Genomic DNA, 142,843 nt, shown 5'->3' on the forward strand with positions numbered 1-142,843 from the left:
GCTGGGACCGGAGAGAACAGCTCTGCGCAGGCTGGTGAAGCTACCGTCTTGCCTTCCCCCTCCCCCCACTCCCGGAATGCAATCTACTGAAACCTCTTATTAAAAGTATTCTGGGGGTGATAAAAGTGTCACTAAAGATTTGCTCATTTTCTAAACTGTCATTAAAAAGAAATTTATGGTCAGGGGAAATATAGGCAGTGGAGGATGGAGGGTGGGCAGGGACAGAGGGAGGATGATTTAAAATCAGTCCCTTAATAAATTAAAGATGCTCACTTGCAAGAGGGGCTTGGAAAAGGAAATTGCTAGAAAGTCATGGCTTTCTCCTTTCCAGCTGGCCGGTGTACTCCTCCTGCACTCTTCGTCTCAACTACACTCCCATTCACATCCACCCCTCCCCTCCTGACCAATCCACAGGGCAAATGCTTCCTCCCTGCAGGCCCACCCCATCCTCTGTCCTCCTCCAGGAAGGCCTCCAGTTCCCCTCCCTGAGGCTTCCGCAGCCCCACGGTCTGAATGTTAGATAGACTATGTCTCACCCCCACTATACTGTACGATCTTTGAAGGCAGGAGTCTTGCCTCGAACTACTGCGTGAATCTTAATCAAGGGAGGTGGAGGTGATCTCATTCCCTTAAATTATCAGTAAATGTTAACCGAGAAAAGGGAATGAAGAACCCAAGGAGTTCAGTCCTCATTTCACACACGAGGAGCCTGAAGCTCAGAGGGGAAATGGAACTCACCCCAGGTCACAGGGGAGCTGCAACCCGCCTCTCCTGGGGTCCAGCAGTGTGCCCGAGAGCTTACACTCAGAGTCCAACTGTGCCCTCCCCACTCACTAGCTTGGGGAACCTTGAGAAAGTCACCAAGCCTCCTGTGCCTTGGGCACCAGGGTTGTTGTGGGTATCAGCTGTGACACTGTTGGTGCTTTGCTCAGTGATATTTTTATTTTGCATCACCTTGTCATTGGCATCATGACGGCAGGCAGGAAGGCAGGGAAGCTCGAAGCTGTCAGGGCTTCAGCCTTTTGCCTGGACTCTCTTCACCTGCTCAGCAATTGTCCAAGCATCCACTAGGTGCCAAGTCCCAGGCTAGGCTTGGGAGATACAGAGACCAGCAGGCATGGCCCCAGCCCTAGAGACACTCCAGTCTGGTGGGGAAACTACTGCTGCGAATGTGGGGGTCCCCGATGGCCTGGCTCTCACTCCTTCTGGGTGGGTTGTGGGTTCACATTTCTCCCCTCACTGGACTTCGAGTGGCCCTGCCTCTGGCTTTGGCCAAGCAGGACCAGCCCAGAAGGAGGCCTCTGGGGAAAGGAAGAGGGTGTGCCTGGCAGGGGTGGGAACAAGGGCGTGGGGAGCTCAGCAGGTGCTGACCACCGAGAAAGGGAAGTGAGAGAGCAGGTTCAGGCCAGGTTGCAGGCTGGGCCCGTGGGGATGAAGCACTTAGGTCTGAGCCAGGCCAGCAAGGTGGAATAACCCCGCCTCCCCCTAATGCAGATGCTCAACTCTTATCCTGAGTGAGGTTCAGGAAGAGAGGCTGGAGGCAGGGGGCAGTCCATGACAAAAGGCTGAGAGCTGAGCCTGCCTCAGACCTGCTCTGCTAGCTCCACAAGCTGCCTGCCTGGGCCTCCTTCCCCCGTCGGGTGGGCACGACGCTGTCCTCTGCTTCCTACCCTCCGAAATGAGGATCAGCTGAAGGCAGTCAAGGAATGAGCACTCTCTGAATGAAAATAGCACATTTCAGAACCTCATGGAAGCCTTTTAGTGCGCATGCCATGAGGCCTGGGTGGGGAGGGGAGGGAAGAGGAAAGGGAAGAGGATTTCACATCGAGATGGAAAGAGGGAACAGACAACTTCTGTGCATGGCATTTAGAACACAAACACTGCATCACTGAACCATGAGGCTGCAATGCAGACAAAAGAAGCCTGGAGAAATCCCAGTGGGCTTCTTGGAGGAGGGGAAGGCTGGTTTGGGCTTCACAAGTTTGGTGCACACAGGGAGAGGGGAGAAAGTAAGGCACAGGCCACAGCAGGAGGGCTTGGGACCATGGGGGCCCTGCAGGTCTGGCCAGGCCATGAGCAGAGTAGGGGTTGGGAGGCTTCCAGTCTCTAAGGGGCCTGAGGACCCAGGTCCCCACAGCCCTCCTGACCCCCAGGGGGCCCCTCCAGCCTGTTTGGTGGGTTGTTTGCCAGCGTCTGCCCGGGAGCCTCAGCCTTGCCTCTAGACATCAGGCCAGCCTCCACGTGGAGGCAAAGGACGGCAGATCAAGGATGGGCTGATGGGCAGGGGGCGGTCTCAGTGGAAAGTTCTGCCTGCACAACAGCACACTGATGCCTCCGGGGTCAGCCTTGTCCTGCGCTCAGGATTTCTCCCAGCCTGGCTTGGCCTCTGCTTCACTCCGACACTATTTTTATGCCTCGATACCTCACTTTGCATCTGTGGCTCTCTGTTTTGCTTTCTCTCTCTCTCTCTCTCTCTGTCTGTCTCTCTTCTCTGCCTCGTTCTGAACATCTCTGTCTGGCTCGCTGTGTCTTGCTTTCCCTGTGTGTCTCTCTCCATCTCTGTCCCTCTCTCTCTCCCTCTCTCAGGACTCCCTGACCTGCTCTGTGTGACTCTGCCCATCTGTGGCCCGCCCTCTGTACCACAGCACTAGCTGACAGATGCTGAGAGTCTAGGCTGGAGAAGTTTTCCGGATTCCAGGCAGGCCTCCTGGAGACGTCAGCCTGCAGGGAGTGCGGCTCCTTTTGCTTTAATCTGGGGGGAATCTGACATTGGTTTCTTTGACCTCCTCTGCCTTTGATCTTTATCTTTGAAACCCTGTGTTGTTAGAATGCGATTGACTTCAGATGTTCTCATCCTCCCCAGAAAGCTGAGGGAATGCAGGGCAGGGGTCTGGCTGGGTGATCCACCAACATCACATGGGCAAAGATCCTTCAAGGGCTCTGGGCTTCAGGCTGGACACCTCCAGCAGGCTAAGTGAGAGGTTGTTCATGAAGCCTGCAAGCTCTCGTACAGTGGAGGGCCATGTGGTACATGGGAACACCTGGGGCTTCAGGAAACAGACCTTCCTGGGTTCTAACCCCAGCCCTGCCATTGCTGCCTGAGTGACTCGGGACAGGTCGTAACTCTGAGTTTCTGTTTTCTCTTCTGGGGTTTCCATTTTCTCACCTCATGGGGGTAAAACTGAGCATGAGAACTTGATGCACTGATACGTGAAAGTGCCCCATGGATTACTTAGTATGTAGCCAGTGCTCAAAAATGTTCCATTTCCTCTGCCTTCCTCTTCCCTCTCTCCAAGACTTCATTCAAGTCCAGGCTTCGCTGGAGCAATAGAACATCCCTATAATAATTACAGGGCCTTGATCATCATCCCTGCTTAGCAGGGCACAGAGACATTGATAGATATACCACTCTCACCCCACACCTTGTGCATGACCAGCATGTGGCTCTTTTTACAGCATCTCCAGGGCTTATCAGCCCTCCAGCTCTCCACCTGCATTCATTCACTGAGGTGTCAGGTCATAGCAGGACCCAGAGAGTGTAAATGACAAGCACAAAACCAACAATAACAATAAAGTAACCAACTTATACAGCGCTTTTGTGTCTGCAAAGTCTTCCTTCAGACAGACTTTGTTGCTTTTCATGAGACTCCCCAAGACGTTACAGATAAGAGGCCAGACCCACCAACAGTGACCTAGCAAGTCAGGGACAGAGCTAGGACTCAACCCCTGGTCTTCTGACTCTCAGACTAGCCTACCGTGTGTCACCAGGAGGCTTCAAGCACAGCCTTTAGAGACTGCAACTCAGCTGGTGTGTGCTGGGGCCTGTGAATCTGCATTTTAGTAAGCTCTCAAGAATTCTCATGCAGGTGTTCTCCTCCAATCTGAGAAACATCCCTCCCCAACATGTGGATGAAAGAAAATGATTCTTGCTCAGCTCTCTCCCTAAAGTGGCAGTAGAGGTTTGGCTGGTGGTGATGCAACTCTGCCCCTTGCTGTGGGCAATTAGGGTCAAGGGTTGATTAGACAAGCTGGAGGGAGACTGGTGGGGCCTGGAAATGTGAGTTCTGCATCTGGTGCTGGGGTGCCTCTCTGTAATTCACTCTATGGGGCTCCTTCCCAGGTGAGGAAATAAATTGGGGGTCACTGGTTCTCAACCTTGGCTGCACATTGAAGTCACCTAGGGGCTTTAAAAAATATTCATGTCTGGAAACAGCCTGTAGAGATTGTGATGTGAAGGGTCTGGGGTGTGGTCTGAGCATGTGGGATTTTTAAAAGCTCCCAGAGGATTCTAATGTGGCGTCATGTTTGAGGATCACTGAACCGGGACACTGAGGTCAGTTCTACAAAATTCCAGCCTGTGACTGAGAGCAGATGTGGCACAAGAAATGTTGTCTTCATATGTCTGTGCGTCTGTGGGTGTGTGTATAAGTGTGTCCCTGCTTGTGTCTGTGAATGTGCCTGTGTGTGTTATGTTTGTATGTGAGTCTGCATGTGTTGTCTGTGTGTGTTTCTGTGAATGCACGTGTGAGTGTGAGTCTGTGTGTGTGACAGAGAGACCTGGAGGGCGGGGCAGAGTGGATAGGAGGGGCTGTAGAGGTGAAGAAGGGCTCTCTGGGGACACGAGTACCCTCTTTTTACAGATAGAGCCCAGAGAGGGTTAATGACCAAGCCTGGACCCTAGGCCTCCACAGCACCATATCCACAACCCAAGGTCTAAGATAAGAGGCAGAAAGGAAAATCAGAGCTGATGTATGGTTCCAGGTTTTGCTGGCTGACATGAATGTTTTGTTTGTTTGTTTTTGAGATGGAGTCTCACTCTGTCGCCCAGGCTGGAGTGCAGTGGTGTGATCTCGGCTCACTGCAACCTCCGCTTCCCATGTTCAAGCAATTCTCCTGCCTCAGCCTCCTGAGTAGCTGGGTTTACAGGCCCCCACCACCACGCCCTGCTAATTTTTGCATTTTTAGTAGAGACGGGGTTTCACCAGAGACGGTTGGCCAGGCTGGTCTCAAACTCCTGACCTCCAGTGATCCACCTGCCTTGACCTCCCAAAGTGTTGGGATTACAGGCATAAGCCACCGCGTTTGGCTGACATGAACTTTTGCTTTGCTTCTTTACCTACTGCAGAATTCTGGGCTTAGGACAGTTCAGCCAGATGTGCTGGCATGAGAGGGCTGGGCCAACCTCTCTGAGAACCACCAGCTCCCTGAAGCTGCTCTCCAACCTGTAAACCCTGCTTTCTCCCCCAAAGATATTTCATGCATACAGGCTATGCCAGCATGAGAAAGAGCCAAGTCCGGGCCCCTCACCAGGGAGCAAACATACCAAGTGACACTCCAACATCTTGGGGCTGAAGGTTTTTGGACGGAGTGCTTGCCCCAATGCTACCTAGAGAAAGCCCCTGGGGAACTGAAAATGCTCAGGGTTGGGGCTGAAGAACCTTCCTTTTACCAGCTGTGTGATCTTAGGCACTGGTAAGCCCTGGTTTCTGCATCTGGCAGATGGGCATGCAACACCTGCCCAGCCTCCTGAACAGGGGAGCTGGAGGCACAAGCAGCGGAATGCAGGTGAAAGCACTCAGCAAATTAGGCAGGATCCGCTTGTGCAAGAGGTTATTTCCAGGCATGACTTGAGGACTGCCCCAGCCACTCTCCAGCCCAGATATCTTCCTCAACTGCCTGCTGATCCCTGCCATTTTTATCCTTAGATCTAGCCTCTGGGTTAAGGATATTCAGAAGATTCTGCTGATTTACAACCAAGGTTTCTGATGGAAGCAGAGGCAGGGGTGATGACACACTTTGCACCATTCATGATGCTAGTGTGACTTGTAAGCAGCTCAGCATCAGGAGGTGGCACAAGCTAGGAGGGAGGAGGCTCCTGCAGGGACAGACCCAGAGGGCCTTTCCAGGAAAGGACAAGGGAGAGGGCCGCTGGTTGCTCTGAGGCTACCTGGACAGAGAGGGTGAGGTGCTGGCTTAAGTGCCCTGGGACCTGGGAGTGACTGGTGAGGAAAAGAGGCTTGGGAAGCCAGAGGGGACCCAGAAAGGCCAAACCAGCTTGACTTACTGCAGCCTGGCCCAGCATCAAGGATTTGGGACCTGGAACCTGACAGATCAAAGACTCTGCACAACTGTGTGGCATATTTCTGAACCTCTCTAAACATCATTTTGTCATTTATAAAATGGAGATAAGAACAATTCCTTTTGGGAGCCTTTCATATACACAAAAGCAGACTAGCTGTTATTATTATTTACAATTTCACTGACACCTTAGCACAGGCAGACTGTGTGTGTGTGTGTGTGTGTGTGTGTGTGTGTGTGTATCCTGCCCCCCATCTGAGTGTTCACCCCATCTTTGCTGTATTTTCTCTCTCCAGACTGAAATGGAGTTCAGTAGAAAGGAGAAGAGTCAGGAGTCAGAAGACCTGGATTCAAATTCTGCCTTTGTACTGGATGAAGAACTGTAGACAGGTCCTCATTGTCACCCAGAGCCTCACATATAAGGGCAATAGATGGGATGATAATCGCTAAACCATGAGGTTGCTGTGAGAATGATATAAAATAATATATCAACAATAATAGTCCACATTTCCTCTGCACTTACCAGTGTGCCAGGCACCCTTAAGGGCTTCACACACATTATTTCAACCATTACAACCTTTTAAGTATCCCTACTTCTGTAGATGTCCCTACTTCTATAGATGAGAAAACTAAGGCTCAGAGAGGTTAAGCAACGTGGCCAAAGGTCACACAGCTTGTATGTGGCAGAGCATGAATCTGAATCCGAGTGGCGACTACTTCACTACTTTACTAGGCACAGGATCCCAGCACATCCAAGTTGGAAGATACCTTAAAAGCACACCAGGTCCAACCTGCTGTTGACTACTGAGGAGCCTGAGAGCCCCACTCCTAAGTTGTGTTACAAATCAAATCTCCTTTTCACCCTGACCTGCATCGTAACTTCCCAGATGATTCTCTGTATCTGAAGGCCTCACCAGCCACATGGCATCCACGGAGCGAGTATGGTTCCCTTCAGAGGAGGGCATCAAGACCCAAAGAAGCCAAGTAATCTGCCCAGGACCACATAGCAAGTCTCAGGCTGAGCTGGGAGTCCAGCCTCCTGCTGCAGGCTCTTTGCTGCAAAGCCTTGTGTTACATGTACTTGGTGGGGCTGGGAGCATTTGATGCTGGAGAGAGGGTAGTGTTTCTGAGACCTCTGTGTGTCTCTAAAAGCATCTAGGTATGACCCTTGACGCCTTGTGATCTAGATTCTGATGTGATGTGGGCAATAGTTTGTCCTCCTCTCCCTGAGACCCAGCCCAATGTGGAGCTTTGTATCAAGTATGGCTGCATTCCTGCTGTGCCCATCCCAGTGCCAGCTACAGACTGGGTGGCCCATGGAGTGGCTCACACGGCTGGTTGTCTACTCAATATTCATTCAGATTTTTGTATCAAAGTGATATCAGCATGCCCAGCCTCAAGTGATGAAGTGTGATGGGTCTAAATCCATCATGGTAATCCATTTCCTCTTTGTCAGTGATGGGCTTGTGAGTTGCCGAATGACACAGTTCCAACCAACAAGAAGGGAAGGAAGTAAATGGGAACCTCTAGGAAACATTTTCCTCCTGAATGAAGACACATATAAGAAAAGAGCCCTGGGCCCTCCCTCTCCCACTCTCCCTTTCTTCCTGCTGGTGATGCTTTTGGGAAGGATATAATGCCTGGAACCAGGGTGACTGCCTTGTGACCATGGGGCAACACCTACTGAGGATGTCACAGCAGGAGGGTAGAGAGAGCCTGGGCCCTCACTGACATTGTTGAGTTGCTGCACCAGCCTTGGAACCACCTGCCTTGTCAACTAAGATCACATATATATATGTACTGGTTATGCCATTATCTGTTTGGTATTATGTTACCTGAAGCCAGCATATCCTAACCAATAAAAGGGATAATAAAGCAACTGGGCATGGTGGCCCACACCTGTAATCCCAGCACTTTGGGAGGCCAAGGAGGGGTGTATCACCTGAAGTCAGGAGTTCAAGACCAGCCTGGAAAACATACCGAAACGCTGTCTCTACTAAAAACACAAAAATTAGCTGGGCATGGTGGTGGGCACCTATAATCTCAGCTACTTGGGAGGCTGAGGCAGGAGAATCACTTAAATCCAGGAAGTGGAGGTTGCAGTGAGACAAAATTGCACCACTGCACTCCAGCCTGGGTGACAGAGCAAGACTGTCTCAAAGATAATAATAATAATGATAATAATAATAATAGTAATAAAGGGACCTACTTTATGAAGTCAACACTCTGATATCTGTTTTACATAAAAGAAAGCTAAGGTTTGGAGAGGACACTGTGATGCAGGGCAGGCGAGCCTTGCAGAGCAGGGCTACTCTGGGCACACTGCCTGTGGGGTAGCCCTGCTCTGCAAGAAGCAGTGCCTCTGCTGCTGCTGTCCACTGCCACATGGATTTTAAAATGCTGTCTAACACCCCAGCTCACCTTTGAATTCTTTCCTGGGTGAAGCCAAGAACCCTCCTGGGCTAAGCCCCAATTTTGGGTCTCACCTGCTCTGCATCAACTGAACTTTCCCACTTTATATACCCCTCCCTAGCAAGTAGAGAAAAAGGGATTTAGATCTCGGTCCATCTGACTCTCAGGTCTGTGCGCCAAACCACCACACGGAGAAGGCTGGCTCCTGCTGTAAGGATATCAGATAAAAAGCTGATTTCTCCTCCTCTCCTAGATCTGTCTCTAAATTACCCTATTTCCAAGTACGCAGTGAACATCCATGTTGGAAAATGTCCTGTCAGACAGATGATGTGTTTCGGAGTTGAGAAAAAATAGAGATGAATGCATGGGGTCTGTGTAGGATAAAATGAGTCCTGCCTGTCAAAGCCTTGTGCTATCTTTAGGGACCCAGGACACTCACCTGGGAAGAGCAGTGAAAAACACCAGGAAGAACACATTTTCCCCTCTCTCCTGTCTGGATCCTTCAAGGCTAGTTCAAGTGACCTTTCTTCCAAGAAGTCTGCCCTGACTGTGCCAGACAGAACTGGGCTCCCAGGGCATATGTTTGCACACTTCTTATAATGGGCAGATTTTTAAAGTTATTTATGTGCCTATGTACCCCTTCTCATAACTGAGAGTGAGCTCCTGGAAGCCCAGACTGTGTCTTAGGGCCAGCACAGTTCTGAGTATCAAGTAGGAGTGATGCACGGCAGGCCAGCCCCAGACTGGGGCTTAGCCCACGATGGTTCCTGTCTTCACCCAGGAAAGGATTCAAGGGCAAGTGGATGGTAGGATAGAAGAAAACAGCTTTCTTGAAGAAGCAGTGTTATGCTCACATAGGCAGAGATTAGCAGCTCAGGGCAGTTCTGCAGTAATATTTATACCTACTTTTAATTGCGTGTAGATGAAGGGGTGGAGGGAACTTCTGAGTCATCAGGTCATTGCCATGGGAAGGGGTGGTAACTCCTGGGTGTTGCCATGGCAATGGTAAACTGACATAACACACTGGTGGGCATGTCTTATGAAAGCTGCTCCCGCCTGGTCTCTCTCTTAGCTAGTCCTCAATTTGGTCCAGTGTCTGAGCCCTGCCTCTGGAGACAAGTCCCACCCCCTACCTCAGGAGTGCAGGAAATGCTTTCTGGTTTAACGTGACATCATTCAGTGCTAACCACACACGCTGTAAAGATAGCTCCCCCAGGTTGGGTTTATCCCCTATTATGACACACACACATACCCCCAGGGCTCAATGCAAATCCTTTTCCACCAAAGGGAGCTTCTTTCACCAAAATGTGGGGTGTTTGTTACGGGGCACACTGAGAAGCACAGTGGTCATGTAAACCTTGGGGAACTCAAGACATCAGTCATCACAAAAGACAGCCGAGGAGCTTGGTCTTGGCTGAGGTCCAGGCAAGAGTGAGAGGTGGAGGGAGCAGTGAGGGGTGGGATGGGGAGTGCTGGGAGGGGTGATGATTCCCTGAGAGGAGCCCAGTGGGAACCAAATGTGGGGATCTATGGGACAGCTGGGGCTGGCTTCAGAGAGCACTAGGCACCATAGAAATAGCAGCTTTACAGCTTCCTTCCTTACTCCAGCCAGGCACCGCTGCCTTGGCCCAGGCCTGCGGAATGTTCCAGAAGCTAAAATGCCCTTTGTCTGGGCCTTACCCTTCGCTGGAACACAATGGCTTGTGCTTGAAGGGCTCGGGGTTTGTGATTCCTCAAGTAAGCCAAAGAATCAACAGCTTCCGGGGGCTGCCCCTCAGCGGCTCCTATCCACGGTTATTTTTAGTCGCATTTAATTTGGCAGTGAGGAGCACTTTTGATTTCACAATGATTAGTTAGAGCTTGTGTGTGCGCTGTTTTTCTTCTTACCACCCGCCTGTCTCCCCCAAGGGGACTGGGTGTTGTTTTGACTTTTATGTGTTACAATAAAAACTTTCATTGTAGCAAAATGTTTGCTCGTCAAAATTAGCTTGGTTAATTCCAAAGAATTGTTTCATCTTGGCTCCACAGACACGGGGGATCTTTTTTACAAGAGGAATTGGCCACCAGCCAGCTATCTCCGGGACAATTCCTCTATAGTGTTCATCCCCCTGGAATTTACCTTTAAAGAGGAAAGACCTGCCTTCACTTTCCAAAGGAAAGCCGAACGCGTCCCCGGGTTCATGTGCTCCACAGCAGGGCAGGGAAAGCCAGTGATGAGTGTGGATTTGGTTGTGTTGATTTTAGAATCACAGGCCTGGAAGAAAGCCCCACAAAGAGAAAGACACATGTGAGGGTGTACACAGACACAGCTCACACAAGCACACACCCACAGGTGTCACACTCATGGCACGAATAGACACACACTCACAAACACACAGACCCACCAGGGCAGGGCAGCTGACTCTGCATACACAGGAAGAGAGAGACGCAGAGGCCTGAGCTCCACGCCAGTCCAGGTGGAAACGCTTGAGCCGCCTCACCTGCATTTGCAGGGCTCAGCAGGCAAGCTTAGCCTCGTCCCGCTGAGACCCGCCCACATAAGCAAGGGTTGGGGGCACTACCTCCAAACAGTCTCAGTTATCCTGGGGCCTGGGCTCAATGCTCTCCCTTGCATGACCGACCTCCCACTCCTTGAGGAAGCTGGCACTCCTGAGCCTGAACCCAGGCCAAGCTGACCCCTTTGGCAGCTCCACCCCATGCCATCACCACTCCCTCGCCACAAGCTGAGATCGTTGTTAAACAAGAAGGCACAGGAAGCTCACAGACGCCCCTGACAGTCAGCAGACCAACGTTAAGTGGAGTCTTTGCACAAACTGTTGGGGAGGCTCAGATGAGAGGTTCACCGCAGCAGGGATGGAGGGACAGGCAAGAGCCGCATAGAGTTGGAAAGTCATCTGACCTGCATCTACACCGCTGGGACAAAAAGAGGTTGAGGCAGATATCATTGCTAGACAGACTCACTGGTAACACTGCTTCTTCTCTCCCCTCTGCCTCTCCACACCCCGTCACCACTCTCCCTACTTGGAGAAAAGGGACACTCAACATCTAAAGGGGAAATTGGCCTCTGGGCCATGTATGCATTCCCTAAATTTTTATCAGGTGCCTACCCCTAGGAACTGGAGATATAACAGAGTACAAAAGAGAGCTCATGCCCTCTAGGCACTGGTAGGGGAGAGAAGCAACCAAGGGCTACACAGTAACATGCAGCACTGACCAAGGTGATGAAGAAGAAACTCAACACCCACCCCATGGGGTGACAGCAGGCCCATCATGCAGGAGGTCTGGGGGCACCGAAGGGATTGGGGAAAGGAAGGATGTGTGTGGGAGCCAAGCGGGTGTCTGGGAAGGGCAATTCCAAGCCAGCCGATCAGAGCTGACGAAGCTTCAAGGCTGGGCAGGCTGGGCAGGCTTTAGGAAGTCGATGTGGCAGTGCTGAGAGAGTGGAGGGGAGAGCAGAGTGGGGCAATGAGCCTGGAGAAGTAGCCAGAGGCCAGGTCTTGTAAGGCTTCGTGGACACGGTGAGGGCTTTCGAGGTCAGCCTTCATCTCTAAGCACCAGAAAGCAGGCAGCCTGGCAGTAGCTTGCAAAACCTCTGGCCCACTCTTCAGCTGCTGGTGCTCTTCAATCTACAGGTTTCCGTGGCCAGAACTTTCAGTTCCCTGGCTTAGGGACTAAGCCCTCCTTCTTAGTCCCCATTAGGGAAGGGACATGCAGAAGCTGCTGGAAAACTCTTCCTTCCCTGCTGTGTGCCAGCCAGACTTGAGGACTGTGACAAGGACCTGGCCTCAGAACCCAGCTGGGTAGAGGGGCAAAAGCAAGCTGTGGATGGAGTCCTGTGTATGGCTTCCCTTGCCCAGCTGTGTGGCGTTGAGTAACTCACTTGCCCTCTCTGAGTCTCAGTTTCCGTCACTGTCAAATAGATGCTCCACCCCAGAACCACAAGGGTCAAATGAGCAGCAGAAGTCGTTGTAAAATGTGAGAATCCTGTACATCTGGAAGTTTTTACTTTAAAATTGTTTCTCCCCAGCAGGCTCAGACGGGATGCTGGCTGCTGTGTAAGGAAAGCAGAGGGCTTCTCTGATGAGGGACCCGTGCCTCCCTCCCCTGCCCCCACCCCCCATTCTCCCTGCTCTACAACTAAGTGGCTTCAACTAAAGGCTGAGGCCAACTTAGAGGCCCTGCACAGCCCTTCTGGTACCCAGTTTCTCACCTGAGATTTCTGCCCAGGCGTGGGTTTCTTGCTCCTACCAGACCCAGAGCCACAGCCCGAAGAGCAAACCAGCTGTGCTCTCTGAGTGGCAGCTGGAAGAACCCTGAGGAGCCCAGGCCCAGCCTATGGCCAGGATTCAGAAATGGGAGGATGAGGCCACCAGGCTTCCTCCCATGTCCCCCAGTAGCCCACAGCCTGATTGCAGCTTTGGGTCAGGCTTCCTCTCTGCATTCCTTAATTACTTTTTTAAAAAGTCGATGATTCTTAAAATTGATGCTGCTAAATCACCTCAATTTTAGATCCTAAGGATGTGTAACAATGGGTAAATGGGTAAAATATAAGAAAACATAAGGAGATGCTGAGGGAATAACTAATATGGACAATCAAGGAATATCTGCAGACCTAAAATTCATTACCCCTCAAAAAGACAAGACTTGACTGGAGAGTGAGCAAGAGTGCAGGGACAGTCACACCTGGGGACTTGTGGCTGGGCACATGAGCAGGAATCTGCTTCTAAAGAGTGCTGGGGAGTGGGGCAAGGGCCCACCAGGCTCTGGGCGCCCAACCTGATACCTTTCAGTCTCCTGCTTTCACTCTGGCCCAACTGAGCTCCAGCTGGTGCTTCTCCACTCACCACAATTCCACCAGCTTTTCCTGGAAGCACTGGCCACTCAGAGGAGCAGCAAGGTTCAGGGAAGGCAAGGCAGCACAAAACGGTTAATCTGCCTGGGCCCCACCCCTGAGGTGGGCATAAGCCCCCACTGAGCAAAGTCCATACACTGAGAAACCAAATCCCCAGCCAGAGATTAGCAGTCCTCACCTTCCCTTCCCTGCCCAGCCGGTGTCCCCAGACCCTGCACTGGGCACTGAAGGTACAAGATGAACAAGACCCTATCTCTGCCTTCAAGAAGGTCAGTGTCTCTCTCTGAAAAGCAGGTGTCTGGGCCCCGGTGGCTGGAGACAGAAGAGGACTGCATCATGGGGGAGGGAAAGATGACAGAGCGAGGCTGGCGTTCCCAATCCCTGAAGGATTCAAGGTTCTTTTCTCATAACCAGGAGGTCCTTCAGGGCCCTGTGGATGAGCCTCAGACAAAGCACCTGCCTCCATGTTTTCTCCTCTTAATTATTTACTGAGCAGTTATGTGCCAGACAGTGTGCCAAATGCTTTACACATATGAATTCATCTAATTCTCACAATAATTCCATGGGATAGGTGTTATTGTGTATCTATCTCTATTGGACAGGTAAGGAAGATGGAGCTCAGAGAGGTGAAGTAACTGGCTCAAGGTCACACAGCTATTAGATGCTGGAACCACACTAGACATAGCAGCCAGGTCCAGGGGCTGCACTCTCACCCACCGTGGTAATGGCTTCTCTAACAGGGATGACATGTATAGCACAGGTCACAACGAAGTGTCAGTGTTGGGAATCTTCCTAACATGACTTTTGCTCTGTTTTATACTTAAGAAGTTAAGCCACTAGCATAATAATCCTTAATATTCATTGATTGATTTGTAGGTGCCAAGAACTGCTCAGAATACTTTATATACTTTAACTAACTTGATCCTCACAACAACTCCATGAGGTGGACACTATTATTACCTCTATTTTACAAAGCAAGAAACTGAGGCACAGAGGGGCTAAGCATCTTTATTAGTCAGAGTTTTCCAAAGAAACACAGAACCAATAGGATAGACCGATTGTTTGATAAATAGATAGATAGATTAATTATAGGAACTGGCTCACGCAATTACAGAAGCTAAGAAGTCCCACGATCTGTCATCTGCAAGCTAGAGAACCAGAAGACTGGAGGCATAATTCAGTCTGAGTCCAAGTCCCAAGGCCTAAGAGTGGGTGGGTGGGGTAGGGATGGGGGCCTAAGTACTTTTCTGAGGCCCAAGGCCTGAGAACCAGGAGTGCCAATGTCCACAGGCAGGAGAAGATGAATGTCCTAGCTCAAACAGAAAATAAATTCTCCCTTTCCCCTGCCTTTTCATTCTATTCAGGCCCTCAGTGGACTGGATGGTGCCCACCTGCTCTGGTGAGGGTGGTCTTCTCACTCACTTGATTGACTGAAATGCTGATCTCTTCCGGAAACACCCTCACAGATACACGCGGAAATAGTTTTACCAGCTATCTGAGCATTCCTTAGCCCAGTCAAGCTGACACATAAAATCAACCATCACAGCACCTGGGTGACTCCCCAGGTGATCACTGGCAAAGCTGCCATTTGAACCCAGGCAGTCTGGCTATATAGAATCTGTGTTCACAGCCACTCCACTCCACTGCCTATAAATGTGGAAAGTTAGCGAAGAGAAGAGCCGCGGGTCAAAGCCAGGTCTGTAGAGCACCTGTGCCTGAGCTTAGCCATTGTGCCATGATACCTGCCCTGCCCTATCTGTGATACTTTTCCAGGTTAGGGATTCCAAGCAGAACTCCAAGCCTCTACTTCTCTACCCGCCAAGGCAGTGAGTCCATTCTTCCTGGGCTTCTGTTCCTCCAAACAGGCTAGAAGCCTTTCAGGGTTTCTCCCACCTGTCTTGCTTACCTGGGCCTGCCCTGTCATGGAGCTTACCTGTCCTCCCAGCTTTCTGGTCAGATATGAGCTCCTGCTAGACCCCTGGGTTGTGAATCTCTGACTATGGAGCCATCCATAGTTCATTTGGGGAGTTCTGGACCCTTTCCCAGGTTTGTGCCCATAGACAGAACCTGAGCTCTCTTTTCTTGGTCTGGTTTTGCACTCAGCTTTCCTAAAATCAGGAGCCCTTGTCTACTGACAAGGGTCTGGCTCTCCTTCTCTTCTGAAGCTTCTGGGCCACCTTTTCCCTTGCCCTACCCCTGCTTCACTTCACCCATCAGTTCCTCCTGTGGTCACATAATCAGGCTGAACCATGGTGCCCTGGTCACTCCCCACCCTCCTGAGCGAAGCTGTGGGTGGCACCAAGCCCACCGGGAAAGAGGCCATGTTGAATGGAAGCAGCTGTGGCAGCTGCCTCCTGCACCTCGTCCTGCACAGCTGGGCCGAGGTCGGCCTGACCCAGAGTGGCACTGCGGTTTAGCTGAGCACTTGACGGCCAAGGGTATCCTGGCAGAGTCAGACAAGAGGAGGCTTCCCCAGTATCCTCTAGAGGCAGTACAAAGGAGGGGCCAGACAGATGGCACTCTCCAGGCCTCCTTCGGATCCTGCTCCATGACCTTGGGCAGCTGACCTAATCCATGTCCCAGCTTCACCTTCTGGAAAATGGGGGACATGGTAAACACCACCAGGGCAGCTGTGAAGATTAAACCCTGACTGCTTGGCAGAAGGTGAAAGGACTCTTGGAGGTCTCTTTCAGCTCCACCAGCTAAGGATTCTGTGAAAACCAGGGAGGGAGTCTGCGGTCAGGCTGCATAATGTGGGCATCACATTTCCTGAAAAAACAAAAGACAAGAGGTCACTTACCATTGCCATTTGCGGCACTCTTCAAGAGGAAGCTCTAGCTTCATCCAAAAATACCTCTGTGCAGGAGTCGGGGTGCCACTGCAGAGCCTGCCCTGGAGCATTGTCCTGTCTAGCCATCTCATTTGAAAAGAAATGTGTCCTGTCTTAGGAAAGGCAGCAACACAGCCATAGTGGCACCTATGTGGGAGGGAGGCATAGGACTGAAAGTCAGGATAAGGCACAAAGGGGGGCTGAGCTCAGCCTGGAAGACAAACCTCACCAACTCCCATGGTGGCTGAGGGCCAGCTTGGGGTGGCCACACACCTTGGCAAAGTACTTCATACTTCATATGGGCAGTACTTGACTGTTCACAAAGCCCCTTTTGACCTATGCACTCCTCAAACCTTGTAACTCTAGGAGATAGCTTTATTTAGGCACACTTCGCAGATGAAGAAACTCAGGACCAGACAAACTGACTCCCCTGATGTCAACAGTGTACCAGGGGCAGATCCAGGGCTTGGATCCAGCTCTGACTTCAAGCCCAATGCTCTACCCCCTGCATTACTCACTACCTGGACCTACCAAGAAGGAGCTGTGTCCAGCTGCCCAATCCCAGTGCCATTGCATCCCCTATGGGGAAAACTTGAAGGAGTCCAAAGGCCGTAGGCCAGCAGCCGTATGTCTACACCATAAGTAGTTAGGATTCTCCAGGTCCAGTTAGAGGCCTACGTCCTTGGGAAAGTTCTGGGTGCCAACGAGAGAAATAAAAAATGCAGTGAGTGGTCCAGCTCCAGCCACCTCCTTCTCCCTCTGTCTTTCCCTTAGGGAAACCTCAGATAGTTTCCAAGAGAAGAGTAATGAATGAACACCTTCTAAGACAGTGGATTACCCCAGGCTGTCAGGACCACACTGGCAGCAGGGCTAGAGGAAGAGCCCATAAAGAACTCAGCCAAGTCACTAGAAAGGATACAGGGACGTAGGAGACTGCCAGCCTCACCCCAATCAGGGGTCCTCCTGGGCTCATGGGAATGGCCACCTCCTTCCTCCTCCCTCCTTTCTGTATCTCTGGCCTATGCTGAACACCCTATAGCAGAACCTACACCCCACACCCTATGTATTCTTGACACCCTACAGCAGAAGCCCCAGAGGCTGGGGGCCAGCATGCTGTGTCTAGGGTATGGGGACTGAAGGACAGGTAAGACCACCACAGAGTAGACCTGCTCCCCAGCCCTGGAGAAAGCAGCAGTGGCTCCGGAGAGCAGGCCTGATGCTGGGGATGGAAGGAGGTGACTGGCCAAGCACTATGACCTGATATTTTCTGGGCGAGCAGTGGCTTATATGAGTTCCGTGTGTTGTGGGTCTGTCTGTGGCGTCCATCTGTAAGAGGAAGGTCTTAGTCTCTAGGAGCTGCACAGCTTCAGGATCCATGTGATCTTCCTAAGGCAAGAGAGGAGAATCCCTCCCCTTCAGGTCAAAGGCCTTGCCTTGCCAGTGAAGTCCAGATGGACAAGTCCAGTACTGGGCGGTGCACAGTGGAGAGGGCAACCGCTATGTTGCAGAGATTAGTGATGTCATGGGTATGCCCACACATGTGTGGGGTGTGTCTGCAGGGGTGATGCATGGGGATAGGTCAGCTGTCCGGGGAAGCCCTGAAGTGTGTCAAGGAATGGGGCTGTGTGTGTCTCGATCATCCCCCAGTGCCTACCACAGTGCATGGGAAGCATTAGCCTGCACCATCGCCTAGCTGTGTGACCCTGGGCAAGTTACTTACCCTCTCTTGCTTCAGATTCCTCTTCTGTAAAATGGAGCTGGTGCTGGGGTTGTGGGGAGGATTTGATGAGACTGTGAGAGGGCCCAGTATGCTTTCCTTACCAATGTCCCTTGTGCCCACAGAGCATCAGGAAACATGGAGCCTGGCACCTGGGGTCCTCCTGGGGGAGAAGGGATTTTTGATCCTAGAAACCAGAACTGTCATCAAAAGAGAAGGCCAAAGGCACTGGAAACCTGAAACCTGGAGAATGCTGTTTACTGAGAACACTTCACAAAAGTCATCATTGTTTTCTCTGAGAAGCAGTTCTCTAAAGGGCCCTTGAAATACCTTACCAAGAAATACTCCAAGAAGAACAATCATTGCAACTTCCTTGGAGAGCTGCCTCAAACAAGGAGACTCATAAGCTCCCTTCCATCTAGATGTGGAGAGGTGAAGGTGGGTCTGAGGCAGAGGACTGAGTTGAGTCCTGCTGGAGAGCTTGGCTTTAAAAATGCAGGATTGAAGGCACTGAAACATCTATTTATAAATGGCTTTTACCTTATTGGTATAGAAAAGGACTGTACTGTGTCACAAAAGAAAATAAACTTAGCACAGGAACATTAAGCCTAACACATACTAAGTGCTCAATAAATGTCACATATAATCATAATTATTTGTGCATTATAAAATATTACTATTATTTATAGACATATAAATATTTCTATATAAGTATACATAATATGTGTATTGATAATAACAATACTATTGTCACTTAATAAAAATAAATGCTGCTATCTGGAAGAGCGGGAGAAACCACTGGGCGACCTTGAAATTTATTATTTTAGACCAGAGAATCAGTGCTCAGAGGAGAAATTTGGGAGGATGAGACTGGCCAAGGTGGTGCAGACAGTCAGGCTGGAGCTGGGAGAAGCCCTGTCTGCTGTCCACCATACTCCAGCCCTGCCCCAGGACCACGGCCTGCAAAGGAATCAGCACCCCCAACCCCCACCCGATGGTGTCTCCTGGCCAGGCCAACTGCTGTTGGTCTCACTAGCACCTCCCACTGCCCTTGCTCAGGAAGCCTCTCTGGAGGTTAATCTGTGTCAGCTCAGCCCTGCAGCCCTACCAGCTGCTGGTCCACCCTCTTGGGACCCCACCACCACCAGAGCTGGCAGACCACCCCAGAAGGCTCCCCTTACCCTTCACTTACAGATGGGGCAGTGTCTTGCCTAGGGCCCCCCAACTCATAAGGGGCAGCAGCCCAAAGGGCCATGGTAACCAGGGACAGTCCTATCCAGAGATGCCACAGCGGACTTGGTGGCTACTCTCCTGAAATAGGAAAACCTAGTCCCAACACTCCCTCTCCCTGGATGGACGCTATCATGTTGTAATGAAAAAGAACACTACAGTTTGAGAGACAATTTTGCTTTTCTCCTGGGCACCAGGGGACTGGAGAAAGCATAAAGAAGGGTGTTCAAAATTTATTTTATTTGCATACTTAGGAGGGGGCCGACAGACTCAGCCCCCACCGGGTTTGAAGCAGGGCTGCCCACTAGCTGGTTGCTTGTGTTTGGGAGGTCCATTGAGCTCCCTGAGCCTCTGTTGCCTCCTCTGTAAAATGGGAGTAATTGGGAGCCACTTCCTGGATAAGCCTCTGGAGGTCAAGTGAGGCTAGGCTTGTAGCAAGGCACTGGGCACAGAGGCACAGGGATGGGTGCGGGAGGCAGCGGCTGTCATTCCATTGGCGTGGTAAAACGTCTGAAAGAATATTCACCAAAATGTAAAGTGGGGGGGGCAGGGAGGTTATCGCCGAGAGGCAGGATTTCGGTGATTCTCATTCCTTTTCTTCTTTTCCTTTTCTTTTGGCTTATCTGAATTTCCCAAATATTCCACAATGTTCCTGAATGCATTGTGTCATTTGAAAATGATAATAAGGGAAAAACAAGCACTAAGCCCTGCTGTGGTGTGTGGTCGCCTCCATGCTGGGGGAAGGGAGCCCAGGGCAGTGGCGAAGCCCAGGACCAGCGCCCCAGGCGCGGGGGAAGGCGATGCCCCCTCCCTGGGGCAGGGAGGACCCCCTACCCCAGCGGGCGGGCGGGCCCAGCGCCGCTCACTCGCTCCGGCTGCGCCTGGCTCAGACAATGCGAACACACAATCATTCATTATAACTCAATTACAGTGATTAAAGCTGGTGGCATGCAGAGGCAGGAGGGAGTGTTGCCAACAAAATTTACACTCCGTGTCATCAGCGAGAGATAACAGCAGCTGACGCGGCCGATCGCCTCCCCTGCCATCTGCTCGGTGCGGGGGCCGCCCGAGGGGCGAGGGCCGCTGCGCGCTAATGGTGGACCGTGGAGCAGAGAGCTGCGGAGATAGGCTGCCTCGGGCTGGGACTGGGATAGCAGCAGCGCTGGCTAGAGAAGCCAGCCGCCACCCCTCCCTGCAGAATTGGCCGCCCCCCGAAACTCGGCATCTGGAATGGGGGTGTGGGGAGGCCAAGGTGCTACTGTTCTGGGTTGGGCCCACCATGGCAGAGGGTGGGATTCTGAGGTCTGGTTTCCACCCCGCTGTTTCAGATAAGGAAACTGAGGCACAGATGCGCAAAGAATCACACCCAGTAATCCTGGGGCACAGCCAAAACTCAGGCCTGCTCTGGGAATGGTGCAGAGAGGGAGGCAGGGAGCTGAGGACACTCTGGACTACAGGGAGAGGGAAGTTGGCCAGCGTGAGGCCTGAGACCCTGGAGGCCCAGAAGGCATCAAGGGTGGTGGCAGGAGGGCCCACAGGGCAATACAAGGAGCACTAGGCACAGGGCAGGGCTGCTAGGGGAATGTCACGGGTAGGGGAGAGATGGCTGGCCTGTGTCAGGTGGGCTCTGGCCACAGTGACCAAGAGAAACTCAGGGGGAAGGGTTGAAGGCAGAAGCCCACAGCTGACATCTGTGCTACCACAAGGTAGAAGGTTGGGGAGGGTAAGCTGCCTTTCAAGGGGTAGCAATGATGCAGGCCATCCCAGAACACTAGGCTTCCAGCTTTGTCAGCCGCAGGAAACAGGGCACCTGTTCAATGGACCAGCAGATGTAGCTGGTCTCCCATCTGGGAGAGTCTCCCCTCTGAGTCCTGTTGAGCAGCAATGGGACATGGAAGGTGAAGGATGGGTTCAGGCCCCTCTTCCCCTGGTTATGCACTGGGTACATTTTTCTGTCTGTGCCACGCTCTGAGGCTTCCCTCACCGTGCTAGTGTCCATGCTGCCAGCTGCCTGGCGCCCTCCTCTCTGCCTTGCCCTGTCTGACACAAGTAGAGCTTGTTTCCCAATGGCCGGATTCCACCCAGAGTCTCCTTGTTATACTGTCAGAGGCTCCTTGGTTCCCCCAGAGTCCATCTCAGCCCTCAGCGTTCTCCTGTCACCCTCACCCTCCCTCAGGAGCCTCTGCACATGCCACACTGCCCCTCCTCCATGGCCTTCCTCATCCCCCTCATCCTTCAGAGCCCAGCTCAGACCTTACCTCTTCCAGGAAGCCATCCTGGCCCTGGGAGCCCGTGGGTGCCTGCCCTTTGGACTTCCATGCCTCTGTGCCAGTTAGTGCCCCAGGAGCACTGGTCATGGAATATTAGGGTCAACTGGGGATGGGGCCATTCCCCACCCCCAACCCTGGCAGCAGCTTGGGGGCAGAGGCTGGGTCCTGTTCATCTCTGAAGTCTGGGGCCCAAACCGAGTGGGTCTCTGGAAATGTTTGTTAACTGGATAGAGGCTGAATGACTGTGTGCCAGGGTGGCCAGACAGGACCTGACACAATGACTGTCTCACGAGGCCTGGCTCAGGAGAGTGCAGAACAGAGCCCACAGATGGGGGCAGAGATCAGTGTCCTCAGAGTGAAAAGCAAGGGCAGGAAGCTCAAGGGATAGGAGCCACCCTCCTGCCGGCTCGGGCCTCTCCCCTCATCCATTTGGAGCCTCTCAGTTCCTGCCCATACGACCCCACTCTGTGCTCACCAGCTCTCCCACCCCAGGTGGCAAGGCAGGGCTGATGGCTCAGAATGGACCCTCAGAGCTGCTGACTGTGGAGGCCGGAGGAAAGAGGGAAGAGGGAGGCAGTTGCCCTCTCTCTCCCCCTGCACATCACAGGTCAGGCCACCTGGAGACTAGGACATAACCAGCTGCGGATAGCAGAGAAAAAAGGAGATCCAGGCAGGGCCACATGGCCCTGCTCAAGATGCACAATCCCCTGAATTCCCCAAGAAGAACTGAAAGAGGAAGCTGAGGAGGGGTGGTGGAGGCTGGGGATGGGGTGAGGAGCTCTGCAACACAGAAACACTCAAGAGTCAAGAAGCCTGGGTTTTCATTTCAGTCTTGACTCGAGGTTGTGTGAAGTTATCCATTCCTTCGTTCTGCACACGGTGCAAGGCACTGGGGATACCAGAGGGACTGAGCCTGACAGAGGTCCTGCTTCCACAAAACTTTCAATTCCAAGTCACTGTGCTCTCTGGGCCTCACTGTCCCCATCTGTAACAAAGATATTGGACTAGATCTGGCTTTCCCAAGCTGTGGCACAGAGGAGAGTTTTGTAAGAAAGATGACGAGACATTGAAAACCATGGGCCGCAGAGCAGGAAATTATTCTCTTCCCAGTTCTCATTCAATCATTTCTGATTTGGACAAGGAGCAAGTTGCATTTGGGTGCGAATGGGTCCAACACAGCTCTCAAACACTAGGTCATCTCCCTTTTTTAACAAGGAAGGAGTGAGAACTTGAGGCACACCTACTTAGAATTATTTTCATTGCATTTACAAGTATGCAGACTTTTAAATTTAAGGTAAGGAATATTGGTATTTTATTTATGATAATATATAAAGTTTCCTTTTAAAATATTTACATTTAGGCTTTAAAAAGTAAACTTATTTTTTTAAACCTATCAGGTAAATCATAGGCTGGTGGGTTCTAGACCAGGGCAAATATCATTAGATGACTGTGATTCTTTGATTGAGTAGGTCTAGGTAGCTCTGTCCATGTTGGTGAGCAGGACTTAGAGGCCTGAACACCTGCGCCTCCTGGAACTGAGCCAGCAGGGCCAGAGGAGGGTGCCTCACACTGATAGAAAGGTGACGGTGAGTCAAGTAGCAGTCTTGGGTAACATCTGTCCTTAGGGCTTCCTGGAGACTAGGGAGTGTGTCCCCAAACAAGCTTGAATGCAAATTACTTTCGTTGACAAACAAGCTGATCTACATAGTGCATGCACAGCAGTTGGCAGCAGTTTCCAAATAGTGCCCTACACAGAGGGATGGCCTCTCTGTGCAGTGTTCAGCAAAGTGATTCAGTACTGTGGGCTTCCTCCCCCTCTTCCTCCCCCCTCCACCTGCTGACCCTCCTGGGAGACACTAGAGGTTCTCTGAGGAGTAGCTCCAGCCCTAGCACAAGGAATCTATGAACTCTTCAGGCCCATCCAGGGACAAACTAGCTCAGAACTTCAGAGAGGCAAGCAGTTCAGGGACAGGAATGTCTAAAATGCCTTTCCCTCTCTAAACCTACAACCCCGATGCACCCTTAAACACCTAGTCAAATGTGATCTCCTCTGGGAAGCCTTCATGAATACTTCCCCTTTTTGACCCTTCTGAGAGTCGCCTCTTCTCCCTGATGAGGACCCCCACAATATGCTGTCCAGGCCACTAATTATTAATTAGTAGAATTTGTTTTTTCCACTAACAAGTGCATTCTGCGAGGGTATAGATCACTTATCTCTATATTTCATGCCCCTAGCCTCCAACACTGGGTCTGCTCTGTCTATATTTATTGAATTAATGCATGGGTGTATGGGCTGATATGCTTGGTTTACAATCCTGAGCTAATTTTCAGATTCTATTCACTCTACTTCTCCTTTTAAGGAAAGGAAACTTTTCATTGAAAGCATTCTTTTGGGCATTTAGTAACTATTTACCAAACACCTATCAGATGACAGGTACTCCATTAGGAACTGGGAATAGAGAAGTGAACCAAACTTGATCTCTGCCCTCAAGAAATTTACAGGTGGTTGGTTGGGAAAATGAAGCAAGCAGCAAATGAATAGCAACAAGGAAAGGATTTGAAATTCATCTTCACTTAGATGTAAACCACTCAGAATTTAATCTACTTAGCGAGGAGATACAGGTAGAAGATCAATGAGGTTAAATAAAAAAACCCTGTAACTCTGAATTTGAATTAGAAGCCTCAGTAGACCTCATGGTGTTAACAAATATATAAATATGCACATACACATTTCTTAGCTCTGCTACTGAAAAGGCCCAGAAACAATGATCATTAGCATCAAGCACCCCAAGCACCCAGATTATGGTCTCTAAATACCACCTTCCACTAAACAGAACCAAGGTTCATTGGAAAAAATGGCCAACTCCACATCCAGGATGGAAAATGTACAAGATGAGCCAGGGACATTGTCTTTTACCAGAAAGCATGGAAGCTCTCAAAGACTAGTATGGTCGTATTAAGAAGACTCAGAAGGCATCTTCAAGAGAATCCCCAAATAGGATGATTTCAGAAGCAATAAGCATAACTCCACTTGACTCAAACATATCAAATATGTTTAAATTCACACAATCATAATGTTTTAAAAAAGAATACCTCATTGATCGATTGCTGAGGATACTGAAGAATTAACTTATTATTTTGAAAATTGGCAAATAAAGCAAATGAATCAAGCATTCATCTTGCCTTTCCTATATGAACTGTACTTCAAGGTAACCAAATGGTTGGCGGGGGCAGTTTCTCTTTATAGCAATATTCAAGCAAATGTTGCAATTGGAATCACCCTTATGTAGCTCCTAATGAGTTAATGAATCTACACCATGATCATCGGTGACTGCTAACATAGAAAAGGAGAAACATCTAGCTACTATGTGTTTCCTAATGAATCTATGAAGTATTCTGCCTCCCTCCAAAATCAAGCCTGGATCTAATCAAGCTCCAAGATCTAACTACAATTTAGCAATCAGCAAAATTCAGACTATGTGAAGCTCTAAGGACAAATTTGTTTTTTTTTCCAGTAAATAAATGTGTGTGTATGAATGTGTATGAGAGAGAGGATGTGATATGAAGGAGGAATCTAAAAGACATATCAATTGTGCTTGCTCTGTGTGGATCTTATTTGGATTCTAATTCAAATAAATACACTTTGTAAAAAGACTTATGAGACAATTGGCGATCTTTGAATACAGATTGGACATTTGATGATATGAGAAGTTATTTTTTAGGTTTAGTGGTATTTGATTACATTTTCAAAACAGGTCTTACATTTTGGAAATAGTAAAATATGTGCTAATTTAATGATGAAATGTCTGGAATTTGCTGCATAATACTCCAGTGTTGGTGACTGGTGGAGATGGGTGGGATATAGATAAAAGAAGATTAGCCCTGAGTTGATAACTGTTGAAGCTGGTTGATGGGCACATGGAGATTCATTATTCTGTTCTCTCTACTTCTCTGTTTGGCATTTTTCATAATGAAAAGCTAAACAAGTCTAATCCGTGCTGTCTCTGCATGAGAGCACTGCCCCTGCACACTCAGAAAATCATTAGAACCACAAAATATCCAAGCTGGAGAGGACCCAGGGATTGATTATTCACCTGCCTTCAAGCATCACATAAAGGATGAGAAGATCAAGGACTGGAGAGATCCCGTGACGTGACTAAGGTGATGTGGTGAGCCTGGGGCTTTGCTCTCTGCCACTGGGCATGGGCATCCCCACCCCAGGCCCCCTTTGAATCACCAGACACTATAACGGGGGCGAGTTCTTAAGTCTTTACCTTTCTGGCTTTTAAAAAAAAAATCTTTAATTATGAAATATTTCAAACATGTCGCAAAGTACAGAAAATAACACGACCCATCTAAAGCCACCATGCAGATTTTTAAAATGTGAACATTTTAACATTCTCTACAGTTTCTAAAAAGTAATAAAATGTGATAGGTATAGCTGAACTCCCACTGACCTTTCCCTTTCTTCCCTCCCCACAGATAACCATTATCCTGGTGGTGTGGGGTGTTCTTTCTACTCGTATATATATATATATATATATGCTCAAATATAGAATTGTTTTGTGGATTTCTATTTTATATAAATAGTATCATATCATGTATATTTCCTTTCACAACTTGCTCTTTTCACACAACATTGTGTTTTTGAGATTTATCCAAACTGATATAGAAAGATATAGCTTATGCATTTTAATGCCTATGTACAATTTTATTATAGGAAAATGCATAGATCTTTTAAAATCCATTCATCCATTAATGGACAGGTTGTTTCTAATTATTTTTGCTCAAACAAGGAGGCAGTGAAGATTCTGTACATATCTCTTCATGGAGTTATTGAAGAGTTTCTCCAGGGTGCATACCTGGAAGTAGATTCAGTGGGTCACAGGGTTGTGCTGTTCCTCCTTCATGATTGCCAAACTGCTTGGCAAGAGTAACCTATTAGTAATAGTAATAGTTGTTTGGCAACCACAAAGTGGTTGAACCAATTTATGCTCCCACAGTGTTTGACAATACTAGTCATTCACCACCCTCGTGGAAGCTTCATATGATCAAACTCGAAAACTTGCCAGTCTAATGGGAATGGGTCTTTCCATTTCATTTTGTTTTGTAAATTTGCATTTCCCTGGTAGCTGGTGAGATGAGGCATTTTCACGTGTTTGTTGAGTATTTCTGCTTCCTCTCCTGTGAATCACCTGTTTATGTCCTCTACCCATGTTCCTCTCGAGTTGTTGGCTTTCAATGTACTGATTTGGAATAATTCATTACCTATTCCAGCACCACTTTTTTCGGTCAGTTGTAGGTTTGTGTTTATGTTTTTTCATGTTTTGTTACTTTATAGTATCTCTTGTTGTACAGGTATTTTAAAATTTAATATCATCAAATTGATCTCTATTTCATTATAGCTTTTGCTTACTGTCTTGTTCAATAATTTTTCCCATCCTCTGAGTCCTGAGGTTGTTCTCCAATATTCTGTACTATAAGCTTAAAAACCTTAATCCTTTGAGAATTTATTTTTGTGTATTGCGTGAGGTAGGGATCCAGTTTCCCACCATGAAGATGGCCTGTTGCTCCAGAACTTATTGCTGAATAGCGCTCTTCTCCACCGATGCATAATGCCATCTATGTGATAGTCACATTCTCACCTATATAGTGGTCTACTTATGGACTCTATTCAGCTCCATTGGTCTATTTGTCTACACATGCAGCAAGAGCACACTTTCCTGCTTCCTGTAGCTTTACAGTAAGTCTTGATATCTGGCAGGCAAAGTCCTCCTCCCTCATTTCTCTTCAAAATTGTATTTGCTAATCTTGGTCCCTTACTCTTCATATAAATATCAGTATCAGATCATCGAATTACACAGAAAACATTCCATTTGGATTTGTTTAACATTGTATTTATAAATAGTTGTAAAATACAGCTTCTTAAATGAAAAAACTCATAAATGACTTTCTCATAAATGACTATGGCATAGTTTGTGATCTACAGAGGTCTTTTTACATTTAAATCTTCAATAAAATTTTGCATTTTTATCCTTAAAGATCTTATGTAGCTTTACTTGGATTGACTCATAGGTAGCTTTTATTGCTATTATAAATGCATTTTTCTTTACATTTTCTAATTGGTTGCTGCTTATGAATAGGAATGCTATTGATTAATGAAATTTGATCTTGGATCCAGCAACTTGACTAAACTCCCTTATTAAACAGTTTTATGTTCTGTGTATATCTAGTCATATTATCTGCAAATAACTACAACTTTTTTTCTTTCACTTCTATCATGATACTTCTATTTATCCTTTTATTTTTTATGTTCTCCTACTGCATTGGCTAGACCCTCCAGCACAACGTTGAACAGAGACAGTAAGAATGAACATTCCTGTGTTTAAAAAAATTTTTTTAGAGATGGGGTCTTGCTATGTTGCCCAGGCTAGTCTCCAACTCCTGGGCTCAGGTGATCCTCCTGCCTCAGGCTCTCAAGTAGCTAGGACAACAGGTACACACTGCTGTCCTGGCTCATTGATTGTTTTTTATGACTTTAATATGATGCTTCTGAAACTTTACTGTTATCTATTATTTGGCTGCAGGTCTGATATAGTTATCCATTGTCAGATTAAAGTTTTCTTTGATTCCTGGTTTGTAACTTTAAGGGAGTCACGAATGGGTGTTGAATTTTGTAAAATGCTCTATCTGCTTCTTTTTACTGGTAAAACTTTCTAAGACTTCCAGGCGTTCTAGAAAATAATTTGCGGCTTCCAATAGTTGCTTGTAGGGTTCTATGTCTCAAGCTTGTTAATTATGTTGTTCATATCTTTTATAACCTTATAAATTTCTCACAGCTTGATCTACTAGTTCCTTTTAGTGGTATGATAAAACTTCCCATTCCTCCTTGTAATTCTGTCCATTTTTGCTTTATGTAGTTTTTGGGTATCGTTCTGAGCTAGGGATCCCCACTCTGCTTTTAAAGTCTTGTATTTACCACATTAAAGGGTTCCCCTTTCTTTTATATAGACTGGCAAAATTGTTTTGTTTTAATTTTATACAATATGTCTGTGTTCACATGGTCAAAGGGAATCCTTGTTAGCTTGCTGTTTCATTTTCCTGAATTGGAAATTCTAGGCCCGATCTTTTCATCTTCTAACCTGTTGCCACCAAACACTTGCACAGGGCAGCTTCCATCTGTGATACCCTGTAGGGACAAGGCCACAGCCCCATCCTCACTCCCTCTCTTGCCTCAGCAGTCAGGAGCTCCCAAGGGCCCACTTCTGACCTGTCTGAGAGGAGCACTGAGTCCGGGTCAGGTTGAGCACACTGTGGGGTTTTCTGGGCATTCACAGAGGTACTCAAATGGATGTAAGGAAGGTCTGATCTGGCCAGGGGAGCTTCTGTCTCTTGGCTCTTCTTCCCATACTCTTCCACCTAAGATCACTGATCTCCTCTACACGTGGGATCAGTTCTTTCCAAGCTTCTACTCCAGTCCTCATGAGGCAGGCAGTCCACCACCCATCCTCCACTCACCCGCCAATCCTCTCATCCACTCATCCAACCACCTATCCATTCATCAATCCATTCAACCATCCATTCATCTATCCATCCATCCTCCCATTCATCTATCCATCCATCTACCCATCCATCCATCCACCCATTTATCCATCCATCCATCCATCCATCCATCCATCCATCCATCCATCCATCCATCCATCCTTTCATCCTTTCATGCATCCATCTACTCATCCATCCACCCATCCATTCATCCAACCATTCAGCAGCAGTGTCATACAAACCTTACAAGTTGTGTGACCTTGGGGAACTTGAACTTCGGTTGTTTCATCCATAAAATGAGTATAATAATAGCAATGACCTCACAGGTCAGTTATGAGTATTAAACAATATTTATCAAGCACTGACTGACATGATTGACATGCACTAGCACTCTAGAAATATTAGTGTATTATCTTCATCACACACTCACTGATTCATTTAAGTAACATTTTCCTGAGTACTACAATGCATGAAGCACTGGAGATATAAGACAAAGTCGCTGTTCTCTGAGAGCCCACTGTGTGGTGCGAGGGTCAGGTGGGCATCAGGAGACAGGATATCATGAAACCATACAGATGGTCCTTGACTTACAATGGGGTTATGTCCCAATAAACCCATTGTAAGTTGAAAAATTTCTAACTCAAAAATGCATTTAACACCTGCAATCCCAGCACTTTGGGAGGCTGAGGCGGGTGGATCATGAGGTCAGGAGTTTGAGACAAGCCTGGCCAAGATGGTGAAGCCCCATCTCTACTAAAAAACACAAAAATTAGCCCAGCACAGTGGTGGGCACGTGTAATTCCAGCCACTCCGGAGGCTGAGGCAGGAGAGTCTCTTGAACTCGGGAGGCAGAGTTTGCAGTGAGCTGAGATCACACCACTACACTCTAGCCTGGGCAACAGAGCAAGACTCCGTCTCAAAAAAAAAAAAAAAAATGCATTTAATACCCAATAAACTCATCATAAAATCAAAAGTCCTAAGTAGAACCATCTGTAATCATACTAACATTGTGCTTGGTATGTGCTACCTAAAGTTGGGAGAGAACACTCTCAGAGCACCAAGGAATAGGGAAGTGGGCAGTCAGGGAAGGCTTCCTGGAAGAAGTGACATTGAGGCCTACTCCTGAAGAATGAGCAGAAATTCAAAGAAGGATGCACCACATTCCAAGCTGAAAGAGAAGCACATGCAAAACCTAAAATGGGAGAGCATTGCTTTTCAGGGCATTGGAAGTACTGTGCTGCTGGTTTGTGAAGGGAAGCAAGATAAGTGGGGAGGGTGACTTTAAAGATACAGGGCCCACACCTGGATGAGTTAAGGGTGAGTTGTGCTGTGAAGAGGGCCAGTGAGGGGCTCCAAGATGGGCAATGATGGGGCCAGATGTGCAGTTTATAAAGGTAACTGTGTGAATGTGGTGGGAGCTTAGAATAGGTATATTACCCAGGTAAGGAACTGATCATGCACCATGATCCAATCACAGATCCCCGGGTCTTCTAATGCCAATTGTGTTGGGGACTCAGAGCCCTGGGGCATTATCATGGGCATTCTCAGACACTGAATTGCAGCCTCCTTCCATCTTTTCCCCATTCCTCTGCCTCTCCTGGTTCAGGCTGGAATTGTGGTCTCTGTCCAGCTCCCTCCTCTGGTTTCACCAGCCTGCTCAGCCAGAATCCTAGCCCAGCTTCTGGCCTGGAGGCTACTGGTGGGGGTGAGGGGTCAGGAAGTTGCAGCAAGAACTGGGATGTAAGAAGGCTGGATGGAGCTGGAGGGAGGAGCAAGAACTAGATGGGTTAGGTAGGGATGCATTGTTGGGACCATGCTCTCTTTTACCCCAGACCTTAGCGCATGCTGTTCCTTCCACCTGGAACACTTTTCTTCGTATCTTTCATTGGCATGCCCATGGTATTCTTTGCTTCTGTTTAGCTCTTGGTCCTTCTAGGACCCTCTTGCTCTGCCCTTCCATACTCAAGTCAATGCCTCAGCTATGTGTGGTGACATCTGGTTTGCACTTTCACGTATCTCATGGAGTGGGAATTGTCAGTTTCTGTTTTCTCCCAGTTGGCTGAGAGCTCTGAGGGCAGGCACTGCATCTTACTATCTTTGCATCTTAGCATCGAGAACCATGCCAGGCACATATTAGATTCTTACTATATAAACGTTGGTAGGATGGATGGGTGAATAGGATGGCTAGATAGACGGATGGAAGAGTGAATGAAGGGGTATATGGATAAATGTGTGGGTGGGTAATGGATGGGTTGATAAATAGATGGATAGAAGGATAGGCCAGATGGGTGGGTGGGTGAGTTCTAGGAAGTTCTTGAGGCAGGAGGCTGGTTTCCATGACTGTTCTGGGCCATCTCCTTTCCATGAGTAATTTCCTTACCAGTCCTGTTGGTAGAGGAGCAGGAAGACTTTCCCTGGATATTAATCCTCCAAGCAACATCGAGTCCTGTAGGCTGGGCAGTTCCCTCCCAGCTTTCCATCTTCCAACTGAGTGTGCTAAGGGTTTAGGGGAGGGGGATGTTTCATCACAATGTTGGCTTGGACTCTGTGAGTCACGGTAAGTCACTTGCCCTCCCTGGGCCTTAATTGCCACATCTATAAAATTGGGCTTAGTATAGATTTCTCTTCAAATACAAAAGGTCCAACTTTGGTATAATGTTTAAAAATGCTCCATTAGTCATACAATTTTTTAAAAAGTTCAGATTTGTTTGCTTTATATTAAAAATGATGCTTATTTGTAAACACTGAATATGTTATTGGGAAAAAAAATTACACTTGCATCATCACAGGCCATTTGATGGCCAGTACCTAACATTTAGCAGTCTTGCTAAGGATCCTTCTCGCTCCAGCATCCAGATCTCTGTCTCCATACCTTCTCAGAGACCCTACAAGTTAGATAATTACTGCCCACGCTGGGGTTGGGGCCACCTGGGGGCAGGGAACAGGGCTGTGACTCAGAGGGAAGCTAGAAAGGGTGGCTTTGTCAGCTATTGCCAGAGATGACCCAAACATTTGTTCTTTTGTTTTTTGTTTTTTTTTTTGAGACGGTCTTGCTCTGTTGCCTAGACTGGAGTACAATGGCATGATCTGGGCTCACTGCAACCTCCGTCTCCCGGGTTCAAGCAATTCTCCTGCCTCAACCTCCCGAGTAGCTGGGATTACAGGCGCCCACCACCACGCCCAGCTAATTTTCATATTTTTAGTAGAGATAGGGTCTCACCATGTTGGCCAGGCTGGTCAAACTCCTGACCTCAGGTGATCTGCCCGCTTTGGCCTCCCAAAGTGCTGGGATTACAGGAATGAGCCACCGCGCCCGGCCCATTTGTTTATAATTTGATGGGAACTAAAACCATTAAACCTGGCCTCTGACAACTATGGCCCTCCATTTTTTAAAAAACAGATCTTGCTTTGAGCAAAAACAGCACAATAGAATTGAAAACACTCCAGACATCATTTCACTTCTCTGGGCTCGGGTTACTGAGCATCGGATGCCCTGGGTATCACGCCAGACACTGTGAATTAGGATAATCTCAAACTGGTGAAAGCTCATCATTCACTAGCACTGCCCTGGGCTGATGAGGTCCTGCGCACTGCCCTCCAGGGAAACTAGTCTAGGTGGGAAGAGACAAGCAAATAGGTGCAGGGACATGTTGTAAACGCTATGGTTGCTACAAGCCTGGATTTCTGCATAAGAGGAAAGGAACACTTGGAGGGTGACAAAGAAAGGCCAGAAAAATGGCATCAAAGCCTCCTGTCACCCTGTTAAGTAAAAAGGGGGCAATGTGGGGGGATTAAGGATGGGAATAGGTTTACCATGGAGCGGGCCCCTCCTTTTAGACTGGAATACTTCACAAATACTGATGTGCACAAGAATCGCGGCAGCATGTTAAAATGCAGATTCTGCTTGGGTAGGACTGAAGGGCTCATTCTAGATTTCTAACAAGCTCCCAGATGTGGTTCACGCCGCCAGCCAGGGTTGGGTGGAAAGCAATGGAGTGGTGGATGGGGAGACGCAGCAGGAGGAAGCACGTGCAGAGAGGCTCAGTGCAGGAGAGGCGCAGTGTGCTGGCATAAAGGACAGCAGCAGTGGGAACACAGGTCAAATGAAGGAAGGGGCTGTATCATCTCCCCCACCTTGAACTGTGAGCTTCTATGGCAGGGACTGAATCTTGGTCATCTCTCCATCCTTGACTGTGCCCAGGAAATCTCAGTGAACAGCCTTGCAGAGGTTCAGTCTCTCCTCAAAGAGTAACATTGGCCTTGCTTTCCAGTAGGACAAGCCTGGGGGGTGAGTATTCCCTGATGGACATTTTCTTCTTCCGCCAAACTGGGGCCTGCAAGCCCCAATTCCACCCTGATCTTGGCTCCCATGGGTAACCTCATGCTCTGGACAAACACACAATCTTATTCCGGCCAGAGCCTGCTCCCAGCCCCCTAGCCCTCTGTTGCAATGCCCAGAGATTGACACACGAGAAAGGTATGGTCCAAGGAGCGCTGTTTCACTCACACCCCTGCAACCATTTGAGGCAGAGCTGTAGCTCACTGCAGCCTGTCTGGTCCCTTCTACCTGCTGGCATTGTCTCCTCCATAAGCCTGAGAGGACCTCCCTCTCCAGTTAAATGACCCTTCTGTGTGGAGAGAGGCCAGTTGTCCTTTCTAGTCATAAAGACTGTGCTTTATGCTGAGATTGTTGTTCCTCTTTTTTTTTTTAATGTTAGATTCTCTTTCTTGTATGAAATGACAGCAGGCAGTTGTTTGTGCTGATTGAGAATGACTTTGACAAAATAAGGAGTTGGAAACCATGTTAATCTCCAGTGCCCTGAGAGCTTTTGCTAATGGGTGCATGAAATCCAAGAGCCTGAGGACTGCCCCGGAAAGGGCACCAGCATTCTCCTCTTCCAGCCCAGCCCCCAACTCCCTCCCTGGGGACAATGACCTGCATTTCTGGGTCTGCCCCTTCTGCAAATGCTTCCTTCTGAATCATCCAAAAACACACCTTTGTGACCTAGAGATTGAAGATCTCGTCCCACCTAAACGTGTTAAGCTTAAAATAAAATGGTGCAGGTTTCCAAGGTCCAGATGTTCACAGACACTTTGCAGTTTCGCTTCAAGTTCATTACGTTTAATTTTTTTTCCAAAAAAGTTTTGCATTGACAGCTGTACAATACTTTGGTGTTAACTTGTGGTCTTCCTTCCCCTCAGTGAACTCTGCCCTGCCCATCTGTCCAGAGGAAGTCTTAGCTCCTACCCCCCACCCTCCCTGGCGCTTGGATGGGAAGCGACACAGTATGGGATTGTGAAATCCCTGCTGCGCTGTTGGGTATCTGGAGGGGGGAGAAGGGGGTGGGAGCAGCGTGGGGAATGCTGTGAGATGAGAAGAGCTCACATCGATGGGAAATGGCCCTGGCCCAGGCTCCAGAATGTGAGAGCCACAGTGGCCTGGCTGTTTTCCGGGGCGGGGGCGGGTGGCGGGACTGACAAACTTGGGGGAGAGGCAATTAAGACGCAACAATCAAACCAACCTTTAAATAGTAACTTTTAAAAATATAAAAACAGTTCAGTACAATGACTTTTCATTCTTTTTTTCTTCAGGAATAACTTTCTTCTACCCTCACCCTCCCTTCTGGCTAGAGCCTTAACAAGAGGTGGCAGATGGACATCTGAGACCCAGAGAGACTCTGGACGCCCCACGCACCCAGCCTTGGAGAGGCACAGGGAGTGGCGCCAGCCACCACATCCCATGCCCGGTGCACTCAGCTGGGGAGCAACCTCACTGAAGGTGGGTGGCTTTCCCTGGAGCCCCTCCCTCCTCCTCAGCAGACGGAATCACACATTACAAAATAATCCGTAAAAATGCAGTATAAAAATTATCTTCGATATGCTACATCCATGGAGAGCCCGCCACCAGGACTCACAGCGGCCTTTAGCTTTTCTTTAAAAGAAGAAGAAGAAAAAAAAAAGACCAAAAGGAAAAAAAAAACCAAAAAAAAACCCAACCCAAATCCTAACAACTCAGAACACGTTGGTACCAAAAGGTGGCACCTGCCAGAGGCGATAGTCTACCTAACCTGTTTGGGCCATAAGAGAGACTGCAATCTGCAAGAAATATCCACAGTGTGCCAGGATCTGTGTCCCCCTCTCCCACCCCCCAACCCCCACTGCTCTGCCCAGGGTGGGGGTGAGGGGGATTCTCTTTTCAGACTCACAACCCTGTAGGTTTATACACTTTCCCCCCTCTAAGGGGAGAGGAAGAGGCTGTAGGTGGGAAGGGGGAGAAGGCATTTTATAAAAGGACATCACTTCTAATTCTTTTTATTCAAATTAAAAAAAAAAAAAAAAAGCACCCACATCAGTTGCTATTTTTCTCTGGTAGCTCCCTGAGCTGAGTTGCTATGCTGTCTTCTAACTTTTTGTCCTTTTTAGGCTGTGTCCCAAGATTCAGAAGAGCTGGAGAGGGAGTTCCTTTGAACTTCCATTGCTCATAACAATAACTAAGTGTGCACCAAAGAGAAAGACCAGGCTGAGGAGGAGAGAGGGAAAGACCAAGAAAGAGAGACACAGAGAGGGCAAGAGGCAGCCAGAGTGCAAGAGACCACAGAAAACTCCGTTTCTGCGGGTGTCCGCCCGGATGGGCCCCCATCTCAGTGCCTTCCATCCCTCAGTCTGGCCGGCTGGTGCTCAGTCCGGATGCCCAGACCCCTGTGGAGGCACACACATTCCAGCAGGCACCTTATGGCAAACCTGGTTGCCTTTTCCACACTCTAAGACTTTTCTCCTCTTTCTTCAATTGGTTCCCCTCCCTGTCTCCTCTTCCCAGGTGAGAACATCTGTTTATTTAAAAAAGAAAAAAAAAAAAAAAAAAAAGCCACCACCACGAGTGGATTACAAATACAGCAGGCGAAATACATGGTCAGAGTTTCCGGTGGGAAGGGGCCTCCTCTCCCACTGATCAGTCTGCAATAGGAGTCTGTTATTTACATTTTTCACAAATCTTGTGCACTGCACAGTCGGCAAAGAGAGACCCCCCCTCCCCCAGCACAACAATGTGGTCCACTCCAGCACCCCCAACCCAAGGTGGGGGACAGGGCAAAAGAAAGGGGAAGAACAAACAGAGACTCATGAGCGGGTCTGTGGGGGAACCGGAGCCATAAGTCTCCAATAAATCTATTTGTAGCAACTGCCAGCATTGTTCAGGGGGAGGAGGAGGAGCAGAACCCTTCCGAGTCTGTGAGACACATCAATCCAGGCCCAGGAGTCCAGACCGTGACAGGGCACGCGCCCTTTCAGCCGGCCGGAGCGCAGCCCCGAATGCTCGGCTGCTTGCGGCCCATCCTCCGCCATCCTCAGGGCCCCTCGCCTGGGGGTCTCCCTGTCAGAGCCGAGTCGGTTTCTCCCAGAGTTTGACAGCTCTGCTGGAGTTCTTGTTTAGTAGATGACCTCATAAACTGTGGCCTTCTTGTCACCAGAGCCTGTTACAATGTATTTGTCATCCGCTGAAATGTCACAACTCAAGACAGACGAGGATTCTTTAGACTGGAGGAGGAAGACGAGGAGAAGCAGCAGGAAGGCGTGGGGTGCGGGGAGAAAAAAGACAGGAATTCATTTCCCAGTGCCCAACACCATCTCGATTCTCTCGGCAACAATTGCCCTCCTCTGTCCCTCTCTGATGCTCCGACCTGGAGCACAGTGCGGTGAAGAGGAGGTGGGGAGGCTTTAAAGCACCCATGAAGCATTTTCAGGTACAGCTCCCCTCCCGCCTGCTTTTCCATAAGGAAAAGCTCAGTAACAGTCTCCCACGTGATCTTTACAAAAGTTAAGTCATAATGATCAGAACAGGACGCTTTAGCATGAGCTTCTCCTCCGAGTTTACAAATAGGAAGAGGCATTTCCAAGCTAGGAGCTGGTGTCAGCAGCTCAGGCCCACAGCCTGGTGAGTTAGGAAAAGGATTGCCACCTGATGTTTGAAGCATGTGCTGTAACTAGAGACCCTAACAATGAGGTTTGACACGCGGGACACCAGACATTTCAGCCTGGGTCCAGAAAGCGGCACGTTGGCTGAGGGAGTGAGAGAGAACGCAAGTGTGTGTGTGTGGACGCGCCAGAGAGAGAGAGAGAGGAAGAAAGTGTGTGTGGGAGACTGAGTGTGAGTGAGTAAATGAGTGTGAGTTTGATCGTGTGTGGGAAAGAGTGCATGTGTGTGTGTGCACACGTGTGTGTGCCAATCAGTGCAGTATGGCAGGCCCCAGATCCTGGTAGATTATAAAAAGCCTCTTCCTTTCCTCCTCTCTTTCCTGTCCATGTCCCTGCTGGTGCTGAATGCAGGTGGAAACACTCACTCACTTAAGGAGGGAACACTGCTCTGGGCAAGGCTGCCAGGTGCCCAGCTGCCCAGCGCACCTCCTGCAGGTGCTCAGCATCCAGCCCAGAGCAAAAACATTTACGCTATTCCTCGACAAGCGCCTCGGCTTACAAGCCCTTGCCCTCGGGGGTCAGAAGCAATCAGTAGCAGATTGTGTGTCCTGCTGAAGTTCCCAGGTCCTTGGGAGAACCCATCTTGCTCCCCCATCAGGTAGGGGTGGGGAGGGGACCAGGGCAGGTCTGATCCTGGCTCCAGGCTCCTCCTGTTCTTCCTCCTGCTATCCTCACTCCCATCACCACCGCCAAGTTTCAACTCTGGGTGGAACCCAGAGGAGGACTCAGATGGTGGGCAGTACCTGGAATATGCTGGCTCCGTAAGGTGTCCTCCAGGCGTTGAGAAGGTTATCTTTCCCAGTGCTCACGAACCACTTGCCTGCAGGTGGGAGCCAAACGCATGATCAGGTTGTAGCTCACCGCCCTCTAAAGCAAGACCTGCCCCAGACATGGCCAGCTGCCATAGAAAAGCAGTGAGAACTGCTAACTAGTATGACTCTCCAATTTCGAGAGGCATTTTGCAAACGGGACATGCGGACACCTGGAGAAGGCCTTTCTCTGAAATCCAGGGGGAGGGCTGGGCGGGGCTAGGATGGGAAAAGGTAGGATTTGAAGTTCATTGCAGTGATAACACTGCCTCAAAAGATTCTTGTTAAAGCCACTAAGGTTGACTGGCCTTTCTAAATTCTACTACTGGAAGGCGACAGGAAATACTGAAAATATCCAAGCCCTGGGAGTCTGGAGACCTGGCTGAAGACGGCAGTCAGTAGGCGCCCTTCCTCCAAGCAGGCATTCGGCCAGGGCTCTACAAGTATTAAAGCCCTTATGCTCCCTGAAAGCCATGAGCACCATGCTATTCCCGACCAGAGAGAAAAATCCACTAGAGTTCAGAGAGGGTTAGACGTTCAAGACTGCACAGCTTGTCAGTGGAGGAGCAGACATTCCCATCCAAGGCTATCAGATGTCAAAGCCAGTGGTTGTAACCACGGAGAGGAACTGCCTGCACTGCTACTGTCCTGTTCCTTTGCCCCAAGCCTGCAAGAACTGGTTCTGGCCTAGTGTCCTGAGAGTTCAATAACTCATGGTGACATCTGCATCCGAGAAACAAGGATGTGGAACAAGATCACTTAAGGGTGTTGAAGGGGCACCAGCTCAGGGGTCAGGAGGTCTGGTTCCAGGGCCTAGCTCGTTCTATAAGCTTTGGGCCCCTCTTCTGTCCTGTTGGGCCAGGCTGCCCTGGGTTCCCCACCCCACTCCATCAGGCCTGGGCCCATCCAAGGCTCACCACAGTAGGCGAACTTGAGGGAGAGCACGCAGCTCTCGTGCAGGTGCAGCTGGTACTTGTCAGGCTTGGTGTGGTGCAGCACCTCCACGTTGCTGCTCTCCATGCCCACGGCCAGCCACTCCCCAGTGGGGCAATAGCCCAGCGAGAAGATCTGCAGGTGGTGGGAGGGGAGATGGACTGAGCTCAGCATTCTCTGCCCTCAAGAGGACGGCGGCTCCCAAAGGTGCTGCTCAGGTCCTCTGAGGCTCAGGGTCCCTCCCCACCTACCCAATAACCCAGGAGTATGGGAGGTCATTTTCCATCCCCATTTTATAGATGAGAAAGCACAGACATTTTGCATTCAGTTACTCTGTCTCTGAGACTTTTGTCTTTCCTTAAGAAAAAAGTGAGTTAAAAAAAAACCCACTAAAATATTAAGTATTTAAGATTAAAATATTAAAGTGAGGAATGCAAATAAGAAATAATAATCCCTGGCATTTACTGAATGCTTTCTGTGAGTTGGGTTTATGGCTATGGCTTTTAGAGGGATCAATTCAGGTGCCCACATCAGATGTAGGAGGGTGCTACTATTATTTCCATCTTGTGAATGAGGACGCCAAGGACAAAGTGCTCAATAGCAGCAGAGAATGAATCGCATTTCCACAGTTGGGCCAAATGTGTCCAACCCCAAGGTCATCTCCATCTGTTTCACTGCTGCTTCCTCCAGGAAGCCTTCCCAGATGGCTCAGGTTGGTCCCAAGTCTCTTGGCAGTGGCCACTCTGTGAGGGTCCCTTTGTCCCTGACCCAGCCACTGGGGCCCCGGAGGGAGGGAACACACTGCTCTTTGGGAAGGGAGGAGTCTCGGGCCGCACACCTGGGAAGTGAAGTCATGCTGCTGTAGCTGCCGGCCCTCCCGCAGGTCCCAGGAGCGCACCGTGTTGTCCAGGCCCCCTGTCCACAGTTTGGTGCCATCATGGGAGATGTCTATGCAGCTGGCCCCATCCGTGTGGCCCTGGAACTGCCTACGAAAGCCAAGCAGGGAGAAGGGTGAGTCCCAGGAACCACAGACTGCTAGGTGGCAGCCATCCCAGGGGCAGTCTGAGCAGAAGAGGAAACTAAGGCCCAGAAGAGTGCACTATGCGCATGGTCCCTTAGTGAGCTTGCAGCAAAGCTAGCCCCAGCCTCTTTCCAACCAGGGACAAGTCCCCTGGGAAATGGAGGGGTGGCAGGGGGGTGAAAAGGGGACCTCCCACCAGCCTTCTGAGACTGAATCCCTCCAGGGTGGGCCTCTGGAGGAGGTGGAGCTGGAGGCTCAGGAAGGTGAGGAAGGCCCTGGGGAAGCTACACGTGAGATGACTGATAAAGAGAATGCAGGGCCCCACTGCCTTTAGGACACAGCTCCTTAGCTCACACTCCACGCGCCCTCAATTTGCCCTCTTAATCTATCTCTTCACCCTGCATGAACTATGGGGCTGAGGCCATCCATGAACACGCTGAATAACACACACAGCCCATGTATACAAGAGTCAGCTGGGCCAGGCACCCGTCTGCCTTTGCACTGCGGCACAGTCAGAGGAAGATGCTCCACTGTCACTGTTTTACACAGGAAGAAACTGAGCCGCAGGGGTTCAGCGACTTGCACTAGGTCATAGTGGAGGCAGGATTCAAACCCAGCAGTTTTGTCCTGAGGCTTGTTTAGCCACTACGTGATGTGGCTTCCCAGTCGGGTCTCCCTCATCTGGTCTCTGGGCCTCTGCTCCCAGCCTCTCTGCTCGCTCCACTAATCTGACCTCCACTTTCCCAGACATGCTCCAGCTCCACTTTCTTCCCAGAGCCTTCTCCAAGCTCCTGGGCCCAATGGCCCTCCCTCCTCTGTCCCTCGAATAAGGCAGGCGGAGCTGTCTTTTCACCTGTGCATCCCTCATCCCAACAGTTCTGGCCACCCCACAGTGCCTCAGACAGGGCCAAGGTCACAGCAAACAAGACCAGGCAGGATGGGTAAAAACTTCCCCAGGACGAGGCACTAATGCTCCCTCTCCCGCCGGCTCACCTGACCAGGGTCTGGTTGTGCAGGTCCCAGACAGCAATGTTCCCATCGCTGCAGCAGGAGAAGCAGACTTTGGCGTCAGGGCTGATGGCCAGGGCGTAACAGGCAGGAGCCGAGGACGTCAGCTCGGCCTTGATGCGGGGCGTGGGCGAGGCCAGGTCCCAGATGGTGAGCGTGCTGGCCTCGCCGCCCACGATGAGCGTGCGCCCGTCAGGGAGCAGCTTGCAGGAGCGGATGTAATTGTCCCTGTTCTGGAGGGAGAAGGGGCAGGGCCGAGTGCTGCCTACTTCCCCTCCTGGGCACCAGGAGAGTCCTGTCCAGCAACACCGACCACCCTCACCAGTCCTGCTTACAGCCTCCCCTATACCCAGCAGCTGCCAGGCTGTCCCCATTCCTCAAATTCACAACCCTTTGATCTTTCATGAATACCAGGAGGTATCAGCCCCACACACAGAAAGCACAACTGAGGCTCAGAGAGGTTAGTCAGCTTGCCTAAAGTTGCTCAGCCAATATGATGCTGAGCCGGGCCCTGGGGCTCTCCCCTGTGGCCCAGGCTGCCCCATCCTCCTACACCAGCTGGAGGAGGTGCGGTGGCCCTGGGATTCTCACCAGGCAGTCCAGCTGGGAGATGGGGCTCTTGCTGCCTGGCTGGCTGATGTCCCAGATCTTCACGCAGCCCTTGCCACCTGTGTAGACGTGCCTCGTGGGGTTGCTGATGGTCACGGCACACACCACCTCCCCGTGGCTGAGTGTGTTGATCTGCCGGGCGTGCCTCGGGATGCCGGGGCCTGCCAGGGCGTCGTGGGGGAAGGGCACGGGCTGCATCTGCCCATCAGCGCTCACATGGAATGAGTACGCTCTGAAAAGGTGAGAACTGTCACTGCTGCCATCCACCTCGGCCCCTCAGAGTTCCCACAGGCCTGGGCCAGGTCACCTGCACCACCCCCAACTGGCTGCCCTGCCTCCAGGCCCCTCTGCTCTGAAACCTTTCGAACCCAGTAACCCCATGTACTGGGATGGCTCCATCAGGGTGGAGAGTGATTAACAGACCAGCTTTGATTTTTACACCCGGTTATATATTCTTGCTACAAATCAGACCAGAAACCCACAGGTGTCCTGGAATGCCCTTTCCCACGATCCATACATTCCCCCAACATGCCAACCCTGGAAAGGGCCTGGCTGAAATGCCACCTCTTGCTTTAGGAGCCAGTAGTATTAGGGAAGGGATCTGCTTGCCCCTCCAATAGCAAATGGGAAAGTGCGTGTCAGAGCCGGTGGGGAGCCAGCCTGGCCTGCCTGCTGTTTCAGGCTCTGGTGGGTGCCCTCTCAATCAGCATCTAGATTCTCGTGGACAATTAGAGGATTGTGTCAGGCAGTGTCTCGGCATTATCTGTAGGCTCAATCTTTTAGTTTCCTAGCAACCCAAGGAAGTGAAGGGCTGGGGAGAGTGTGCCCTCCAGGGGAGGGAAGCACTGCTGACAGAGAAGGGCCTGTGACCAACGGCACTGGGGCCTTCCCAGCAGGTCGAACCCAGAGGAGTCGGCAAGGCCCACCACAGCTCCAGGTGACTCGGTGAGGAATGTTCCTTCACTCCCAGCTCGGTGGCCATGTACTTAGCTGACCCCATGGCTCCTCTGTTGGAGGGAGCTTCTGTGGGTGCTCAGAAGTGTGGCTTGGCTACAGTTTCCTAGGGTTGCAACCAGCCCTCAGTGCCTCTAGACGGACAGATACCTTTCCAAAGGGACATGCACCAGAGCAAACCCTTGGTCAGGTGATGAGGGGCATTCTTGGAAGAGGGGGTAGAGTGCTCTCTCCTGCCAACCCTACAAAGCATGCAGTAAGTATAGCCAAAGCTTACGGTTTTCCTCCAGGAATGGAGGCCAGGCTTGAGGGGAGGCCTGTGGCCCGCATTGGGGGGTGAGGGTCAAAACCAACCTGTAAAGCAAGGCAAGACAGCCCTCCATCAGCTGTGCTGCCACACACCCCCACCCCTGCCTCCTCCACCACCCACCCGGGGTCCTACCTGCACGGCTCTGCCACTTTGTAACCCAAGAGTCAAGCTGAGCAGAGCAGGGCCCATTGATTCAGAGGAGACACAGGCCCAGGAGGGCCCGTGGCAGGAAGGGGGTGACAGTGCAGACCCCCACTCTGAACCAGCATCCTCCCTGTTCTGCAAGGCAGAGCTGGCCCTGCCCTACTTCTTTCCTCTCCTGTGGTCCTAGTGGGCCTACCAGTGGAGAGGAGGCCACCCCAGGTCCAGGAGGTAAAAAGGAAAACTGTCTCCTGAAAAAGGGCCCCTCTCCCTGCCAACCCTAACTCTTCTTTTTATTTTTATTTTTTTGAGATGGAGTCTTGCTCTGCAGCCCAAGCTGGAGTGCAGTGGCGTGATCTTGGCTCACTGCAACCTCCACCTCCCGGGTTCAAGTGAGTCTCCTGCCTCCACCTCCCGAATAGCGCCTGCCACCACGCCCAGCTAATTTTTGTATTTTTAGTAGAGATGAGGTTTCACCATGTTGGCTGGCCAGGCTGGTCTCAATCTCCTGACCTCAGGTGATCCACCCACCTTGGCCTCCCAGAGTGCTGGGATTACAGGCGTGAGCCACTGTGCCCAGCCCCTAACTCTTATTATTCATTCACCACAATAGAAAGTCTTGTAACGACCAGTCCCATCTATGAGACCCTTGCTCCACAGACATCACCTGACTCACCCTGGGATTCCCACCCCCCAGAGCTGGAAAAGCCAGGTGTCAGCCCCATTTCGCAGACTGAAAGGGAGACTGCCTTGCACAAGGTCACAGGGCAGTTCACAGGCCAGTAGGGGACGGAACCCTGGTCTGCTGGCCCCAAAGTGTGTGCCCTTCCAGCCAAGTCTCAATTGTTTCCGATACACCTTCCCACAGGGGCAGCTGCCTGGCCTTGAGACCCTGAGGGGCCCCCTTTAGCATGTGGGGAGCACCCCTCCAACCACCACCGGCTCCCCACACCGCGCCCAGTCCCCAAGAAAGGAGCCAAAAGGTCTACGTACAGCTCCAAAGCTCACCATTGGCGATCGGCCGTAGGCAGCGGCTGCAGCAGCGGCGGCGGCGCTCATCTGGGGTGGGATGTTGTGGAGGCCGGCGTAGGCGCCAGGACTGGTGAGGGAGCCGTTCATCTCGTGGTGGCTCATCATGGCGAAGGGCGCCGCATAGGAGCTGGTGATGGAGATGGGCGTGCGCAGAGCCGAGGCTGCAAGGGATGGGTGTCAGGGAGGTGGGCCTTCGGGGGATTGGGACATGGCCATGGCCACCTCACCCAGCAATAACCCTCCCTGCATTCTTAAGCTGCCTGCTCCAGGCAGCCCTCTCAGACTGAACCCACCCACTGAGATCCCTGCCTTCAGAGCCAAAGAAGCTTAGAGCTTGGCAGATGCACTCACCTCTTTTTACAGAGCAGGACATGGAGGCCCAAACGGGCTTGCTTAGAGCCTTATTGGACTAACGACAGGGGTGGGAACAGATCTTGGGAGCCCTGACCTGTCTGATGCTGCTTTCATGTCTGGCCCAGCAGGGGCCCCAGAAACCCTGGCATCACCTCCTCAAATCTGACCGCGAAGTCCCCAAGGGCAGGCCCTGGGAGACACTGCCTGTGCTCTATCCCATGTGTGTGTGTCACCCCTGCCCTGGCCAGGGGCAGACCCCCTCCCCCCAATCAGATTAACCCAGCCCATGGTGCCTACCCATTATACCTATCGGGTCCATGCCCGGAGGTTTACCCGGCATCGACCTGAGCCCTGGGGTCGTGCTGGTGCCTGGAGTTGGGGCGTCGTTCCTTGGGGTTGGTGTGTTGGACTTGAGCCCAGGGGTGGAGGATTTGTCATTCTGAAGAGAGGAGATGCAGAACAAGGGAGGCCATGAGGCTTCCATTCTCCTAGGAGCCGGGCACAACTGGTGCCGGTCCCAATGTGAAGTGCAGAGCTAGCCCCTTTTGAAGCTTCTGCTGAACAGCCTCTCAATCCTTGCCCAACCTTGTTTGGCAGGGACTGGGGTGATCACTCCCATTTTACAGACATAGCAACCGAGGCTCAGAAATGTTAACTCATTAGCACAGGCCCAGCAGGCACAGGAGGTAAACCGGGGCCAATCACCCATCCAGCTTCTTCCACTCCACCCCTCTGCCTGCCAATCGGCACCACTCCAGCTCCGGTCCCTGCCGCTCCCTTCCCACTCCCTTCCACCCAGACCCCACATACATGACCAAGGTCTTTGGTCTTGGAGGAAGGTGTGCTACTGGAAGAGGCCACCGAGGCGGGGCTGGTGGGGGCATCTTTTTTCAGGCTACGGGCCTTGTCCAGCCCATTTTCAGGAGGGGAGTGTGCTGGGCTGACCCGGGGCGTTGCGGGGTCCTGAAAACACAAGTGATGCAGAGATGCACTGAAAGCAACAGCTAGCCTTGAGGCTTCCCTGCTCTGGGAGTGGGAAGAGAGAGAGCATGGGTGATGGGAAAATGAGCTTGGCTGAAGACTGGGGGCCCCACAGTGAGGAAAAACTAACTCTTAACCATCTGGTCTGACTGAGGCCTAGGGAGGGTGGAAGGATGATCTGCTCAATGTCAAACGCAAGTTCAGGACTTCAATCAGCATGGCTGGGTTTGGCCGAGTGTACATGCTCTCCAGCTCCTCCTCAGGCCCCTGAGGCTGAGCCCCTGGGGGGACGGAGGATCACGGGGAATAGAAGATGGCCCCTACCTGGGATCTTTGGGGGTGTCTCTCTGGAGACCCACTGCAGGAGGCCCTCCGGGCCCATAAATGCCCGGACACCATGCAGCAAAGCCCTGCCCTGCTCCTCTTGACCCCCTGAGACCCCAAGACTGGAGGCCTTGTCTCCCTGCTCAGGCTGCCAGTAATACTAGAACAGACAGAATAGATCCCACCCTGGGGAGGAATAATTCCAAACCATCCCAAACCAAGAGCCCCCTTGCGACCGGGCCTGCCCATACCTCATTGGAAACATCCACCACCAGATCATCACTCTTGTCCCCATCGCTGTCCTGAAACCAAGAGAGAAGCCAACTGGTCAGTAAGAGGCCACACTTTCCCCACCCCTGACTGAGCCCGAACCACCCTGTCCTTCTACTGGCCAGGACCTGAAGCTGGGCCAAACCTCAAAGTCCATGCTTTCTACTCCAGCCCTGCCCTTCAACAGGCTCCACTCCAGCTCAACACGGTCTCCCTGTGAGGCTGTCCCCTAGCCCAGGCCCCAGGTTACTCCACTCCTGTACCCACTGGGCAGCCGCACTGACATCCGCTCCATCATAGCAGTTCTAAGCCCCTGCCCCCACAACCTGCCCTTCTGCTTCTCTCTGAAGCCAGAACCTTCTTCCCAGCTGGTTTTACATCCACCATCCTTCACAGTCAGTGTGCTGCTCTCACCTGGTCATTCCCACCCGTCTGTGTGGGTTGGTAACTTGCCTCCTCTCACAGAAACACAGTTGAGTGTCCTTCGGGTGCTCAATGTGTCCAAAGCCACACAGCAGCCATGTGGCTGAAGAGGGCTGGGTGCAAGACCACTGAGGCCCTGCACCATATCCTCCCCTTCCCTCTGTCCCAGCTCTCAGCCCTGCACAGCCTGACACAGGGGAAACGAAACAGCCATGCTTCCACTAGGGTCTCATGTGCCGGGGGCATCCCATTTAAAAGCTAGTAAAAGCCATGACTGGGTGGCCAAGTGAGTGGATTCCTGGGGCCAACTGAGAGGACTGTAGGGTCCACATTTTGCGGGGCACTGGGAGCAGCCCCTTAGAGCCAAGTGGGATTCCGGCAGCACCATGACAGCAGCATGGGGTTGTTGGCCTGTCTGTGGGAAGAGACCCCATGGAGGCCAGGACGACCTCCCCATCCACCTCCGCCCCACAGTGGCTCGCATGCTCACAGTGTGTTGTGAACTTCACCCTAGCCCTGTCCCCACCCTGCCCTTCTCAGTAGGGCCCCCTATCGCCACCTGTGCTTCTCTGACTCACTGCCAACCACAAGAGGACCTCAGCCACAGCTTGGGCCCTGCAGACACCCCCTGCCCTACCCAACAGAAACCCCAGTGGTGCCACGGCACCTTGGACGTACATATCGGCTCAAGCTGTCCTTCTCTTCCGCCTTCCGCTTCTTGGCTTCCATGCTGTAGTCCGCAGAGCCCCGGTGCTTCTCACTGGCCCGGAGGCTTTCCGAGGGTGACACAGAGTTATTCTGGAAGGAAGAAGAGGGTTCGGGGTTAAAACTTTCTGCTGCGTGTAACAATTCACACATCCACACACAGCTAAGTGCAGGTGACATGGAGGTCAGGGGAGGGAAGAGAAGCTGAACTCCTCTCTGCCCTGCAGATCGTGGCTCCATCAGAGCCTTGCCAGGGAAGCCTTCCCCACTCCCCTGAGACTGAATCCCCAGGAAGATGTCCTGGGCGCATCCCCAATTCTCCTTTGCAGCTCCGCACTGCTATTAAATAATTAACCCTGCAGTAAGCCGTCTGCCTTCTGGCCTGTGAGACTACGCTCCGTGAGGGCGAGAGTCACCTGGGTCTCATTCACCACCCATCTCGGGCTTGCCACACTCATTTGCTCAAAGGAGGGATAAGTGGAATTTGCACTGAGTCTTGTAAGATGGATCTGAGCTGACAGGCGGGGGCCATGAGCAATACTTCATTTGCTGAGCCCGACAGGAAGGGGGAGATTGATAGGGAAGGAGGGCGTCAGGCAGCCACCAACTTCCAGTGGAGATGAGCAGCCGAGCATTCTGTGTGAACACCCCCGCCTCCACGGTGAGGCTGTCAGCAACTCTGGAGAAACACCAGGGTTGTAAAAAAAACAAAAATGCCACGTCATGAAGCCTTTCCCTCTGACAGACAGGAAAAGGAGCAAGGGCAGGGACAGTCACTGCCTCTGTAGCCATCACCAAGTGGAGACCCCGAGAGGTTGGCGAATGTGCCCAAGCTCCCCTAGCAGAAGGTGGCACAAAGGGAACCCCAAAATTTCCTGAGTTCTCCCTCAACTATAAAGCAAATGAGGATGAGAAGCCTTTGGGATGGGAGGCCTGGGAAAAGGGAAGATGACGGAGCAGTCCCAGGGGTTGATAGCGGTCAGAAATCACCATGTGGCTGTTACCACTGAGCTGAGGAGCAGGGAGGGAAGTGCAACTGGCAAGGGCATCTGCCAGCAAAGCTCTGTGCCCAGAGAATAATATCAGGACCAATGCTCCCTACGATATTGGTGAGGTTTACTCCTTTCTAAGAGTCCAAACTTTACCTTCACCCACCCACCAATTTCCGAGCAGCTGCCCTGGGTCAGCCCTGGTGCTGCAGGCCAGGAGTGGCAGAATGAACGAGACACCATCCCTGCCCTCCAGGAGCTCATGGTCCAGCTATGATGGAGCTGGAAGAAAAGGACAGGCCATCCCGGGTCCCAGTCCCCATGCAACACAGGAGGTCACATGGAGACCCAGAGGGACATCTGTTCAGAAGAGAGGAGCATCAGAAGGCAAGTGGAATGAGGCTTCACTTCTCTTCTCCACTTTCCCAGAGGCCAAGGGTGGCTCAGGGGCAAGGGCCACTTGGAGGGAACGGGGCTGGGCGGTATTCGGTGGGAATAGTGCGGCAACCAGCCTCAGAACTTAATTTCCTTTCCTAAGTTGGGTTCTGGGCAGCCCTACCCTGCCAAGTTTCTGCCTGAAGCAAATTAAAATGGCAGAGTTATCAAGCCTTGAAGAAAAAATGGAGGTTATAATGGAACTACAGCTCAACCTTCCCCACAGCCGTGCAGGAGCGGTGGCGATGCGCGCACAGCCGCAATTCAATTAGCTGCTGCAATCGCCGGCAGAAAAATCACCGTCATTTCATTTCCTTTCCTCTGACGGCGGTGGCCACCCTGTGCTAAGCAGAAATGCTTCCAGCCCCTCGCACTGGCTGGCCCTTGCAGGCGGGCGGGCAGGGGAGGGGGCGTGCGGCTGCTCCTGTGTCTCCTTGCGACCCGGTGCTCGGCTCGGGAGAACAGCGAGCTCTTTCTTCTCATTCAGTCAGGCTGAAAACCCTCGCCGCTACCGGAGAGTCATGTCAGGCATTTAGCGGCATCGATCCAGCCCGCCTCTGGCTGGCAGGCGGCCAAAAAACTAAGTATTTTTTATTGCTTCGGCTAGGCAAGGAAATATGAATGAAGCTACCACTAATTGGACTCCAGACTAACCCCTCTGGGACAGCTTCCAGCCCGTCCCCCCATCCCCCCTCCCACTCTGACACAGCCCTGTCCTTCCTGCCGTAGGCCTCATCTGTTGACAACCTGGTTTCCAAAGCCTGATTATTTCAGTCTACACCGCCCCTGTCACCGTCACCACGCCACATGCCATGCGCACAGCCTCGGCCGAGCTGCCCACTGTTGCCTCTGCCAGCAGCTTGATTCATTCCCACTGGAGTTTCCTGAGGCCCATGTGGGCCATGCATGGACCTCAGCGAGCATGGTAAACAGCCCAGTTCTTGGGGGTTCCTGGGGGGGGGTCTTTTAGCAGAAAACTTTCACAGATAGGGGCACGAAGCCAGAAGCCAATAGGGGTGAGGATGAGGTAAAGACTCATGCTCTTTAGAGAGTGCTGGGCTTCCCAGTCCCCCTCCAATTCCACTGAAGTGGGTCCCTGCTAGCCAGGTAATCTGGATCCTCAGTCAGGTTATAACGGGTCTTCCGAAACAAAGCTGAGAGGTTGGTCAAGCAGGAATTATTCCCATGGTATGGATAAGGAAACTGAGGCTCAGAGAGGCCAAGAGAACTACACAGGGTCTCATAAAGCTGGGACCAGACCTCAGCCTTAAAATGTCCAATCCAGGCCTCCTCCTATCTAGGCAAACTGCCTCTCCGAAAATGCCACTGTTAGAAGATCAGTACTGAGGCAGTGAACATGGATTTTCAGCTTCAATGACTCCTCTCTTAGGTACCTAGCCATTCCTCAGCCCAAATGTGGTCCTAGATTTCTGAGCATGTAGGCGGGGCAAGAGGCAACGGACGCCAGCCTCACTGCTAATGGGAGGTTTAAAAAGTCAGCCTGGGTGGGGGGAGGGCCAGGAAGGGAAGGAGGGCTGGATTGGAGAGAGCTGCGCAAGGAAGCTGCTGTCTAGGTGGTTAGTTAACTGCCTGACCTTCCAAGTCCTACTTAACACGAGGTAATAACCAAAGCCATCCTAACAGATTAGATGGCCCCAGATACAAGGACAGCGATGAGGAATAAAATAGCTTTGCTAATCGCTGGAGGATTTTTTTTATCCAGACTCCACTGCGCTTATTCAGAAGGCTTATTCACTTGAAACAGAACCTCGGAGCCTCAGTGTGATCAGAAAGATTTACAACAAATCTCAGAGCTGGCAGACACGCAGGCGGCCTGGCCTTAATGCTAGCCTGCTAGCACTTTCTTAAATCGAGTGAAAGCCCAGAGCAGGGAGAAACTGCAGGCGTTTGAAGGGAATGAGGAGGATGCAAGATCATACAGGAGGCATCCTAGCAGGGGGGTGGGTAAAAACCTTGGCCCTGAACATGGGACACCTGGGTCCTTAGCCCTGGGTTTAGCCCAGAGACTCCACAAAGCCCCTCGAAATGGAAGATCCAGGGCTGGTCAGCTGACCTCTCAGAGTATCACCTCTCATATGAAAAGGAGTTAGCGCTCATTTAGCCCAAGCTCTTCATTTGACAAATGGCAGACCCAAAGCCTGGAGAGATGAAGGGCTTCCACAACTGAAGGTCACTCTCAACAGGTGACGACAGCAGCTCCCATTTTATGACAGTAACTACCCCTCACCCTGCCACTGGCTCTGGACTAAGACATCAGCACTGAAGCTCCCAGCTCAGCAAGAGTAAACAAACAATAAAATCCCTAGTTACAACCCACAGAGCAGAAGCGGGAACCCGGAAGCCAGCTTTGGATACCGACTGACTGGTCTCAGGCCCACGTTTCTGGGAGCCCCGAGTCCCACCTCCTCCCAGCACCCAAACACCCCTCCGGGTTCCAGAGTGCCAACACTTACCGCACTGGATTCTCTCTCTTTGGGGAAGGCAGGCCAGGACAGGAGGAAGGTCAGGCACCCCAAGACAAAAAGACAAAAAAGAAAGGAAAAAGGTCAGTCTAAGTCCAGCTGGTTTTTGTGATTTGCTAGTGCACTGCTAGTGCAATGGGCAGAGGGCCTGGATCGCTGTCTCCGTGGATCAGCCAAGGCAGGGCCATTAGGTGGCATTTCTCAGTTTGGAAATTTGCCACCCAAATTCCAATGCTGCCCCCATCCCTCTAGTCCCCAGGGTGGGCAAGGGAGGCCCAGTCCCCAGGGTGGGGAGGGTAGGCCTTTGACCCAGTTCTCCCTGTCATGCCAGAGGGCACCAAGTTTACTCTTTAGCAGGCTAGGGGTCTTAAGATCAGAAGCTTGAGAAGGATCATGCCATATAAAATACCAGTAGGACCTGGGAGTTAAGAACTTTATTGTTTAAAAAAAAAAAAAAAGGAATTTAACAGTGGTTTCTCTAATTTTGTTTTAGAAATTAACACCATTCTCTGATTCTTTGTCAGGATGCCCCTAAAAGCTGAAGCCTCTGAAAATTTGCCCAGCTAAGCACTAGCTCCCCAATTCTCCTGTCTGCTACGGAGAGGCCCCTCTTCCTCTGCCAAAAGGACCATCCCACTATAAGACAAAAAAATGTAGCCTCCAGTTCCGGGGACTGGCTACCACCCTGTGGCCTGGGCCAAGGCAGGATGGTGACATTCCTAGGTGGTCCCTAGTGCTCAGAAGGTGTTGGCTACGTGCCCCAGTAAATACCGTATCTAAGGGCAGAGTGCATTTGGCACCAATTTTTGAAAAGGGCCTCCCAGGGAGCCAGGCGTTTCTCTTTTCTGATCCAATGAACCACTCCTGAGGCCAAGCTCGGTGCAGCTTCCTGGGTCCTCATGGTAGGGGCTGCAGAGAGGGTCAGAGAACAAGTTCTGACTCCAAGTCAATGTGATCTCTTGCTGGGGTGTGCACTACCCCCACTTACAGGCAGCCAGCTAACAAACCTTTACCCGAGCACTGACTGTGCACCTTTCCCAGGTTTCTGCATTGGTGAGACATAGATGTAAGGAAAACACCCAAGAACTTGGCACCTGTCCTAGGGAACTAATGATCGTGGTGAGCACAAGACATTTTCCAGGGGTAGAATGTAAGACGACAGTAACAAGGACTTAGCTTCGGCATCCCAACTCTTAAACTCTTACAGGAACCTGAAAAAGCCCCTAGTCTGACCAGGAAGGCATCCTGAAGGGGTGGACTGCGGCTGGCCCCTGAAGGACAGGCAAGGGTGTTGTAGGAAGATGGGAGCGAGCTCCAGATGAACAGACAGGGTCTTCAGGACAGAGAATACCAGGTCCACACCAAGGAGTAGGAAAACGGGCATGGGATGCGGACGGCACTGGCTTCCATGCACCAGGTATCAACAGATGACTCCAAATCCTTGGTAACTCCTGGTCCTGGGGCGACAGCACTTGCTGGGTCCACTCACTGTGAGGCCTATGAGCACCCATGCCCACCCCTGCCCCGCCCCACCCTCTGCCCCAGCCCAGCCGCACCTCTGTGGTCGAGTTCATGGTGGTTCTTCTCATCCTTCACCGTCAGATGGGCCTGGCTGCCCAGGGCGCCCAGTGCCAGCAGCCCGGAGCTGCTCCCTGTCACTGGGGGGATTCCTGGAGGCTGGAGACCTGACGGGTGGGGTGGCAACTGGACCGGGGGGCCGTGTGTGGCATGGGAGAGGTGCTGCGCCTGGAGCTGCTGCTGCTGCAATGAAGTCGGTGGTGAGTACAGCTGAGCTGGGGAGGGCAGGGGAGGCGTGGCCACCTCAGGAAGGAGGGAGGGAGTGGCTCTTCCCATTCCTCTTGCTCCTTCATTGGGTGGGTGGCAGGGGGAAGCACCCCCAAAACCTTTGCCCCCAGCTCAGTTCACATGAATGTCTCGCTGAAGGAAGTCTGTTAATAGACTGTAATGTAAAGATTTATGTCTTCAAGCACCCCCCAACCCCCCGCACCCCAGTTTCACGAAGAATTTCTCAATGTTTGTTTCCAAGCCTGAGATAAATAATGCATGCATTTAAAAAACCACAAAGTCATGGGGTTCCCTCTGAGTCGAGAGGGATCCATTTTTAAGCTCACAGCCCTGGCAGTGTTTGCTCATGCGTACATGCCTTCAGCATTAGCTGCCAGCATCTTCCACCCTGAGGCTGGACTCTGGGGAAGGCTCCTTATTTCTTAGGAACTCCAAGCCTGCCTTACAGAGCAGGGGCAGGGCAGGTCATCACAGCAAAGGCCCCAGAGCCAGATGATCTGGGGGCCAGTGGAATGAGAGCTAATGTCACCGGACATCAGTGGTGGAAAACGGGGTAACTGGAAGAGTGGAGGCTTTGGAACTAAACAGAACAGGATTGAAATCCCAGCTCTGGCACTTCCTAGCTGTGTGGCCTGGGGCAGGTTACTTCAAGTCCTGGAGCCTCAAATTTCCTTATCTGTAAAGAGGGAAAGCAGCAGACCCCAGAGGATTATTGTAAGATAATGTGTGCAGCAGCTCATGGCACACACCTACTAAGCCTCATGGCAGTAGCTAACATTTACAAAGAGTTTAAAATGGATTCCTGAACCCTTCTAAAAACTTGCCATGCAGCTAGTCAGTATTATCAACAACAATGCAATTCTCCCTGTCTCCTCCCCAGTCAAGGACTCTGCTGCCCTGGCTGCAGAGGCTCAACTTCCCCACTCAACACTAGCCTCAGGGGCTTGGGCTTCTCTTTCCTCTCCCTTTGCCCCACCCAACTTCTTCTCCACTACTGCAAGAGAAGTTAGGTATGCTGGTATCCACCTATGCACACAACTTTCTTCTCAACTAGTACAAGAGAAGAAAACTAACATTTACTGAATGCCTGAATGAATGCCTGGGCACCTTCCAACCACCTGGCAAGGGAGGGGTTGTGGCCATTTAATAGATGCTTAGGGGGCTGGAGTAGGTAGCTAGTAATTGGCCAAATCCCACCACTAGTAAATCTGTCAACCACCGCCCCTCATCCAAAGAATGTTCATTCCTAAGAAGATCCCCAAAGCAAGAGGGGTTGGTGGAGAGTGCCATAGAGAATAGATCTGAGAAGCTTCTAGATCTCACACCTTACTAAGGGAGCTCACCTGTCAATATGAGATGGTTTTCTGGCAACCGCAAACAGGTAACAGAACACAGTGAAAAGGCCCATGGCTCCGGCAGGAGGAGGCAGTAAGCATTTCAGGTTACGGATAAAGGGTCCTACTCTCCCCCAGCTACGCTGCAAACTGCCCACCTGGCCTCATCCCAAAGTTAACGGCAGCCACAGAAGCCATGGCACTCCTGGACCCAGAGGGCTCCCTTTGTCACTTCTGGGTGAAAGGCTGGCACTGCGGCCGTCGCTCAAAGCTGTCAGAACACTTCTGTGATGTCTGTTGCTAGGCAGTTCATGGGCACTGTCCCAGGGTGGTCTGACCCCACATCTGCACTGAGACACCACGGCAGACACAAAGCTATGGGGGCCCCTGGAGCCAGCATCACAGAGTCCAACGCGGAGATCCAACCCCTCCCAGCTAAGAAACTCCAGCTCCTTTAGGAAGGGCGCTTACTCTGAGCTCCTCCACTTTTTCTAAGAAAATGTAATTTTTAATATCTTATTACAAAACTAATACATGCTCATTTTAAGAAAATATTAAAAATAAGTAGACGTTAAAAAGTTTTTTTAATTACCCTTCAATCCTACCCTCGGAAGATTCTACTGTTAAATCTGCCTAGGTTTTTCTTTATGAAAATCTACACATTTCAAATGTATTTATACAGAAATGGACTCTTGTGAACCATACTGCTATACAGCTTGATTTTAATTTAGGAATGTTCTGAAGAAATTTTCTTGTCCTTTTTAATGGCTACCTAGTATTCCCTGGTGTGGTTGGACAATACAACTTTATCTGGATACCTGGTTTTAAAATGAGTCTCCAGTAGGGCCCCTTTGTTTAGACAAATTGTTGGTAGGCCTGTTAATTCTGCTGGTGATAACTATTTAGTAAAATCACTGAAAGCAAGGGCTGAGGTATTTAATCCACATTTTATAGTGCAGAGCCAATAAGATCCCTTGAGGAAGAGACAAAGAAGAGGAGGGGAAGGAAGGCTTCAAAGAAGTAGCTTTGGGCCTGCAGACACAGCTAACTCCTTTCATGAACAAGTCTGTTTCTAGAGAAAATGTGCACTGAACATTTGTACCCAAGAAAAGATGGAGTTGAATAGCGCCACGCATCCTGACTCTTATCTTACCAGGAAAGGTCTCTTCTCCTACCCAACCTTCTAGGCTCAGCTTTGTCCAGTTCAAAGGCCATCTCCTCTGAATGCCCTCCCACCTCGGGTCAGAATGGATTTCTCTGTTCTAAGAGCTCTAATGGCACAGACAATGGAGCCAGGCAGAATAAGGCAGACTTCCAGCTCTACCCTTTATCAGCTATGAGTCCTTGGACAAGTCAGCCGACCTCTCTGTGTTGTGCCAGGATCACATGTGTGACTATGGGTAAAAATGGAGCAGGTGCTCAATCTTAGCAAATGGACAGATCCCAGGTGTAAACTGTTCCTTTTGCCTTTGTGCACTGCTTGGCAACCTGTGAGTTCCAGAAACAGAGACTGTGTCTTCTCCATCCTAGCACCTCTAACAGTGCCTGGCATGTTTGCTCAGTACATGTCTTCTGGGTAAATTAGTGAAAATTTTGGAAAAGGTATATGAAGAGGCTGAGAAATGGTGTTCACAGGTGCCAACCGCCTCCCAGCTCCATGCCTTCCTTCCAAGGCCCAATTAGATGCAGCTAGAACAGTTAGTTGGGACAGGAAGCATCAATGGGGTCATGAGGTGTCCTGCTTGCCCAAAACATGAACCAGTGAACCAACGTCAGAAACTTGGAACAAAGGCAGCAGCGGCGGTTTGGCGGACAGTGGCTTTCAAAGCTGTTAAGCTTCCAAGGCTGAGAGGCTGGTTTTCTGCCTTAGTGTTGTCAGGTAGGAGCGTCCTCTTTGCAAAAGAGAAAAGGAATCTCCCATGCAAAACTGAAGCATTCCTCATCCCTGAGTGCAAAAGCAACCTGCTGCAAAGAGCCAGAAACTCCCTCGAGGTCTCCTTGGGGTGGTTTGAAGGCACAGCGAAGACCGGTCCAGCAGACTCTGGGAAGCAGGGACAGGAGAGCCAACCTCCAAGGCTCCTTCCTCAGTGCAAGAGCAGATGCCAGGGCTTGTCGGACAGAGGGTCTGCTAACAACAATCTTGGGTACAACAGAGCGTGAAACGAAGATTTTTCCCTGACAGGTCTGGGGGCCAGCGGGCAAGGCCCCACCTGACCCCTGTTCCTATCACAGCTCAGCACCTCCGCAGGCAGGCAGGCACAGCTATCCTCAGGCTGTATTACTATCCCCTGCAACACGTCTGCTGGCTTCAGAGCACAATGTGCTCAAACACAGTGATGTCTGAGTGGGAGGCTGATACTGTTTTCAACTGGGTAGCTTTCCCCATGGCAGAGAAATGGAATCAATTCCACAGTCAGAGACCGCCTGTCTCCAGCTTATACCATTCCTTCCAATATGGGAACTTCTCTGTCCACAGTATGAAAGGAAGTCAATAATTCCCTCCTGCATCCCTAATCCCAAAGAGGGGCTAGGAGCCTGGAACCAAGCCCATGCATGGGCTTTCACTTTTCCCTCCTTGAACTTCCTGCCAGAGCACATATAGGACAACGAACATGTACTCCACACAAGTGATAAGCGCCCGTGGCCTGGCTCAGAAGGTGCGGTCACTTCCAGGAGAGGTTGAAGGGAAGATCTTGCTTGCAGAGTATGTGTAATTGGATTACGCACATCATGCCTTAGGCCTTCGCTAGGTGATTTAATGCTGCATTTCTCAGGTTCACGATTTGGGTTGAACTTAGTTAAGCTGTTTAAGCATTTCCAGAGCCAAGACCCGCCAAGGGCTCCCACCAGAGGAGTCAAAGACAGGGTCCTGACTGCGTAAAATGAACACTTCCTGCCCTCCAAGGACAGTGAGAACAGCTCCAGGCCTCCGACTGCTCCTTCTCTTTCACATCACTCAGGGGGCACCATAGCTCCACACGCATTGAGCTTCTGGGGTTGGTAATAGCTTTTAGTGCTCACAACAACACTTGTGATCCCCACTTCAGAGATGGCGAACAGGCTCGGGAGGCTGAACAGCTCCATGAAGCCAGCAGCAACCAGAGCCCAGACTCAAATTCAGCATTACCTCCTTCCACCACGGCTGCCTGGCTGAAAGACGGATCCTAAGGCACATTCTCACGGCCATCCTTTCCCTCATACAAAATTCAGTCAACTGAATGCAGCTCATCCACATCCTGGAGTGAATGCCTTAGGTATAGCTTCAAAATATCCTGTGTATTTTGTGACAAGCTACAACATCCCTCTTCCTCTCCTCCCTCCCACTTAAAAAAAAAAAATCAAGTCAATGCTCTGTGACTTTTCCCCTACTGTTAATTTCCAAGGGAATGAAGACCAAATTGTCAGTAGGTAAGCAGATGAGACCTCCTCCACTTTCCAGTCCAAAGATCTTGGGCCATGATACAGCAATGTAAAAAGAGGGTTCCAGAAATGGGTGATACATCGGCTCACAGGGTCTTAAATCTGCTTGGGAAATATAGATGCTGCCTTCTGCAGGTTGCTGACCAAGTGTCAAATTTCCCTCCTCGTGCTCAGGAATCTTGTCCTACTAAAGCCCCTCCTGTTAATTTGATCCAAGAAGCATGTAACAGAAACAGGGCTACTGTAACCAAGTCTTGCCAGGCCCCAGCTGGAAGAGAGACAATCTTCCACCTCTCTTCCCTTGGTAGACACTTGAGTTCCCTGTGGTCCATCCAGCAGGGGAGTGGGTAGGCTTGGCTCGAGAGCCTGGTTCCCTCTATCTGTCTTTCCTTCCCCTTTTCACACACACCATCCTGACCTTGGATCCTGCCCTTTCTCACCAGGAAGGAAGACCCCAGGAATACTCTAATCCTCATGATAAATATGCCACTAGCTACCTTCCTGCCAATGCTGGAGGTATCTGATTTCTCTTTGAGTTGAGCTGAGCCACGACCTCAGAATCTTTCAACTCCAGTGAGCAAGAAAGCCACTCAACAATTAGGGCAGATGGAGAAACTGAGGCCTGGAGGAACAAAGTGACTTGCCCAAAGCCCTCCTCTAAGTCCAAGACCAGGGTGCCAGGCTGTGTCTCCTTCCAGAGCAGCAAATCCAACAGTGCAGTGGGGGTAGCCACTGAAAGCTGCCAAGAGCCTCTTGGGACCCTCTCTCTCCTGCCCTTTCCTGCTGGGGCCAGGATGCCCGCCCTTTTGCTCAGCCCATGGCTCTGCACCCCGTTATCCTTCTTCACCTCGCTTCCCAGAGGCAGCTCACCTGCAGGCTCACTCTCTGCTCTCCTCGAGCAGGAGATAAAGAACGCCCTGACTAGATTAGCGGCCTCCTTCACTGCAGTGCAGTCAAGCACGGCTCCCCAGCGCGAGCACACCTCGGCTGTCCGTAATTCCTGCCTTGTGAGGCTCTGTCAGGCGCAGTGATTAGACGGCTGCCTGCTTAATGACAGGGCAATGGCTGCATTCACTCGGAGCTGGAGAAGCAATTACCTTGAAAATGGGGGTCACAGGCCCCACTCGTTGGCTTTAATTGAATTCCAATGTCTGCCTCGAGCTGCCTCAACCTAACTTGTAGCTTCCTAAACACTACTTAAAGGAAGTACAGCTAATCCAAGCAGTGCTTCTCCCCCAATTTTGCTCCTTTCTTAAAACTTAAAAAAAATTATTTTCATAAGAAGATTTTAATTCCAAAGAGGGAGGCAGAGGGGGAGAGGGGACCCTGCTGTGGCCACCGCAGGGCTAGGAGGAGTTGGCCTGGAAACCTCAAGAAGATGGTTGAAAGGGGATGGGGTGAGGAGCTGGAAGAGGAGAAATGTCAGAAAACAGAATTCACAAGGTATGTCCCACCCCTGCAGCCCCCTGCTACCACTAGCAGAACCACCACCAAGCTGAGAGCTGGTCACTGAGACAGATGACACAGGCCACCCTCCAGGGCTGCACCAGGGCCAGGGGAAGAGCCCTGGGCTGTGAGTCAGCCACCTGGGCCTCTGGCCTGGCTTTGCTCCTAAACATCATAATCACTTCCCCTCTCTGTAAAACAAGGGCATTGAGCTAGATCAGAGGTCTTAACCAAGGGCCATTTTGCCTTCTACGAATATCTGGCAACGTCTAGAGATGTTTTGGGGTGTCACGAGTGTCGGGGTGTTATTGGCATCTAGTGGCTACAGGCCAAGGATGCTGCTGAACATCCCACAATGCACAGGATGGCAAAGAATGATCTGGACCCAAATTTCAACAGTGTCAGGTTGACGATCCCTGGGCTAGATGATCTCTGATGATACTTCAAACATTAAAATATCATGATTTCCCCTCTTGGGGTGCTGCCTTCCAGCACTGAACACTTCTTCACGTTCCAGTTTCAAGACTCCTCTCTGTCCATTCCACACAGTAGGCCAGGATTCAAACCAGGCCAATGCTTGCATCCCCCACCCGCCCAAGCAGCACTGAGAAGTGTCCCTATGGGCTCAGCCCAGAAGGACAAACCCACTGGGCTGCCTTCATCAAAGGACTCTGCAACCATCACGGGTCCTGACGGCATGATGGAAGGGCTGGTGTCCGTAAGCGTCATTCTGTGATTCCAGCCTCCCAGCATTCCTGGTAGGAGTCAGGAGTGCCCAAAGAGATGAGCCGGTGTACGTTCTCCCTTTACAGATAAAGGAACTGAGGCCCAAGGAAGAGAAGGGACTTGCCAAAGGTCACATGGGGGAAGAACCATGACTAAAACACAGACCTCCAGGTTTCTGCCCCAGGCAGAAAAGTCAAGAGTCATCATGTATCCCACCAAGCAGAGGAAAATTCTGGGGCCTTCAGTTCCACCTTGAAATAATGACTTCCCATGAGAACAGAAAGAGGAAAGAAGACCAACCAGGTTCCCAGAATGTTAGAGTTGAATCAGTCTACTGCTTCCCAAGCCTATCTACACTTCACAATGATCTAGAAATCGTTAGGAACACAGATTTCCAGTCCCAACCCCAGTCCTATGGAAAAGACCTCTGGGGCAAGTGCCCCTGAATCTGTACCGTCCAGAAGCTCCTCTGTGGACTGGGAAGCAGTGATCCCGTCCACCCCCTTCATTTCAGAGATGAAAGATGGACAGGTACACCCCAAGGGTAAGAGCCTTGCCCAAAGTCACACTAGAAAGACTCTTCTTCCTCAGGTGCTTATCTTAAATGTCACTAGCCTCACACCAAAGCAGCAAGCAGGAGAAAGATGCCACTTGAACCTAAGAAATGCATTAAAGATATAAGCCAGGTAGACCCAGCTTCCCCTTTCCACTAAGGGGCCAGTCCGGAAGTGGGCCTCACAGAGCACTCTTGGGTATGTCTTCCTGTGTAAAGGGGAGATGGGACTTCTAGAAAGTCAGGAAAACCAGTCTCGGCTCCCCAGCTGGAGTTCACAAGCATACATGATGAATGCTCAGCCAGGCAGCTTCGCGCATGGGACAGCAAGACGTAAACCCAAATTCCACAGCACGATGCACATCAACAGTACAGCAGAGACTGTTCTGATCCCAGGTGGCCAAAGAAGGGCAGACTTCTGCCAGGGAGGAGGCAGACAGGCCCCGGGGTAAGTGTGAGGAGGTGGCCAGGTAATGGCCAGTTGGCCTGGCCTTGAAGGTGACCCTAGGCCCCCACCCTCCTCAATGGCAAGGACACCAAAAGCCAGTAGAAGATGAGGCAGATGGCTGAAGAGGTGGATTTGAGGCGTGTCTGGCTCCCCTTTAGTTTGAGGACTAGGAGGCAACTGGGAGCCAAGGGGGAAACAGCCCTACATGGGTCCAAGCCCTTGGGGTGCTTGTAGAAGCCGGAGCTCTGCGGCCGCCATTCTTTGAGGCCAGCTAAGGTCAGGGTCAATCTCTGGTTATGATAAATGAGAGGAATAAAAGGGCTATACACACGGTAAGAGGCAGATTGGGGAGTCCACGTACCCCGATGATGGCGTTCAGCTCCGTCATGGTGACCTGCTTGGCGCGCTCCACTGCCTGCGCCACCTGCTGCTGGTGCTAGAGGGAAGAGGGTGTGCGTTAGATGCAGCCACTCTCCTGGACAGAGGAGGTCACGGGCTGTGCAGCACTGGCAGGGCCTCTCAGAGAGGTCCAGAGCAGACAGAGGAGCCCCACTGAACAGGCACAGGACACAAGTAGCGGGGAGGGTGACAGGCGATTTTACTTTCTCCTTTAGACCTTTTTCAATGAGCATGTATTAGTTTTGTAATTGAAACTTCCTTTTAAGTTCTAAAATAAAGATGCATGCCAAAAGATGGCTATTAGTCAACCACACACACACAAATTTTTCCATGCAATTTGCGTATGAGCTGGATAACAGATGATATTACACGATGATTATTAATTCTCTAAGCATGGTAACAATACTGTAATCATGAAGGATGGTATCCGTTTTTAGGAGATGCAGTTATAGTAGTTAGTGGTGAATTGTCAGGATATCTGCAATTTACAGTCAAAGGATTTGGGGGAAAAGTATGTCTACATATACCTTATCCATACCTGTCTAAATAGAGAGAAAACAAAGTATGTTTCCAGATAAACAGATACAGAAAGAAAAAGTGGTAAAATGAACCCTAATGTAAACTACAGACTTTGAGTGATGATGTGTCAATATGGATTCATCAGTTTCAACAAATGTACCACTCTGGTGAGGATGTTGATAGTGGGGAGGATATGGGAAATCTCTGTCAACCTAAAACTGCTCTTAAAAAGATAAAGTCTATTTTAAAAAGTGGTTGCATTAATTCCCTTTGGCCTTGAGGTAGTACCAGCCACATACACAGCTTTCTCTCCTAGTGGGCTGCAAGCTCCGAGGGCATTGCCATATCTGATTCTCATATATTAATTCAATCATTTACTGGTCACCATTAGGAATCCGTGAGGGAGCTGACATGGTCCCAGCCACTGAGTGGAGTAGAGGGCAGGGCCTGCCCTGGCTGGAGTTAAATCAGAGGACAGAAACAGAGCCCACTAAAGTCGGCCCGTCTGTCTGGTCGGCACCAGGGGGCTTCTTTGTAGGCATTTATCTCAAATCACCCACTGGTCCAGCTGCTGTCCCAAATGGAGGTCCCTTGGAAGGTAGGCTTAGAAGGTGACATGACCACCTGGTCATGCTCCCAGCAAGGGCACTCTGTACCAGGAACTGAGGTCCCCTTTGGGCTGGGGATGCTAGTTTGGATGGGAAAGAGGCACCCACTGCCCACCGATGGTTAGGCTGCATGCCAGAACCCCCATCTCTGGACTCAGGCGATGGCAGAGAAACAATTCTACCAGAAGAAGGAGCAAATGGTCCCTCTGATATGGCCCCCTGCCTCCAGACTGGCCGGAGAAGGCTCTGGAAATCTCCAGGTTATCAGCTCAGTCAGTATGAATGGACAGGGGCTGAGGCTGGGTCTGGGGCTGGGGCTCAGGCTCCAGTGAGACCCCACCAGCCACTGGGCTGATTTGGAAAGAAAAGGAAGAAATAATAAAAGAAGGTCTTACCTCTTGTGACAGGAAAGGCATGATCTGTGCTAAGATTGTGTTCAGTCTCTTCGCAATCTCTGTCTGCAAAGGCAAGGAGACCACATGAAGCTCAGGCAAATAAATCAAGTCACTGAAATGTCACAGACAAATGGAAATGCAAACTCCCCCCAAACCACAGCCCCTCTCCACAGGGCTCCATCCTTTCTGCCCTCAGTCAGCCTCCTGCCAGGAGGCTCTAGCTAAATCCACAGCATGAAGAAATCTCTTTCAACTCCCTCGCAGCCCGGCTGCCTACATTTTAGGGAGATCCAATTTCCATCAGAGGTGGTCTGCGTGTCTGGTTCAGAATATAGTTTGCATCCTCTGGATGGAATCCCTAATTAAAGCAAAACGAAATGAAAATCACCCCCAACAACCCAGCAAAACCCATTGTAAGAGTGAAACACAGTTTAGTGAGAGAGGAATTGCTCTGCCCACTGGTGCCCAGTGCCAACAGGACACGAGCTCTCAGATAAATGGGACAAAGCTGATAAGTGGTCCTATGTGGCAAAGGGTTCCCTGGGACTAGCCTCTCCCTCACCAAGATCAATCCCTCCCCCATATATATGCTACCAGGCTAAAATCCTACCATTAAGCCTTCTTTCTTTCTTTTTTTTTTCCCATTGAGACAGGGTCTCACTGTCACCCAGGCTGGTGTGCAGTGGTATGATTTTGGCTCACTGCAGCCTCGACTTCCTGGGCTCAGGTGATTCTCCTGCCTCAGCCTCCCAAATATCTGGGACTATAGGTTCACTGCCATGCCCAGCTAATTTTTGTATTTTTGTAGAGACTGGGTTTCGCCACGTTGTCCAGGCTGGTTTCAAACTCCTGGGCTCAAGTGATCTGCCCACCTTGGCCTCCCAAAGAGCTGGGACTACAGACATGAGCCATCATGCCCAGCCAACACTTCATTTTTTAGGATATAACATTGCCTTGTCTAAGAAGCTGCTCAAAGATGTAATTCATTCGATCCCTAATCCCTCACAGAAGTCAATCTTAGAAAGGTAGATCAATTCTCTGCCTCATCTCCCAACACCCTAGAAAAGACTGCATTTAGAAAGTCAACAGTTTCTACCAGCATCCTATGTAAACTTTAGATCTCAGATCAAGAGTGGTGCTATAAGGGTTAACTGAGTCCAGATAGAAAGGCCTAGAACCATTGACAGACGACTCTCAGACTCTCAGAATTGCGTTTCTTATCTCATTCTGAATCCTGAGCCCGCCAGGACTGAGGTCCCAAAGCTGGCTTCAAAGCTTTCATCAGCGCATAGCAATCTTTCAGAGACAAAACCATGACAACAGCCTTTAAAAATCTGTGATCATCTGCATGTCAAATGATTCTGGATGAGAAATCCTTGTGCACTTAAAATAAAAACAATCTGAAGGCGCATAAATAGACCCTGGACCTCGGGAGAATTCCTGGGGCTAACACCCTCCACCCCCTCCACCCTTGGCCACTAAAGAGGACGCCTCTGGTTTGTGGAAAGGCAGGCCATCAACTAAAGAGCCTTATGGGTTTTTATAGGCCTGTGTCCTGGGCTGCCAGCCACAGTGGAAGGGCTCGCCAACCTACAGAGCCTGTCCGCTACAGTGGGGGTTCCTGGCAGGGAGAGGATCAGGAATCACTGCTGTCAGCTTTCTGCTTAGAACACTCTAGCTCCTCAGGAACAGAGTCAGTGTTTCCCAGCCAGCACCACTGTTGGCATTTGGGGAGAGACAATTCCTGTTATAAAGGACTGTCACTCATATCCCAGGCCAACTGTGTCAACAATGGCCCCCACTTCCAAACTGCCCAGCTCAGACCCACTGGGACTCCACATTGACACACGTGTGGGGCACTCTAGCCAGGACACCATACATCAGGGTTTCTCAAACACCATGCTATTGACATCTGAGGTCAGATAATTCACTGCTGTGTAGAGCCCGTTCTGTGCACTGTAGGGCTTTTAACAGCATCCCTGGCTTCTCCACCCACTAGACACCCGTCATTCATACTCTAAGGAACCCAGGAGGATTACTAAATAATCATTATATAAATTGTTAATCTAGTTAAGTGGGAAGAGCTCTCCCAAACAGAGTCCTTCCTCACTCTGCTTATTTTTTCCTCGCCTAAATCAACTGACAGTAGGAACGGGGAATGAAGCAAAAAAGTCCGGGTTGGATAGGGCAGGAGTTCTAGAAACAAGCATAGGCTGCACCTCACTCCAAACCTGCAGAGTAACAAGTTTGCTCACCTTTGAGTTCATGTACCAAATAAGAATAGAAAGATATGTAAAAACAAAAAGCAAACAAAAATCAACAAAAGAAACCAACCTTACTGTTTAGGAAGCTCACTGGTCCAAGGCCTGTTATCTTAAACAACGATAGACCAGTGTCTGGCACACAGTAGGTGCTCCGTAAATGTCTGGCCCAAAGAATAGTATCACTGGCATCTCTGCATTTATTGAGACTTCATATTGCAGTGACCCCTGGCTGTGGATCTGGGCCTGCCCCAGCATGGGCAGCATCTGTGGGAGGGGCTGTGGTGGATGGAGTGTTGACATACACTTGGTGGCCAGTGGCCCAAGCTCTTCACCGACGGGGTGGGGTGGCACCTCCAAGCCAGGCCAATCGCAAGCCACCTAGATGGGTCCCTGGCCACTGCTCCTCCCCACGGCCAGGAAGGCAGGGGCAAGGTCAGAACATCCCCAGTCACTCTGGCCTCCTCAGCAACTATTAACTCTCACAGTCTCTGGGAGAGCAGGCGGAGCAGGGTGATTATAAAAGGGTTCTGGCTATGGCCTCCTTCCACTGGCAAACAGGCCAAGGGTCAGGGTCTTGGGAGTTGACAAAAAAGAAAAGTAGCTGACCTTGCCCTTCCCCACACCCTTCAGCAAACACGTGGCCAAAGGCTTCCCACAGACAGGATCTTCCCATAGGGCTGGTCCGGAGCCCAGCTCACTCTGATTATGAGGACAAGGGATCTCCCAGGATTTATGTAGCCATCCGGGCCACCAGGTGACCACAGCTGGGTGGCTCAGGGCAAGTTCTCTCTCATTCTCACCCCTCTGTCCTCCTAAAGTAGTTCCTGCCTCCCAACACCACAAACAAGCATCAACTGAGGGCTATCACAACAATGCCACACAGATACAGAACCTTCCACAAGCCTGGGGTAGTGGCATTCAGCCTGTCTTTCCTGAGGCCCACATTCGACGAAGAAAGGCCTCTCTGCATAGCAGGAAGGACTTTGGCATGTCACCAGACAGGACTGTGTAGGGTTGAGGCAGGCAGAGGGGAGGGGCTGGGCTTATGTTGGGAGAACCTCCTGGTTCACGGTAAAAGTTCTCCCAATGTAAACCCAGCCCCTCCCCTGGGAAAGGGACATGAAGCAAGCACATCCCATCCCTCCCAGCTGTCACTGTGCCATCATCTGCTAGTACCCTCTTGGGGTCTCCCCACAAAGTGGAAGCAGGGATTGGGCCTCCCCCATCTCTACAAAGGCTGCCCAATCCTGAGAATGGGCTGCTTGCACTCTGCAGAGTCAAAGCATGAACAGGAAAGCTGTTCGCTCAACATTTTAAAGAAATGTTCATTTTTTGGAGGGTGGCGCTTGGGGGAGGGGAAAGCTGGCTTAACAGAAGCCCTCCTAACAACAGTAATGACCGCTGATATCGCCCACCCAACTCACCATGTGTGCATCCACAATAACCCCGCGGAGAAGGCGCTTGTCAACATCTCCACTTTTCAGATGGGGAAACTGATGCCCAGCCATTAAGTGACTTCACTAAACGACTTCCTACCAAGAAGCCGAATTTTGACATTTCAAGAGAGCTTAGAGAAATATTTTTGAAAGAAAAACCACCATTAAGGTTAATAATTGACAGCACTTCTGATTAGAACAGCTGTTAAAACAGCATTGGATCCAACTCAAACAAGCTCTAAACATCAGTTCCAAAAAAGGAAAAAAAAAAAAAATCAAGTGTGACTTCAACAATTGGGACAGATCACAAATCACAAACTGGAACTCGATCATATGTTGGAAAACTCCTTTTGGCAACTTGGCGCAATCCATTATCAATAAGGTGGCTGTAGTTTCCAGAGGCCAACCTCCATCCTTCCCTCCGTCTCGGTCCCACAAAGCCACTGCTTTTGAGTCAGGTCTTCAGAAGCGAACCTGAGAGGTGGTGGGCGGTGAGAAGACGGCTCCCTTTGGAAAGCACTTTGGAAAAGGTGTTCAGGGAGGCTGATGCTGCCTTTGAAAGTTTCTTTTCAAGTATGGTTCAAAGCAGGCGCTTTGTTGGTGGAAAAACATTGTTCCTCAGAAGGAACTAATCTACTAGATACAGACAGAGAAGCAGTTCAGAGAAATGGGGACAGAGGTCCTGCTACATTTGGAATCTGCACTACCAACTGGGCGCTGGGAGTAACATCTGCCCTGCATCTCTGTCGAGATTGTTAGGCAAATAAATGACAGAAAACAAGATAGTGGGGAGCAAGTGTAATTTCCCAAACAGCAATCTGTTCCATGCGCCTTAGTAGCTCCCATTTGCATGATCATCTCCTCATTAAAGCAGGACCTCTGAACATCTTGCTGTAAACCGAGGGTACTTGAGCATTCTAAAAGTCTATTTCTCTAACCACAGTCTAGTATTCACGTCTGCTGCTACTTCAGAACATCCTTGGCCCTTGACCCAAGACACTAAATTAAGGCAGATGGAGCCTGCTCTTGATCTGTACCCGCCAGCAACCTCCTGCTCCTGGGCTTGCAGCACCCAGCCAGTCCTTGCTCTTATTTTTAATTTAGGTGACTGTGCTCAACACATCGTCGAGAGCTACTTCCACCAGACAGTCTGTCTGCTAGTTAGTTTTAAACTGCCCTGTCGTGTGTACCTGTGGACTCTGAATGCACAATTCCTTTTAACCTCAGCCAAATAAAGGCAAGGAGAAGAGAAAACTGCCCCTTTAAAGAGTGTGTTATGCTCCAATGCCACGCAGAGATGAGCTGGCTTCTACCTCCAATTCTGCCTCCATTTAGTTGTGCGGCTTTGGGCAAATCACTTCCCTTCTCTAGGCATTAATTTCGTTGTCTGCAAAATGAAGGGATTAACTAGATAACGTATAAGATCCAGGAGCCCTAATTTAGAGTTTTAGAACACTAAATATTCCCGAATTGCTGTGCAGCTTATCATTTCCTCCATAAAGATCCATAAAACAGAGCATCACATGAATTTACAAAAGACCAGCAGAGAAGAGCCAAGCCACCTTGAGATGTGGATGGATGCCGGCTGGTGGCTGGGCAGCTGGCTGACCTGGGCTGGGTCCCAAGGACCAGTCTTCAGAGCACGAGCCATTCAAATCTGTCCATCAGCAAAACTGCGCTTCACTGTGGAAAAGCCTCTAGGCAAGAACAATGATATCATATTTCTAAGTGTCAAGCCCCTACTGTGCAGTTTCTGTGATTCAAAAGGGAAGACTGGTTGGTGAGGCTAAGACAACCAGGTCAGGGTTTTCCAAGTTGTTGCATTCAGCGGGAAGTAATTCCACGTCTGTTAGACAGGCAAGCGGCCATCCCATGCTACTAGGCTTCTAGTTACCTTTGTGAAATGAGGATTTCTTCTTCGGAAAATCAGGGCAGTGTCATGCAAAGAGCACGGTACTGTGAGTCTGGAGACTGTTTGCAGATGTGTGTGAAAGATGAGATGAGCAAGGGACCTGCCCATTTGAAAGGTGAGTTACATTGCAAAGCCATGAGGAAGTGACGATTTTCATCGCAGCAGGCCTCTGGGTCTCAGGTTACTCCTCTAGAAAATGTGTGTGTTTAGGGGTGTCGTCTCAGTCAGCTCTGAGGTTCTTAAATTTTAATCAGGTTTTACCTACTTCTCTGACTGAGTCCTTGGAGTTTGAAGAGAGTCTGCTTCATCTTGATTTAAATCCCAGAGCTGCAGGGAAAGGCTGGGGTGGGAGGCTGTGCAGAAAGAGGTGGCCCTGGCCCCAACCTTCCCAGCAGCCTCCCAGCAGCCAGGCGCCAATCACCCAGATTCAGAATACCACGTCTGGGCAATTTTAACTTAAAATATCCCATTGCATTTCCTAGGCAACACTAAATGGATAGCCCCTCAATGATTTGACTAAAAGAGGATATTCCTTGCCAGGTAGTTTCTCCTTAGGCCGAGCTCAAAGAACACTGAAATAAAGCAAGTGGGTGCTTTATCAACAGAGGAAGAAATCCATGGGGGGGCCGGGGAACAGCCAACAAAAGCTGGGGTGGGGTTCTCAGGCCCTGTTCCATCCACGCCATGAGCTCTGAGGGAAAGCAGTGCTACAATATAAGAAGGGGAGGAGGGTCAACAAATGATCCATGCAGCAGCCTTGGGAAATGTAGCCCCTCCCGCTACTGGAGGGGCTGGTGAAGGTTCACATCACAGATCACTCAATGACAGGTGAGCCTTCTTAAAGGCCCTTTTAGCACTGACATATTGATCAAATTATATATAACTACAACGCCATTAAATATTTATGCCCTCCGAGGAAGCCTGCTGAATTCTTTATGCTGGGAGGACTTGGTACAAGAAAGGCCCAGCCCCCTCAGCATGACCCTGAGGATCTGTCTCCTGGGGGAGGGAAGGGGATGCTGGCCTGAGCCGGCCTGTGAGGACACTCTGGGCACCAGCCCCTGTGCCCTTCACAGGCGGGTGAGGATGACAGTGAGGAACCAGGGCAGGGAGGAGGAAACACACTCACCCTTCCCCAGCTACGACCAATCAACGGCAAGGGACTCTGGGGTTGCTGGGGTTGGGATGACCCTTCTGCACACTTCCCTGAAAGGAATCCCACCTCCCCTTTTCTTCCAGGGGTCTACAGTGTAAGGGAACTGGGGATAGTTAGGCCAAGCTAGCATGCATCCAGGCAACCCAACCCCGGAAACAGGTGGCAACATACAGTCTAGAGTCCTGCATTCCTAGCCCAGATCCACCCTGCACTTGGGCCTCAGTTTCTGAATAAAGAAGTCCAATCTGAGTCCAGTGTAATAATCGGAGCTCTCAAAAATGAATTAGGTGCTGTGTGAGTGCCCTGCCCTTGGGAGCATTCCATGGAGACCCAACAGAGACTTGGAGGCAGACATCACAGGGCCCAGATGACAGCTCAAGTCCCTCCTGGCTTTAGGACTCTAAGAGTTTCATTCCTCAGACTTCCAGCTTCCATCTACCGGGCTTCCTGTTAACAAGATCCAATAATCTTTAAATATTTGTTCACTTTAATTTCTTGGTTCCCAAACACACTAAACTCTGCTTGCCTCCCACCCCTACTTGTAGGGGGAGATGGCTCTCAAAGAGCTTGCTTGTACAGACAGAACAGGGAGTGCTTTTTCAGATTACACCTTCCCCCAACACTGCCCATTCATCCCAGGCACACCACCCCCACCCTTCCCTCTCTCCTTCTCCCTCCTCCCTCCCCTCAGATAACCCCCTGCCCCCTCCCCCACCTTCCCAGACTCCACTGGCCAACTCCTGCCAGGAGGAAAAATTCTCAATTCATCCCTGTGGGGTTGCCATGGCAACCCCCAGCCACCTAATCCCCCTTGGAACATTATGCAAATCTCCCCTTGCCCCTCAACAGGCTGTAAAAGTCATATTACCCTTGCAGAGACAGCTCATTAAATTTTGGGGGTCTCCCCCCATCAGGTCAGCACTACAAATGAAATGCTAGCTAGGACTTTTTAAGGGCAGGGACTCTTTGAAAAACCCAAGTGGCATGAGGGAAGAATAAGGTGAGGGGCAGAGACAGAGCCCCATTCTATCTACCTACCATCTTATTCACAACCAAAGAGCATACCTCTTCCGTAAATTAAAATAAAAAGGGTTAGAGGGTCTTCTTTCTCCAAATAAGGAAGGCAGGAGTGATGGCATTTCTTAGGCTATGAAAATCAAGATCAGTCATTTAGAAACTTATTTTATATGATATGCTCCTTCTCAAACTGACCTCCTCTCAAGCCACACCATTTGACCTCTCATTTTACAGATGAGTCAAATGAGGCCCAGAGAGGGCAAGAAGCTGTCACACAGGAAGACCAGGTGGTAAGCAAATCTCCCAGGTTAGAGCCAGACTCCTTCCTCTATAACAAGGCCTCTCAACCAATAGTAATTGTTTCCCCCAAGGGATTCTGGCAATGTCTAGAGACATTTTTGGATGCTACAACTTGGGCACTGATAACAACAACTAGTGGGTAGAGATTAGAAATGCTGTTAAACATCCCAAACACAGAGTACAACCCCACCACAAAAAATTATCCAGCCCCAAATGTAAGCAGCGCCCAGGGTGGGAATCCCTGATCCACATGTGGCTGACGCTCATGTTTTACTGAATTCTTAAAGGTTTCATCTGGTTTCTTCCCAGCACTGGAATCGATGCCTGTAGTACGGTGGTCTGGGGGTGGACATGTGGGAAGACCACAGAAGACCTCATCTTGATATGGCCTATGGATAAAGATCACTGAGGTCCACGAGGGAAGCAGGCCTGGTTTCCAGTTCTGAACTGGCCACTGGTCCGCAGTGCAACAATTAGCAAGTTACTTAACCTCTTTAACCGTCAGTGCTGCTATCTGATGCGTGGCGCCCACGGTGCCTACACTGCAGGACTGTAGAGCCAACAAGTCACATATGGGAAAGGGCTCTGAGAAATCTTACAACATATGCAACACCAAGGATCTTGTCCTCTATGTCTGAGGCCTTGACAATTTGGGGACTCTGTCCCCTTGTGAGAATACCTTGCTTCAGCCTTTCCATGTGCAAGGTTTTGTGTTAAGCAGGCTATATGCATCCTTCATGGCACTCCCTATAACTGTAACTGTACAATTTATGAAGCCACCAGCCACCCATGGCTAGCTAAATTTAATTAAAATTAAATTTCAAACTCAGTTCCTCAGTCACAGTAGCCATATTTCAAGTGCTTAAGAGCCACACGTGGCTGGTGGCTGCCTTACTGAAGAATGCAGACATACAGCATTTCCATCACTGAAGAAAGTTCCACTGGGCAGCACTGCCACAACAGGCAGGTGTTATTATCATCTCCACTGCAAACTGAGATCACAGAGGTCAGTCTGCTCAAAGTCACACACCAACAGGAATTGATCTGGGACTCAAACCCACACTTGTCTGACTCCAAAGCCAACCTCTTAGCCACGAAGACAAATCTCCCAGCTTCTGGTGCTCTACACCTAACTCTCCAGGATCACCTGGCAAGAACCTGTGATCTTCTGAGGGAGAAAGGGAATCCACTGGCCAAGAAAAACTGGCTTGTTGGGAACCCACCCCACCCATCACCCAGTAGGCCCAATGGGCATTCAACATCCTGGGAGTTTAAGAAGGGAGTTTGTCCAATATCCCTGGGCAAATGGATAGTGAGGAAGAGCTGGGTAGGGGTCTCTTGAGAAGTAAGGTAAAAAACCAGGTAAGAGAATAGTGAGAAAACCCAAAAGGCTAAAAGAAAGGGGTACCTAGACACTTCTCAAGTTCCTGCAGGCCAGGCCTGTGGGTGCCACACACAAGGACTGGGTGACATGGAGACCGACACCAGGCCAACATCGGCAGGACCCTGCAGGGGAGGGGCACGTCTTTTGAGCTCTAAACCAGACTGCTTCTCCCCCATTTCAAGTCTGGCTTCATGGAGAGCCCCCATTTCTCTGGGATAAAGTATGAAATCCCAGGGATTGAGGGATGGGAGACAGGGATTGTACCATCAATCTCAATTCTTCCTGTCTTTCCCCAGGACTTCTGCTGTTAGGCAAAGCAAAATAAAAACTGGACTTTAGCTTTCTTCACTGGAGAGAGAGATCAGAGGAAGGGGCCTCCTTCTAGGAAAAGCAGCAGGTAAGGGTTTAAGGATAAGCTAAAGACCTATTGACCAATCAGTGCCAACAGGCTCACTTCCTCTGTCTCCCCTGCTCCTTCTTCCTCTATCCCACCCGACCAGTTAGACCCTCACTCCAGACCATCTGGCATCACCTGCTGCTTCTGAGCCCTCTGAGTGTCCTACTTCTTCCTGGACAGAGGCCAGGAAGGTTAATAGAAGTTCTTGTACTTCACCCCTACCAGAGAGCTAGAATGGACTCCCATCCCTTGTCCACTAGTCTGCACTGAACTGCCTTCCTCTTCTCATTTTCCCCAGCAGAAATCACAAAGCATCACCGGTTCCAAAGCATGCCCCTGCCAGTATTATCAGAATTAACCAGTTTCTGATCCAAACTCAGCAAAGACCTGTCGAGGGCTAGCCCAAGGGAAAGATTTGGGGAGTGGGTGAAAGGCCGCCTCCTCCAACCTTTTGGTCATATAGCTGGCAGGGTGGTGGAGTCTAAACCTCAAGTCTTCATGGCTGACCAGGAAGGGACAGCCCTCTCCTGTACCCAAATTGCATTTGGTATTCGGTGCTAAAACACTAGTGGGAAGAGCTCTTCTGCATTTGAGTCTCCATTTGAGGAAAGGGTCAGCCTTCCAGCGCAAATGAAAAAGAAACTTCTATCGGCCTGCGGTAGTTTTCATTCAAAATTAACAAACAAAAAAAGCAGCAGAAGAGCTGTGAACAATAGTCAAACTTAAAAGGCTCATGAGATAAGGCCACAACACCTGGAACTCCATGCCCAAACAGCCAAGGCATGGCAAGCCGAGTTTACCAATTCACCCACTCAGCACTTGTCTCTTCCCCATCTCCGCTTTGTTATCTCTTCCTCCCAGTTATCTCTTCGCACGCCCACCCTGCCTTCTTCCCCTTTTGCACTTAAACTGTCCATAGTGTGAGATGAAAGAAAAAGATGCCTAAGATACATTAAAGACACTTTTAAATAAAGGTTCATGACACCTTTACAATCACAACATTTGCAGCCTACAGGCCTCTGTCAGAAAACTAAGAAAGCTTCTATCCTTCCCAAAGAGTCCATAACACTATTCAGGGTCAGAGAGAACCCTGAGCTGGAATATTACCTTCCTTCCTTGAGTCCCCACAAAATGCATACTGTGTATCCAGTATGAGCCAGGCACTGCTCAGGGTTCAGGACCCTTAGTGAAAACAAATACAGAATGGTCCTGTCCCTCATGGAACTCACAGTCCTGTCACAGCACAGGCCTCAATTCCCCCACCCCAATTTGAGAACACAGCCCTCTAGTACACAGGTCATCTTCACACCCCAAGCTTTCAGGGTAGCTCCGATGCTTTTATCCTGGTGTCTGTCTGTCCTGGACCCAAATACCCATTATTTTAGCTGCTAAGATGAAAATGTCGAATCTGCTTTGCAATCAAGTGCTACAGAAATTCTAAGGGGCCGTAGCATTATAATCTATAATACCTGGAAGATCAAATTTTTCAAACAGTTTGTCTTCAGGAAAGTACTTCCCCTGGGATTACTTGGTGGTGGCAGCAGCCAGAACACTGGATCCTATCATTCACACGGTGAGTGACAGAAGGAACCACCTAAGACACGCGAGCCAAGCCCACCCATGCTCCTGCCCTTTACCAGAGCAGCCAGCCTTGGAGAGAACAGGACAACATAGACTTCAGGCCCCAATAGGGTTTCCCTGGCCTCTCAGGCCCCACAGATGGGAAGTTGCTTCTCTCTTCTCCCTTCACAGGACACATTGGCAATGGGAGGCTTTGGTGACAGAGAGGCAAAGGAAACCTCTTCCAAAGGACTGCACTTTCAAAGCAATAATGAAGTCGGCTGGTATGAAGGGGAGAAAAGTATTGGTTCTCAGATAAAATCTGCCGGGTGGACTAGACGGGCCCCCTGGTTAACCCTCCAAGCCTGGTATGAACCTCTACTTAAGAATACAAGTCCTTGCCCCACCCACCCTGTTGATTTCCACATGGGCCTCTTGGGCCATCAACTCTGCAGCGAACAGTCTCCTAGAATCTGATTCCTTAGCGGTCCTGGCCTGACTCTCCAACAAGGTGACCCCTCTCCTCCAGCCCTCCCCCAGAAGGTGGCCTCTGCCTAAACATTCACAGTGACAGCTCCGCAGCCCACTGATTGTGCAACATCCTTAGCAAACAAAAGAATTCAAAATCAGTGCTGATGCGAATTCAGACTCTCCCATTACCTCCTTGAGAAACGCAAGGTCCTAAGGACCCTCAGTAGGGCAAGGCTGACCCACAGCTTGCTGCCTGCAAAGGACGATGCTTCAAAACAACAAACCCACCAAATATTCCCCGCTTACATGGTGGCAGGACATTTCCCCCTTCCTTAAGTTTCTCCTTAACCCCAACTTGAAGGGAACAATTATTTTATAAAGAATTTTTTTTAAATATGTATTCTGAAAGAGAAGAGAAAGCCAAAAGAAAGGAAAAAGAAAAAGGAAGAAAGCATCTTGGCTGTGAGTCTCAGAGAGCATTTGTTGAAAACAAGATATTGTCCCTTTAAGCATATAAAAACAAGGCCCTTGAGCACGCAGTTCTCACTCTGGTACACAATTATGGGTGCTTTCAGCTGTCTAGCACTACTTCAAGTGCTCTCTTAAACCAGACTGTCAATGGCATGTTGAAAGCTATTTTGCTGGCTGCTATCATTAATAGCAAAGTGGAGAGCTGGGCTGATGAGAATTAAATATGGGGGAGGGGGCGGGTCATAACCAGTCATTACAGAATTACCAATATGAGAAAGGAGACAATGCCACTTTGGGGAATAAAGTTCAAAGCAGCCTATTACGGTAGGAAAGCAGGCAGAGCAGGCCACAGAGAGCCCAGAGCGGGCCCCCACCCCTACCCCGCGGCAGATGGACTCAGGCCAGCCCTGGAGAGCCAGCCATGCAAGGATGGAGGGAGCCACCGGGTTGGGAGCTGCGACTGCAAGGGCAGAGGGGCCTTGGAGATCTCTCTGCTGCAAAATGTCACCACCTCGCCTCACTTCCCAAGTGCAGTCCCCGCCCCACATCATTCCGAAGACGTGTGGCTTCCAGAACATATCTCACTGCCTTGCCGCGAGCTGTTGCCACCCTGGAGGGGCCTCGGCTGCTGACTTCTGCCTCATAAACCCTACCCTCCCTTTCAGACTCGTGTCAAGTAAAACCCTCAGTGAAGTCTGCTCTCACCCGACTCTCCTCTCCCAGGAAGAATAAGCTGTTCTGTGCTGGGTGCTCCTCCTATGACACTCGGGCCACATTAGCACTTACCTCACTGCATTGTAATTACTTATTTAGACATCCGACTCCCCCGCAGAGGGAATGGTGTCTTATTCGGCTGTGTAACCAACCCCTGCCCACACCCAGCACATCCCAGTCCCCTAATAACTGCTTTGGGAATGAATCCAACCCCCTCATTTCACTGATGAAGAAACTGGATGCTGGGCCATAGGAGGAAGCCTGCAGAGCGGGCGGCCAGCCCACAACTAAAATCCCCACTTCCTACTCACAGGGCTCAGGGAATCGGAACTCTACTCTCAGATAACCTGAGTAAATTTTGAAGAAAAACCAAGATGTTTACTGAGCACCTATTACATACTAAGTGCTATAGACACCTCAGCAGAGGGGCTTCCTTCATACCTACAAAAATGAGATGAGGAATGAGTGCCAGATCACAGAGGAAAACACTGCCAAGCTTAGGTCTTTGTCACCTTTTTGCCCCTGGTGTCCCAGTATTTTGTACAAACAATGAGATAGAACGACATTCTCCCACGTAGAAAGCAAAAGGAGATTTATTCCTTGACTGACTCACTCCTTCAACAAAATGGAAACAAACAGCCTAGAGCCTTCCTCCGCGAGGTGGGAAGGAGTACAAGGAAAGGAAGAACTCCACGTCTGCCATGGGCTCCTGGTCCAAGAGAGTTCAGAGAATAAGTCCTGAATTAGGAGCCAGGTTCCCACCCCTTGATCTGTAAAGTAAGGACAAGGGGCCATTTGCTCATCTCCCAGGGTCATTTCAATGACAAATGCACAAGAAGGAAAAGACCCCAACAGCACTGAAACCCCCACTCTACCACTCCCACTGGCAACTAGAGAAAAGGGGTCCAAAGGCAGTCTTGAGGGGTGGGGCAACCTCCCTCTAGCTAGACAGCATGCAGGGAGCTTGGAGCCCAGGAGACCCCAAAGCTGAGCGAGGCAGGCACCCACTCAGTGAGAGGACTCGTGATTACAGTCTGTTCCAGGGAAGATCAATATGGCAGGAAAAGTCAAGACAGATACCAGGGCATGGGGGCGGGGTGGGGGGTTCTTGGATGCTAGCACTCTGGCAAAAAAGAAAAAAAAAATTCACAGCTCAACTCAGATGCCACACAAATAGGCACTTCCCTAGTCTAAGGACCTTTGACCCCTTCTACTTTGCAAGTGGTCACACATTCTCCTATCAAGATAGGCTCAACTCCTTGGCATAGTCTTTTGTAACCTCATTGCCTGGTAGCTCCCTCTGGCCACCTGTACCTTGCACCTTCACCGTGGTCACAAAACTTCTGTGTGCCTCAAGATCTTCCAGGTGAGCCCCTTATCATTTAGATGAGAAGATCCAGAGTGGGGAGGGGAGGGGAGTGACAAATGGGGATTTTCCATTTCCCACCTCAGCCCTGTGTTTATGGCACCCCATGGCTAGGGTAAAAAGTTCACAGGTTGTACCACCTTTCCCTGTCTGTGAATCTTTCCTCTGGGATTGCTAGTTATGCATTATGTATTATTATTACACACATCAAATCATTAGTTGTGCAAATAGCTGGCAATTCAAAACAGGACTGTGGACAATAAGGGTTCAGCGATATGATTATACAACCTGAAATGGGGCACTTTGGACTTTGGTGGGGCCAGTTTTGTAGCCTTAGCCTGTTTGGATAATAACACAGAAAGAAGCAATAGTAATCAAAGACACAGAATACATTAGAAAAGGAGCACTCTTCATTTCTTGAGTCTTACAGAAAAGAATCCTGGGTTGGAAGGGAAGCAGCAGTAGCAGCTTTACCACTAACGTGGGACTGTATGACTGAGTACATAAGCTTCCCTTCTCTGGGCCACCGTTTCCTCATCTGTAACTTGAAAAGTTTGCATGAGAAGCCAAAGGGCTCTTCCAGTTCCAGGATTCAAAGAGAAACTTACAGGAAAGGTTGTTTAGTTCACAGAAAAAGGTGACTGTATTGTGTTGGCACGACACTGCCCCAAAATCAAAATGGCTCAAGTCCACTTTCAAAAACATCAGTGCTCACCAACAGTGGGTGAAAAGGCTGCCTGACCCAGCTTCTCAGAGCGCCAGTGCCTCAAATCCAATGCATGGCAATTACTCTGGGGCCCCTGGTTCTAAGCTGGCTTTGTTATTTGTGGCTGACACTGGAAAGCCTTTGCACAAACAAGATGGCAACTGATGAGCCGGTCAGTCATCAATGCCTCCCCAGCCTCTCTGAACCACCCTTGACATTCTGCCTGGAAGCAGGGGGCTTGGTGGAGGTGGGTGACCTCTTGAAGTCCCGGGCCAGGCCTGTGATTCTGTAATCTTTGCTTTACCATAATTAGGGAGGGAGGCAGAAGAGTAGGAGGAGAAACCATTTATTATTTCTCTGGGATTTTGACAGCTTGGAAAAAGAGAGAGACAGAGAAACAGCCAGAGAAGGAGCCAGCCACAGTGAGTTTAACCTCTCAGTAAAATAAAAATGGGCTGGACGCACCTCATCAGCTGCCCTCTGTCAATACCCGGGCCCATCTGGCAGGACTCAAGGTTCCCAGCTAATTGGCATTTCCCATAAAGCCAGCAAAGGAGAGCTTTTAAAAAAATATGTGGTGGTGATGGTGGAGTGCGTGTGTGTGTATGCGCGCAGGCTGAGGACTGCCACACTTCCCAAGGTGCTAGCTCTATAGATCATCTATTATATAAAAGTACAGACAGTCCCCACCCCCACCCCAGCTTAAAGACGAAGAATCCAGCCTGTTTGTTCCAGGCAGATGTAATCACACGAACAGTCAAGTCTAGAGGGCAGGACACTGCATGAATAATTCAAGCACTCCAGTCACTTGATTGTGTGTGCAGATAAAACACCAGTCAACCGCTAAACAGGTCAGCTGATAAACTTGTTTGCTCAGGCCTAACCACCATTCGCCAAATGCACCCAAGACCCACACTACAATTAGTGGCAGGGCTTTCTTCTACAGAACCCTTGAAAACCTAGGGAGTGGCCAGCTCCATTAGGTCAGGGTTGCATTTCAAGGCACAGGTTTCTTCACCTCCTTGCCTCTTTGTTCCTCCACAGCCACAGGGTGCTTTCACCCAACTCACAGACTGCCATAAGCTTGCAAAGCCACTGCATTCAGAGCACACACGTTCAGGCTGGGAACTCGGGCTAGAGGGCAAAGGTGAGTGGCAAGCAAGGTAAAGTGCCCAGTGGGGAAACCAGAGGGCTGGATTTGAGTCCCGGCTCTGCCCTCCTGGCCTCCCTGAGGCCTCAGTTTCCTCACCTATAAAAAGGGGGCAAAGAATGCCTCTATCCACCACTGGCAGCTGAGAGGATTAAATGAGACAATGTAGCCAAACCCCAGGCATTCTCCCCTTAAGAACCTTGTTTGGGGAATGGCCAGAAATCCCAGATGTACACAGCTGCTCTTTATATAAACCCCACCACCAAATGCGTTAAGATATTTAACTCTTCCTGTGTTCACAGCATCCCCAGGACTCACAGAACAGATCTGCTGCGAGCCAAGGTGGATTCTTAGTGCCAAAGCACCATTCATTCACAGACATGCGGAACACCACCCATGCAGACCTCAACATGCAACGAGACATTACACCTTAATTACCAAGCTCTTACAATAACTGCTGCTATAAATTTTAAACCTGGGTGCAATTACCCTCTTTAAACACACCCAAGATACTAAGCGTTGAGAAAAAAAAAAATTAAGAGAGGGCAGACAAAGGGAGGAAGTGGCACCCTGCATACACCCCAAGGTCCTCGAAACACCTGGGACCCCAGTTCCATTTCAAGCATTCTTCCGGGACCTGGCCCGTTCCAGTTGCAGAACCTGTCTCTATTCTATTTTTCCAAGGAAAAATATCTTTACGTATAAAGCCCTGTCTGTTTATTATTTCTGTGTGTCAAGAAGTAAAAACATGGTAGCCTTCATGTGCCTTCCTAAGGGACTAACTAATCCCTCAGGAAGCCACAAGCTGGCTTCCCACACATTGCTCAATAAACTCAGGCTCCTTTCTGGCTTCCCTTCACCCAACACTGGGGCTCCCTCCAGGAGGGGAAAGGAAACTACAGATCCCAAAGGCTCTACAGGAAGCCACTCGAGTGGGTACGAATCTGCCCACTTTCCAGGGTCACCTGCCCTTTCTCACCTGCTCTGGGTCCTGCCTCCTTAAAGAGCAAAATTGAAACCTTGTAAATGACTGTTAATTTAGAGCAGAAAATCCATTCAAGTCACAGTCACCAAAGGCTAGAATGAGTCAACAGCCTTCTGAGATTTCATGAACACCAATTGTTAAAAAGAACAACCGGCCTGCCTGCTCCATTTATACGTGCCAAGTCAACTCTAATCGTTGGCCAAGCCAAATTATAGGCAGCCTTTCCTCAGAACACAAATACACAAACAGGCCTCTCCCACAGCCCAGCCTAGCACCGGGACTAGTTACTGATATGCACTCAGATAAAGGGTGTTTGTATTTGCTCAGTTTGAGGTATACTGTTATTAGAAGAGTGACAATACCAGGTAGTTTACATATCCATCAAACGACACCACACTAGCTAAACTGGTTTGACTTCAGGATTTCAAAGCTGAGCTCAACCCCCAGCCATCTCAAAAGTCCTGGCTAGGCTGCCCCTGGGCAAGTTACTTCACCCAGGAGCTTCAGCTTCCTTCTCTGTAAAATGGGAATTCAGCCGCCTTCAAATCAAGACAGAGATGAGAAAGCCACCTTGTCAATGCAAGGCATTGAAGTTGTATTTCATTCTGGTTTTATATTTTTAAGCAGTTAGTGGCTTCGTTCCCTTAAATTTCGACAGCTCAGCCTGGCTTTTAAGGTTCTTGAAGTTTAATCTTATCAAGGCAGAACATCACATTTTTGCAAAAAGAAAAAAAAAAGAGAAAGAAAAAAAAATCCTCCTGCATTTCCTCTTGAGAATTTTACATTAAAACAGATAAAAGCAGCCAGCCACCTCTGGGGCTTTCAGGAGTTTGTAAAGCAGATCCTGGAGGTACAACTTTCCCTTTGGTCCTTTATCCTCCACCAAGATCCAAAACCAGGACTAATTTCACAAGCTCAAATGCTAAAAGCTCAACGTGTCTAAAAAAAAAATCAGCAAAGCCTCAGACCTTGCATTTCAAGGACTGGATCCATTCACTCTTCAAGGAGAAGGGGGAGGAATCGAAGAACCAGGCTCAATTTCAAACAAGAGAGAACATAAGAAGTCCACATATATAAGTTTTTAAAAAATGAAATATATTTTTAAAAGAGAAAAGCACTTACCTGCTTGTGCATTTCAATGTTCAAGCCATAGGACATCTCATAGTACTAAAAGTAAAAAGAGTGGCTATTAACAGACAACACAGAAATCTGATCATTTTTCAAAATCAGTTTTTTCTTGGAAAGGTTTTGGCCAAATCATACTTTTACGATACATTTGCTAAAGAAGTTTAAATCAAACCCCAAAGCCAGCTTACAGAGCGGTTTAAGAGCTGACAAGGGCGAGTGTTCCTCTCATCTCAACAGAACGTTATATATGTGGTAGTAAGGGGAGCTGGGCCCTCCCTCCTACAAGCACCACATGTGCCCTATATCCTGTTTATACAAGGTTCAGGTTCAACAGGGAATCGTGTGTACACTGGGACCCTCTTGTCCTCTGAGAGTTATTTAGCACTGTGTCGAAGGCCTCTTATGTGGAAAGCAGTGCAGGAGCCGTGCCCTCTCACAAATGAAGATTAAAACTTGCTGGGCAAAAGGAAGACAGTCTGCCTACTGCCCCAGCGTGGACAAGATACCCAGCTGGGGGATCCCTGAGGAGGGGAGTGGAGGCAGAGAGCTTTATAAGGCCTCTCCACTCCTCACAACACCCTGGGGAAGGAGGGCTTCTGTCCCACTCTGGCTAGATCCCAGCTGCAAAGCAGAAAAGTTTCCAAACACTCCCAGGAGGTCACTAAGAGAGATTTTTACCAACCCTAATTTCACATGGGCTGGTCCAATCCCATCTTACTAGCCAAGATAGAGCAATGGCAATCAGCCCCTGGGAAACTTTCAAAACACAAATTAAAGGCACACAAAGATAGTACAGAAATCTCCGGCCTGGAATTGGGGTTTCTCTTTCTGCCCCTCCCCTCACTCATCCTCCTCCGTGGCCCCGGCAATGGAAGCTGGGGAAGGGGAGGGCAAGACCAGATTATGCCCTCTCCCAGGGCCGCCCTGCGGCTGGGCGGTGGTGGGGACCTGGCGCTCATCTCCCCAGATCCACGCCGCGCCCCGGGCCGGGGTCGGCGCCCCAACCGTCCCCCAGGCCCGCGGCCGCATCTCACCATCACATAATGGCGCTGCATCTCCGTCTTCTCGTTTGCCAGCTTGTCGTATTCCACTTTGAGGCTGCGAGGGCAGGAGGAGCCGGCTCAGGCGTGGCGCCTGGACAGCCTCCTCTGAGGCCCCGACCCTAAGGGCCTCTAGAGCCACTTTTCCACTTCCCTGACACCCTCCGGGGGCGCCCCTATTATCCCACAGCCTGGGGACGCGGGGGGATTTGGGTCCCCGCCGTGGGGAGGGGGATGTGAAACAATTCGAAACTTCCCGCGAGCCAGAGGACTTATCACGGCCGCAGGGGAGTGGGACCCTGACGCTGGCTCCCGACACCCAGAACCCGTAGTGAACCCGCTCGCCGCGACCTAGACCCTCAATCGGGGACCCCACGGGCGGCGCTGGGAGCCGGGCGGCTGCGGGCAGTAAAGGGTTAAGGCGGCGCGCTCCGAAAGGGGAAACAAAAGGCGGAGGCCCGGGCTGCCCCGCCGCCCCTGGGTCGGGAGCCCCCGCCGTCCCCGCGGGGGATGGCAGGAGCCGCGCAGGGACCCACCCCTCCCCGTCAGCCCCGGGGCGGCCCCCACCAGCCTTACCTGTGATACTGAGCTTGCAGGAACTGAAATTCGTCTTTGATCCTGTCACAAGACTCAGCCACCGTGAATTTAAATCCCGGCTGCCCGGGTTGATGGGGAGCCTGGAGCCCGCGAAGACAAGACAGGGGAGGGGGCGGGGGCATGAGACGGCGCTCAGAGCGGCCCCGGCCCCTCCCCAACGGCGCCCAACCAGAGAGGCCACCCTCAGCCCAGAACCTTCCCAGCAAGTTTCTCAGCTCTCCGACGGGGCGGAGGGGGGGCGCCCCATCTCTCCCCGTCGGCAGCGGGGCTCCCATGCCTTTCACCAAGGGCCTCCCTCTCCCCACTAAGGTGGGGGCGGGAGACAAGCCGGGTGAGTTGGGAGACTTCAGAGCGGGGCCGGGGACCGCGTGAACAGCTCCCCCTGGAACACAAGCAGCCCCCCGCGCCACTCACGCGGAATTAACCTCCTCTCTCAACGGCGCCCCCCGGCCGCATCCCCTTTGTGTGAGAGCACACACACAAACACACACACCATAAAGGTAGCAACAAGCAAAATGGAGGTGCCAGATAAACTGCCTCGTTTACCCTGCCATGATAGATGCTTAAATAAACCGAGTTACAATTACTCACCGGATGTCTGCCCTGCGGATACATGGCAGGGAGGGGTCGTGATTCCGAGAGCGTGGAAGCGCCGAGAGCCCGGGCCGGGGAGGTGCGGGGGAGGGGGGAGCCGAGCCCGAGCGGGGGGCGGCCGGGAAACCGAGAGCTCGCCCCCGGCCCCCCCAGCTCGTTCTCGCAGCGAAATCCCAGAGTCGGGCTCCCGCCCCAAGTGGAGACAAAGAGACGCGGAGCAGGCGGCAAAGTCGTCGGCGGGCGCCGGGGCCGGGCGGCGGGCGCGGGCTTTGTGCGCCTAGGGCTCGGCGGGCAGCGGCCGGCCGCCTTCCCTGGGCTGCGTCGAGCGCGTCAATGCCCGGGACTGCGCGGACATCGTCGGCTCCCCAGCAGGTCCGGCGCGGGGTCCCGAGGCCGGGGGCCCCTCCTGGGGCGAACTCGGGCCCCCTCCGGGTCACTCAGCGCGTCGCGCCTGTAGGGGGGCGCGCCGGGGCACCCCAAGCATCCGGGGCGCGCGGGTCCGATCTTAGAGGCGTCCGGGCCTGGGGCTCGCGGCGAGAAGAGGAAGGAGGCGGGCTACGAGGTGGTGGCTTGGGGCCGCAGGAGCGCCGGAGGGTGAGGGCGGGAGCCCAGCGCGGGCGCTTCGACGCCCCCCCTCGGAGAGGAGAGCCTGCTGTTCCGTCTGCTACTGCCGCTGCTGCTGCCGCCGCCGCCGCCGCCGCCGCCGCCGCTGCAAGCCCTTCCCAGGGCCGGGGAGGAACTCCGGGCTCAGTAGGTGCAAATCAAACGCCCTGGCATCCTAACTCCAGCGGGCACGGGAAGCCTCCGCAAAGGGTTTTCGCTGCTCCCAGCTCGAGCACCGCGTCCCCAGCGAGGAGCGCTCGGCGCCACCGCCGCTGCCGCCTCGGAGCGCACCGGCAGGAGAGCGCCGGAGGGGAGACGCAGCCCGAGACCGGGGAGCTCTGCGGCTTCCTTCCTTTCCTTCGGCCCGGCTCTCCTCTCCGCGCCCCGGCAAACCCCCAAAACACACACACCCAACACACACACGCGCACACACACACACCAAAAAAAAAGTGCCCCGGACCTACGGATACCACACACAGACAGGCGAGGGGGACGAGCACGAGGTCTGAACTGCCGCGAGAGCAGTTCCAAATAGGGACTGAAAAGTAACAAAATAATGTGGCAGCTTCGTCCGGCGCTGGCCAATGGGGGCGCGGGGCCCCCACGTGGGGCTGCGGGACTCGGCCTACGACTGGGTGCCGCTGGGCGCGACGTCACAATGCCCTCTTGTGTCTAAAACTATGCATGAAAAGTAGCAATCAGGCCCTACCCGCTGGTGACTTTCGCATGGGAGTGAAAAACAGCGCTCCTCAGATCAGGAATTAACCGAAAGACATATAATAAATAGATATATATTATAGTCCTGGGCTGCTCGAGTTTTTTTCCTCCTTTTTTTTCCCACGATCTACTAGCAAATAATTATTTAGCGGGAGGAGGAAAGAGGGAAGACAGAGGAATAACAACAAAAGAAAATAAGACATGCTGTACAATCTTCAAAACCTGTGGCTGGTAGTAATGTATCAGTTTATTCTGCAGCAGCGGCGAACGATTCCTCCCTCTAATCTCATTAGGTCTGCAAAGCAGCCCAATTAGATACTATAAAACAAACAGAATCACTTTGTCACTTTAATGTTTTCACTTCAAAAGATTTAGGACTGATAAAATGGTGGCTCCTAAAGTTGCCTCCGACCTTTAAAATTTTGCTCGGAACTCAGGATGTCCCCTTTTCTTCACCCCTTCTTCTGCCCGCCTCCCCCACATTAGCCCCCAGCTCTCCTTTGTTCACTCGCCCTTCTTTTCAGAAAGCCAAATAAACAGCTCCTTTGATGTGCGGCGGCTGGCTGCGAGGAGAAGTCTGAGGGACTTTGGCTTGGCGGGCAGCGCAGATGGAAGGGCCCGGCTGCCCATGGACAACAGGCTCAGCCACGGCTGGCCCCATTCGGGGCGCCTTCCCCATGGGGACAACTTCACCCTCGCCGCAGCCTCGCCTCGCGGGCTCTTCACTGCATCCCCAGGCTGAGGGGGTTGGGGATGGGGTCGGGACCCTGCTCGGCCGAGGCCCGGGAACTCCGAGTTCCCACCTGGTTTGCTCAGCCTGCTCCCGGCAGTGTCACGGCGTTGGCGGAAGTCTGTAGGTGTCTCGGTCGCCAGCCTGGACACCCCGAGGGACGCGGACGCTCCCCCGCTCGCCCGCCCCTGCTCCGCGCCCTCTGGACCCCCCGCTTGGTCGCACAGGCGACTTGACTCCGGGGCCAGCTTGCCCGCAAACCGATGGCCTCGCCCTCCCGCGCTCGGGATTACGGCGGGGCAGACGAGCAAGCAGGGAGTGGACCTCAAAACGTGCACCGCCCGGTGGACGGCCAAGGAGGGGCCCCCGGGGCCCTCCCCGGCAAGTCCGCGAGCCCGCACGCACCCCAGGGCCCGCAGCGGGCGCGCGCGAGCCGGCAGCGCGCCCCCGGATCTATATTTTCCCCTCATTAGGAGCCGGAGGTTCGCTTTTGCATCTTAATGAGGAGCTGAGAGCTAGCGGGCGCTCGGAGGCCGGAGCGCGGGGAGTTACACGTGAGCACCGCTTCAGAACTGAACCTCCCCGCGCCCGCTCCGGCCGCCAGCCCCGAACCGCGCTCCCCTCTTCATTTATTTATTCTCCTAAATAAAAACATAAATCGTGTTTCCGCGCGCACCGAAGACGGGGGAGGGAGAAGCCCGGCTCGACAGATGCGAGCATCTGGCCGCAGCATTCATTAGACACAAAATGGCTCCTCTTTGGAGCTTCCTTTCTCCCTCCCCCTTCTCTGCCCTCCCCCTTACGTCACGGGTGGGCGCACCCGCTTCTTACTCGCCCCGCCCCTTTCTCGCTCCAGGCCCACGTGGGGGACGCCGACCACGCCTCCGAGCGCGGTGCGAGTCACCAATCACGGACCGCCAAAGGGGCTCTTCGTTGCTGATTGGCGGAGCTGCGGGGCCCTGTCAGTCCGCGGCCAGAGCTGTCAGTCAAAACCACGCGGGGTGGGGGAGCGCTGACAAATGCCGAGGCTTCTGAGCCTCCCGCTTGCAAATAGTGCTTGGAATGGCTGCTTAATTAGCTTTGAATGGCTTTTCCTTCCAGCTCAAACAATCTGTCACTACCATGTGGTATAAAGGAGCCATGCATAAAAAAGTAAGCAGAGGCTAAATATCAATTTGATTTTGTGTGTCAAAGGAATATTTTATTTTTCTCCCTAGTAATGAAACGTATCAATTTAAATAATAAAAGGTAAAAACACACACACAAACAAAAAAAAAAAGAAGAAGAAGGAAAAGAAAAAAGGAAAAAAAAAGAAAGAAAAAGAAAACCCAAACTCTACTGTGTTGCGACTCCTGCGCACGCCTGAAACAGGTCACTTCCACAGCCCACGTTCTGGAGGAAGCCTGAAGACTTTCCCCTCCCCCCTTTAAACTTGCATTTAGTGTTTTGTTGTCGTCGTCCTCCAGAAGTCTAGAAGGAGTGGTGGAGGAGGGGTGGCCTGTGAAAGGGGACGTGGGGGCGGGGGAGGGGGCGAACTTTAAAGGGAGCTCTTTGAAGCTGCTACTCAAAGTAGAGGGGGTTTTAAGACCCCGTAAACTGGGGGTCCTACAGCAGGTCTCGATTTGGGAGCTGAGAGGAGAGGGGGATGAGAGCGGGTGTGCGTCTCGCTCGGATTTATTAAACACAATGCCTTCAAGATGCCAGGGACGCGGCGCCTCGCCGGGCCTCCCTCTCAGTCTCCCTCTGGACTGGCTCCGACGGCGCCCGCCAGCAGGCTGCCGAGAAGCCGCGGGGCCCCCAGGTCGGGTCTTACGAAGATTGTGCACAGAAAAGCACAGCAGCTCTGTCTCTGGCCCGGGTGTCCCTCCTGCCCCGACGTCCACGGCCCCGGGACCACACGAGCCAGAGCGCTCCAGCAAGGCAGACAGACCCACGTCGAGTTCACCTGTGAGCCCCAGCGCCAGGGCCGAGCCCGGCACGCTGGAGGAGTTCGCGGCTGCGTGTCCCCGACGCGGTTTTGCAGAGCGCCGCCTCCTCCGCAGAGCCGGGCGGTAGAACCACGCTACGCAGTCAGGAAGAACAGCGCTTGAGCGCTCACTAGGTACAAGGCAGGACACTGCTACCCAGGCAGCGCTCTCCTCTCCGTTACCTCACTCCCGAGGGAAGCAGTTTGGCTGGGGACCCCATTTTATAGAGCAAAAAAGAGAGGCTGAGAAAGCTCAGTCATTTGCCCCGAGCTGGGCAGGGGTCAGGATTCGAATCCAGGGCAGCCAGTTTAATGGCCAACCTCAGCGACCCCTTTGCTTACGCAAGCTGGATGGATACGTGCGAGTTTTTGCTGAAGAAAAGACATTCATTCATTCATTCATTCATGCCCAGCCCTTTCTGAGAGCCTGGCTTTGGGAGAACAGGCCTCTCCTGCCTGTAGCTCCCACTCACTCCTCACCCAGCGTCACTCCCCAGTCTCACCGGCTGCCTGAACCCTGAGCAGGAAGAGGGCAGGGAGGTAAGGAACCAGGCCAACCTCCCTTTAAGCTTACCACCGCTATCTCCCCGCACCCCGCCCCCCCACATGCCACCCCACAAATTAGGAAAAACAAGGAGAAAAATACATGTCTTTTATGCTGGAGAAAGAGAAAAGAAAATAAAAAACATGTATACAACACCCCGTCCAAAGGCTTGACAATTATTTTAAAGAAGGAGGGGAGTCGAGAGAGAGTTCAGACGTCTCTGTCTCCAGTTCTAATTGGAAACGTTTCAACTGTTTATGTTACAAGAAGTGTCAGGGTCATTTGCTACCGGAGAGCTGACTTTTCATTGGCTGCTTAATTGAGTACCTCGGAGTCCACCCCACGTGGGAGAGGAATTCCTGGCACATTAAAAAAAAAAAAAAAAAAAAAAGTCACCCGGGTGAGACAGAAAGCCCGGCCTGGATTTACAGAGCAGCGGCTCCCCAGCCCCCAGCCCCTTATTTGGGGTGCAAGGTGGCTGGTGAGCAACTGTCTGCCAGTCCGAGGAGCCACTTCTCTGAGTCTTTTAAAATATTCGTCAAGCACTTTAGCTGAGTTAGTATATGTTTTACCCCCTTTCTTAGGAATTAAAGGGTATGTCTCAGGCCAGCCACCAGGCTGTGGTCACCTATTTGAGGAACTGATCACAGTGCCGTGGGTGGGGTTGCAAACCTCTCCCTGTCATCCCTTCCTCTACTGCCTCCACTGGCTTTGATTTTTGAAAGACTCTTGTTGGAACTGCTCAGAGAGGACAGAAATCTCCCTCACCATGCCCTACCCCCTCGGTTGATTCTATAGGGCTCCTCCAATTCTTTGTCTTCATGACTAGAGTAATTCCGTCCCCCCTACCCCCACCCCTCCACTCACTGGGCATCCCAGACCTTCCTCCACAAGGAAGCACCTTGACATAGAGCAAAAGGAAGGGAAATTTTTATTTATTTAACAAACTCTTACATAGTGCTCAAGCTGTGTGCAGTGCTATTCTAAGCACCTGACAAATATGAACACATCTAATACTCACACAAGAAATGAAGTGGGTGCCATGAGTATCACCCCCATTTTACAGATGGGGAAATTGATACACAGTGGTACAATGATGTGCCCAAGGTCACATCAGTGACTGATGGACACAGGCATTTGGGCATCAGTGTCCCAGGGACAGGACCCAGGCAATTGGGCACCAGTGTCCCTGCACTTAACTACTACGCCATGCTGTATCTACAAGCTTGGCTTTCCTGAGAATGCAGGCCAGGGCTGCAAGAGGGACCACAGGAACCTGGAGGGCCCCGGAGGGTCCCAGAGGGAGCTCCTATAAAGCTCATCCTGCAGCTACCTCATCTCAGGGAAGAGGACCAGGGCTAGCGGAGGGAGAGGACTTCCCAGGGTCTCCCAACTCATCTTCCCATTCTCTGACTGGTTCAAGCTATGTGACCTTGGGGGACTTATTTAATCTTGCTAAGCCTCCATTTCCGCATCTGTAAAGTGGAGATAACAATCCAGTACCTGAGAGGATTGTCCTGAGAATCAATGGAGATAATGCATGTGGTGTACTTAGTACAGAACCTGGCACATTAAGTGATCGATAACAGTTAGCTGTGGTGGCCATGATGATAATGTACAACTATCTGGGTGATTCAACTCCTCCAACATTTTCTGCGTGTGTGGAGAGGCTAGGAAGGTCTTCTATCCCAGCCCTGGGGGGAGCAAGCCAGGCAGCAGCCCCAATCTTATTCTGCATAGGCACAGCCAAGACCAGGTGGGAACACCCAGCTCCTCTCCTTTGGGCTCTCAGGAAGGCCCTCCTGAGGTCACTGGGCCTTCCTCTCCCTCTCTGGGAATCCCATTCTTTATCATGGTCCTCAGATAACCTTGGGCATCCCTGAAGCCCAAGGACCCTTGGAGTGTGCAGGAGAGGGGAAGGAAGGAATGGGGAGGGGCAATTCAAAGCTAACGCTGGGGTGAGGTGGGAGTGGATAGAGGCAGAGAGAAATCTGTCTGCCACCACAGTGGAATTCATAGCATTTCTGAGAAGACAAGCCACAAAAAGTAAGCCTATAAAGTATGAAGTAGGGGAGAACAGTTGTGAGAAGGGTGGTTCTGGAAGGGCTTCCTGGAAGGGTGGAGCTTGAGCTCAGCTCAAAAGGATGGACAGAAGTTGCGGTGGGCAGAGGGGCAGGATGAACAAATACTTCTAACAAAACCCTTCCCTTCCCCCTCACCCCACACCTAGGTGGTTTCTGCTTCCTTGGTCTTTTCTTAGTTTTGCCACCTGACAAGCTGTTTTTATTCCCTGGGGAACAGAGCTAAGAGCTTGCTTCTCTAAGACTCTGCCCCTATCCCCACTCCCATTTCAGGCTCCAATGAGGGTGCCTCTGAAGGTTACTACAGCCAGGAGAGAGGGATCCACTCATCCGGATTGTGTGGCAGCACCAACCTGGGCTTCAGGAGTCCTGAAGATCTGCAAGATCTTGGGCAAGACCCCAAAACTCTTGAGGTCTCCATTTTTAGCTCTGTAAAATGAGAATAATGGCACCTAATTTCTTACCTGGCAAGAATCTACAGAAAGCTTACCTCCAAAATCTAAGGAAAGCCCTTGCCTTCGAAAACATACACAAGGCCAGACTGTCCCCAATTCCAGGTTGTATTCCAGGCTGTATCTAGGCCCTCAGAGCTAAATAGAGCCTGTGCAGGGAAATGTATTAGGTAGAAGGGTGGGGGTGGGGAGGGGCTGGGACTCTTAGGGAAGCTGCCTATAGAGGGTGGCCCTTGCTGTGGCTCAGTGGGGAGGAAGAAAGAGAGCTCCAGATAGGAGCAAAGGTGCCCAGCCAGGGCACTCCAGAGAACACTCACTGGGGAATGGTTTGGTTTGCTCCATGGCCCAACTAGCAGAGGAAGCCACTGCCTGTCTCCAGAAAGCTTTGGAAGCCAGACTACCAGGCGATGATTTACAATGAGGCCCTCATGCCCACCTGAGACTTTGTGGGGGGGGGGCGCAGGTGTGCAGTGTAGGCATGGAATGTTTGTTCACCTGTCTTTAGCAGAAGCATAAGACTGGAAACATTCTCTCCTGCACCCGCTCCAAAGTTGAGCTGAATTGCATCCTGCTGTTCCCAAGATGCACTTTGCTGACCTCTATTGACTAATGGCACAGGGTTTCCATGCCTCATGCCGGAACCGGGTAAATATTTATCGAAGTGATTGGGCGTTCTAATTAAGAGATTTGTGCTGTTTCTTTCGTTCCTTTTTGAGGATTCAAAGCTGAGGCTTAGGAGATTAAGAAATATTTTGCTGGTATTAATGCATTCAACTTCACAAGGGTAGAGGCCCACGCTGTAAGAATTATCCAGGCCAGTGGAGGGGAGTTCTGGGGTCAGTATGGATCATTTAGGCAGAACTCGCGCCCGGCATACCTGGTCTTTGATGGAGGTTCTGAGTTGGGATGGGGAATGGGGAGGGAACGAGAGATGAGAGGGTATTTGCCTGACAGATTTGATTTTCACTCAGATCTGTTATCAGCTTTGTATCTTTTTGATAAATGAATTTATAAATGTGAGTTTGTCACATACATCCAGCAATAGTGAGAGTCTGATTTCGTATCAAGTGTGTTATCTTACACCACTGGCTCTTAACTCAGGGTGATTTTGCTTCCAAGGGGAATTTGGGCAATATCTGGAGATATTTTTGGTTTTCACAACTCAGGGTAGCAGTGCCTTTGGGTACAGAACAGAGATGCCTCTAAACATCCTGCAATGCACAGAACACCCTCCTCAACTAAGAATTATCCAGCCCCAAATGCCAATAGTCCTGAAGCTGAGAGATCCTGACATATACTATCTCATGTAATCTTAACAAATACTGCCATTCTCAGCTGGAAACCATCATTCTCAGCAAACTATCGCAAGGACAAAAAACCAAACACCGCATGTTCTCACTCATAGGTGGGAATTGAACAATGAGAGCACATGGACACAGGAAGGGGAACATCACACACCGGGGCCTGTTGTGGTGTGGGGGGAGCGGGGAGGGATAGCATTAGGAGAAATACCTAATGTTAAATGAGGAGTTAATGGGTGCAGCACACCAACATGGCACATGTAAACATATGTAACAAACCTGCACGTTGTGCACATGTACCCTAAAACTTAAAGTATAATAATAAAAAAAAAATAGTGCCATTCTCTATGTCCCTATTTTTCAGATGAGTAAACTGAGATACAGGAAGGAAAGTGTCACATGTGCAGGGAAGAAGCTGATTGGTGAGCCCAGGCCCCTCTGTCTCCAAAGCCTACCCTCTGTCCTCTACTCTCAGTGCCCTCTCTACCAGAAAGTAATTCAAATCCCCCCAGCTCTAGGTTCCTGCCTTGTGCAGTATTTGAGCCATTTTAAAGATTGCCCTGCAAGTTAGCAATTATCTAGTCATTCAGATAAAGTCTCTTTATGAAGAGCTAATGCTAGAGAAGTCCTGGGATCCTCTGGCAGCTCCTCCAAGTGGGGACTACAGCCCTGGGCCATTAGGTGCCTGTGTAACATTGGAAAATAGTCACAAAAGTTGCTGTTGGCACACCCCTGAAAGATGTCAGGGTGAAAGGCTAAATGCAATTAGGTTGTATGGAGTTTGGCAGGGAGGAGTAACCTGGTGATGGGGTATTTTTTGCCTTTTTGGGGAGTGCCCTTCCTGAAGTTGAGGTTCTGCAAGAGGGAGATGGGGTAACCAGAGAGGGGTGGGTTGGAACAAGGTTGGGAGGCAAACACAAGAGACTGATGGGGACTCTGAAGGCTGCAGGTGGACCTTGGAGTTCTGGAAGGGGACTTCCAGGGGACTTCCAGGCTGCAGGTGGACCTTGGAGTTCTGGAAGTAGAGAGAAATGGGGGCAAGAAAAGGGGCAAAGGGGCTTCACTTGTAAGAAAGGCACATAGATGACTATAGATTTTGATGTTGGAGTGGAATTGAAAAAAAAAGACTCAATTTTGAGGGCCTGGAGGTCCAACTTATTATTTGACCACTAACCTACCACAAAAAATCTATAGGATGAAGCAAGGTACAAACAAAACCAATGCCATCTTACTTTTGTCTTGTGTTTTCTGCTTAAAGCATTGTCATGTCTGTGGGTTTCTGGTTAAGACGCAACATGTAGAGCAGGGAAAATTATCTCCATGGCAGATGAAGAAGCTGAGGGCCAAGGAAGGTTAGGTAGTTTGTCTACCACCACACAAGTTGATGATGGTGAATTCTGACCAGACTTAGGCCTTCTGGCATTGGAATTGATTCTTTCTATAAACCAGTCAAGCTTTCAAATTGTGCCCTAAGGAGGTCCTGGGATCCTCAGAAGTTGATGGGGGTGCTGAGAAGATGAGGAAGTAAAGACAGTGGTCACGGGGATCGCTTCCTCCACCTCAATCAGAACAGCCTTAATTTTTATCTGTTTTATAGTTTAGGTGTCCTGGTGATGCCTCATTCAGAGGACCTTGTGTTTCCTTGTGCTTTGGGAGTCTTTTAGCTCTAATTTCACATCTCATTTGTTCCTGTGAAATGGTCTACTAGAAAAGGGAGACTCTGAGAGGCCCCATTCTTACCCCCAGAGCTCGTTGGTAGGGAAAGTAGACTCAGATTCAGGCCTTGCTGTGTGGAAGGGCTGAGCAGCTTAGAAGGGAAAGGCTACAGATTATTCTGGGGGCAGCCCCCCACCCTTTTACAGAGAAGGAAAGGAAGACCCAGAGAGACGGAGTAACCTAGCCAAGTCATACGGCTCATGCGTGGTGGGCCTGGGATTCCATGTAAGCCCTGTTGAGCTGCAGAGGTTGTGCCCATCACCATTGTACTACTCTACCCAATACTATCCTGCCTCACTAACCCGCCATTCCTTCATGCCAGGTAGGTCCCCATGAAATAATGCTCTGCTCTCTGCTAAGTAGGGGCCTGGCACTTCGTAATACATCACCTAATTTATTACCTTGGCCTCCTGGCACTTGTCTTGCATTTGAACCTCCTCACTGGATATGTTCTACACTGCAGAGGCTGACAGCTGAAAATTATGCTTCTAGACTCACTCACTGCAAGGGTTCTGAAGTAAACATGACTCTCCCGTTAGATCCACCCAAGCAAGATGGGAAAGCAGCAGTAAGACAGAGACCATCTCTGGCTACCTGTTCTTTCTGGCTGGTGATGTGTTTGCGGAGATGGTGAGTTTTTCTGCACCTATGTTCCAGTATTTAGCCACTACCTTCATAAACGTCAAGCATAAGTTGTGTGGGTGGAGGGTGCAACTCTCTCAGCTCTGAATTTTGATGACAGACATTCCTGAAGTCAGAAGTTCTCGAGGAGACCATCTATTTCCCTATCCTCCTGACTATACTGGAAGAGGCCGCCCTCTGACCCTATAAAACCCCTAGAAGAAAACACAGGGGAAAGCTTTGCGACATTGGATTTGGCAATGATGTGTTGGCAGTGACGCCAAAATCACAGGCAACAAAAGCAAAAATAGACAAACGGGACTAGAACTTAAAAACTTCTGTGCATGAAAGGAATAGATTAAAAGAGGGGAAAAGGGGGCCAGTTGTGGTGGTTCACACCTGTAATCCCAGCACTTTGGGAGGCTGAGGTGGTAGGATTGCTTGAGCCCAGGAGTTCAAGACCAGCCTGGGCAACATGGAGAAACCCTGTCTCTACAAAAATACACACACGTACACACAGACACACACACAAATTAGCCGGGCATGGTTGTGCACACCTGTAGTCCCAGCTACTCAGGAGGCTAAGGTGAGAGAATCATCTGATCCCAGGAGGTTGAGGCTGCAGTGAGCCATGATCTCGCTGTTGAACTTCACCCTAGGCAACTGGAGTGAGACCCTATCTCAAAAAAAAAAAAAAAAAAAAGAGGGAAAAAGCAACCTACAGAATGGAATGGGAGAAATATTTGCAAATCACATATCTATAAGGAGTTAATATCTAGAATATATGAAGAACTCCTACAACTCAATAATAAAAAACCAAATAAGTCAGTCAAAAAATGGGCAAAGGACTTGAAAGACATTTTTCCAAAGAAGATGTACAAATGGCCAACAAACATATGAAAAGATGCTCAACATTACTAATTATTAGGGGAATGCAAATCAAAACCACAATGCAATATCACCTCACCCCCATTGGGATGTCTGCTATTTAAAAAAAGAATTGTTGATAAGAGTGTGGAGAGATTAGACCCTTGGTGCATTGTTGGTGGGAATATAAAATGGTACAGCCTATATGGAAAACAGTATGCAGGTTCCTCAAAAAATTACAAATAGAATTACCATATGACCCAGCAATCCCACTTCTGAGTATATATACAAAGGAATTGAAAATAGAATCTTAAAGAGATATTTGCATACCCATGTTCATGGCAGCATTATTCATAATAGCCAAGAGGTGGAAGCAACCTAAATGTCCATTGACAGATAAGTGAATAAAGAAAATGTGATGTGATGTGGATGTGTGTGTGTGTGTGTGTGTGTGTGTGTATAGACACACAATGAAATATTATTCAGCTCTAAAAAGGAAGAAAATTCTGTCACATGCTACAACATGTATGAACCTTTAGAACGTGATGCTAAGTGAAATAAGCAAGTCACAAAAAGACAAATACTGTATAATTTCACTTATTTGAGGAATCTAAAGTAATCAAACTCATAGAAACAGAAATTAGAATGATGGTTGCCAGGGGCGGGTGGGAGAGAGGTATGGGGAGTTATTGTTCAATTAGCAGAGAGTTTAGGTTTTGCAAGATGAAAAGTCCAAAAATCTGTTGCACAACAACAGGAATATAGTTACTATTGAATTCTATACTTAAAAATGATTAAGATGATAAATTTTATATTATGTGTTTTTTACTAGGATTTAAAAAAAATAGATAAAACTCACCTGCGACTCTGGCAGGTGAGTTCTGTGGAGTTCTAGATCCTGCAGGCCAAGCCCCCAGGCCTCTCCTCTAGCTTAAGATACTAAATCCTTCTATTAAATGTCTGTTTCAATAGCTGGGGTGATTCTTGTTCCCAGCACCTGGCCTCTGACTGATATACTCCTGCTTCTTCCAGCAAACCTCCCTACTGTGCCAATCTCTGCCTGACTGAGGCTTTTTGGGGTCATTTATGTTTCCTTGATGTTTATCTGTTTTATTAGAATAGTGATATTGAATGTAATGATGACACAAGGCCGTTAAGCATATACATGAACAGGTGACTCCACACAACCTAGGCACAGCGTGCTACTCAGAGCTTAAGTGCTACTTGCAGATATACAAGTTGGAATCCTGACACCCTAGCTTTTTTGCTTTAGAACCTTAGGCAAGACACTTGTTTTTGCTAAGCCTCAGTTTCCTCATCTGTAAAACTGGGATAATGCTAGAGTCTTGCTCACAGGGTTGTTGTGAGAATTAAGCAGGATAACGCAGCTGGCAGCAAGCCTTCAATGACTGTGAGTGATTCTGAATGAATGAGGACACATCAACCACTTGGTCTCAACGTGTTCAGACTCCTCAGCCTCTTTATCTAAATCCAAGCTTGGACGCTTTTCTACCTAGAGCCAGATTCTCTGCTCCCAGAATTTAAATATGTCTCACATTAATGGGAGACACAGAAAGATGGGAAGCTGGGGAGCCAGAGGCTTCAATGTTGGAAGTCAATGTTCATCAAAGGGCTCCTGGAGTCCTCGAAAAAGGAGAATGCAGAGGTGGGTGGGTTTTCAGTAGACCTGAATGTGTGTGTAGGGGATGAGAGGTAGGGAGACACTCCTCCAAAGCCAGCAAGGGCCAAACATGGAGGCAGCCCCAGCCCACCTGCCTGCAGCCTCCCTCTCTATGGAGGCCGAACCCAGAGAGAATGGGAGCCAGAACCAGGCTGCCCTCCACAGTTGGCACACAGGGTTCCTCTTTTAGCCAATGATGAGAAGGTCCTCTCCAGCCTAATTAACTGCAGACTTATTAACTTCTGAGTTAACTTCTAACTCAGACAGGAATGAGGCCAGACACAGACTGAGCAAGAACAAAGCCCCCACGACTGTGTCTATAGGGCTGGGCTTCAGAATGGATCTTCAGAAGATCTCTGTAATACTATTGGTTGGGGTCTGCAGAATTGAGGTATAGAGAGGATCCACACGTGGAGTCATCAACCCATGGGGGGCATGGACCCCTTCCCAGATGATACTCCAACATACATGATTTTGGAAAGGGCTCCCTAAAAGGGGCTGAGGGAGATCAGAAGAGCAGATAACTTGGCCCTGGATGGCTGATGGGTTGAGGGCCAGGCTAAGTGACCTGGCCTTTATTCAGGGGATACTAAAATTACTGACTTGTAGATGTCAGCCTTGAGCTAAGCCATTTACACAATTGTCTCATCAAACTGTGTAACAATAGGGTCATGACTGCTGCACACAGAACCCCCTCAGCACTGAAGCCCCATGCCCCAGATGCAGAGAGTATTGGGAAAGGAAAACGCTGAACTGAGACCCCTTCAGCAGAAGACAGCCAGCTGCCTCCCCAGGAAAGCCAGCCTCAAATGATGCTAGGATGTGAGGGTCCCAGGAGGCCTCGTGCCCCAGCCCTTTTGAGGTGGCTCTGAAGGGCCAACCCAGCTCCAGAGCTCCCTATGGGATCGGGAGGACATTCTTGTGACTTCATCAAGCCCTATCTACTTTTCCCTATGCCCCATCCTGCCTCCAGGTGAGGCGCTGGCAATGAAACACTCCCCAGTGAGTCCCCCGCATGGGAATATTCTCCACTTTATGGTCGCCAGATTTAGCAAATAAAAATACAGGACACCCAGTTACATTTGAATTTCCTTTAAACAATGAATTTTTTTTTTAGTATAACTATGTCCCAAATATTGCATGGGACATACTTATACTAAAAAAAAAAAAAAAAAAAAAAAAAAAAAAAAAAAATCACTCGTTGTTTATCTGAAATTCAAATTGTACTGGGTGTCCTATATTTTCATTGGCAACTCTGCTCCATCTCAGTCTGTGCTTTGGAGAACCTGACCTGTAACAAACCCCACCAAATGGGCACTATCATTGCCCTCATTTTAGAAACAGAACACTGAACCTCAAATTCTGGTCCTATGAGTGACCCTGGTTATTAAGGGAGGAGTGGAACAACAGCAGTGGATTTGGGAGCTGGATCAGCTGGATTGGGGTGGGGGGTGCAGAAACTCCTCAACTATTTTCGCAGCCCCACCATGAACTGGGCCTACAGCTCTGGAGGAAAGGACTCCAGTACGGGTTTTCCAGCCAACCTTCCCTGGGCAGGGCTGAACTACCCGCTGGAAGAACATTTTAATCAGCAGCCTTGTCTCTGCCTCTCTTGGCCTTTGCTTTCATTGTCAGAGTCTCTGTCAATAGCTGGAAATCTAGGCAGCAGCACAAGTAGACATTTCGCTCCTTCCCAAGCAGAAATCTCACAAAGGGCAGGGCTCCCCTCTTTACAAGGAAAACAAACAGGTCTTCAGGCTCCCAGGGGCTGGGGGTGGGCTGGGGCAGAGGGAGGCTTTGGGGGAGGGGGAGGGGAGGGGGAGGGGGCAGCCAGCTGGCTCAGCCTGGCCCAGGCTCCCACCCTCACTAGCTTTCCACTTCCATCTGCCTTTCCCCCACGCAGATCCAGACTGCGGGGGGAACCTGGGCGGGCTCCCCTCTCCTCTGAAGAGTGCAGCTGGCTGAAGCCTCATTATTGCTCAGCCAGCCCTAGCAATTCCACTCCATCCCTCCCTAGGAACCAGGGTGACCTCTAAGCAAATTGGGTTCTGCCACTCCCCTGCTCAGAATCATTCCATAGCTCCCTGCAGACATATACTGTGCACTTTCACACCTCAGGCCTTTGCCCATGCTGCTCCCTCTACCTGGAATGTCCTTTCTTCTCTATTTGAACCCAACCATTCTTCAAGATCCTTTTTTCTTCTGTGAAACCTTTGCTGTCTGTACCCCCTTAGTCAGAATGAGTCACCTCCCTCTCTAAGCTAGCATGGTATCTTTACTTGTGTCTGACGCCCTCATCCCAGGCTGTCCTGCTCCACGTTTAGCTGGGCACATGTAGTCTCTCCCCCAGGCTGTGAGTATTCATCTGACCTTCGTGCAGCATTTTCCAGTTCGTGAAGTGGTTTCACATCTCTGCTCCCTTGCAGCTCTCTTGGATATACACCATTGTCCCCATTTTAAGGATGATGCAATAGAGACCTGAATGGTTTCCTGATGTACTCATCATCAGGTAGCTAATAACTGCAGAACAGGACTTGATTGCGTAGATCTTCGAGTCAAAGACTAGTGCTGTTTCCAGGAGAGGCTGGCATTCTGACCTTATGTGCAAACACCCCCTAGCTCAATGGCTAGACATACATTATTTCAATCGTGCTGAGAGGAACCCCTTCCCCTGCTCTCCCCACCAACCCTCCTGAGCCCCCAGCTTCTGGCTGGGTATGAGGATGCTGGGGCACGAGTTCGACTTCCGGCCCTGCCTGCTTCCTCTTTAACTGGAATGCTGGGGCCGGGTGACTGGGAAGTCAGCTTCTGGGGAGTGCAATAGGAAGCTACCATCATTGTGCCATTGGCAGTAAGGCCAAGAGGAACTGGGATTGGGGCCCATGCACTCCGGAGAAGGGGAGTTGTACCAGGTGCTTTCCGTCTCTGGGTGGCCCCAGCATCAGCAGCCTACCTGGCAAAGAAGCAGGTCTGGAATCTCCCATTTCCCATGGGCCATGCGCAGGGCTGCCCCAAGTACAGGGCTTAGGTAAGGGCTTCCCCACTAGACCTTTAAAGTGGACACCAGTCTCATCAGGGAATCATGATGGCTCTATTGTCCAACCAGATCCCCAATCCCACCTCTTGTCACCCACTCTGCTGCTACCAGCAGGTCCCAGCCACAGTATTGCCTCTGCTGGCAGATTCTTGCAGCCCCTAACATGCCTCTGTGTTTCCACCCTTCCACCCCTCCATGTAGTCTGCGCTCAATAGAGGAGTCAGGATGACCATGTCAGTCCTCTGCTCCAAACCCTGCCCTGGCTTCCCATTTCTAGCCAAGAAAAGCCTAAGTCCTTCAGTGGCCTGGTGGGCCACAGACAGATCATGGAGAGGACCTGTCCCCATTGTCTTCTGCCCCTCTGCCTCGCTCACTCCACTCACCCCCTCCTCTGTGCCAGATCCAGCCCTGCCTCTAGCCTTCACACTGGTTGATCCTTCTGCCTGCAAGGTTTTCTTGGCTAACTTTCTCTCCCTCTTCTTTCACATCCTGCTAAGAACCTCACCTTTTGAATATGGCCTACCATACTGGAGTCAGTCCCATTCCACCCCCACCACTCCTCATCCTACTCCCTGCTCTACTTTTTGTTTCTTTTATAGCCCTTTCACCTTCTAACAAGCCGTGATTGCTTACTGTCTGTCTCCTGCCCTGGAATGCCATCTCCATGAGGCAGCCAGGGACTCTGTCTGTCTTGTTCACTGCTGTAGCCCTAAAACAGAGCCTTTGCCTGTGGTATGCACTCAATAAATATTTGTGAGTGGAACTGAATCTATGAATGTGGATCAGGGTTCCCGAACCCCCGGGCTGTGGACCCCGGGCTATGGACCAGTATCTGGCCATGGGCCTGTTGGGAACAGGGAGGCACAGCAGGAGATGAGCAAGCATTATTGCCTGAGCTCTGCCTTCCGTCAGATCGGTGGCAGCATTAGATTCTCATAGAAGTGTGAACCCTATTGTGAACTGTGTATTCGAGGGCTCTAGGTTGTGTGCTCCTTATGAGAATCTAATGCCTGATGATTCGAGGTGGAACAGTTTCATTCCAAAATCCCCATCTGGTCCATGGAAAAATTATCTTCCATGAAACTGGTCCCTGGTGCCAAAAGTCTTGGAGATCAGTGATGTAGATAACAGTCCCTAAATCAATGAGCTGTATAATAATTAAATCAATCCATCAAGAACATGAATGTTCTCATGATCAATGTGTTAAAATGAACATGACTGTTATTCCCAGTGAAAGGGGTTAAGGGTGCTCCTACCTCTTCCTTCCTGTTGCTGGTGCCTGGGGCCCCATTCTGTGAGTGGGACCTCAGCTAACAGAGACCTGGCCTTCTCCCGTTCTAATCCCCTGCCTTCCCTGGAGAGTGGTAGGTGGGATGGGGAGGCTCATCTGACAGGGATTCCTAGAACAGCCTATGTTTGTGTCATAGGAGGACATGATGGCCCCATGTGGGCAAGGGACGTGACTGAGGTCTGATGCCCAGCCTAGGTCCCTCTCACCATCCCTCTGGCAACTGCATATTTGGAATCCCAAGGCAAGAGTCAGTATCTAGCAAAGGACGCATTTAAAAAAAAAAAACTGTTCGTGAAATGTTTTAATATAGAAAGCCTCACATAGGCATTTTTCATTTTTATTTGGTTATGCTTCTATTAAATCATTTTTGTTGCAAAGAATAAAATAATATGAAATTTAAAATGTCCTGGAAAATCCGAGGTATATGACTGTCTGTTTGCATTTTTCGTTTCAACAGATATTCATTGAGGACCCGTTATATGTAAGTCTTGGAGATGGAGAAGGACAAGACACATTCTCTGCTTCCGAGAGTTCTTTGGCTGGGGTCCGGAGAGAATGGGTGGTGGTGTGTAAGAGAGGATGTTGCTGTTGCTGCTGTAGCAGTTGTGCCCTTTGGTATTTATCCAAATGAGTTAAACACTTATATCCACACGAAAACCTGCACAGGGACATTTACAGCAGCTTTGTAATTGCCCAAACTTGAAAACAACCAAGATGCCCTTCAATGGGTAAATGAATGAACCAACTGTGGTATCCAGACAATGGAATATTATTCAGGGATAAAACAAAGATATGAGCTATTAAGTCATGAAATTACATGGAGAGACTTTAAATGCATATTACTAAGTGAAAAAAGCCAGTATGAAAAGGCTGTGTGATTCCAACTAGATGATATTCTGGGAAAGGCAAAACTATGGAGACAGGAAAAGGATCAGAGGCTGTCAAGGGTTAAAGGGAAGGGAGGGATGAATAGGTGGACCACTGGAGAGTTTCAGGACAGTGCAACTACTTTGTGTGACACTTTATACATTTGTCAAAATCCAAAGAATGTACAACATCAAGAGTGAACCCTAATGTAAACTGTGGACTTCACCCAATCATGCATCACTATTGGCTCATCAATTATAGTAAATGTACTATGCTAATGCAAGATGTTAGTAACAGGGGAAACTGGGGGTGAAGTGAAAGGGTGTTGGGGAATTCTACTTTCTGCTTGATTTTTCTGTAAACCTAAAACTGATTTTTTTTTTTTAAAAAAAAGTCCTTTAAAAAAAAAGAGTGTCATGAAGTGTTGTCATGGAGAAATGCATAGGTGTTATGGGAGCAATCTGGGGTAGGGAGTGGGGAGGGCTTGGGAGCATGGGAGTCAGTAACGAAGTCAAGACCCTTGTATGTAAAGTTAGACAGACAAAGTTTCAAATTCCACCTCTGCCACTTATCCACCATGTAGCCTTAGCCAAGTTACTTAACACCTCTTAAACCTCAGCTTACTCCTCTGTAAAATGGGGCTAATGACGCCTGCCACCAAATTATTATGAGATTTAAATAAAATGCAAATAAAGTACTTGGCACTGCCAGTGATGAGAGTCAGTGCTTGGTGAAAGACAGCTCCTTTTCATGCCATGGTGGGTGAGGAGGCTGGCTCAGGTGGAGTGCAGGAGGAGAAAGCATGCCAGCCCAAGAAGCAATGCGGGCAGAGCCCTGGAGTTTCAAGGAAGAGCAGATGCAGGGGGTTTGGCTCAGCAAAGAAGGGCATGTGGAGGGTGGGGGCTGTGGCTGCAGAGGCAAAAGAGATAGGTAGGGTGCTGTGGCCTGGTGTGCCATGCCAGGGAGTTGGTGTTTCCTCTTGAGGATTGATGGAAGGCAGGATGACTGGCACCGGGTAGAGCCCTGATTGGCTTGGCAGTTTAGAATGTTCCCTCCAGCAGGCACAGAAAAATGATGGGAGAGAGTATGGGGGAGGGGGAAAGCAAGACAGGAATGACAGCAGCAATCCAGGGACAATTTTTCTGGGTCAAAGTAGTGGGAAAAGTTGGACTGTGGGGTCTAGGAGCTCGGGATGTGACTTGGGAAAGCAGCTTAGCTGAAGTCACCCACTGGCTAGCTGTGTGACTGTAGGTAAGTCATTTAACTTCTTAGAGTCTCAATTAGTTCTTCTTTAAGAATGTCCATCTTCTAGGAAGATCCTGAAGTTGAAATAAGATAGTAAGAATCAAAGAAGTTCTGGGGGCGGGAGAGACATGAACTGTATACTGAAGTCTCCAACTATGGGAGGTGGAAGATGAAAACAGCACAGGCTAAAATTGCAGAATTCAGAGCAAGGACCATGGCGCTGACAGTGCTCAGTTTGAATACTGGCCCCGCTGCTCGCTAGCGTGAAATCTTGGTCTCGCCACTTAATTTATTTGAGCCTCCTTTGTAGCATCTGCAAAATGAGGATACTAATACCTACCACACAAGGTTCTGTGGTGGGGTCACATGAGACAATTGCCAAGGGCCCAGAACATGGTGAGGGTTTCAAAGATGAGAACAGTCATTGCTATCATCATTATTATCATCATCCTTGGAGGAATATAATCAAGAATATTTTTTCTTTTATTGTGATCTGTGTTATCAACATGATGTATGTATCGTGAGTGTCTTGAGAATAAAAAACTTAATTTATCAAAAGAATAAGAAGACAAGCCACAGGCTGAGAGAAAATATTTGCAAAACACATATCTGATAAAGGACTGTTAATCAAAATATGCAAAGAACTCTTAAAACTTAACAATTGGAAAACAAATGACCTGATTTCAAAATGGGTAAAAGATCTGAACAGAGACCTCACCAAAGAAGGTATATAGATGGCAAATTAGCATGTGAAATGATGCTCAACATCATATGTCATTAAAGGATTCCAAATTAAAACAGTGATGAGATACCACTCCACACCTATTAGATGGGCCAAAATCCAAAACACTGATACCACCAAATCCTGGGGAGGATGCGGAGTATGTGTGCACTCTCATGCACTGATGGTGGGAATGCAAAATGGGACGGCCACTTTGGAAGACAATTTTAAACAAAACCAAAAGTACTCTTATCATATGACCCAGCAGTCTCACTCCTTGGTATTTACCGAAAGGAGTTGAAAACGTATGTCCACACAAAAAAATCTGCACATGGATGTTTATAACAGTGTTTTTTTCTTAATTGCCAAAACTTGGAAGCAACCAAGATGTCCTTCAGTAGATGAATGAATAAACTGTTATATCCAGGGAATGGAACATCATTCAGTGATAAAAAGAAATGAGAAGCCAGGTGCAGTGGCTCACACCTATAATCCTAGCACTCTGGGAGGCCAAGGCAGGAAGATCGCTTGAGGCCAGGAGTTCAAGACCAGCCTGGGAAACACAGTGAGACCCCATCTCTACAAAAAAAGAAAAAAAAATTTAAAAAAAAAAAAAAAAAAAAAGAAATGAGACGTCAAGCCATGAGAAGGCGTGAAAGAATCTTAATGCATTCTGTTAAGTGAAAGAAGCCAGTCTGAAAAGGCTGCAGACTAGGATTCCACTGATGTGATATTTTGGAAAAGGCAAAACTATAGAAAGGGTAAAAAGATCAGTGGTTGCCAGAAATTAGGGGAGACAGATGGGTGAATAGGTGGAGCACAGAGGATTTATTTAATTTCAGAGAAAGGTCTCGCTGTGTTGTCCAGGCTGGAGTGCAATGATGCAATCATAGCTTACTGCAGCCTCAAATTCCTGGGCTCAAGTGATCCTCCTGCCTCAGCCTCTTAAACAGCTGGGACAACAGGTGTACGCCACTGTACCTGGTTAAGTTTTAAAAACTTTTTATACTGATGAGTTCTTGCTATGCTGCCCAGGCTGAGCACAGAGGACTTTTAGGGCAGCAAAACTACTCTGATGCTGAGATGGTGGATGCATGTCACTATACATTTACCAAAACGCACAGAATGTACAACAACAGTGAGCCTTAATGTAAACCATGGACTTTGGGTGACAATGACACATCAATGTAGGCTCATCGATTGTAACAAATGAACTTTCTGGTGAGGGATGTTGTTAATGAGGAGGTTGTATAAATGTGGGGGCAACAGGTGTATGTGAAATCTCTGTATTGTCCATTCAATTTTGCTGTGAACCTAAAACTGCTCTAAAAAATAAAGCCTATTAAAACAATTTTTTAAAATTAGCTCGGAGTTGACACACAGAAAGAAACATATCCAGGAGACCAAGCACAGATGAAGCTCATGGATTCAGAATCTTGGAGACAGGAAGGTCTTAGAGATGCTGTTTTCTCAGTCTCCAATCTGTGACCCTCACTTTTATAGAGGACTCCCTCATGAAACCGCCCCAGTCGGAGGACTTTTCAAGTGGGGCATGACTTTCTTGGAATCCCAGTGGGTCAGAAATAAAGACCTTAAAGATTGCTGCCTAGGCCCTTTGCAGTTCTGATGAGAATTAGGGTGTAGGGGACGGTGCCCCAGTCTCCCTGCTGTGAGCGGTGCAGCTGGATTGAGCCTCTGAACTCCCAGGGCAGAGGTCTCTCCTGTGGCCTTTCCCCTTGTTGGAAACCCCTTCCCCATCCCCCAAGGAGGCCTGTGAGGGTTGGACCTGGGAGGATCAGGATGGCCAAGGTGTGCAGTGCCAGGCCCAGGTAGAAGTGCAGTGGGGGATCATAAAAGTCCCCTGAACTCCAGGCCCAGACCCAACAATCGTCCTGTGCTTTCCAACCCTCCCCCTTCCAGGCTGATCCTCCTGGGTCCCAACCTCTCATCGCCTGGTGCCCTTGGCCTTGCTCCAGGCTTCTCTAAGGAGAGAATGGGGAGAGGCTTCATGGTCTAAGAGCGCTGAGGGCCAGGCCTTGGAGCAGGCGCAAGCTGGGTCTGGACTTTTCCATTCCAAGCCCCACTCCCCTGCCCCCAGCTCAGCCACCCAGTTGAACCCTTCAGGCAGGAAGGGATGGTGGACAAACAGCTTGCACGTGGCCTGCCGTTAAGAGGGAGGTGGAGGCACTCCCTGGGGCCCCATCCATGGTTACACAGCGCCTGCTGCCCTGTCATCAGATGAAAAGCCGGCAACTGCTCCTGAGAGGACCTCATTGATTAAGTCTCTCCTTGTTATTAACAGCAGGAACTCTGGGCCCAGGGTGTGGCCTTGCAGAGCTCTGAGGGAAACAGGGTGATGAAACAGAGACCTGTGGTCACAATCAACACATGTCCCTTGTTGGCTAAAGCCCACACTCCCTCCAAGGCCCACAGGGTCCCAGGTGACTTCAGCAGCCTCTGCTGGTGCCCCATGCTGGGCTCCAGTCTCAGAGCTGCACCACCCCTCCCCAGGCCCGCTGCCCCACTAGCACCCAGCAATGGGCTTGAGCCGGCTCCCACTGACTTTGATTGTCTGCGTTCAGTGACATCATGCCACCATGAGAGTGTTTACACCATACAATGCCAAATCTACCAATCTGCTGACCCCTGCACCGCCCACCCTAGAGCCAATTATCAGAAATTTACCAGCAGGTCACTGTGTATGCTGACCTTTGCCAGACACACACTTCCTTCCCTCTCAAAAAAAAATTATTATTATTTTTTTAGAGACAGGGTCTCACTCTGCCGCCCAGGCTAGAGTACAGTGATGCAATCATGGCTCACTGAAGCCTCAGTCACCTGGGCTCAAGCAATCCTGCCTCAGCATCCCGAACAGCTAGGACCACACGTGCGTGCCACCACACCCAGCTCATTTTTACAATATTTTTCCAGAGGTGGGGTCTTGCTATGTCACCCAGGCTGGTCTCAAACTCCTGACCTCAAGCAATCCTCCTGCCTCAGCCTCCCAGAGTACTGGGATTACAGACGTGAGCCACCACACCCGGCCACTTCCCTCCCTTTTTGTACCTCAGTTCAGGTGGGGCTTCCTTAGAGAGGCCCTCTCTGCTCCCCCAGGCCTGCTCACACGTGCTGTTACAGGCCTATGTCTCTGCTCTCTCCTCAGAGCTGAGTAGAGTGTGGGGCACGTAGCAGGGACTCTGTAAGGCTGTGGGGAGGTGCATGGGGCAGACTTAGGGGTGACAGTTGTGAGAAGGGAAGGAGCGGTAGACACCCTTCTCGGGGGACCTGCAGTGTAGCACTCTCTCCGTCTGCTCCAGTTAAGAATGATGTCTTCTTCCTGCATCCCTCCTCCCAGGAACAGATGATTTTCATTTTCTGCCTTGATAGCTTCAAATCGCTGCCTGTCTCTGGGAGGACTCAGGCACTTATCCTTCCTCTTTAGCAATGGGAGGATCTCCCTGGACCTCTAAGCTCGGCTCTCTGTTTTCAGCAAAGCCCTTGGAAGTTGCAACCTCTGCAAGGCTCTTCTGCCTTTCCAAGCCCTCTCCTTCTCTAGCACCATTTTTCTTTTCCTCCCTGAGGGCCTTCACACTGCCCTCAGATTCCTCTTCCCTCCCATTTACAAACCTTGCTTCCAGGCGCAGGCCTGCAGTTGGTCATTTGCAGCTTAGTGAGAATTAGTGGTGAGGCAGCCAGAAGCAACAGCTTCCTTTCACCTCTCATCTTTCAGGGCTCAGCTTAAACCTCCTTAAAGAAGTCTTCTTGGAACAATTTCATCTTTACTTGGGATCATAGAACCTTGTTAATTTCTTTCACAGCCCTGACCACAAGTTGTGATACGTATTCATTTCTCTTCCCCTAGCTTGTCTATTAACTGGAACGTTGGCTTTAGAAGGCCAGGGAACATGTTTGTCTTCCCCACTCTTACATCCTTGGCGCCTGGCCAATTGCTGTTCAAGGGGCGTTTCTTGGCTACACAAATGATTGCTCATCCATGTGCAAATCTGCGCTCTGCCCTGCCCAGTTGGGTCACCGGAGACAGCTGCCTTGCTCTGTGTCTCGGCATTCTCATCTGCAGCTGGGTATAACAGTACCTGCCTCTCTGGATTTCAAGCCTGTTGTAAGGATCAAATGTGATGCCAGGTGGGAGATGTGGACCCCAGCCCTGTGTGTTGGGGTGCTGGGGCTTATTAGTCCCAATGGCTGTGCAAATGGCATCTGCCCTCCCTGTCTCCCTGCTGTATGCCGTGAAGGGGTTCCAGGAACTCCAGGTGGCAGCAAAGAGGTGAAGAGAATAATAACTGATGAATCAAAATAATGATAACCAAGTACATAATAATAATAAAAGTAATAATAACTGACTTTATTAGATACTGTATCAGATGCTGTTCTCAGCTTGTACAGGAATTAACTCATTTAACTTTAGAACAGCCTGGTGCGGTAGGTCCTGTCACGGTTTCTATTTTATAGGTGACAAAACTGAGGCCAGAGGGATTAAGTAATTCATCCAAGAAGTGGAGGTGGGATCAAGTTTTACTCTTTGATGGGACTTTCCCTCAAATCCCTTCAATCTAATAACTTTCCCCATTTAGTTTCATGACTGTTTATTGGATTGCTAAAACCAAGAGTTTATGTCTGAGTGTGACTTTGCCCCTTTGGCAGGCCCTGGAGGCCCAGCAGTGAGTGGGACTGATCACTGCCCACAGGGAACCCATTAATTGGGTGCAAATGTGTGTGTGTGTGTGTGTGTGTGTGTGTGTTATTCTCTGCTGCCCAGCCAGTCAGGAAACTCCCTGAGGACACAGGGAGGACTGTTCCTTCTCTTCTGTGTTACTCTAGGACAGAATGAATACTTAGAGTCCTAGAACTCCAGAAAATCAGCACCAGAGTCAGCTGCTCATCAGCAAAGTTACTCATCCCTTTCTTGGTACTGGGCTTGGTGTTTCATGCCAGGAACACAGTGGGAGCGAAGCCAAGCCCCCATCCTCAAGGGTCATCCATATGTGGGGGTGGGGCTGGGACTCCATAGGTCAATTCTTGGGTCATCTGAGTCCAGAGAGGGCAGGAGCCCTCCAGGGTCAGGAATCAGGTCAGTGACAGTGCCGGGACTAGAACCCAGGGCTCCTCCTTCCTAGAACTGCCCCTTCCAACTCTACCACCTGCCTCTGGATCCTGTGGGAAGCCGGCTTTCCTTCCTCCAGGATGCAGGTTGTTGCCTGGAGCAGCGGCTGACCCAGACCCCACGCTTTTAGCCCAGGGCCTATTGGGGCCTGCACGGGAAAGGTGAGAATGAACTCACCACCCTCCCCTCTACCTGGCCCTTAGCTGCCTCCCTTTATCACCTTGTTAAAGACTTTTTCCTCTCCATTTGGAACCTGGAATTTCATTATTTTGTATGTGAAGCTTAGGGATAATAGGCTGCCACTTGAAGGCTGCTTTTCATCTTCAAAGCCCTCTGCAGACTGTTAATTAGTCCTCTCTGGCCTGCTCCAGTAAGGGTTCTTGGGCCAGGAAGGGGGAACCCAAGGGAGGCTGAGGGACTTCCCTCAGGGATGTGCGGCTGGCAAAAGACTGAGGAGGAAAAAGAGGAGCCCTGCATTCTGGAAACTTCTCCTAACAGATACCTAGCTCACCTAGCTCCCAGGCTCCTTTCCTGTTAGGACGGCTGAATAACTGAAGGCAGGAGCAGATGGGAGCCCTCCTGTGGGAATATGTCTCAAAGAACTTCACAACTGGACCCTAAGTTGGAATCCCATCCCCTGCTAATTGCACGACCTTGGATGATAATTAACCTCTAAGCCTCCGTTTTCTTTTCTGTGGAATGGAGGTAACAAAGTGCTCCTTGATGTTGAGGATTGAGCTAGGTAAGTATCTGGCACAGAGTGGTGCTCACTAGAAGTGAATGGATGAATGAATGAATGAGTGTGGCTAGGGGTGGGTTGGAGTCGGGGAGGATTAGAAGTAGGGAGAGGCAAGGTGGGGACTGAGAAGAAAATAGGGACTCTCCTTCTTCCTTTGCCCCTCCTTATCCTTAGCCCCAAGGCCAGGGGTTTTGCCGACAAAGCAACCACTATCCATGGTGCTGCATGGTTGGTCAACGAGGGATGGATGTCTGTCTTTGTAATCCCCTGAAAATGGTGATATTGTCTATTTTTAACAGTGGAGTTGCCAGGTAAGAATATGTCCATCTGCTCAGCCTCCCCAGCTGGACCACTGTGAGGGTCAAAACTAGACAGTGGATGCCACAGCCCTGGCTTCAGGGTCTCTCAGACCTAGAAAGAAATCTCTGCTGCTCCACTTACTTTGACAAACACTCAAGCTAAAGCAGGGAGATCCTCCCTGCCTCTCAGGATGATTGAGTTTGGTTCTGTGATGAGCTACATATGTGTACCAAGCAGCTCACTGTTGAGCTCAGTGGTAGCCAAAGCCAACAATGTAGGAGCCTGGGACACCAAGCATGGGTTGCACCCTTGGGTCCATGGCCACATGGAATGGGAGGGAGGCTGCCTCCGGCCAACTGGTCACCTACCCTGTCCTCTCCATAGACTGGCATGGGAGTTAAAAAGGAGGGCTGAGAAATGTGTTCAATGTTTAAAAGTCATTCCTAGCCAGGAGCGGTGGCTCACACCTGTAGTCCCAGCAATTTGCGAGGCCGAGACGGGAGGATCACTTGAAGTCAGGAATTCGAGACTAGCCTGGAGTTTGAGACCAGCCTGGCCAACATGGTGAAACCCTGTCTCTACAAAACAAACAAACAAACAAACAGACAAAAAACCCCACAAAAATTAGCTGGGTGTCATGGCACGCACCTGTAATCCCAGCTACCAGCTGCTTGGGAGGCTGAGGCATGAGAATCTCTTGAACTCAGGAGGCAGAGGTTGCAGTGAGCTGAGATTGCACTACTGCACTCCAGTCTGGGTGACAGAGTGAGACTCCATCTCAAAATCAATAAAATAATAAATAAATAAATAAATAAATAAATAAATAAATGTCATTCTTTTACATTTTGGTACCGTCTAAATTTCAGTACCAGGGACCCCTTTGCCCCCCATCCTACTTGGGACTCCTACGCAAGTTATTTAATGACAATTTCATCCTTCATGTCGTCTCTTCAAACCCGTCAAAAGCAGGGACTGCGTTTTGGGTCCCCAGTGGCTGGCACACCATAGGTGCACAATTAATACTTGCTGTTGGTGGTGACAATGTAAGGGATGGGGTTTGGAACGTGGGAGGGATCAGAAGGACATCATCTCATGAGGAATCAGAAATACTGATCCTGCCTCCTGTCTGTGCCCAGAAGGTAGAAATATTGAGAGAGAGAAAGGATGGGAAAAGCACCCACGAGAGAAGTGAATACCACCCGGCTGGTGCTTCCATCATCTGCCCAGCCCTCTTGACTGGGACAGGGGGTGCAGAAGGGCTAACCAGACATGAACAGATCCCTGATGTAGGGTGTATTTACTGAAGGGTGGGAGGAGATAGCTGGTTAAGGGATGGCATGGGGAGGCGGGTGCTAGGGGAGCATTCTAGGGTAGAGCCCCAGGGTGGGCAAACTCCAGAGGGGCACAAGGTAACCTTTGCCTGGGGAGATTCCTCCTTCTCTCAGCAGCCAGCATCTCATGGGGCCCTGCAGAGAGCAGGAGGCCCCAAGCCCAAGAGACTTGGGGCATCTCAACCCTGCTTCTCACAAGAAGTGTGATTTGGGCAAATTATCTAACCAGATATGGCTGGAAAAGGCTTGTCCCTCCCATGTGCAAAATCCCCACTGTCTCCCCAGTGCCTGTGCCAGGCGTCTGTGGTCTGGCAGCTGTGAGGATGGTTTCGTGTGTAATCTATAGGTTCTTTCCACGCCTTTCTGAAGCTTGGTGAATGCCTGGTACCTTCTTCTGTGACATGACTCCATGGTCAACCAGAAATGACGCATCACATTCACTCATGCGCTCACTTGCTCACTACTCAAACTTCATTGAGTTTTTCTATATTCCACAGTGCTGGCCACTGGAGGTTGGATGTGAGTCCCCACCTGCCGGGTGTTTACAGCCCCCTGAGAGAGACAGACAAGCAAAGGAACCATGACCACACAGAGTGATCAGAGCTCAGCAATGAGCCTGTATCCGTGGGTCAGCAACACTGCCTGGAGGAAGCATTAAGGTTTGAGCCCAGAGAGAAGAGAAGATACTGAGGTTGGGAAGAGATGCTTCCATGTGGAGAGGGGCACATATGCACGTCTGGAGAACCACAAGTACTTCAGCAAGGCCTAGCGGAGAGCTGAGGGGCTAGGTGGTCAACGGCCTTGCATGCTGGACTTTATTCTGAGGGTAATGGGGAGCCATGGAAGAGTCTGGAGCACTAGAGTGAAATTTTCAGACAATGTTCTTTTTCTTTTTGGCTAGAATAATAATAACTGAGCCAACACTGGTTATTCTGTGGGAAAACACACAGATCATTGCTTAATAGAAGTGGTCTATTCAGAAGAAAAAGGCTGCTGAAAGGTGGGATCCAGAGAAAGAACCAAACAGAAAGCCAAACAAAAGGTGGTGACGACATTGGTGACCTCAGGCCCACACCCTATCTCCTCACCCCACCACCCCAGCTTTGTCCCCGTTATTTCAGACAGACCTTCCTTCCAGCTGGGACACGTGTGTGTGTGGCTGTGCCTGTGACTTGGCTCTCTGGTCACCCTGCCTGTGTGTGCCACTGCCCCTGCCTCCCTGCTCCCCACCACTCCATCTCTCCAGAGCCCGGTTCTGCCACCTCCAGTAAGCCTGCCCTGGGCCCCCCTGCTTGCTGAGAATATTTTGCTATTTCCACTTGGAAGAACTTTAGTAGGGTTTCTAAGGCAATGTGAATGCTTTGGTTGGGCTGTGAGGTAGAATAATCAGTGCTCAGACCTTAACCTGCGTAACCAAACAGTAAGCAATTTGAGGGCAAGGGCTATGCCTCATTCCTTTTGGGAGACCTCAGTCATCCAGCTCTGTGCCTGAAAAGCAGCAGGTCCCATATTAAAATGTCTGTTCAGTGGATTCATGTTTCATTGTGTGCATCCTAAACTTGTCCAGGACTATTGTGAGCCTCCTCTTTGCAATAAGTGTAGGGCCCCCCTAAATTTCTGCAGGGTCATTCTCTTCAGTGCCTGGTGGCCCAGTCTCCTTTCTGAGCCTTCTGAACTTGCCAGGTACAATTTACTGTCCCTTTTGCTGGGCTCCCATAGATTTTGGTGCCTATCTCTATTGTGTTTCTTATTCTATTGGGTCAAAGGCATTTTTTAAAAAGTGTCCACTCTCTCCACCTCCCTACCCCCACACCCAGCCCAGTGTCTAGTTTGCAGTAGGAGATCAATAAGTGTTTGTTGAATGAAAAAAAAAATGTACTAGCAAGGGTACAGGACCACTCCTTAGGCATATTAAATGGGAACACAATCACCAATTGAATTTGTTTCCTTCAAAAGAGCCATGTATCCTGGAAGATCCATTCCAGACGTCCAGATGGCAAGGCCGGGGAGAGCTAGGAGTTATTCCTATTGAAACCGTTTCCTCCAGAAGGTCCAGAGTTCAAAAGGGAGGCATTTGCCACAAACAATTGGGCCAGTGTGAGACGATGTGGGTGGCACGTTTCCAAGGTCTTGGTGGGACTTTGAGCAGTTACCAATGCAAATAGGAGAGAAGACTTATCCCCAGGGGCAACTGTGGTCACCCAGAAATGGAGCCTTTGGCAACAAGGAGAAAAAACCAGGTCAGCCACTGCACGGGGATTTTCCTAGGGCTGTGGAGTGGCCTCTGGACTTGGAGTCAGGAGGCTTAGCTTTTCAGCTGGGATCTGGGTTTTAGATCAAGGGTTAAGATGATCTAATGCCAACCTTATTTTCCAGAGGCATTTTTCTGAGCCAAGAATTAAATGCAGGGCACATCAAAGGAATTTTCCTGATTTGTGAATTGTTTCTGCCAACTCAAGCTTCAGAATAAAGACCCCTTTTCTCATTCTTTGAGATTTATCTATTGAATGTAGGACTATTCTGAAAAACTCTATGCCAGTGAAGCTCATCTCCCAGAGCTGTCCCTGTGCATCCTACTGTCTGACCTCCCTGCCTTTGCTCATGCCCTTCCTCCTTTCAGAGAGTCATCTCCTGATATTGCAGTGTCATCCAGACTTTGTTCAATGTTAACTTTTCTTTGAAAGCTTTCTCTGATCACCACAATTTATAGTGATCCAGAGAGAGACAGCCAATAAGCATGTAGAAGATATGGAGCACCTATTAATAGGTAGTATTGGCTCAGCACTTACCATGTGCCAGGCATCGTGCTAAGCTCTCTACAAGTGTGATCACACTCAGCTCTCACAACAACCCTCAGAAGATCATTCTTATACAATTTTAAAAATCCCCATTTGTGGGCTGGGTGTGGTGATTCACACCTGTAATCCCAGCACTTTGAGAGACACAAGTGGGAGGATCACTTGAGCCCAGGAGTTTGAGGACAGCCTGGGCAACATAAAGAGACCCCATCTCTACTAAAAAATAAGAAAATAATTAGCTGGGCATGGTGGTGTGTGCCTGCAGTCCCAGCTGCTCTGGAGGCTGAGGCAGGAGGATCGCTTGAGTCCAAGAGACAGAGGCTGCAGTGAGCTGTGATCATGCCACTGCACTCTGCCCTGAGTGACAGAGTGAGATCCTGTCTCAAAAAAAAAATCCCCATTTATGGTGGTCATTAGTGCTGTCATCCCATACTTCCGATTCTCTTTCTTCTGAGTACAACGTAGAATTTCACTTCCTGACCCCTTTGTGGTTGGTCAGGTGGAGCCATGTGAATAGTTCTGGCCAATGCCTTGTGAAATGCAGTAACACATCGTTCCAGATTGGATAACATTTCATGTTCCTTCCAGAATGGTGACAGGCCAGCAATGTTTGCGATAATGGTTATATCGGCCTTCTTTTTGCTAAGTGAGTAGGGTGAGCAGAAACTCCTACTAACCCATGATGAACATGTAGCATGAGCAAGAAATACATTTTGATTGTTTTATGCCACTGAGATTTTTGGACTTGCTTGTTACTGCTGCATAATCCAGTCTATGCTGACCAATACACAATTTTACAGATAGAGAAATCAAGCTTGCATGGGGAGGCATGGATGACCTTGGCAAAGAGGTAGCTTGAGCCCTTATTGTGCCTTATTGTGCCCAGTGCCCTGACTGGCTGGCTGGCTGTGAAAGGCCTTGAGAGCCTGAAATGACAGGACTTGATGCTGTTACCCCTAAAGCACAAGGGAGAGTTTAAAACAGGGAGCAACACAGCCATCCTTGGGCTTTCAGAAGGATCGCTCTGGCAGCTGCTTCTGGCTGAGAGGTCACTCTGTATTTGTCCATCTGGAAAGATCAGCCCTGAACTCAGTTGAAAGCCAAACTCCCAGCACACACAGAGACCCTCGGGGCAGGTCTGCCATGTGCTTACAATTCCCCAGCACCCAGATCGGCCCATCTGAGCCTCCACACAATGGGCAAGGCTGGTTGGAAGAGGGAGCTCCCAGGAGGGCTTCTCCCCATCAAGGCAGGCGTACTGGCTCCGTTGTCTTTTTAAATGACCATAAAACAGCACGGAAATGAAGGCCAACTAACAAGGTTAAAGGATCCTTAAAAAACAAATGATGCCATTTTTTCCCCCAACTCACTGCTGAGTAAAAATTTGTCACTTCAGTAAGCATTTTATTGGTAATTACAGAGTTACTTTATTTGCATATTACAGAGCTGCTAGCGGCCCTAGTGAAAATGCTTAATGTCGCTGAGCATCTTGGAAGGAATTACTCAACCCAGGGAGAGAGAATTCAGTAATTATTTCCTTAAAACTAGAATTTGCTAATAACTTTGCAGTAGATCACTTTGTGCTCCTCAATACAGCAATTAAATAATAGCAATTAAGTGCCAAAGTGACTCAGGCATAGGGCCTATCCCCAAATAGGACCTCTGCTTTATTTCCTTTGAAAGGGGAATAAAGCTACAGTTAACCCTTTTGACTCCTGAACCACCAGGGAACACCGATTCCTCTTAGAGCCAATTAGAGAGGGCTGGTGCTAAATGTCATCGACTCATCTTCAGAGTAGGATCTGGAAACCCAGAGAGAGGCCTGGGGTCCATCCTGCAGCAAGGAAAGGCTGGCTCTCCACTCTAGCAGCTGGGATGGCAGGCACAGAGGTCAGGTAAGAGGATTCTGGCATCAAACCGGCTGGGCTTGTCGGCTGGGTCCGGCTTATCATCCAGGTGTCTTGGACAGGTTACTCAACCTCTCTAGGTCTCAGTTTTCTCCTCAGTAAACTGGGGGGTCCTCATGTGATCAACTGCACCTGGTGGCTGTGATGATTAAATAACATGACACTTGGAAGTTAGAACTTTGAACATAGGAAATGCTCAGCAAGTGTGAGTTGCAGTGTCTGACCCAGAACCCACCACCGCACTGACAAGGAAAGCCCAGGCCCCTGCCAACTAGGAGAAGGGAAGGCATTTGCATGTTGCATGTAACTCCTCTGCCTGCACTGGGGAGGTGTGATAGTAGGAGGGAAGGAGTGGCCCTTATCACTTGGGGTTTGTTCTGCCCAGGATCAAATCCTGGCTCCACATGCACACACCCAGAGGCCGTGTGACTTTGGGCCACTCATACGCTCTCTGAGAGCACCAGTTTCTCATCTGTAAGACAAGAAGCGTGATACACATCTGAGTGCCAGGGTCGCCAGGTGACCTCTATTTAAGCACATGCTTTATTTGCTTAGCTTCCTGCCAGGCAGATTTATAAATATATACATATATATGTATATTACATATATATATATGAAGTGTACATAGACCTGTGCTTAAAAAGGATCATTACAATTTCAGACTTGTTCTGTCTTAATTTCTGATTGATACTTAATCAGCAATGGCTTGGAACACTGGCTTTTTGTCTCTCCCTCTGTTAAGTATTTAGCAATCTGAAAAGCAAACATCGGAGAAGATGGAACCTACAGGGGCCCCTGATCCTTCTGCAGTCCTTGAGCCTTCTGTGATAGGGCTGAGTCCACTCTCTATTTTATCTTTCTGCAAAATCTGCTCCAGTGTGGTATTCTATTTAATAATGTAAAATGCTATTTCATGGAGGAGAGAGTACGGAAAGGTATCTTTTAAAAGATTTACTTTCCCACCTCCGTGGCTGGCCTTACCCCTGCCTCCAGGTAGGTTTGTGAGGAATATGCAGTGGCCCTCTGAGAAGGAATATCCAATGAGATAGAAGAGGTCCAGACCTCAGTACAGGACTTGGCATCGAGCTCCGTAATGGCTAGTCCCCATGTGCAGCTTGGCCTTGCCTGGTATTATACCTAGGAAGTTTTTCTCTGTAGCTTAAGGCATTGGTCCAGAGTCATATTTCTTCCCAGCCTCGATGCTGGTCTCACTGTTATCGATCATTTACATTTTGGCATGGCCTTTTCTGGGACCATGCTTCAGAGACATCTTGCGTCTCAGGGCCAGGAGAGGGGAAGAAGTGCATCAGGTTCTAGCATCAGTGGATGTAAACAGAGAGAGAATGCTACCTTTGACACCCATCCTAGGAACTTTAGCCCCTATTAGTTGCTGAGGGTGGAGTGGCCTGGGGTCTTGGGGGCACTGCTCTGTGTGTTAGCAGTGGTAATTTTAAAGGTGGCCCTCTCTGACTAGTGTCCAGCCAATGGGGATTAGGCTGGCTTTTGCTTTTTGCCAACTTTAGAGGCCTCTGCAGGCAGCAGGCTGGACAGCTCTGGAACTGGGCTGTTTCTGCTTTATGGATACTCCTCTCTTTGGTGAAATTCAGCCTTCCGTGGCCATACAAAAGATGAATTCCACATCCACGTGCTGGCTCTGCCAGCTTCCAAAGTAAGCTCTTCGGGTCAGACTCCAGACCAAATGATGCCTAGTCCCTGGGCCTCCCCCTGTGACTTGGCTTTTGGGGTATAGCTTGATCACTGGCTCCTGGACCCATCCTGGTTTATTAATGCCTCCCCTAAACATAGCACCAATCTTCATTTCGCCTGTGCTAGCGCTTCAAATGGATTGGTGTGGAAGCCAGCTGGAACTGACCAGATGAGCTCATCTACCATTGCCCAGCCAGGAGTTTGCAAGGAGAGAGGATTGCTGATTAAAGCAGAACGTGTGTGGGAGGTAGGGAGGAGAGGCCTGGGAAGGACTGGGCAGGGTTCATCAGGGACTTCAAGGAGGCTGGCTCTCTGCTACAACCAGAGCATCCAGCGCATCCCAGAGGATCTGGCAGGAGCTTAGAGCAGGGGCTCTTGGGAAATGCAAAAAAGGCCTGGACAATAAGTATAAACCAACATAGAAACAGCTTTGGGAGTGCTGGGTGCAATAGCTCTGTAATCCCAATACTCTGGGAGGCCAAGGCTGGAGGATTGCTTGAAGCCAGGAGTTTGAGACCAGCCTGGGCCACAGAATGAGACCCCATCTCAATCAATCAATCAATCAATCAATCAATCAATCAGTCAATCAGGTGTGGTGGTGCACACCTGTAGTCCCAGCTGCTTGGGAGGCTGAGGCAAAAGGATCACTTGAGCCCAGGAGGTTTGAAGTTGCAGTGAGCTGTGATTGTGTCACTGCACTCCAGCCTGGGAGCAGAGTAAGACCCTGTCTCAACATAAAAAGAAATGTCCTTGTCTTTGTGGGAATAAAATAATGCAGACCCCAGTCGTCCCCTTATGAGATGGCCATAGACAACTCAGCAGCTGACACCTTCTTTCTGCCCACCTGCCAACGCTAACTGCCCCTCAGTGAAGACCACCTCTTCTTCAGGGCTGCCGACGTTTGTAGCATGTGTTGTTGGCACATCCATTTGACAATTCTGGGCTGCGACAGTCTCTCATTTCTGACTTAAACTCTCACTCATCTCTTCCATGGTCATTTAACTTTTTGCCTCCAGTGTTCAGTGAGTGGAGGCCTTGAGGGCTGGTACGAGGTTTTCACAGCTTCTGGGGTCCCTCCAGGGCCTGTGCAGAGTGAGGGCCAATCAGTGTTTGCAGCTCTGGTTTGCTGTGGGCAGCAGGGGCTGGAGGCTGTAAAGCTGCTCACATGGAGGGAGGGCGAAGGCTCGGGGGCATGGAAGACATATTTCCAGCCAGGAAATCTGGAACCCTCGGGATGGAGCCCATCCTGGAATAGAAGACACATGGATTAAAAGTCTGACCTCAGATGGAAATTTCTCGTCCCCAGCCTGTGACTCTCTTTTCAATTCCTAATGGAAGCCTCTACAACCTGGCTTGCTTCCACACAGCTTGTCCCAGCCCTGCAAACTCTGCCCAGCTGGCGTTCAAGCCCAAAGACAGTGGTGTGCTGGTAAATGTTTAACAATGGGCTCTCTGGGAGAAAAGACTGACTTGTATCCTGATTGGTAGCATTTGCCAATTTTTTTGTGGTACTCATCATCTCATCATGGCTGATCCTAAGCTACTCAAGTGAAGCCACTGAACACAGAGTTGGGAAGAGATGCAGAGGAGCAGCTTTCTTGGACAGGTGGGAGCTGGCTCTAGCACATCAGTGCCCAGTGACCTCTTAGTGTCACCCCCTTCTGATGTCCTCACAGTACTTATCCCCTTTCCTGGCCTTCTGAGGCTGCGAGGATCTCCTGGTTCTCCTTCTCGTCATCTGCCGTTTGCTTCTCCATGAATCACTCCACCACCTGCCCCACAGAGCAGCATTCTCAGTCCTGACTGTGTGTTTGGCTCCCATAGGAAGCATTTAAAACTGCCCATATTGGCTAAATGCGGTGGCTCACACCTGGAATTACAGTACTTTGGGAGGCCAAGGTGGGAGGATCGCTTAAGCCTGGAGACCAACTGGAGTCCCAAGACCCTGTCTTTATACAAATTTTTAAAAAGCTGGGTGTGGTGATAAGCCTGGGCGTTTGAGGCTGCAGTGAGCTAAGATAGAGCCACTGCACTCCAGCCTGGGCAACAGAGTGAGACTCTGTTGCTAAATAAATAAATAAAACTCCCGACTCCCAGGTCTTACCTCAGAGCAGTTAGATCAGGATCTTGGGGTGTGGCATCAGGCAGCAGCAGTTTTTGAGGCTCTCCAGGTAATTCCAATGTGCCGCTAACTATGAGAACTGCTGATTTTAAAAATTCCAATGCTGGTTCTTTCTTCCCATCCCAGTCAAATCAGATTCCCCAGGAATGGTCCTTGGTTCATTGTATGACTTCAGAGCTCTCCAGATGAAGCCATGTGTAGCCACCATTGAGGCTCACTATCGCTGAGGCCCCAGGCCCTGTCCTCAGCCCTTTCCTAAGCTCTCACCATTCTCCCCAGGTGGCCTCATCTCCCTTAATATCCTCCTATAATGTCTTCCATAATGTCCTCATCTCCCATAATGTGTAATGTCCTAGAGATTTGTCTTTTCAAATCTCCATGTCCAGCCCTGATCTCTCTCCTGAATTCTTCCTGCCTTGCCATATCCACCTGGGACACCCCAGACTCCTCAACTCAACACATTCACCACCTAGCTCAGTCTCTTGTCCATTCCTTGTCTTTTCCATATACACCCTTGTCTCAGGGTAGGACAACCTCCACTCCACATACCTCTTCCTTTCTCACCACTTGCCCTGGCTTACCCTGGAGAAGTCTAGAGTTCATGGCTCTTTCCATTCCTGCTCCAGCTACCCCAGCAGCTCTAGCCTGGGCTTTCTGGAAGTTGTCTTGTGGACTCCAGCTCCCTGCACTACTAGTGACCTTGGTAAATCACTCCTCCCCACATGCCTTGGCTTCCCTTGGCCTGCAGAGAATACACACGTGGGACTCCACAGTGTCTCTCTTGCCTCCTGGCTTCATGTTGATCACATCCCAGCCTCACTGAACTGCTCAGTGCTCCCTTACAAGGCCTGGCACCATCCTGCCTATCCCCTTTGTTCCCATAGTCCACTGGCCTTTCTCCCTTCTCCACCCATGGACACCCTCTTTATCCTGCAAATGCCTAGCTCAAGTGGCAGCTTGTATTAGTCTGTTTTCACACTGCTGATAAAGACATACCGAGGCTGGATGATTTATAAAGAAAAAAGAGGCTTAATGGACTCACAGTTCCACGTGGCTGGGGAATCATGGTGGAAGGCGAAAGGCACATCTTACACGGCAGCAGACAAGAGAGAGAATAAGAGCCAAGTGAAAGGGGTTTCCCCTTATAAAACCATCAGAACTCTTGTGGACTTATTCACTACCATGAGAACAGTATGGGGGAAACTGCCCCATGATCCAATTACCTTCCACCAGGTCCTTCTGCAACACATGGGAATTATGGGAGCTACAATTCAAGATGAGATTTAGGGGGAGACATAGCCAAACCATATCACATCTTTTCCACGAAGACTCCTTGACCTCATCCACAGAATTAATTACGCCCATCCTGGAGCCTTGCTCCTGTTGTGCACAGTCTATTATGGGCCCATCCTCCTTGGATGATCTCAGTCAGCCCTCTATTTCTGTTTCTGCCTCTCTTCTCTATGCTCTGTGGAGGTAGGGACCTTTTTTGAACATCTTTATAATCTCCCAGTGTTTAATTAATCAGTTAGCAGATAGGGGATGCCTGCTACATGTTGTGATAAGAGTGGATTTAATTCATTAATTTAATTAATTAATAATTGTTTGTCTTTTTTTTTTTTTTTTTTGAGACAGGGTCTCACTCTGTCACCCAGACTGGAGTGCAGTGGTGTGTGATCATAGCTCACTTCAGCCTCGACCACCCAGGCTCAAGTGCTCCTCCCACCTCGGCCTTCCAAAGTGCTGGGATAATAGGTGTGAACCACTGTGCCCAGCCTAATGAATAAACTAATCAGCAGGTATGGTGGGTTGAGCTTTGTCCTCTAAACATTCAAGCGTGGGAGCCCTAATCCTCAGTATCTTAGCATATGACCTTTTTCAGATACAGTGTCTTTTCAGAGGTAATCAAGTTAAAATGAGGTCCTTAGAGTGAATCCTAAATGTATGTGCTGGTGCCCTTATAAAAAAGGAGAAAGGTGGACCTAGACACAGAGGGAAAACATCATGTGAAGACAATGGCAGAGATTGAGGTGATGCTTCTACAAGCCAACAAATGCCAAAGATTGCCTGCAAACCCCCAGAAGTGAGAGCAGAGGCAAGAAACAGGTTCTCCTTCTCAGCCTCAGAAGGAACCAACCCTGCTGACATCTTGATCTCAGACCTCTGATGAGGTCTGTAGTACCAATGTCCCCATTTTGTATATTTGAAAACTGAGGCTCAGAGAGGTTTGGATGACGTTAGTAAATGGTAGAGCTGGATTTCAGTGCAGGCCAGTCTGGTGCCAAGGCCTGTGCTCCTGATCAGCACGTAAAGCTTGTCCCCTCTCACTCCAAGGTCACTGAGCCCCAACAGGGTCCAGGCACTAAAGATACTGAGAGAAGCAAAATACAGCTCCTGTCTTCACTGAGCTGCCAGTTAAAAGGAAAACAGCCTCTGAGACCAGTGGCCACCATGTGAAGACTTCTGGCTTCCAGAACTGCGAGAGAATACATTTCTGTTATTGAAGCAACTCAGTTTGTGGTACTTTGTTATGGCAATCCTAGCAGATTCAGACAGCAGGTAACTAGTATGTCCTGCAACTTTGATTCAAAACTGAGTTCAAAATCATGTTTACTCTACAAATGTTTATTGCATAGTTACTATTGGCAAGGCACTGTTGTGGGCCTGGGAGGCAGAGCAGTAAACAGAAGGGCCAAGGCCCCTTCTGTCCCATGGCTTCTTTTCCAGGGGGAAGACAGGCAATAAAAACACAAACAAGGACAGAGCTAATGATGACAGTTGCAAGGGCTCCTGGGACATGGCCCCTTCTTTCTCTTCTCTTTCTCTTATTTGGGTCATGAAAACTCATTGATAAATGTTCCATCTCTGAGTTTTGCTTGTGTAGGGTCCTTAAGAACAAAATGAGATACTTTTTTTTTTTTTTTTTGAGACAGGGTTTTGCTCTGTCACACAGGCTGGAGTGCAGTGGTGCGATCATGACTCACAGCAGCCTCTATCTCCCAGGCTTAAGCAATGCTCCTATCTCAGCCTCCAGAGTAGCTGGGACTACAGACATATGTCACTATGCTTGGCTAATTTTAATTTTTGTATATTTTGTAGAGATAGGGTCTCACTATGTTGCCTAGGCTGATCTCAAACTCCTGGCTTCAAGTGATCTTCCTTCTTCAGCCTCCCAAAGTGCTGGGATTATAGGCCTGAGCCACTGTGCCCAGACAAAATAGACATTTTTAATAATCAAAGTGCCTTTTGTTTTCTTCTTCCCATTCCCATGGTTAAAAAAAAAGGCTAACAAAATAAATGAAACAAATTTTTTTTTTTCTTTTTGAGAGAGGGTCTTGCTCTGTCATGCAGGCTGGCATACAGTGGTGTGATCTTGGCTCACTGCAACCTCTACCTCCTGAGTTGAAGTGATTCTCCTGCCTCTGCTTCCCCAGTAGTTGGGATTGCAGGCACCACCCACCATGCTCGGCTAATTTTTTGTATTTTTAGTAGAGACAGGGTTTCACCATGTTGGCCAGGCTGGTCACAAACTCCTGACCTCAAGTGATCTGCTCACCTCAGCCGCCCAAATTGTTGGGAATACAGGTGTAAGCCACCACACCCAGCCTCTTTTTATTCTTTATTAAAAAAAACAAAAACAAAAACAAAAAACATTCAAACTACTCACGTGGGGCCATGCTCTGCAGGATGGGTGATGAGGGTGACTGTCCCAGTGTCAGCATGTGGTTATGGGCTCGCTGTTTCATGTGGAAATGGACTAATAGCCCGGCAGAGCTCAGCCAACATGGGAGTGGGCATGTCACTTTGACTGGCTGGAGCATGAAGCCAAAATCTTCCCACAGTGCCGGAGAGCCCTTCCCCAAGACAAGCTTTAACCATGGCCCAGCTGCCTAAGGAGGCAGGGCAGGCAGGGTGTGAGCCTCTGGATAATTTCTTTTCTGGGTGAAGAATCACAAAGACTGTAATTTGAGAATCTATAGAATCGTAACACCTCATTTAGCCAGTGCCATTAGGGAGTGAGGAGTTCCACATAAGTGAGTTTTCCAGATAATTGAACTTCAGTCCCTTAAGAGCCAAAGCTTAAAAGAAATTAACCCGTTTGACAGAAGGCTTTCTAAAGTATGTTCCTCTGCTTTCAGACCCTGGGTACCCAGAAGAGGTTTGGCCCCTTCCCAGCAACTATGATGGGACCCTCAACATCTGCTTCTGGGTTGGATGGGTCACAGTTTCTTCTAGGGTGGTGGTTCTCAGCCCACCTTAGCTGCGTGTTCAAATCTTTTGAAGAACTTAAAAAAAAAAGTCCAGATGCCCCTGCCAACCTTAGGTCATTTCGTTTAGAATGTCCGGAAGGCAGAACCAGGTATAGGTGTTTATGAAAGCTTCCCAGATTATTTCAATGTGTAGACATATCTGAGAACTACTGCTCTAGGGTGCATTGAGTTTCCCCCAATAATGAAAAGTAACATCATCTCAGCAACCATCACGCAAGTGACTGCTCCTAAGTCAGATCCTCAGCTGGTGGCCCACCTGCCTCATCTTCAATTCCTGCCACTATCTTGGTGGTTTTAACCCTGCTTTTCAGATGGGAAAGCTGAGCTTATGAGTGGCAGGAACTTGCCCACTTCACTTAGCTAGACAGCAGCAGAGTCACGGTGTCCAGCCTGTTTCCTCCCAATGTCCTCCTAGGTAGGACAGCCCTAGCTGGCTCTCTGTTTGGAGCATTCTTCCCCAACTTGCTTTGGTTTTTCTGTTCCTTTCGTCACAGCTGGCTTCCAGCAGCACCTTCCCCTTGTTGCCTACATACCTTTCTCTAACACTGCCATGCCATTCTGGCATCTGCCCAGCCTGTTCTAGCATCAATTTCTTCATCTGTGAAATGGGGATGCACCATCCACTGTGCAAGGCTTAAACAGGGCAAGTAAAACACCTAGCCCAAGTGATCACCCTGGAGGTGGTGGCTTGTCCTCCCAGATCAAATCCTCCTCCAAACCCATGAGGAACTCTCTAAGTCAACCCCACCTCCGCCTGCTGCCCCTCTACCTCTGGTTTGAATCTGCCTGGCACTGGTAATCTGGGTCACTCATGTTGCTGGGACTATGTGCAAACTAAGAGTAAACAGGCTCCAAGTGGAGGCCTGAAAGATGGCCCTTTCTGTGGGAAATGCATGTGAACCTAGTGCATCATTTTTGGCAATTTGTCTTCACTGCATAGGACCCACGAGTTTGCTGTGTAAATAGATCAGCTCATTTCTCTGCCTTTTGTATGCTCCTTGATGGATCCTGAGGCACCAGGCACACTGACGGAGCTTCATCATTATTTGCTGGCTGTCTGTTTTGGAGATCGCCCCTGGTTGGTCACCCCATGATGTATAAGGAGGATGCAGTCCCCTCTAAAGTCAGCTCCTGCTGCTGCTGTGTCCTTACCTCCCCCATCTCTTCCCTCTCTGGCCAAATGCGGCTTCTCACGAGCCTCTGAACTGGTCCTGAACATCCTCACCTTGATGCTTTTGTGCCAGCTTCCCCCATGCTCCCTCCTCTGTAAGCCCTGCCCTGCTTCCTTTCAGCAAACACTTCTTAAGAGCTTTTGTAGACAAGGAAGGTCAGTGGACCAAGCTCTGAGAGGGAAAGACAAGACTTACCAGGGCCCTTTCCTCAAAGAGCTTCTACCACGGTCCTGGCCTTTGGGTAAGGAGTCCAGTCTGTTCTATTATAGCATCGATTTCTTCATCTGTGAAATGGGGATGGGACCATGTACCTCATGAGGCTTAAAGTAAAGAGGGTGTGTAAAATACCTGGCCCAAATGATCACCCAGGACGTGGCAGCTTATCCTCCTAGAGATGAGACCAAACCCTCCTCGAAACCCACGGAGATCTCTATCAAGTTAACCCTGCCTCCCCTTCTGACATCCTCTATCTCTGCTGTTAGGCTAAGACAGCTCCTATGAGATCAATGAGGCTCAAATAAATGTCATTCCTCCCTGCCCAGCTCTTGGCAGGATGAGAAGTTTACATACTCCCTGGGTGGAGAGGTGGGGGTGGGTGCCGGAGCAGAGGAGGGGCTGGAAGAAGCACTGAGTTCCAGTATTTCTGTAGCTAGGTCTTTAGGAGATGACTTCTTCACACCAGCCTTTGCTCCCAGCTCTCTGTGCCCTGGGCTCACCTGGACATACCTCTGCATACCTTCGTCTGCTCTTCCCAGCCAGAGGTGGACTCCGTGAGAGCGAGCTCCCTCTTCCACCTCCAGTGGCTCCTGTAGGCCCAGCCCAAGAGCAGAGAGCCACTGCATTCCCCCACTAGAGTCTGATTCTGTCGCCCACATTACCTCCAGCCTCTCTGAACACAGGCCTTGAGAGACCTGAGCATGTATGGGCTTCCGAATGCAAACAAGGAGTGAAGTATTTCAAAACTTGGTATTTCACCAGAAATGGCCCTTCAGAGGGGCCCAAAATACACAGCTCAGTGTTTGCACTTCAAAGAGTGGGAGGCCCCATCAAGGCTCCGGGCAGCCAGGTCTTCCCTGTGTCAACAAGGGGAAGGAAAGCAGCTTGGCCCTGTCTGGGGCATCCTGAGAAAGGGGTTTTCCGACTGCAGCTGGAGAAGAAGGCAGGGCAGGGAAGGGCTGCCAATCCCCGGGGTGCTTCCTGCAGACTGTGTGGAGACCCAGGGGCTTTCTTGTGAGCTCACAGAGGAACCTTTTGGGGAATTCCCCAATGATAATAACAATAGTTCCCGATTACTGCCTGTGATGTGCTAAGCTCTTTCCATGGTTTTTCCCATTCATCCTGATGAGGTCTGCAGTACCAATCTTCCCATTTTGTAGATTTGAAAACTGAGGCTCAGAGAGGTTTGGATGACATGTAGATTAATGGCAGAACTGGATTTCAGTGCAGGCCAGCCTGCTGCCAAGGCCTGTGCTCCTGATCAGCATGTAAAGCTCATCCCCTCTCCCTCTAAGGTCACTGAGCCCCATCAGGGTCTAGGCACTGAAGATACTGAGAGAAACGAAGTACAGCCCCTGTCTTCACTGAGCTGCCAGTTAAAAGGAGAACAGCCTCGGAGAGCAGTGGCCACCACGTGAAAGTGTACGTGCTTTGTCAGAGGCTTTCCGCACAGTCGTGGGAGTGGGGAGAGGAAGCACTTGCCTCTTCAGGGGCCCTATGGAAGAGGGAGCCAGCAAGCTAAATCTGGAGAGAAGAGATAGCATTTGCCAGGTGGGCAGAAGGGACAGCACCTGTGGCTGTCAGACCCTGCAAGCTGTGTTTGTTTTGGTCACTGAGTGGGCCTGAGTGCCGCAAAGTGAACCACTCACGCTGAGGTCTAGGTGGTGCTGTGGAACTTGGAGGATTTTAAGGAGCATGGAGAATGAGCTAGGCACTCTCAAAGGCTCAGGTAGATGTGGAGGGGGCATGGAGCAGACACAGATTAACCTGTCCTGACCTCTCTTAGCACATCAGACCCCAAGAGGATCCCAGTGACAATTTCTCAAGACCTCATGACAGCAGTGTGGGTAATGATGCCACAGTGGTGGTGTCTCAAATGCACCCAAAACTTATCAGTGTCACTGTTTTTGACAGAGCCATCCTTAGCACAGGCCCAAGATGCAGGCGTTTTCACTCCCATGGGACCCATGAGAAGAGTGGAGTGGTCCCACATCAGGAGAATGGGACGCTTTGCGGTGTGAGCTGGGGGAAGCTCTTTTGCTTCCCTCTATGGGGCTCAGTTTTTTCAGCAGAAAATGAAGTGGACAGGATGATCCCTGAATTCTGGCTTGAACAAAAGCTCCCGTGTGGCACTGAAGGTGGAGGTGGTTCGGCTCAAGGAATCTGTCCTGTGAGCATGAGGAGTTGAGACAAGCCTGGGCTAGGAAAAGGACACCAGCCCATGACCCAGGCTAAGCTCTGTCATGGGCAAGATGTATAACCACCACAAGTCATTTCACTGCTATAAAATAGAGATAATAATCCCTCTCCTGTTCACTTATGGGCTTATTGTGAACATCAAATGAAATAACAAGCACAGAAGTGTTTAAATTGTAAGGTATGGTGTCAAGTTGAATCATCTTCTGGTTCATGAACCACAGGGACCATTTAACCCAATTTCCTCATATTCCAGAAGAGGAAACAAAAGTTCAGAGTGGCTGTGACTCGTCCAGTGTTCTCTGTGGCAGAACTGAGACCAGCTCCTAGATGCGATCTCTTCTCTTTAACCACTGCTGTGGCTGCTATGATTCAGAGACCTGACAACATTTTGCCATAGAAAAAAATTCAACCACCTCCCCCCAACCACCCCCGACCCCGCTGACCCTTGGCATGGAGTATCTCTCTGCCTTCAAGAGAAAAGAAGAAAAAAATTCCAAACCCCAAACCCCACTAACCACAGAGCAGCTGCTTCTCAGGGAAAGCTGCCACCCGGAATGTAACGCGGCAGAAACCGGTCTCGCTGCCTGCCACCAAGCAAACGTGGCCTGTTCTGATGGCTCAGTGGCCAATGTCTTCCTGTCACCAAGCTCCTCCAAATCGTGGGGGAGATTGTTCTGACATTTGATTAGCCACAGAGTGTAACTTGTGAGTGCTTGAGCAAGCCGACTCCCAAGCAATGGCATCGCTGAGTGCTTTAGCCTGTTAGAGATACCATGTATCAGGGAAAGCGATGGTGGGCAGGGCTCCAAGAGGGAAGATAAGTGGGCTGTTGGGAGAAATTAATATGAAGAAAGGAAGCGGCGAATGAAGTCAGACGAAAACAGGGTCCTGTGATATCCATGACTCATAAATTTCATTGATACCTGGAATGTGAGTTCCCTGCTCTCCCTTGAGTTAGTAAACTGCTTGTCCTCAGGGCAACCCTGCGGGAAGATTCACGGGCGGGAAGGAGGTGAGAGGAACAGGTTGGAAAGCCCGCATAACTTTTAGGTGGAGCTTGCACAAAATCCTTTCTCTCCTGCAGGGAAGAGCCTATGAAGATGGCCCTGAGAACAGGTGAGTGCCTGCCTAGGGCATGATTCAAGGGGGAAGAGGTCACCAAAGGGAGGCAGGAAGGTCATAATTGTGGGGGTGGGAATGGAGATTGGAGGGACCCAAGACAGAAGTCACAATTGAATCCTTATTTCTTTTTTTTTTTTTTGAGATGGAGTCTCGCTCTGTCTCCCAGGCTGGACTGCAGTGGCGTGATCTCGGCTCACTGCAAGCTCTGCCTCCCGGGTTCACGCCATTCTCCTGCCTCAGCCTCTCCGAGTAGCTGGGACTACAGGCACCTGCCACCACACCCGGCTAATTTTTTGTATTTTTAGTAGAGACAGGGTTTCACTGTGTTAGCCAGGATGGTCTCGATCTCCTGACCTCGTGATCCACCCACCTTGGCCTCCCAAAGTGCTGGGATTACAAGCATGATCCACCGCACCCGGCCTGAATCCTTATTTCTTGGCAAGGTTGTTCAGGCCACCCTACTCCAAACTATTTATTGCCATGAGTCCCTTCATCATTTTTAACCCCCATAAACCCCCTGATGTGAAAGACTGAGTCTGCCAAATGAATTAGGTTTTGCCCAGAGCTCAGACTGTGGAGTTCTGTAAGCCTGCTCTGAGAGCTGAGTCTAATCTATGGGGGATTCTCAGTAGGATGTCTGACATGTTGGAAACCACTTGGGGACCCCTCTGCTTTCTGCTGGACTCAACTCAGGCTGGCAGCTGCCGATCCTGTGCTGTCACCTCCACCCCTTCCGCCGGTGCCCATGCCTCGGGAGCCACGATGGAGACAGGTCAGCAGGAAGGGGAGTGAAGTAGTGGGAAAGGCCTGGCCTGGGAAGCTGGGAAGGGGTGTGGTCCCAGAACACAAGAAGGGGGAAGACTAGGAGACGTGTCATATCAGGGGACTTCCTGGAGCTGTGGATTTGCTAATGCTGCCCTCTCTTCACTCTAAGGCCCTGTCTGTGACATCAAGTGACCTCCCTATATTAGGATCTTGTGTGCAGAAAAGGCTATACCTTTGTAGCCAAGGAAAACCCATTTCAGTGGGCAGGAACCCACATCAGAGTCCGCAGGTAAGCACCCCTAGTAAGGCTAAATGAGGAATAGATTGGAAGATCCAAGAGATCTGGAAAAGGGGGCCTTTTATGAACCTTAGAGGCAGGAACTGCCATTGCCCAAACCCAGCTCCAAACCCAGCTCAGCAGGATGGGGCCTCCCCATACTCCACCCCAAAGCCTGCAGTGGAAACCTCAGAACTGACCTTCCAGATTGACCAAGTTGGTAGTCTTAGCTCTAGATTGCACCTGAGGAAACTGAGGTACCTAGAAGTCAAGTAATTTGTTCAGCATTACATGCTGGACTCTACGTCCAGTTTTGTCTGACTCCAAGCCAGGGCTTGCAATGCTGCACCATGTACTGTGTGGAGGTTTTAGTGCACTTCAGAGTTTCTATAGCTATCTTCCCAACTATCCTGTGAGCACGTAGAAGGCAGAAGCAAGCTTTACTATTTGCATGGCTTCATTTTAACACATTTACTGGGGGCTCACTTCATGTCGGGCATTGCACGAGGTGGGAATAGCTACATGATATCTTATTTGGGGCATATATTCAAGAATTTCAAGATGGTAACAGCAGAGCATGAAACCAAGTGCAGGGCCTTTCTGAGAGCAGCTCCCGAAGCCAGTCCAGTCATCAGAAAAGCAGAGAGAAAAGCACAAAACCAGACACAACTGCAGTGTCCTCTGAGAACGGGGACAGCTGTAGGCGCAGAGCTAAGGGAGCTCAGAGGAGAGCACTAAGCCCAACAAGCACCTGACTCGATGGCGATACTACGCATTTGCAGCTTCTCAGCAGGCTGTGTGCTGAGGAAAGCACCTCGGTGCACATGACCTCACAGTGACATAATGAGGCAGACATTATTTATATGACAAGAAAACAGTATAGACCCTATACTACCTACCAGATACTTCCCTCTTCCCCAAGCATTTGTAACTATTAACCACTTTGCTCTTAATCTTTTGATGTAGTTGCTTTGTTATCCCCATTTTACAGATAAAGAAGCTGAGGTTCAGAGACATTAAGTGACTTGGCAAAGTCGAAGCTTCAACCTCAGATTAGTCTGTTTCTGGGTCTAGAAGTTTTTCTACCAGAGCAGCACTTCCATGCAAGCAACCTCGGTGAATCAGCTTTAGAAAACATATGATACGCAGACATTGTATGAAGGCCTCTGGGGTCCCCTCCTTGCTGGGATGAGATGACAGGTCCACAAGGGGGCCAGGGGCAGCTGGTGCCCAGGGAGGGGCTGCACAGTGAGCCCCAGGGCCTGCAAGCTTAGAGAATCTTTTGTCTGAGGATCAGCATGTGTAGGGGTGGGGCTGATTAAAACAAACGATTGCACCTTTCCTCCTTTTAAAGGGGAAAACATTGGGAAATGAAATTAGAATAAAATGAAGGGGAGAAAAACATCCATTGTCCCAGTATCCAAATACTACCGCTGTTAATATGTTGAAATATTCCCTGCCAGTCTTGAGGGATGTGGGGAAAGTGTGCCTTCTTATATTTTGGGGGAAATGCAAAGTGGTATAACCTTTATTGGAAGCAATCTGGCAACATCTATTAAAATAAAAAAAGTATATACTCTTCAACTCAGCAATCTAACTCCTGGGAATCTAGCCCACAGAAATAAAAGCTCCATTAGGTAAAAATGTAAGTACAAAGATGTTTATTGCAGCATTATTTGAGTGGTGTTCATGCATGTGCACGCACACACAGGGCACACAGTGAATGCCCATCCCAGAGAAAGGCTGAATAAATGAGGGTACATAAACCATGGACTATTATATAGCCATTAAAAAGAATGAATTAGCACTATACTATTTGACTAGGGGTAGGGAGGTACATTAGTCTGTTTTGTGTTGCTATAAAGGAGTACCTGAGACTGGTTAATTTACAAAGAAAAGAGGTTTACCTTGGCTTACAGTTCTGCAGACTGTTCAGGAAGCATAGAGCTGGCGTCTGCTTCATGCAAGGACCTTCACACAAGGAAGCTTATACTAATGGTGGAAGGTGAAAGGCACATCACATGGTAAAAGAGGGAGCAAGAGAGAGAGGAGGAGGTGCCAGGCTCCTTTAAGCAACCAGATCTCATGTGAACTCATAGAGTGAGAACTCACTCATCACCATGAGGACAGCACCAAGCCATTCTTGAGGGATCTGTCTCCATGACCCAGAAACCTCCCACTAGGTCCCCTTACAACACTGGGAGCCACATTTCAACATGAGATTTGGAGGGGACACAAACCATATGAGGAGATATGTTGAAAGGGAAAAGATAGATGCAGAAAAAGGTGTGTAACATGATTCACTTTTTATAAAACAATAACAGAAATGACCTGCCTTTGCGTTTGTATGCATATACATGTATGTTGACACAGGTCTGTACAGGATTATACAAATCTGCATATAAACATGGAAAGACACATAATAAGCTGTTAACATGTGTTACCTGAGCAGGGATAGAGGGTATGGGGTGGGGTGTCACTTAATAACATGGGACAGGAAAAGAGGAGAGGGAATTCTCAGAACAAAAAGGAGGAAAACAAAGACTACTTATTTCCCACCAGTCTTTTTTCACTATATAATCTTCCTCCAGCCAACTCCCTAGCTATATAATCGGTGCTTCCCATGTAGAGCAGTTTGGTGATAAAAACAGGGTCACAACCACACAGTACAGTAAACATCTACATCTAACTCCAGGCCCTACCAGATCTCCAGCCCTGCCCTTTTTTTGAGATGGGGTCTCGCTCTATTGCCCAGGCTAGAGTGCAGTGGTGTGATATCGGTTCACTGCAACCTCAACCACCAGGGATCAAGTAATTCTCCTACCTCAGCCTCCCAAGTAGCTAGGACTACAGGTGCACACCACCACACCTGGATAATTCTTTCGTATGTTTTGTAGAGATGAGGTTTTGCCATGTTGCCCGGGCTTGTCTTGAACTCCTGGGCTCAAGCAGTCTGCTCACCTTGGCCTCCCAAAGTGCTGGGATTACAGGAGTGAGCCACTGTGCCTGTCTGCAGCCCTGTTTTAAAAATTCAGCCCACCATTCTGGGGGTCTGCTCATCCAGTGATCAGGCACTGCTAGTCATTTTGTTCCTCTACTTCCAAAACCTCCATTGCCTGCCAAACCAAACAAGGCTCCCTTGCACCGCCGCTGCTGAACATGAGCGCACCATCTCCAGTTGTTCCCAAACATGACGCGTGGCCTCTGAGGTCTTGGAAACCACTGGAGCTGTAGGAGCTCCACACATAGCTGCCTGGTCTCTTCTTGGTCCCTCCTCCCTGGACTGGTCAGGGTTTTGGGGCTGCGAGCAACAGAAAGCAAAATGGGCAAGTGCAACCAACATAAAAGGGAACTTGGTGGGAGAATTTGAGGGAGGTCACAAGATGGAGAGAAGGATAAAAACTGACCTGTAAACTGACAGGAAGCGGTGGCTCAAGAGTCTCTCAGGAGCAGAAACTCTGTCCATCTCCCTAGCTGTTCATTCCTGGGGAACTAAATGAACTCCAACCCTACCTTCTCCCTTGCCTCTGCTCAAGATTCAGGGTCCCAAGAGAATGTGTCATTGGTTATGTGTGTACCCCCTGGCTGAAGAAGGGCAGTGGGTGGAAGGTTCCAGCAAAAGGAGCCTTTGGGCCCCCCTCCATCCTTCCCAGTGAAACACAGACCTTTGCTTTCTATAAATTGAGACTGCATGCTCTGAGGGGAGCACTCTACACAAAGGAAACTGGGGGCTGCCGGGGGAGGGGAAAAGTCTCTGCAGTCTCAAAAAAGTCAAATCTCTAGTTCTCACACTCTCCCCATTCAGAGTCTAAGGAGATGGGCAGGGTTGGTTTTTACTTGAGATTCTTCTGGTTGCAAGTGAAGAAACCAACTCAAGCAAGCATAGTCAGAAAAGGGGGCTTTCTCTTAAGGAATCAGAGGAGCTTGAAGAACTCAAGCCTCGGCCAGGCGCAGTGGCTCACGCCTGTAATCCCAGCACTTTGGGAGGCCAAGGAGGGCAGATCACCTGAGGTCAGGAGTTTGAGACCAGCCTGGCCAACATGGTGAAACCCGACTCTACTAAAATACAAAAATTAGCCGGGTGTGGTGGCTGTCGCCTGTGATCCCAGCTACTCAGGAGGCTGAGGCAGGAGAATCACTTGAACCCAGTAGGAGGAGGTTGCAGTGAGCCGAGATCATGCCACTGCACTCCAGCCTGGGCGATGGAGCCAGACTCCTTCTCAAAAAAAAAAAAAAAAAAGAACTCAGGCCTTAAGAAGGGCTATTTGAGGACCAAGCTTCTCTCTGGCTTCTCTATTTAAAACTACATGGTCTCTAAATCTGCTCCTTCCCCCTCCCCCTGCACTTGTCTGAGCCCTTCTCTCTCTCCAGACTGACTGTCTGCACTTCATGCCCATAAAGTTGGAAATCTTCCAGCCCACAGCTCCTGCATTTACATTTTTCCCTAGCCAAAAAAGCAGTCCAGCTGTCTGGCTGTCTCTCGGCCTCAATTAGGAATCTCCCAAAGGGACAACTGGATTGGCTCTGCCTGGGTCAGGTTTTCATCCTTGCTCCAATCAGCTGTGGCCAGTGGGCGGGGTCACCTGGTGGAAATATGGCTGTCGGGAGTCTGGGGCTGGGACAGGAAGCCCTCATCCAGGGCAATGGGAACCAAGGGAGAAAATGGAGGGAAAACTTTAATTGAAGTGCTGAGTCCAGCAAACCAGGAGCATTTTTGAAACCACAGAAAGTGAGAGGCAGAAACTCAGCGTCCTATATGGAGTTAGGGGTCAGGGCAATGGATGGGAAAGTGAGAGAATCAGGTTAGGAGCAATAGGGAGCCATAGCTTCAGAAACTGCTTGAAATTACCGAGGTAGCAAGTCTTGCTGCTTGCTTTTAGTAGCTGCACTGGAACATGATATGGGACTGGGTTAATTTGGCTTTAAGACCCAGGCATGGAGCTGACAGTTGTGATTAAAATGGGGAAACAATTTTGAAAAATTAATTTTTACTTTTTCCAAAGTGATATATGGACATAGTTCTAAGAAATCAAAAAACACAAAAGAGGCTTCCTGTGCAAAGCCGCTCTCTCCTACCCCAGGGCTTCTCATTCTCTCACCACTCCTGAAAGGAAACAATTTCAACTCCCTTAGGCATTGCTTCTATTATTTATCTTCATATACTTCTAAATAATTTGCTATGCTGCTTTTCCCCCCATTATCTGTTGACTTCATGTTCTGGTAATTGAGGATTTAGCTATTTTATAAGCTCTCTCCTCCATTTCTCCTTTGATTATCTTACTATTTTATATCATAGTTTGGGGCTGTGTTTACATTATTATGGCTGTGAAAATATTATTCCCCGATGACCCAAGTCAGGTACATTCCCCCATTTGTACATCATTTTGCTTTTTTGTTTGCTCAATTCTCTGTCCTCCAAAAGAAGTATCAAATGCGTATCAATATTGTTTTCTAAAAGTTTGAAACAACATGCTGGATAATATACAAATTTCACCTCCATGCCTTGCCACTTCACCCCTTATTTGGACTGGCTGCTCTCTGGTTATCTCTAAAATCCAGTTTCTTGGGTGAGATCCCCAGTTTCCTGTATCCCATGTATTCCTATTTATTGGTTTCTTTTCTTGTTTAGCTGAAGCACATCCTATGGTAATTTCCTAAGGAAAGGTGCAAGGGAGGTCAATTTTTTTGCATGTTTGAAATATACTTATTCCACCATCATACTTGATTTATGATCAGGCTGTGATCATAAATAGGGTTCAAAATAGGGTTCCTCTCTGCATTCATGTTTCCATTGTCTTCTGTTTCTCAAGTTCTAGTTGAAGTCTGACACCATGTGGATGTGGTGGACATGGGGAGGGTACCCTGGGTCGGTAACTCCTCTGGATGTAGACTTTAAACTAACTGCAGTGCCTTCCACTCTGCACATCGCCATGAATTTTTGCAGACTTGGAGCATTCAAGCTCTGAATCTCTCAGGAATCCTTTAAGATAAATCAACGTGCTTCTCATTGGTCTGTCTTTCGCAAGTACTGAAGTTTGTAGCTTTCTCCACTGTGCTGAGTCATTACCACTCATCCCTCTGCTTCCCAGAGCCCAGGTATTTGTTGAAATCTCTTATCTCCTGATGTCACAAACCACTTTGGACTTGGCATTTCATATATGTCTCCCCGTTTACTGTCAATTTAATAAAATGTTGCCCTTGAGAGAAGGTCAAGGTGTATTTAATCCATCATATTTAACTGGATTGGAATTCTTATTTTTTCCTCATATGTATAATATGCAATATTTATATAATATATTAATATATGTTGTATATTTATGTATTATTTATAATATAATATAAATAATGTAATGTATAATTATATATTTATAATATAATAATATAATATAAATAATGTAATGTATAATTATATATTTATAATATAATAATATAATATAATTATGTATATTTATATATTCATATATATATGAATCTTACAAGCAGATTTCAGAGGGTGATTTCTCAATCTGTTTTGTGCTGCTATAATAGAATACCTGAGACTTGATAATTTGTAATCAACAGAAATTTATTTGGCTCACAGTACTGGAGGCTGAAAGTTCATATGTATGTCCGTATCCATATTATGGAAGTTTTATGGATTTCTTTTTAAATTGCTGTACAGTATTTTACAATCCATTAAGAAGATGTGGGATGGTTTACTTACCCAATCCCTTATTGATAGACATTTAATTTGCTTTAATTTTTCACATAATGAACACCTTTATGCATACGGCTCTTTCTGTATTTGGTATTGTTTTCTTGGGATATATTCCAGTATCCAAAGGTTGTGAACCTTTTAAACATATTTTGATAAATTTTGCCAAACTGCTTTCTAGAATGTGTGTACCCATTTTACCTGTGGGCAAGAAAAAGGAGTAGACTGTTGTAACTGCCTGGCCTGGTCTTCTGTGGCTGTATACATCTTGTTTAGCTTCAGGTCTCCTGCAGTTTGCCCCAGCACCAAGTTCTGGTGAATCTGTGTAAGTTGATAATGGCATCCATTCCTGCTGAGAAATGCCCACATTCTTGTCTTGACCAGCTTAAAAAAAAACAATGCGGATGAGGGAAGAAAGAAATGTGAATTCCTTTTTTCTCTTTCTTAGTCTTACTTCTGTGGGTGGTAGGGGAAGGGCAGGGAAAAGAGAAATAATTTTTTAAAAGTTATTTGAAAAAGATAGCATGAGGTGAAACCAGTCTGGAAGGTCAGTAACTGTAAACAGGATAATTTTACTACTTCACCTCCTTACTTCAGGAACAAAGGTGTCTGAATATACCAGTAACGTCACTGTTATGATTTGAATGTGTTCCCCAAAGTTTGTGTGTTGAAAACTTAATCCCCAGTGCAACAGTGCTGAGAGCTAAGACCTTTAAGAGGTGATTAGGTCATGAGGACTATGCCCTCGTGAGGAGATAGTGTCATTATTGTGGGAGTATAAAGTGTCATTATCGTGGGGGTTTGTTATAAAATTAAGTCTGGCCTTCTCTAGTGCACGCTGTCACCATGTGATGCCCTCCATCATGTTATGATGCAGCAAGAAGACCCTCACCAGATGCAGTCCCTTAATCTTGGACTTCTAGTCTCCAGCACTGTGAGCCAAATACATTTCTGTTGATTGTAAATTACTGAGTACTCTGTTGTAGCAGCACAGAACGGACTGAGATAGTCACCTTCTGAAATCGGCTTGTAAGATTCGTAGACCTTCAGTGCTGGAAAACTTGGTGAGGTCATTCATTCAGGGCCCCATTTTACAGATGAGGAGACGGAGCCTAGAGAGACTCAGTCCACAGCCACAGAGCAAGCCAGTGGCAAGGCCTTAAAGACAGCCCAAAGCTCTTGGTGCTACACAGACTAAGATACTTCCCTCTAAATCAGGCCTGCCTGAATCATGCCTGGCATTTGTCAGCATCTTGTTCTGATAAACACGATCTCAGTGGTGGTACAAGGTGCGCTGTGGGCCTTTCCCCAGCACAGTGCTCTGGAGGAACTGCAGCAGTAGCAGCTGAATCAATATCACACTTTGCAGGGAGTCTGTTGGCAGCTGGACATGCAGTGAATTGTGGTTTTTGGCGTTTGTGGCTGTCAGAGCCTTTCCTGTGGGGAGGGTGGCCTTCCTGTGAGGCCGGCTAGGCTTTAGAGCTCAAAGGGTAGGTCTCAGGGCCCCCAAAGAGACTGGCAGCTCTCTGAGGTTGCTGTGCACAGCCCTAACTGTCCACTGGGCTCCTCCACATACAAAATCTCACTTTGGGTCAGCTGCAGTGGCTCACACCTATAGTCCCAGCATTTTGGGAGGCTGAGGTGGGAGGATCACTTGGGCCCAGGAGATAGAGACCAGCCTGGGCAACACAAGGAGACCCACATCTCTACAAAAAAATTTAAAAAATTAGCCAGGTGTGGTTGCATGTGCCTATAGTCCCAGCTACTTGGGAGGCTGAGGCAGGAGGAAGACAAGGCTTCAGTGAGCTATAATACAGCCACTGCACTCCAGCCTGGGCAACAGAGTGAGATTCAGTAAATAAATAAATAAATCAACCAACCAACCAACCAACCAACCAACCACCAAAATAAAAACACTTCACTTTGACCCTTACATTTAGTCCTTCCAGATTTTTAACTGAGTCTGACCAAGTGTTTCTGGTGCCAACAGGTTTGAATCTGTTCAGGGGAACAGGGGACCAACCTGTGAAAGCAGGACCCGTGGTGGTTGTTCTTTATTCCCTAGAGTCTGGGGGCTTCTCATGGGTCTGCTGTCCCTCCACATAAAGCCTGAAGCCAAGAGGCTCCAGTGTCTACTGCCAGGAGCCATCTCAGCTCCACTACTGGTCCAAGTGCCTGATGTGAGCACATCAACATCCCCAGCCCCAGGTGCCTCATCAGTAAAATGGAAGATGTTAGGTTTAACATACGAAATTGCTAGTAGTCAACCATTTTTGACCTACAACAACACAGTTCATATGGCTCAATCTACTACTAGTACCTACCTTATGGCATTTTTAAGATTAAACTAAGAACATTCATACCCAATGCTTAGCACACATGTAAAATGTAGGAACCACGAACGTCAGTGCTTATTTTCTAGACTCGGGACTTAGGCAAGAAAGAACAAGTGAGCTAACAGGAACTGAGCGTCTACTATTTGCTGGTACTATACATGCCGTATTGTTTCATCTTCTCAACAGTTCCAGGGAGGGTTGGCATGGTTAACACCATCTTATAGATGAGGAAACCGAGGCACATGGAGGTTAAATAAATTGCCCCAAATCACACGGCTAGTTGACAGTTGGGCTGTGATTGAAATCCAGATGTTTCTAACTCTGGAGGCAGTGTGCTTTCCTGAAGCACTCTGTCACTTTCTGAGTTCCAGTGTTGGGCACTTAATAGTCTTTCCCCAAATTTTGAATTTGGAAAATATAAAAGATGATTTTGAATTATCACTCATGAATGAACAAGCTTCATGCATGTATTATTTTATTTGAGCTCATAAGATGCTCTGACTCATCATGCCACTCCATGAAAGAGGAACTCTTGCTTCCATTTTACAGGTGAGGAAGCTGAGGCTCCGGAAGGCTGTGGCACTTGCCTGAAGCCACACAGCAGGAAGCAGAATAGCTGAGATCCACCTCCAAGTCTGCTGGACTCCAAAATCTGTGCTTTCTCTCTGCTAGGCGAGAACCATGGCTTCCTTCCTCTTAGGGAAAGGGCTGCAACACAGCCAGGCCGCTGGCTGGAATCTTCTCATCCCAGGGAATGCGGTGGCCACTCTCCCCATCCTCTCCGTCCTGTGTACAATTCACCTGCCTATGACTGGGGCAAGGCCTAGATTTGTGGGAAAGGATCCCGGCACTGGAATCATGATGAACGACAATCTCCCTGCAGCAGCCCCCTCCCCCAACAACACACGCACATCAGAGCTCTGGGGGGAGGCAGAGGGCCATCCTTGCTCAAAATAGCTCTGTGTTATTAGCTGCATTTAATTGAAGGTGTTTCGAGGGCAGCCTCCACTGGGCCCAAACCAAATGGAAAATGACACACTGTCAAATTAATGTCCCCAGACCATGATAAATGTCCGGGCTTGGTGAGTAATGCTTCCATTTCTTGTTTTAAAGGAGAAGGATGCAGCCAGTCTCCGCGCGTCTGTCCCTGTTGTGCGGGGAAAGGTCAGGGGCATCCTCGGGATAAATAGCATTCCTCGCTGGCCCGCCCACCCGGGCTGGGCTTCTCCGGCTTCTGCTGAGCTCTGCTTTCTCTCTCTTCCTGTCTCTTGAGGCTGGCAAGATTGCTGAACAGCTTGTGAGCTTCCCGGCCAATGTCCAGGGAGGAAGGAGCTGGAGATAAGACTAACCCTCACCATCCACCCGTACTTTATACCTTCCAGAGTGCAGTCACCTCGGTTATCACGTGTGTTAGTTGGCATTCGAGGCCTGCTCCTGACCTCCAGCTGCACGCCCCACTGCCATGCCCTTGGTTCAGCCATACTGATTCCTCAAACCCGCCCTGCACATCCCAGCCTCTTGGACAATGTGGAACACAGCTGCTAAAGCGCCTGCTCTGTGCCGGGCTCTGGGCTCGGCCCCTGCCCTGGGGGACAGACGGCCCATGAGAGCCGGAGCTGCCCTGGCATTCCCAGCCTGGCTGCGGTAATCTCTTATTGAACATAAACAATTTCCCAGAATATAAACATCAGACAAGGCCACAAGCAAGACGAAAACAAGACCACTCCGTAAGTGTGTCTGAACACAGACAAAAACAAGAACACTGTCCAAACCACAAAGATCACCAAACACCCCCCTGTCCTGGCGAACATCAGGGACTACTGCTTCTTTACCAATTACAGCTTCAGCTGTGCTCTCTGCTTCCCTCCTTCTAGATAAGATCCCCAGACACAGAATTACTCCCCACCACTTTCTTCCTGATAACACTCCCTCCAGAACCAAGCTCTGCTCCCTGGAGCACCTTACACTAGCCCAGATCCCGTAACTCATTTCCAGCACCCTCTCACTGAGCTGCCTCGCCATTCCCTGTGGCGCGTGTTCTCCCTGTTGCAATGGGTAATACACCCGCCTTTGTTCAAATATAGGTGTGTTTCTGGCAGCTTGGGCTGGAAGGCACCGGCACCACCAATATGGCCACAGGGCTGGGCAAAATGATAGAAGAGCTAAACCGCCCACAAATAATCTGTTTCAAGAACAAGGGGGGCAGATCATTCATTCTGGATGGGGTGGCTTTGTGGAGGAGGAAGCATGAGCCTGTCAAAGAAGGAGAAAGTGAGCAAATGAGGCCCAGGGAACAGGTGGCCGGGACCCTCCAGGTGACAGGACCCTGAGCAAAGGCCCCCAGGTGGGACAGGCATGGGCAGTGTCGTGTTTCCGCCCCCCTCTCATTGTCTCTTGAAGTGAGAGAGATACTGGTTGTCCTTCAAGGCTCACTGGGTGTGTCCTCCCTCAGGCTGCCTTGGAGTCCCATGGCTTCCCTGGGGCTCAGTTTCCCTGCTGGTAAAACGAGAGGATTGGACTCTGTCAGTGCTTTTTATACTTTTCTTTTTAGAGGACAATCCTTTGTCCTCCATCTTTGATAGCTCTTCTATCAAAGGTGATCTTACCCAGAAGCCCAACATAGAAAAAGCATACAAGATGTAAGTGATGCTACGGTGGTTGAAGTGGAGGCTGGGGACGGAGTCTTTGGCTTTTGGGCAACTCTGAGGGGGCTGGTGCTCCTGGAGACTCCTAGGGCTCCTCAGGGCCAGTTGGAAAGGCAGGCGAGGGGAGAGGGATTGCAGTTTCCTCCAGTCCTCTAATTTGATCTCTCTTGCTGTCCTGGAAGCTCCCCAAGGCCTGGAGTCACCTCCTCATCGGCTGTCTAGCTCGGTGCCCTGCAGGCTGAGGAGGTTGAGTAGATGCTGCCTGAATCCATGTGGTCCTCACATCAGTCCTGACGGGTTCTTGCTCCCCCATTATTCAGACATGGCTGGTGAGGACCCCAAGGAAGCCCAGGTTAGGAAAGGGCAGTGCCCCAAGTTGTGTGGACTGTGGATGGCCTGCCGGCTTCCCTGATGTCTCCCCTCCGTCCAGCACTGTCCCACTATGCAGGGATCCAAGGCTCAAGGCACCCTCTGTCCCTGTCTCTGTCTGTCTGCCCTGTGGGCCCCGGCTCCTTTCCTTCCCTACTGACAGCCTGAAACAATACTGAGGGCACACAATGGCTCTCCTAGCTCCATTATCGCCAACTCCCCTGCTGCTGAGAATGGACCATCAGTCCCTGATGATACATAGCAGAAAATTGGTTGTCAGGCCAATAAATGTATCCGATTGGATTTTTGACATCCGGGCAAACCCATTCGTAAGGCATTTGATTAAAGTGCTAAAAGGTAGTGCAGAGATAGCTGGGCAGAGCTGCCCTCGGTCTGGCCTAAATAGGGTGCTGTCTTCCCTCTGGGCGAGATGCCCCCTCCTCCCCTGTCTGCTCATTCTCCTCCTTTTCCATTTTCATCCTTCACTGCTCTGAAAGTGCCGCACTCAATCAGGGCTCCCAGTGGCGAGAAGGACAGCCGAGCCAAGCCGGAGAGGGATTGCCTTCCTTGGCTGCCTGTGTGGGAGGCTCGGGCTGGCCTCAGTCCCTGGCCCAGAGCCCTGCCTGCGCTGGCCCTTCCTCCCGAGCCGTCTGTGGGCATCAGTCACCAAGTCTCAGCCATTCCTCTTCCCGGGGCGCGGAGTGGAAAGAGCCCCCATCTGAAAGGCTGCTTTCAAGTCTCTGCCCAGCCTCTCCTGAGCTTGGTGAACCTGAGAGCATTCCTATCCATGAGCCTGTTTACCCAGCTGTAAAGTGGGGATCATAAACACGGGTGCTTCCATACCTTGAATTGGAAATGATAGGGCTGATTAATTAGAGAACATGAGACATATGACTGGACTGCTATTGGTGATGACAGTCACAGTGGGTGATGACACATGCACCCTGTATGTGGGGAACATGCTGTTCGATTATTTTTAGCTTGCAATCACAAAATGCAAGTTTGGCTATAAGGCATTTTAATTGTTGGATTACTACAGAGAAAATAAATTTACTGTAAGTCCATTTTTTTTTCATTCTAGAATCTCTCCTTTTTCTATTGCCAATGTTTTTTTGTGTGATTTTTTTTTTAACATGATGTTTCTTAGGAAGCCAGTCATCCCATTTTAATGGTGGTTGAGAAGATTGGATGAGAGGTATCATGCCGAGTGTCTGGCACAGAGTGGATGTTCACTAAGTCCTTTTTCCTTCTCTTCCTCTTACATCCTTTTCTCTCCAGCCCCAGAGCCACCACCCTTGTTTAAGCTCCCATTATCTTTCTCGAGAT

At 49.7% G+C, this 142,843-nt stretch overlaps 1 protein-coding gene and 1 long non-coding RNA gene across 18 annotated transcripts; both read right to left on the reverse strand.

Moving 5' to 3' along the window:
* Positions 1–34,450: 34,450 nt before the first annotated feature.
* TLE3 (TLE family member 3, transcriptional corepressor) lies at positions 34,451–83,226 on the reverse strand. Of its 17 annotated transcripts, none has more exons than XM_054531635.2 (20): positions 82,983–83,226; positions 82,371–82,471; positions 81,789–81,852; positions 80,749–80,793; positions 62,338–62,400; positions 60,778–60,852; positions 52,240–52,441; positions 50,675–50,691; positions 46,750–46,869; positions 45,630–45,680; positions 44,884–45,036; positions 44,380–44,512; positions 43,696–43,880; positions 42,514–42,590; positions 41,265–41,514; positions 40,659–40,906; positions 39,483–39,630; positions 38,629–38,779; positions 37,646–37,722; positions 34,451–36,464 (listed from the first exon to the last, which is right to left on the reverse strand). In XM_054531635.2, the coding sequence occupies exons 1-20, from the start codon at positions 83,004–83,006 to the stop codon at positions 36,357–36,359; spliced, it is 2,292 nt and encodes a 763-aa protein (XP_054387610.1). In that variant the 5' UTR covers positions 83,007–83,226; the 3' UTR covers positions 34,451–36,356. The 17 variants fall into 17 exon arrangements, with proteins under 17 accessions (XP_054387610.1, XP_054387609.1, XP_009248254.1 ...); XM_054531634.2 differs by having other exon boundaries at positions 43,681–43,880; positions 44,371–44,512; XM_009249979.4 differs by having other exon boundaries at positions 44,407–44,512; positions 52,240–52,444.
* A 17,709-nt stretch (positions 83,227–100,935) lies between these two features.
* Positions 100,936–105,734, reverse strand: LOC129050580 (uncharacterized). The gene is made up of 3 exons (XR_008514257.2): positions 105,368–105,734; positions 102,158–102,778; positions 100,936–101,250 (listed from the first exon to the last, which is right to left on the reverse strand). It is a non-coding gene; the product is annotated as an uncharacterized LOC129050580 (long non-coding RNA).
* Between the last annotated feature and the right edge of the window lie 37,109 nt (positions 105,735–142,843).

The sequence above is a fragment of the Pongo abelii genome, chromosome 16 (genome assembly GCF_028885655.2).
Source record: "Pongo abelii isolate AG06213 chromosome 16, NHGRI_mPonAbe1-v2.0_pri, whole genome shotgun sequence".
Taxonomy (NCBI): domain Eukaryota; kingdom Metazoa; phylum Chordata; class Mammalia; order Primates; family Hominidae; genus Pongo; species Pongo abelii.

What these genes read in the sequence shown, in the direction of transcription:
- TLE3 (XM_009249972.4), bottom strand. Translation starts at nt 83,006, where the DNA reads ATGTATCCGCAGGGCAGACATCCG. An exon ending in TGCAGCGCCATTATGTGATG is followed by an intron (nt 80,794 to 81,788) that starts GTGAGATGCGGC and finishes TTTTACTTTTAG; the next exon opens with TACTATGAGATGTCCTATGG. An exon ending in ACGGAGCCAGCATATTCCAG is followed by an intron (nt 36,465 to 37,645) that starts GTACTGCCCACC and finishes TTCCTCCTCCAG; the next exon opens with TCTAAAGAATCCTCGTCTGT.